The 140,342-nt window shown below is 43.1% G+C and overlaps 10 protein-coding genes and 2 non-coding genes across 24 annotated transcripts in view; 5 read left to right on the top strand and 7 right to left on the bottom strand.

Annotated features, from left to right (window-relative positions):
- Nucleotides 1–22,557: 22,557 nt before the first annotated feature.
- On the bottom strand, nt 22,558–25,415 carry atp23 (ATP23 metallopeptidase and ATP synthase assembly factor homolog). Its single transcript, XM_086201078.1, has 6 exons — nt 24,979–25,415; nt 24,733–24,778; nt 24,440–24,521; nt 24,222–24,359; nt 23,858–23,941; nt 22,558–23,778 (listed from the first exon to the last, which is right to left on the bottom strand). The coding sequence occupies exons 1-6, from the start codon at nt 25,121–25,123 to the stop codon at nt 23,575–23,577; spliced, it is 699 nt and encodes a 232-aa protein (XP_086057204.1). The 5' UTR covers nt 25,124–25,415; the 3' UTR covers nt 22,558–23,574.
- A 318-nt stretch (nt 25,416–25,733) lies between these two features.
- rpap3 (RNA polymerase II associated protein 3) lies at nt 25,734–32,207 on the top strand. Its single transcript, XM_086201077.1, has 17 exons — nt 25,734–25,890; nt 26,108–26,268; nt 26,347–26,505; nt 26,599–26,709; nt 26,779–26,906; nt 26,983–27,104; nt 27,172–27,242; nt 27,521–27,649; nt 28,053–28,180; nt 28,350–28,471; nt 28,649–28,719; nt 30,429–30,521; nt 30,612–30,811; nt 30,984–31,158; nt 31,516–31,613; nt 31,700–31,800; nt 31,890–32,207. The coding sequence occupies exons 2-17, from the start codon at nt 26,116–26,118 to the stop codon at nt 31,973–31,975; spliced, it is 1,947 nt and encodes a 648-aa protein (XP_086057203.1). The 5' UTR covers nt 25,734–25,890; nt 26,108–26,115; the 3' UTR covers nt 31,976–32,207.
- A 2,425-nt stretch (nt 32,208–34,632) lies between these two features.
- On the bottom strand, nt 34,633–36,696 carry LOC147262321 (uncharacterized). The gene is made up of 4 exons (XM_086202506.1): nt 36,681–36,696; nt 35,587–35,832; nt 35,245–35,502; nt 34,633–34,976 (listed from the first exon to the last, which is right to left on the bottom strand). Exons 1-4 carry the CDS (start codon nt 36,694–36,696, stop codon nt 34,633–34,635), a joined length of 864 nt encoding a protein of 287 aa, XP_086058632.1.
- A 3,556-nt stretch (nt 36,697–40,252) lies between these two features.
- Nucleotides 40,253–48,477, bottom strand: mapk12b (mitogen-activated protein kinase 12b). Its single transcript, XM_086201076.1, has 12 exons — nt 48,170–48,477; nt 46,503–46,632; nt 46,297–46,355; nt 46,105–46,216; nt 45,988–46,017; nt 45,019–45,066; nt 44,822–44,936; nt 44,654–44,725; nt 44,171–44,250; nt 43,711–43,789; nt 43,464–43,637; nt 40,253–40,518 (listed from the first exon to the last, which is right to left on the bottom strand). The coding sequence occupies exons 1-12, from the start codon at nt 48,286–48,288 to the stop codon at nt 40,454–40,456; spliced, it is 1,083 nt and encodes a 360-aa protein (XP_086057202.1). The 5' UTR covers nt 48,289–48,477; the 3' UTR covers nt 40,253–40,453.
- Nucleotides 48,478–49,242: 765 nt separating this feature from the next.
- On the bottom strand, nt 49,243–67,212 carry mapk11 (mitogen-activated protein kinase 11). Of its 2 annotated transcripts, XM_086201073.1 has the most exons (12): nt 66,961–67,207; nt 58,602–58,731; nt 58,458–58,516; nt 58,129–58,240; nt 55,371–55,400; nt 54,611–54,658; nt 54,421–54,535; nt 54,264–54,335; nt 53,889–53,968; nt 53,721–53,799; nt 53,422–53,595; nt 49,245–51,883 (listed from the first exon to the last, which is right to left on the bottom strand). In XM_086201073.1, the coding sequence occupies exons 1-12, from the start codon at nt 67,071–67,073 to the stop codon at nt 51,810–51,812; spliced, it is 1,086 nt and encodes a 361-aa protein (XP_086057199.1). In that variant the 5' UTR covers nt 67,074–67,207; the 3' UTR covers nt 49,245–51,809. The 2 variants fall into 2 exon arrangements, with proteins under 2 accessions (XP_086057198.1, XP_086057199.1); XM_086201072.1 differs by having other exon boundaries at nt 49,243–51,883; nt 54,421–54,658; nt 66,961–67,212.
- Nucleotides 67,213–69,979: 2,767 nt separating this feature from the next.
- trnaq-cug (transfer RNA glutamine (anticodon CUG)) lies at nt 69,980–70,051 on the top strand. The gene has a single exon. It is a non-coding gene; the product is annotated as a tRNA-Gln (tRNA).
- A 4,987-nt stretch (nt 70,052–75,038) lies between these two features.
- On the top strand, nt 75,039–75,110 carry trnaq-cug (transfer RNA glutamine (anticodon CUG)). The gene has a single exon. It is a non-coding gene; the product is annotated as a tRNA-Gln (tRNA).
- A 2,750-nt stretch (nt 75,111–77,860) lies between these two features.
- plxnc1 (plexin C1) lies at nt 77,861–105,217 on the top strand. 2 transcript variants are annotated; one of them, XM_086201056.1, is made up of 31 exons: nt 77,861–79,196; nt 79,867–79,998; nt 82,472–82,606; nt 82,684–82,784; nt 82,861–82,966; nt 83,331–83,493; nt 83,665–83,767; nt 83,941–84,016; nt 85,326–85,367; nt 85,468–85,601; nt 87,283–87,462; nt 88,638–88,746; nt 89,305–89,484; nt 89,570–89,734; nt 89,878–89,977; nt 90,223–90,324; nt 91,211–91,314; nt 91,393–91,434; nt 91,529–91,653; nt 93,065–93,263; nt 94,180–94,326; nt 98,224–98,392; nt 98,855–98,955; nt 99,552–99,627; nt 99,891–99,925; nt 100,008–100,103; nt 102,595–102,758; nt 102,843–102,990; nt 103,320–103,454; nt 103,563–103,637; nt 104,751–105,217. In XM_086201056.1, exons 1-31 carry the CDS (start codon nt 78,195–78,197, stop codon nt 104,853–104,855), a joined length of 4,551 nt encoding a protein of 1,516 aa, XP_086057182.1. In that variant the 5' UTR covers nt 77,861–78,194; the 3' UTR covers nt 104,856–105,217. The 2 variants fall into 2 exon arrangements, with proteins under 2 accessions (XP_086057182.1, XP_086057183.1); XM_086201057.1 differs by lacking the exons at nt 98,224–98,392; nt 98,855–98,955.
- cep83 (centrosomal protein 83) lies at nt 103,547–111,217 on the bottom strand. Of its 6 annotated transcripts, XM_086201060.1 has the most exons (16): nt 111,068–111,200; nt 109,885–110,091; nt 109,658–109,808; nt 109,455–109,547; nt 108,957–109,088; nt 108,600–108,851; nt 108,379–108,510; nt 107,501–107,615; nt 107,269–107,413; nt 106,962–107,111; nt 106,615–106,690; nt 106,365–106,522; nt 106,149–106,278; nt 105,962–106,065; nt 105,621–105,810; nt 103,547–105,499 (listed from the first exon to the last, which is right to left on the bottom strand). In XM_086201060.1, exons 1-16 carry the CDS (start codon nt 111,166–111,168, stop codon nt 105,362–105,364), a joined length of 2,274 nt encoding a protein of 757 aa, XP_086057186.1. In that variant the 5' UTR covers nt 111,169–111,200; the 3' UTR covers nt 103,547–105,361. The 6 variants fall into 6 exon arrangements, with proteins under 6 accessions (XP_086057186.1, XP_086057185.1, XP_086057184.1 ...); XM_086201059.1 differs by having other exon boundaries at nt 106,365–106,519; nt 107,269–107,615; nt 111,068–111,215; XM_086201058.1 differs by having other exon boundaries at nt 107,269–107,615; nt 111,068–111,214.
- A 1,313-nt stretch (nt 111,218–112,530) lies between these two features.
- On the bottom strand, nt 112,531–118,593 carry hcfc2 (host cell factor C2). 3 transcript variants are annotated; one of them, XM_086201064.1, is made up of 17 exons: nt 118,213–118,593; nt 117,432–117,580; nt 117,171–117,331; nt 116,881–117,083; nt 116,710–116,794; nt 116,520–116,623; nt 115,601–115,831; nt 115,319–115,519; nt 115,173–115,234; nt 114,974–115,094; nt 113,986–114,042; nt 113,848–113,897; nt 113,632–113,766; nt 113,283–113,480; nt 112,872–113,169; nt 112,731–112,800; nt 112,531–112,647 (listed from the first exon to the last, which is right to left on the bottom strand). In XM_086201064.1, the coding sequence occupies exons 1-17, from the start codon at nt 118,376–118,378 to the stop codon at nt 112,638–112,640; spliced, it is 2,301 nt and encodes a 766-aa protein (XP_086057190.1). In that variant the 5' UTR covers nt 118,379–118,593; the 3' UTR covers nt 112,531–112,637. The 3 variants fall into 3 exon arrangements, with proteins under 3 accessions (XP_086057190.1, XP_086057193.1, XP_086057192.1); XM_086201067.1 differs by having other exon boundaries at nt 114,974–115,076; XM_086201066.1 differs by having other exon boundaries at nt 114,974–115,079; nt 118,213–118,592.
- Nucleotides 118,594–119,813: 1,220 nt separating this feature from the next.
- elk3 (ETS transcription factor ELK3) lies at nt 119,814–130,707 on the top strand. The gene is made up of 5 exons (XM_086201075.1): nt 119,814–119,957; nt 123,821–124,049; nt 124,145–124,837; nt 126,533–126,655; nt 128,210–130,707. Exons 2-5 carry the CDS (start codon nt 123,843–123,845, stop codon nt 128,303–128,305), a joined length of 1,119 nt encoding a protein of 372 aa, XP_086057201.1. The 5' UTR covers nt 119,814–119,957; nt 123,821–123,842; the 3' UTR covers nt 128,306–130,707.
- Nucleotides 130,708–137,863: 7,156 nt separating this feature from the next.
- cdk17 (cyclin dependent kinase 17) overlaps nt 137,864–140,342 on the bottom strand; it is a 40,190-nt gene continuing 37,711 nt past the window's right edge. For all 4 annotated transcript variants that reach the window (XM_086201069.1, XM_086201068.1, XM_086201071.1 and 1 more), the window contains one exon: nt 137,864–138,949. In XM_086201069.1, coding sequence (XP_086057195.1) covers nt 138,909–138,949 — 41 coding nt within the window. In that variant the 3' untranslated portion in view covers nt 137,864–138,908. The remainder of the gene's footprint in view (nt 138,950–140,342) is intronic.

The raw sequence follows: 140,342 nt of genomic DNA, 5'->3' as shown, positions 1-140,342 counted from the left end.
TCAAACACAGGAACACGGAAGCACATTCGAGTTCCTCAGTGTTTACAAGAAGTTGCTAGCTAGGTGGCTACTAGCTTGCTAGCTTGAAGGTTCCTGATGCTTCATGTAACGAGGGACTTTGAAAATGGCAGCACGCAGCGAGCAGAAGGGAAATCCTGTGTGAAACAGTGATGGGAAGTAACCAAGTAATTTGAAATGAGTACAGTGACGGGGTATGAGAACTTTATTTGAGTATTTATGTTTCACGAGACTTTGTACTTTTACTCCACTGCTTTTAAAAGGAAACAATGTACCTCATGTACTTAAGGAACCGCATACTTCCACCGCTGCATGTACCTGCAATGTCATCCTGGTAAACTGGAGAGTATGAATGCCACTGATGACAGTAGCAGCACGCCGGCAATCAACAGAAAATGGCTCGATTTTAAAATGTTTCACGAGCACCAGATGTGTAAAGACACATTTTAAAACCAGTCTAAATAAAGCGTGACCTCCCTCAATCATCGGTCGATGCCTGACCTTTGACCCCTTGAAGAGTCAACACTTCAGCGCTGGATTGAGTGTGTGCTTGACCCCAGACTATAGGACGCACACATACACAAAAAAACAGCCCACTGTTTGAAACAGTTTTAACCAGGAAATGTTTTTACAGGCCAGTTACAACACAAGAGGCGATATTTGACCATTTTACTGCTAAAAATGTGTAAAAATAAACACTTTTCAACACTGAAATCGTTTTAATCACACTCTCCTAGGGTTATTTGAGCATTAACACACAATGTCTGTTTTTATGAAAAGGCTGGACATGCTTTTGTCGGTGATGTCACCATTAGTTAACAGAACATGTCTTAAACCATCAAGGCTTTGATTTTTTTCCATCATTTCTTTTTAACTTGTCGCCCATAACTTACTCCCCACCAAAAGGCAGCTTTAAAAACAGACATGAGAGATGCTGTCCGTGGGAATGACGGGGAAAATCTCGCGCTGACAACGAGCAAACAAACACTAAAGGTTTTTAATTTCAAGCCGAGCCAGCTGTCGACAGCTCAAACAAATGAAAGCAGAGGAAGGAATGAGGATGAAGAGGAGGTGGGGGAGGGAGGGAGGGAGGGAGGGGTTGCAGAGAAGAGAAAGACTAGCGGTGCTAATCAAGCCCCTTTCTTTAAAAAGAAGAAATATCTCCCCTCCTTTGTTGGAGTTGAGTGCTCTTTGTAAAGACTTAATCTGATAACAGGGTGTGAGTGTTTTCATAAGTTACCCTCGCTGCTGTTTACTGAGACCAAGAGCCGCCAAATGGTGTTTGTGAAACCTGCTGTGCCACATTGAGTCTCACCGAAGGGAGCGACACTTCCGAACTACGTCTCAATTGGATTTCCAATAGTTTCTTTGAGAAGGAACATCGGCCTGCCGCAATTTATATGTCGACTGGAATGTCATCGCAATTAACTCATACTTTCTTGGCGCTTGCCAGCCATTAATGAGTACAATATGGCCGGTCGCTCCACATGCAATGAATCTTGTCTTGGCTTGATGACTTTTTCCTTGTGCGGATCCAAAATTAGGCCAGAAAAGAAAATGGCATTTTTATGTGTTCACCAGGCTCTAGGGTGCAAATTTTTACATCTCTAACATGAGTGATCTTCGGACTTCTGCAACCTGGAGTCTTACAAAAGAAACAGACGAAGCTGCCACACACCGCGAAGCCTGCGAGCGTGTTCTGGCAGGCTCTGTTGTGCAAACAGCGCTGCTTTTTACAGCAAGCGAGCTGTCGAATATTTATTGTTCAGTTTAACTTTCAGTGAGAAATTACGACATCATTCGCGGTGGCTGCTCGGTTCTCAGAGAGGGGGGTTACCCACCTCGCCCTCAGACAAGTCCTGCTTGAGCCTGATCTGTCTGTCTGGAGATGATTCTATTGAAATGGACATAAAACTAAACTGTTATTTTTATTTAGAAGCTGCGGGAAGCTGGTGGGGTTTGAGCCTCTGACACAGCATTCGGACTGTCACTGGACACTAAGACAACATTTACACCTGGTTTTAAAATGCACTCTGGATCCAGATAATAAACCATCCAATGCGACCTTTGCTGTTACACCTGTTTTTTTTTTTAATGCCTTCTCGTTATCCACATTGAGATCGTATCTCTGTCCTCCAGAGCAGAAACAAATCAGCTTGAAGCTGGGTGTCAGCGTGACTTGGATGTTTGATTTTCCATCAGCCTTGCAGCCAGGTCTGCGGCCAACCCTCCATTTATTTTGACATGTCTGTAAATTGACCTATTTCTGTAGGAACTGTCCAGTTGTTTTTGGGACGGCGCTCTCGAGACGCGAGTCTTCCATTTCTAATTTCTGATGAAGTCATCGACGAGGATGCCAGAATGCTGTGTGAATTGTGTTTTAACCTACCTGGACGTGGTCATACAGAGGTAATCCCATTCTGATCGCCGCACATTTACATCTTGCTTTAACATGGTTTTTCCTTTCTTTATAATATCTCCAGACATCAACCTCGTATTAGCACCACTATACAAGGTGTCTTAAAGTGACACTTCACCCAGAAGTAATCATTTGTTCAATGATTGCACTCCATTTGATGTTTTTACACCTTTCACGGCTTATTGGTGAATCCACGATTCAGAAAACGCAGTTGCTGGGACCTAACGGAGACCAAAGATTAACAACAGCAAAACTACAATAAATCATCCATTTACTAACCCTTAAATGCAGTATAATCTGAGTTTTATGAATCCAGTCTACTTCATCAACATTTTGATTCAGCTAAAGACCTGACTAAAATCATTCAGTTTGTACATATATCACAGTATCAAGTCGTAGCCTATGGCGTTCTAAACTGGTGTTTTCGCTAAATGCCTCAGTGGTTCACACCAAGCTCATATGTTTTCATTTTTTTCTTCAGTTAATTCCACGCTCATGGATTTCGAAGCATCGTGTCTGGGAGTGGTAATCTACAAATGAATGCAGAAAAGAAGCACAAAGCTCGTTGCGTTCGCGTTGATGATCATGACTCTGCTACGTAGTTGATGCTTGTTAGCTTTGAACTACACCTGCCTTTCCTTCACTTCAGAAATCATTGAAGTAGAATCCAGTCATGAAGATGGTGACCACGAACAAAATGGTAATCAGTGGCAACCCTAATTTTTCAGACTGGCCATCCTTGCTGGGGTATGAACCCTTCAAAGAGCGACTCCCTGATGAATCACACTTATTCCAGATATCCATCCATTTTCTACCATTAATCCTGTCAAGGGTCATGGGGGAGTCAATCCCAGCTTGCATGTCTTCAGACTGTGGGAGGAAGCCGGAATACCCGGAGAGAACCCACGCAGGCACAAGGAGAACATGCAGACTCCATGAAGAAGGATCCCGTGCCTGAGCCGGGACTCGAAACTGGAACCTTCTTGCTGTGAGGTGACAGTGCTGACCACTGCACCACCGTGCCGCCTTCCAGATTTCTAATCAACTAAATATTTATATTTGCCAAAGGACAAATGGAGTGCCAGACCCAGCAGAAGGGTTGTGTTGCTGTAACAATTGGAAATGTTGCTTCTGTTGGCAGCCGGAATCACCCCGTACTTACATGACCCTAGACCTAAATAATGATAACCTTTGGGAACAGGCTTTCAACAAAGACAACACAATCCATTCTTTCCCCTTTCTGTTTCATTCTTCTTTTTTGATGGCTCGATGCAAATTGTCACACAAATTTAAATCGATGTCGTCTCCGAGACTATGGATGTGGACAGAAAAAAACAACACTCCGTGGACACCGATGTCAATTTAACATTTACTCAAAGAAAAATTTGCCATCTTGTGTGTGATCATTCCCTTTGTCACTTCCTCTGTGTTTGCGCAGCAGAATGTAGTTTGGGGACAGGAAAGATTACAGTATATGACTTTAGATGTCTTGTCGTGTGAACTTAGCTTAAAGAATGGTGCAGTACATTTACACAGTATGAGAGAAAGTTGCGCCATTGTCTTAATTTGACATTTTGATTTTTAAAATATATGTACACAAGGTAATCTGAAAGGAATGACACCTCGATAATGCAGTTGGGGATCGTTTTACGAAGGTGTGTTTATGCATCAAATGAATTTTAGTCAGCAGAGGGGTCCACTACGAAGCAAGTTCAACAAAGCCAGGCTTTCTTTCAATAAGCTGGCTCGACAAACCCTAAACTCAATCGGAGGTAGTTGGTATCACGCTGTGATCTTTCTTTGTCAATTCAGGCTTTCTGCTTCAGGCTCTGTGCGCGTCCCCGTCTGACGCGTCATTTGACTCTTAGCAAATGGATGGATCACGTGCCGCCTACTTTAGTCAGAAGAACAAGTGACTGTAATGGAGGGTTATGAACAATATCAAACAATTATGACAGCAAAGAACAACACAGTTGCTGCAGGTAAGGCGAGAGAGGAATGCTGGCAGAAAATTGCCGATTGTGTAAATTCGTAAGTTAATAAATCTATTTTACGCACCACTCAGAGCGCTCTGTGTGCCTCCCACATCCAAAGCTCTGACACTCCCAAGGGAATCCTGTGACGGAATTGCATTTGTACATTCACACGTATTCATCATACTGATCATTAACATAATGAACTATAAATGTATGTTAGCTGCGATTTCATAGAGGCCTCTTTTATAGCCATTGTGGGCAAACGGCCAGGAACTACACACACATTCAGTAGTTCAGTGAGATCAAGTACAACTTTGCGAGTAGTGCAGCATGCAGTTTTCTCGTTCAGATTTCCTGCATCACCCAACTGAATGCTTGTAGGTTCCCGTGGCAAAACCCCCCACAATGATATACACACAGTTTGTGCTACTGTGAGTGCGTGGCTCCTTTTTGTGGAGTTCCTCACATGTGACCGCTCCAGCAGTTTGCATAAATAACATGTTCCCTCAGCTGGGAATCTGTAGCGTTCGTAGGGAATGACGTCAGGGAAAGATAGCGGATCACTCCGGTCACTGAATACTTTCTCACTCTGATGAGAACTTTGCTCAATAACTGGGCCGAGGTTCTTAAAAAAGTCGTTGTCATCGTCGTTGTTGTCGTCCTCCGCTTTATCCGGTGGGTCTGGGTCACGGGGGCAGTAGCCTCAGCAAAGAAGCCCTGACTGTCCTCTCCCCAGCCACTTCCACCAGCTCTTCAAGGGGAATCCCGAGGCGTTCCCAGGCCAGCCGAGAGATATAAACCCTCCAGCGTGTCCTGGGTCGGACTCAGGGCCTCCTCCCGGTTGGGCATGCCTGGAACACCTCCCGAGGGAGGCGTCTTCAGAAAGTGTGATGCCATTTTCAAAAGAGGTTGTTACTGAAAGGGCAGGGCTTTTTTTTAGCCGATTTAAGCAGAAATTCGGAACATAACCTGCTCTGGACCAGGTTAAGTTTGCCGCATCAGTTACCATGGTGATCTAGCCAGGTTAAAAGAGAGCCACCTTTGTGACATTGAAAACATACCCCGCTAACCCACTAATCTCGCTGCATAGTACACCCCTCTGCTCTACGAGGACACTGCCAGCCATCTTGTTTGGTATGTGATGCAAAAGGTGAACTGAAAGAAAGACTGCCACCTAATGTTCAGGAGGTGTTCATGTTGAGAAAATGAACTCTTTCCCACTTCTTCTATACTGGAACAACAACAGTAGTCAAATTTAACAGAACAAAAACTGACAGGTAGCAGGCCTGCTAGTGTACACGTAAACCCACCCACAGATGTGACTCTGGGTGTACCTTCAGGTTTTTGCGGCATCTCTGATAACACATCACCAACGAGCCAGGTAAGTATGTCAAGTTTTCACCAAGATAAATGGTTCATTAATAACTCATATTTATGATAAAAAAAACACATTTAAACGTGCTATTCAAAGTATACAACTGCAGTTGTGACTACACTTTTCAGTCTGGTATTGGTTTGATAAAAATAGCATAAATAATAAAACCTTCTCACGTTCAAAAACTCAAAACAGAATATCAAGAGTGACTGAATGTCAGTCTGAAAGAGAAAAAAAAAAACCTGCAGAGAAATACAAAAATAATCCGTCACAAACTAAATGTGTCATGTGCATGTGGGCCCACCCAGAAGAGTAACTGCAGCCATTCGTCTTTTTTCATAAGCTATTTTATCATCCGCTCTGTTGTGCTGAAATGTACACACGTCCTCCCACACTGACTCAGCGAGCTCCAGATGGAAAACGGAGCCATGTTTCCGCGAGGACGGGCATCACGCACTCTCTTCATAACAAAGATTTTTAAATGTTTTCCAGACTGCATGGCAGCGGCCGCTGTGTGGCGGCTCCATCAGTGTCTTGGATAATGTCTTGGCACTTTGGGCTCAGTTTCTGAAACATAAATAATTGTTGCCTGGCAGAAGAGCACTCGCTAGTCCTCCTCCTTCCTTGGAACAAGGGACTTTCACATGCTCTTGTTTGTTAAGGTTTTGAAGCCTTTTAAGCACTGTGATATTCCTATGATACTCCTGTCCAGACTTACTGTGTCTCCAAGGTAATATAACTGATTTATGGCGCTATAAACATCAATCTGAGGAAAACGCATTAATAAAAGAGGACATCTGATATGCGTGCATGTGAGAGAGACGCTGCAAATGAAATGAACGATGATTTTAAGGGCGCTGAAGGAGGGTCAAGGGTGAATATGGTATAAAAAGAAAGTCAAGGTGGGAAAGAGAAGAAAGAAGAAGGAGGAGAGAAGGCCTGCAGAGCCTGTCTCTCTCAGCCTGAATTACTATCATTATTGTAATGACTCTGTAATGTTTTCTTTCCTGGTCCAGTAATTGTTACCAAGCCCGCTGTTCAGAGGTGCAGGTGGACAAATTGCAGCGGAGTATTCCATGATAGCGAAAGAGATGTAATCATTTCCACCGTCCAGGATTCGAGCAAGCCTCTCTACACTGAACCTTTGGCATTTGCGAACATTTTCCTCACCAAATAACAGCTGTACGCTGCTTCTGAGCACCTTTTTTCACCACCCTAATGTGTAAAATCGAACAACCGTTTTGAACAAATCTTGTAAGAGAAGAAATGAAGGAGGGATGAAAAATTCCCATCGCTAGCTGTGTGTGCGTTTACTTGCTGCTGTGACTTTTCATCTTTTCTCACTTCACCCTGGGTCTGAGAAAATAAGGCCATTTAGCACCCCATGTGCTGTCTAACGATTGTTAATGGTCAAAACAATCATCTTCCATGACAGGGCTAGCAAGTGTGAGGTTAGCTTCATGTTTGTCATACTTCTTATTTGTAGGAGGCTTGTAAATACTCCAAATCCAATGAAAGGTGGCTGTCTGTGGAAGTAGCAGGGGAACACAAAGTAAAATTCAATGTTTCAGTAGGTACATGACTTAAAAACCGCTCAATAGTAAAACTGAATATAGTGTTTTTAGCACTCTTTGTATTTTCTGAACGTTAGTCCCAGAAAGTCTTTCAAATATGGAAGGAATTCTGACTTTTTGGGACATGAGGTCACTTTCTCCAGCTGTCTGTGAGCCACAGTCGTGTTGTATCTGCATGTATTGACCCTCTTAAACTTCCACGCTCCATATAACCCATATGAACCCCCGCCCACCGCCACCTGCAGCAAACTGTCCATGACTCTTAAAACCAGCCAGATGCTGCTTTACGTCAACGATTCCCATTAGCGCGGTGATTTGAGAGGAGTTTTATTGGCAGATAAGAGGTATGATTGCATCTCTTTATCTAATCATGTCAGTGAACTAATGGAAACAAAGAGCTAGTTTTTGTTTAGTGGAAATATCAGATCTTTTATTAAACTCTGTCACATATTTTCCCTTAACAAAACCTCTCAGCCTGGTCAAGGTTTCCTACATTTCCCACAGTGCCTTTTAACTACCCCCCAGAGAACATGTCAGCACTTGTTTTTCTCAGCAGTTTTAGCAATAGGAGGAGAAATCGGAGGGGAAAAAAACCTTTTAGTTCAACAAGTCTGCCTGCTCAGAACTCCATCTGTTGTGCAGTTGCTCTTAGTCCTCTGGTGCGGACACCAAATGTAACATTAAGTTCTTCTATTCTTGTATTAAATGCTTTTCCACTGCATGCGGCTATTTAATTTGCCTCGATTTGCATTTGACTGTTGACCCGGTACTTTTCTCACACCGATTAACAGGAGAATCGTGTTTCATCACTGAATCAATATTACAAACACAAATTAAAGCTATTATATCTGGTAATTATTTTTTTTTAAGTTTGCAAGACTGCTAAATTAAATGTCTCACTGCTGTGACAAACAGTGGCATGTCTGCCCCTGATGTATGAATTCTGCAGTTGTGGTTTAAAGATGGCGGATAGAAAACTGGATACATGAAAAGCCTTGAAACACATAGTGGCCAAATTGTGTGATTATAAATATGGCATCTGTCACACCATGTGATGCACTGCCACCTAATTGTGAAAAAGTACGCTGTAAAAAGGTGTTTACGTTTTTGGGGCCTACAATTCTGAGCGAAATGACTCTTTCACTTGCATAACTTGGTCTGAAATTGTTTAGAGAGTCTGGAAGAGCCACAAGAAAACATTAGTTATTTTTTTTATTTATTTATTATTCATTTTAACATTTTATTTAAAGAAGGTAGCTGTTTTGGCTCATGCGCCACTCAGGAACTTTCATAGTAACTTTTATACATTCATGGTAAAAATGTCCAAAACAAAAGCAACATAACATTCATGTATTCTGGTTTTCAAAAAAGGTCCTCATGTGGTGGTTATGATTTTAAATTTTTCCACACGTTCAATACTGGAACATGAATAAAATCAACGTCATTGATTTTTGTTTTTGGCACATTGGTTTCTCAACAGTTGCCTATTTTAGGGTCACAGCAAGTCAACATTCATTTTCGAGCCACCTGACAACTTTGCATTATTTTTGCAAGTTTAAAGAAATACTTCGCCTAAAAAGTATATTTGACCTGAAACTCACAGACATTTTTTTCAATCTTATCTTCTTATCACAAGGAGTTGCACTTGAATTTCATTGTGCAGCAGCGCAACGACAATAACGGCATTGAAATTAATTGAATTTTGCCTCCTGCATCTGTGTGGCTCCAGAATGCAGAAAGAGTCAGCCACGTGGCTTTGACTGGAAGCTGATGGTGACGACAAAAAAAAAAAGGTCAGTCCTTTGTTATGAAGTCAGATCTTCAGTTCATCCATAAAAACTCTGATTGCACCTAAAATCAAACGAAATACGACACTTGTTTGTCGCTACTGTGAACGAGCACAGACGAGTGGCAGCGGGTTGGTTCAGTGAATGCGTACAAGTACTAAACTGGAGGGTTGTGCTTGTTTTAATTTCAAAGTGTTTGTGGATACAACTGGATAAATAAGATGTGGATTATACAGGACAATGCGCTTGAAACTTTGGGCAGTTTAGCTGTTGCTAACCATAAGTTGCTGTTAGCCTCAAGCTAAGTATACGTGGCTGGCCAAACAGACTTCTCAGGTGAAGTATCTCTTTAACCAGACAAAAGACCGGCACCAAGGGCATGAAGATATTTTCATTTTTGATAGCAGAATGCATTGTCGTGAAAAGATTTTACACATACAGCCTTATCCAAGGTCTCCAATCACAAACTGTTGGGTTCTTCAAAGAACATGCTAAATGCCGTTCTCAGACATGTGTCACACAAACAGCATTTCACTCCCAGATGGTCCTTCGCCAAGTCCTTTAAAGTCCTCGCAAGCAACATACATCAAAAAGAGAAATCCACATCTTTGAAAGTGTTGTTATTACCAGCGTGACAGCAGCACATGTGTGGCGCACACTGCATCAATCATAAAGTAACACCTGATTTTAATCAGCTGGCTTCAGCTACAGGGATGGCTTTGACACCCACAACATAGCTAAAAGTGTTTGAAGGAGGAAAAGCGGGGTTTTAAAATCAGTAATTCTGAGCTTTATGGGAAATCTTTTTTTTTCTGAAGTAACGTGAAAATTGTGCTTTGAATTTTTGAGGGATATTTCCCCGCCACGCACGCTTGTTTGTGGCATGTCATTAAATAATTGCAAGTTAAAGTCTTCACGTCTCTCCTAGGAACATTCACTTACATAAAAACTTATATCATGCGCATCTTCAGAGGGTGTCTTTGGGTTTTAACTCGATTCAGCAATGCTCTCCGATGCCAATTCCTGTCAATGCATTCAACACAGCAACGCTACAGGACCACCGTCAGAAGACACGTGAAATGATCAGAGCCTCTGAACGCCACATTGTAGGGTGGCACGTGTTAAAATTACATGGTGGAACTACAGACACGCCAGTTTTAATCAGTTCTGATTCTTTTCTATCGTGGACAGATAAAATTCCCCAGTTAAGCAACATTACTCAAGGAGTGTTTTTGTGCCTAAACATAATCAGACCTCAACTGCAGTCGAATTATAAAATGTTTATTTTGAAAAGTGAGTCTTTCAATAAGTGAATAAGAATCAAGTTTTCAGAAACTACAAACCAACATGAATCTCTGTGTTGCTGAATCATGGATTTGGTTTCTCTACCAGAAAAGGATCCTGCTAGACTTTCTGTGGGTGTTGTTTCCATGGCGCTGACATCGTTTTAATCATAGGGGATTAAGAGGTCCTAATCACAACACATTTTTCTATGAGATTGTACTGAGACCTTCATGAGCAATCGTTTGTTTCCATCCCCCGTATCAACGTGCGTCACTTTTAGCTCTGCTTTGGTCTCCACCATCTCCTCCAGAATAGTTAGTCACTTTAGCTGCTAAATGATCCGCGAGCTTTGTTAACCTGGTCCGTCTGCAATGTGGTGTACCGGTGATGCTCTGTCGTGATGGGGTGAAGGGTCATGTGATCATTTTCGTAGTTTTTTACTTTAAAGATCAGTACAAAAATGATCACAGCAGTTTTAATTAATGTAAATGAATGGTTTGAATTAGGCTAATATAAAGCATGTGTTTTTTTTTTTTTAATTTACAAATCAGACTATGTTCTCTCTTCATTTCAGAATTATGTTTTCTTTTCTTTTAGCAGTTGTAGATACTGGGGGCTAATTGAAATGCAGCTCCACCTTTATAAAAAGACCACCAGCACTGGTCCAAGGTTGAACTCTTAACTAATTGACCACAGCTCCTGCTTTCTTCCTTGCAAGCAGATTTTAAAACCGAATTCAATGAATCACTTCCTGTATTAGAGAGAGTAGCCCAGGAAAGGAACCCTAAAACCCAGAAATAAAATACCACACGTGTGAATTTTGAGGCTTTCAATGTGTCTTTAAAACATATTTTTAAAAAAGTGGCTGAACACGACTGCAGAGGCCGTTGTGGGACAGCACCTTGTAGACGTCCCAGTAAGCAAATGTTCAGAACAGAAAAATGGGTTTAATTTAACAATCTGTCATTTTAATGTAATTCTCATCCTTTAAGTCAGTTTGAAAAGTTTTTCTTGTCATTACCATGGATCTGATTTTGGTATTTTTGCAGGGAATCATTCACATACGTTACCAACTCTGGCTTGGTGTCCTTGACCCTCACCCACATCAGTGTAAAACTTACCCATCCTCACCGAGCAGTATGTTTCTGATCAGTGACTCATGCAGTACGTCGAACCATGAGAAACCGCAGCTCTGTGCCATTGTCGTAGCCTGCCAGAGGGCCCACAGTGCTGTCGGATCGTGCCTTACACGCCGTTTCCATGCTCTCTCAGTGAGTAAAGTTGCAAACAGCTGCATTTTCCATCAGAAGTGGTTTCTGAAAATGCTTCTTTTTTTTCCTCCTGTCCTCCTCAGGGGAGAGTGGGGAGTAACAGGATCAGGGGATTGGAAGGAAGTCGGGCTGCAGATGTAAGTAAGATGTACTGAGAACGGTTTGTGCACTTTAAGCCTTGTGGACAGAGATTAACTGCGGGAGGAGACACCTTGATGAAGGTCATCGTGGCCTGTGGAGCAAAGCCAATCAGTGTGTTCCTGACCAGTGAAGAGTGACATGAGTCACTTAAATTATTTACATGCAGAATTATGTATGTACAGAGTTGTTCATAGTTGTAATATTCCTGTTGGTTCTTGTGTTACAGCTACAAGTTAATAACCTGAGCTGAGACCAGCGAGGGGATACGCAGAAGGCAGCACCAGAGCGCTCTCTAGTGGTTCCATGTGCACTCCCACTGCTACAGCAAGGCATTTTAGCACTGACAGTTGAAAACTCTGTGGTACTAAGGTTTGACTGTTATACAGTTTAATTTTTTTTTTTTAGCAGGTAGCAACATGTTGAGTGACACATATTAAAAATCAATATCATTTGATCATCATAAATGGTAAAAATGGTAAATGGACTCAATTTTATAAAGGGCACTCATCAGGAGCAATTATGGGTCCAGTATCTTGCCCAAGGACACTTCGACATGGTCACCGGGGTCGAGGATCGAACCAGCGACCCTTCGGTTGCTAGACGGCCTCTTTACCACTGAGCCATGCTGCCCCATCATAAACAAAACAAAACACACATTTTCGACTTCACTGGTGACGATGTCAAAGTTATTGTTTGTTTTTTTTGCTAAATTGCAATTAATCGGTTAACCAGGATTCAGTTTAATGGCTTTTGTGGATATATATATACAGTATATATATATCTTCCTCTCACCCTTGTGGGGTGGGTCTGTGGAGCTTGAGTCCTCCGCCAGAGGCCTGAGCGCTTAATTGAGGATACAAAGCAGTATCCTTCCTGTTTCATTCAGTTCCTAGAACTGCACTCTTCTGGACTGAGGTTTCAGGTGTTGTTCCTAGAGCCTGCTGGAGCTGCTTTGGGTGTCACCGCCCCGAATGCTCCTACAACCACGGTGAGCATGTCAGCCTTGACCTTCCACCTCTGTTCTAGCTGTTCTTTTAACCCCTGGTACTTAAACTTTCTCAACCTTCTTGTGTTCCTTCTTCCTGATGTTGGCGTTTGCTTCATATATGTATATATATGTATATGTGTGTGTGTGTATATATATATGTGTATATATATGTGTATATATATATATATATATATATATATATATATATATATATATATATATATATATATATATATACTGTATATATGAGTGTGTGTGTGAGTGTGTGACATGACTAGTAATTCATAGATTGTTAAAACAAAGTCACATTCTCTCTCAGGTTTGTTGCAAACAGAAAAGTGTTAGCAGTGGCTGAAGTTAAATTCGGTTCTGTACGGTGGAGGTCTTTACCTGAGGAACTGGCATGTGTGCGTGTGCCCATCTGAAGTGGTGTGATTTATCATGCTTACCAACTGCTTTTATCACGCTGTCTTTGATTTGATTCCTTCCTTTATTTTAGATGCTCATTGGAACATCAAGGTGTTCCTCTTTGCGCTAGCGTAAAACAGCTTCGCTCTGTGTGTTTTCCTTACATTTAATTGCCTCATGGTCAGAACCAGTAGCTGATCAATAGCAGAATGTGCAGTATATAGAACTGGGTTGTTGACTGATCAGGCCTGAACAGGTGGTGGCGAGTTAAATGTGATTTGCAGAGGCATCCATAACCTTCCGAATAATGATACCCATGCTGAGGGGGTTAACATGGGGACGTGTTATCTTGACCTGCACATGTCAGCCCACTGCTCCGTAAAGCATGGGTTAAATGCAGAGGACAACTTCTCCTGTACATGTTACGAGAAAGGTCTTCTTCCAGCATTAATAAGATGAAAATGTCTCCCAAACATCTGTTCAAACAGATCTTCTGAGTCATCTTGGTCTAAACTGGACAGTTTAAACCATGGAGCGCTGCAGCGATGATATTTTTTTATAGCTGAAGTTGGACGTTAGCATCGCAAAAGCCCATGGGATTTTAACATTTGGTTTTGGATTATTACAGAAAATAACTCACTTGTTTTGGTTTAGTAAGATTTTCTTCAGAAATGAACACCACTATTATTATTTTTCGTCCGTAAACGCAATCATTCGAGGTCCAAAGCTAACGTTACGTTATGACAGACCTGCCTTGGATGCATGACTTCACCGTTACCACAACTAGCTTCACGCTTCTTCAGCTTCTGCTTTTTATGTCCACAACAACCTCTATAGACTTCTTTAAACCACTTGTTAGCAACTGCAATGTCTAAGAAACATTAATGCTTTGAAATTCATGACGACAGTGTTTATCTATTTTATGTTGTAGAAAAAAAAAATTTAAATACTTAAGCTGGAGCCACAGACCTCATTTCAGGCTTCTAAACAAAAAACCCATTCAGAAACCCCAGTGACTTGATATTCAACAATGCTGTCTTATTACAGGCTTTGATGTCACACTTTTTGTAGGTGCAACTGTTGCAAACTCTTTCTGTGTTTGACTCAAGGACATCCAAGCTATTTCACCAATCAAGCCTTTGACCTTCCAGCTACAGCAGAGTAGGCTGTTCTCTAACCACCAGCCGACTGTCGTCCCATTTCTTATCAGCAAAAAGGCGTCAATCCTCGTTTCAAAGCGGACACAAGGTAATCCCTCCGGTGGTGAATGTTCAGCTTGACCTGGTCCTCCACTACTGGAGCTCAACCACAGAGCCGTGACAAAGCCATCAGATTGGTGGACAGTTATCTGGGCTTGCAACGCAGGAAACGAGACGGGAGGTCAAACTAAATTGGTTCACTAGAGAGAGGAGTCCATCCTTCAGGCAAGCCCTTGCTCCTCCCCCTCAATGAATTGGAAGTCCCAGAGGCAGCCTGCTCGTCTCGGTGAGGGCTCAACACATCTCACAAATGGGGCAAAGCGGAAATCGAGGTGATCCTGGGATGTCCTTGGGAGTTTGAAATGGCAAAGAATTCAAAGGAAAGAGAGATTTTACTCTTAGCTGTCGTCACAGGGCCGCAGTCCAGTTTCCAGACTCTGACTGTTTGGACTTTCAAGTAAGACTTTAAGAATGAAACAAAGATGTACTTTTCAATTTCAATTTGCTTCAGCCATTGTGTGGACTCAACGGCTCCCTGAAGCTTGCTCTGCAACGGCCTTCTTAAAACATGGCTTAAAGTTTTGGATCCAAACTTTGCCAATCTATGCGCACATCTTTTGTCTTCATTTTGCACAAGTGTTTTGTATAAAGAATGGTTACAACACATGTCACTTGAAATGCAATGCTATTAGTTTAGAACCCACTAGTTCACTGGTGAAGCAACATCCCCAAAATCTGCATTTCCACTTCTGGTATACAGAGCGTTAGCTCATTTGTTAGCACGTTTGGATTATCGAAAGTTGCATCTGTGTTTCAAAATAAAACCTCCAACCCGCCCAGTACAAATGAGGTGACAGATGTTAGCAACTTGCTCGTAGTTTAAAGTGAAGCAGTGTAGTAATTTATCTTCCTTTTCAGGAAATGACCAAAATGATGTTATCAGGTAGCATAATTCCAAATTATCGTTTGCTACCATGAGCATCAATTTGAAAGGATGTCAGAGTTTTTGTCTTGTAAGCAAATTATTTTATGCTCATTAAAGAAGATATCTGCCATGTTAGCTTAGATTTCATTCCCGCTTCTCCCACAAACAGGGATAGTGTTCTAATTATAATTTAGATACATAGAAACAGCTCTGCTAACCATGTGACTTCTGTTACGCACTGTGTAATGCCCTCCATCCCCGAGGCAATGGTTCTAATCAATATGGCTTAGAACCCGGGCTCGGATCGGAAAACACAATCAAGGTTCCAAAAATCTCGAACAGCACCGGTTAAACAATCCACACATATGGCTCTTTACCCTTTTAACTCCAGGAGAAAGGCTCCAACTTGTACTGTCCGCATGGGCTGAAGGTGCTAATTAACCGTGACGGCTTTAATTGAAGAATTAATTGGTCACAGGTTTACCCAAAGCTTTCTGTAAGTGTTAATGATTGCGCAGAACAACTTAATGTTGTTTTGGCACCAGGAAAACTTTACCCAGCTCTTGAAATGTCATTCAGTGTTTCAAAATGATACTTTTTGATGATTCAGAAGATTTAGGTACAAAAAAAAACCGCCACTCAAGTCGGATTATTGTGAATGGTGGTGACCTGCTGCCACGTCTGGTATTTGTTGCTATCAAAAAAACCAACCCCCTGATGCACCAACCCTATTGCATGGCATGCAACATCATTGACTGGAATGCTGTATTTGTGTCCAAGAACAAAGAAAATCCTTATTGATTTACATTGATATTGTTTCCGTGGTGCATTTAAATCCCAACATCGCCCTTCTTTGTTGAATACCATTGTGCTGACTTCTCCTCTTTCTACTTTTTCCTCTAAATTTCGTCCTTGCTACTTGACTCAATCTTCAGCGCTCACTTCAGTCTTCAGAGTTCTCCGAATCATTTTACACAAATACGTGACTGACAGTACTTGTCAAGGTTAGTGGAGTTGGCTGTGGGGGTTTATTAATGAGCCTGTGGCTTTAGGGAGAGCTAATAAAAAAAGAAAAACAGCCCCGCTCTTACCCCAGGACATTGTCCAACGCTTGTTATGTTAATCGCTTAGGCCTAATTAATATCATGCATACTATTAGTAAAATGAAGACTCAAATGCCAGCATGCGTTAATTACTGTTCTCGAAGTCATAGACACTTCTGCAGTTAATGTTAACATTCTGCCGGTGCTAATTTACTTGAACCTGTCTCATCTTTGCCAATAAATGGCATGTTGATTAAGTTTTTCGAAATAACAGAGAGGGATTTCGAGGAAACATTTATGTTGCAAATCCTGTGACCCTTCCCCGAGGAGAATTGTAAGTGGAATTGATAATTAAGTATTTGCTGTATTTCCACGTGATCATAAATCCTTTCTGTACATCTATAAGAATTTCTGCTATTTCCTTTCTGACTGCAGTAACAGACTTACAGCGAACGGTAATGTTCTAAAACCATGTGGGTAATTCTCCGTGAACCTGGTGGAGAGGTGAAGCATTAACCAAGGAGGGACATGTTACATTCAGGGCAGATCTGTTAACGCAGCAGAAAAAAAAGATGGCTTTTTACAATTTTTTTTTTCACATCGGTTTTGGCTGAGTTTTCCTCGGTGGAGACGTATGCTGTCCAAATGCCCTCTAGTTTCTAGAATTCTGTCCAAAAAACACTTTTGGTTTTGGGATTTCTTTCTTTAAAGAAATGTTTCAAACAAACAAGATTTTATCAGTAACCCGTACAGGTTTTTGCTTTCTTTTCTGTGGTTTGCATATAATGGAAGCGTGGGCTATTGACCTTGGAGGAAGTCAAGTGCCCTTCAACCAGTTTACTGTTTCTTGGAATGAAATCCCACATTAAAACTAATAAATCAAGTTTTTCGTAACCACAGAATATTGTAAAACATGAAGCTGCACATTGGCGACGGGTGGAGATGCTCTGCTGTCCGCCATTGTAACGGGATTATTATCAATGCACATCTACTACTACTACTGCTACTTCTGCTAGTACTACTTCTACTTCTTTCCTGCCTCGGCTTACCTGTCAAACAAAATGAGGAGGTCTTATTTAATATGGTACAAGGCCACTTCCTCAGGTAGTCTCGCTATTGCACCATTCTATGCCTCTTTTATTTCTTTCGACCGGTGTGACATTTCTCACTAGTTCACTTTTCAGATCGCTTCCCAGTCAGGAAAGCAGTGTGTGAGAGACTTTTCCTTGCTTACACACAAAGGGCTTTTTGTTGAAAAAAAAATTATATCTTTAGAAAATCAGGAATTGTTCTCTCAAACTAGCAAGAAGGTTCCGGGTTCGAGTCCCGGCTCGGGCTCGAGGTCTCTCTGTGTGGAGTCTGCATGTTCTCCCTGTTCCTGTGTGGGTTCTCTCTGGTTCTCCAGCTTCCTCCCACAGTACAAAAACATCAAGAGGGGACAAGGCTGATTGATACTCTAAATTGACTGTAGGTGTGACTGTGAGTGTGAATGGTTGTCTGTCTCTATGTGTTGGCCCTGCCATGGACTGGTGACCTGTCCAGGGTGAACCCCACCTCTCACCTGAAGGCTGCTGGGATAGGCTCCACCCCCCTGTGACCCTTAACAGGGTTAGAGGTAGAACACGGATGGATGGATGGATGTTGTACCTCCACCACATCTGTTGCTATTCACACTTCTGATGTTTACAATTTGCTGTGAGATAAATGTTCAATGTACTTAACAAAAACCACAATTTGCTACGCTCAGCTAAATCTGAACATAAAATGACACGAGGAAATGAAACTTTTCTGAGAACCTTGATGAGCTCCGTGAAAGATGAGGTAAATTGTACGGAGCCCCGGAGAGAGAGAGAGAGAGAGAGAGAGAAAAAAAACTATCCAGTCCCACAATTTGATTAATTTGTGGCCGTGAGATATGACTTGTCCCCCCACTTTGATTTGTGGCCACTAATTAAACAAAGAACTGGTCAAATTGCAGGAGCGAGTTATATCTTGCACCCAAAATTCATCAAATTATGGGGACGAGTCACATCTCAGGGCCATAAATTAATCCAATTGCGGAAACAGGTTATATCTCTCTCCCAAAACATAATCAAATTGTGGGAACGATTTATATTTGCTCCCACAAATGAAACAAAGTATGTAAACAATTTATATCTCGTGACCACAAAAGAATGTTTTCTCTCTTTGCGGCCAGTTTGAGACTCCATAAAACTGACACATTGGTTAGAGATTTCTGTCTCCTCCGTGAGCAAACAGAGGAGAATTACATTTCATCCGTGAGAATTAGAATAATTGCCATCGTACACCCAAGATGCTGTAGGGGAACTGTTTCTTTGGTTGCAGATGTATCCTGATGACATTAATAGCTTTAGATTAAGTGAGAAAATCTGGACTTCCCGGTGATTCAGGTTAACCGACCATTAATCCAGATTCAGGTAGTTTCAGAGTGATGTGCCTTTGAGTGTTCAAATTTCATACAAATAAGTAATGTTTAAAAGATGGTCTTTGCCAATTTTAAACACCTCCTTAATTAAACCTCAACTCGTACTGGTAATTAATTGATTTGCATGCCACCCCCACCCCCCCACAGCGGCCTCAAACGGAGCTTCCCTGCTGGGGAAGTTAATTGTCAGGTTAGATGGTTGATTTGGGCATGCAAATCAATCTGCCTCCAGAGAATTTGTGCCGTGAATTTTAATGATCTCAACTTTTTCTTCCAGCATCAGCGTCGCCTGCTAACGGTCTAATGAATTATATCATTTATACAACCTATATTAATAATAATAGCAGAGCTGCTCACTGCTGGCACTGGAGAATACTCATATAAGGGCTTAGAAACAGAATTGGGAAGTTTTCATCACGTTGTAAGGAGCATCCGATTTCTAAACTCACGTAATGAACTTCTTCCACTTTTAATGATATCACTAGAGGTGAGACAAAATAGCATTACTGCAGTTTATGATGATACTTCCTCTTGCCTATCAGTACTCAAGTACCAAAATGAAAACAGCTCGTGGTTTTCCCTGTTGTGTGTGTGTGTGTGTGTGTGTGTGTGTGTGTGTGTGTGTGTGTGTGTTATAACAAGGCGCTACGCTCAGACTAGGCAGGGCTCTTTGTTGTTTCATCTCATTTGTCAAATCCGGTGAAACTGACACTACAATGCAGGAAGTGAATACTTGCTTCAGGGAAGTATTTTCCTTGTATAGTTACACAGATATTAGTACGCAAATATAGAAAACTGCCTTGCAATATATCAGTCATGTATTGTGATAGTATTGTATCATTTATTTACTTTTAAATTTTTGATTAATTAATTTGATGAATAAATAAATACATTTGAAGCGAAGCCTGGTACCGTTCATGTTACTGCTCAACCAAAAATCAAGCCACTCGTTAGCTTAGTTTAGCTCAACACAAAGACTCAGATTGATGTCCCAACCCCAAAGTAAAACCACAGCCTGTTGTATTTGTCGTACATTTGTATAATTTGATTACATGATAAAGTAGGTCAAATGTATTTTATGTATTTATTTAATACCTTTATAAACTAATAAACAGGTGCTGGTATTTTATCAAATAGACTACAGTCAGGCTAGTCATTCACCTGTTTTACACCTAAGCTAAGCTAAGCTAAGCTAAACTAAACTGAGCTGCTTGAGACTCTCTTTTAATACACTACATAGAACAGTGGCGTTAATCTTTGCATTTATGTTGAGGCAATAAAAAAAACACATTTTATAGCACTACAGATGCTATTTTATTACTACCGCCGCTATTATGAGGCTAAATGTCAATTAGCACTAATGGCCTCGTATTGTGTCACGACAGTTAACACTGCTCTGTCTCCGCATTCATGTTGTCATATCGTCCCTTTCCTGATATGTATCCTCACAGGTGTGTGCTCAGATACGATGGCAGGTGATAAAACAAGATTCACGGTGGCCATCTTTAGATATGCACTCTTGTCCTCAATCAGCTCAGTATGATTGTTCTCCTCAGGCTAGAGAACAGCCGACAGGACTCAATATATTTTCTTTGTTCAAGTGCTTCCCCAGAGGCTTCTGGAGACGGGCGGTAAAATTACCATCTTGTCCGAAGAACTCTATGCCGTCCAGCTTTTCCCCGGGTCTCTTTTTTTCATTCACTTGTCACAAAGTCATACAAGACCTTGACGCAAATAAGAAAATTTAACATTTTTCTGAAAAGATGCTTTGTGCAGAATCATTTTACTTTTTATATTAAAAAAAAGCCAGTGTTACCGATAACTCTGTTCTTTTCATATTCACAGCTAAATAATTCAGCAGTCACATTATCAACCCCCCCCCCCCCCCCCCCGCCCCATGAAGAGCAGACTCCTTAAAACTTCACAAAGGCAAGTGGGTGTCCTCGCTCTTCATTGCCTGCCCGTGCAACAGCTAAATCTGGCATTTTTCTAATTAATGAGATGAGTTCATTAGTGCTCTTGGGGTTAATGTGTTGTCCTACAGCAGATTAGTGAAAGAATTTCTGTGTTGCTGGAGCATCCTAATTAGATCACAGCAGGTCCTGGCTGCTTAAATAGATGGAATAATGAAAGTCGTCACTCTTCCCTGCAGCAGCTTGATGACTATGTCCTATCTCTGCTCATAAAAGTCCTCACATCTACCTGGAACAAGACTCCAGGAAATTAATTCAATTATCAATAAAACAGTGAGAGCGCAGGCTTTTCTAGATGGAATTTCTCATGCCATGATGAGGATGAGGGGCGGCGTGGCTCGGAGGTAGGAGGCAGAGTGGCCCCCTAGCAACCGAAGGGTTGCTGGTTTGATCCTCACTTCCCCTGGTGACAAAGTATCCTTGAGCAACATACTGAACCCCCAATTGCTCCTGATGGCCCTGCGACAGACTGACGTCCCGTCCAGGGTGAATCTTCCTCTTGTCCTATGACAGCTGGGATAGGCCTCCAGCACCCCCCCAGCCACTTATCCCTTAATAGCTAGGTGGCATAGAAAATGGATTGATGATGACGAAGATTAGTGGTCCAATATTGCCATCTATAGGCCTGAGAAGATACTGCAACTGTGTCTCTTGTCACTCCACAGAGCAAATCTGTGAGGAAATATTATCCAGTAGTATCATTCACTTGTATGAGGATGCATACAGTTGGTTGGTTGATGATGTCATTTCACCTTTCAGATTTTATTTTAGCATGATAACATACAGTATTTTGGGAAATTCGAATTTATTTCTAAGCACATTTACTAAGTGTAAGTGGGCTCTTGACCTTGGAGGTGTGTGCTGTTGTTTTCAAGGCTATGTTACATGAACGTATCACATTAAACGCACCGCCAGACCAATTTTAGATAGTGACCTGGCAATCTGGCCCAAATATTTATATTTCATGTTGTTGCCTTGACATACAAATGGAAAAAGTAAGACAGGGAATTGTTCCCATCTAATCTTAACACCCTGATAACTCATTCACATTACACTCCATCTTGGCCTGCAGCAACATTCTTTTTTTCTTTTTTTTTCTAAAAGCAAGAACATATCCTGCTGCATACGAACACTTCCATCTTTATACTTGCTGCTATCAGCTTTGTTAATTAACAGTGACTCAGATGAAGCATGTGAAAGGTTTCCAAGAGTCTCTGCTACTCAGTTTTCTTCAGCTCAGCAGTGTTTTAGCATCTTTCAGGCTGTTGTTTTGCTTTTACCGCCTGCACTATGCCTAGTATAGAGACTGTGAACTTGAGAGGAAAATGTTTAACGAATTAATAAGTCAAGTATGAAGTCCATTTTTGGGACTTTTAACCAGTACACTCGCCCCCTGCTGGTCATTAGAGGAATGTAGCTTCCTGATTGGCTTCACGTTTCAGGCCTGGAAGCTAAAACGTCATTATGCTAACATTAAGTGTTTTAGCATTAAACTATAAATTGGCTAAAATTACAGGCTTAGCTGAGGAGCAATGTATAGAATGTCCATTTGCCTGAACTACATTTATGACCCATGAGTGCTCATGCTTCATGTGCTAACAGCCTAGCATCCTCACGACATTCCTGAACGTAGCACAAACATGGTGCAAGCCAAGTAATGAATTCAGTTTAGCTTTTAGCATTACAATTGTATCAGATGCGTTTAATCGTCAGCATTTGATATTTTCACAATTCCACTAGTAATTCTATTGTTTTGTATGATTTCTCCATTTAGTTGTGCATGTGTATGACACAGCATAAAGCCAAATATCTTTCCCCCTTTTGTTTTTGCTTTGCATTAATTCCACTGCCTTGAAGCCCTTTTCATCATTTTCCCCTTTCAGCTTCCAAAATTAAGCTAATCGTCTTTGCTCGTCCCATCCCGCCCACTCACTTTATTGTTCCAAAGACACACTCATCTTGTGTTTAGCAAGCAGAGAATATGGAGATAAGAAGCGCACAACACGAACAGCAGACACACCAAGTGGCTGTGATTATGATGCAGGGGGTGTTGTCTTTGAGATAGTGAGGAGTAGAGGAGGAGGAAGGGGGGGGGGATTATGAGGCTAATTCCCTAATAACTTTTTCCCCTCATTAATCTCCGCGGAAGGATACGATATTCTTTAAATGCTAATGTCCAATAAAGATGTCAGCAATGACATTTTACAGTGACGGCACAGATGTGAACAAAGTTTTCACACTTCACGGATATGCAGATGTTAATTTAACGGTACCAGACATCATAAACTTAAACATTTTGTGCCAAAGTCAAGCACGACAACTCCTCAGCTGCAAAAGTGGAACTTATAGCACTTAGTGAAGTAGAGGAAAATCTGTTTTTCATTAAACTTTAATTGAAATTCTTTAATTTACGTACGATTGCTTCTATTTACAGGAAAAACATTCAGAGAAATGTATACGCTGGTCATTAAATGACCCACAGCAAACGCTGAAGGATGATCTCATATTCAAAAGCACCCTTTGATCTAGTAAAAAGTGCTTCTTCTACTTCCTGAGCCTTCAACACAGAATTAGTGTTCATAAGAAAAAAAATGAAGCAGGCTCCTTCCTCCGCTTTAAATTTGCTTCCTCTTCCAAGGACGAAACGTTTTCCGACAACCCCTTCTGAAGGAACAAGAGTCTTTACGGCAGACCACAGGCCTGGTCAGCTAGAGCACCTTTGAGAGTTAAATAAGTTTGTGAAGATGCTAAAGGTTGGCATAATACCGATCCCTGTTCTTGTATTCTCTGTAGGCGAACTTGGCGTCCTTGTTGCTGTGCGGGATTCGTCCGAACGGTGCGTGGTCGTTGAAACACGTGTCAAAGACCTCGCTGACAATTTTCTCTGCCTCTTCTCTGCTGATTTTCCTAACAGCCAGGATGGAGCGAAGGGCACGGCCTCGGACGCACTCCTGTCCAGGCAGAAAAGAGGAGTCGAGTGTCACAGATGGTAACCATGGTGACAAGTCACGTTTAGCCTAACAGAGGTACCTGATGATGCTGCTTCAGGCCAAAGTTGAACCTGGCGACTTCGGTGCTGAAGGAGCAATCTCCGCTGAGGTTAGCTGCCCGAATCTGAGACAATGACACAATTTTTTTTTCTCAAATCAAAAGTAGGTAAATATGTACAGAGAATATTCAGTATTGCCTTTGTAACTAGAACCTGGTTTGCCACGTAGCTGAGTCATCAATTTATGCAATTTGTGAAGCGATTGAATGTCAAGAGTTTCTTACTGGATGTTGCTTTGGCAGCATGACCTGTTCAATATTATGACATCAAGGAAGCGTTCCTTTTATTTCTCAGCAGCCCCTGGACATTACCTGACATAATCCAAGTGACCATGCAGGTGCTCACCTCTGAACAAGCCAGATGCCTGAAGTTGTTAAACCAGTCCACGTGGGCCCGACAGTGGTCAAAGGCGTGGATGAGCTCGTGCGTGACCACTCGGTTCATATGGGACTGCTGGTGGATGTTGTTCTGACACAAAACTATCTGCAAACAAATGCAGAGCTCATCACTGCTGATCAATCTGCATTATTACCGTCGCTGAAGCACACTTTTGTCATTCTTACTTGAGATGACGCTGCATCAAAGCCACCGCTGACTGTCCCCTCACAATCCTCACAGGAGAAATGTCGATCTTTGAATACTTTACTGTGTCAACGGTGAAGAGTTTGTTTAGTTTTGAAGTGTTTAAAAAATTTCCGGCTAATGTCAAGTCATTGCAGGATGACGATTCAGTTTCATCATTAGAGATATTAAACCGTGTTGGTGTATTATCTCTCTCTCTCTCTCTCTCACGCACGCACGCACGCACGCACGCACGCGCACACACACAGACACACACATAATGTCAGATACATACCACCCTGAGCTCTTCATGGCACTGAGGAGGAGCTTGGCATAAGGACCTGAGAGAAGCAAAAGTAAAGCTGAAAGTAGCATGCTAATCATACACTGCTAACTAGCTAGCTACAATTACTCCTGCTGCTTGAGACAAATGCGTTCGAACATTAACACAGAAGTACATGTATCGGGAACCTCCTTCGTGGGGGCGGTATACTACCAACAAAATACAATAAAAGCATCATTTGTTAGACTGAGAACTCACTTGTGTCCACCGCTAACTGCAACATGACCTGACAGTTCCGGTTAAGAGCGAACAATGTCTCTGGGATTGTCCCCTTCTTAAACTTCCCCGTGTTCCACTCCGGAAATAGGTCGTATCCATTATCTTCTTTTTTAGTCTGGTCCATTGTGTGAAATGTTTTCTATAATTAAGAAATGTTAGCATAGGTTCCCCCCGGTTGTTACTGCTGCTAGCTAACAAGAGAGGTCATCACTGTTTAGTAGATCACGTGGTACAGCTATAGGTCAAAGGTAATGGATTTTTTTTATCATTTAAAGACGTTCCATACATGCGTAAACAACGAGACAAATAATTCACTTGATCCCTAAGTTAAATATTGTTTTGAAGTAGTGCAACTTAAATATCTATAACTTAGAAGGTGCAGTCATGTCGTCAACTCCGAAACCAAACTAATTTAACCAAATAAACTACCCCGGTAGTCTAATTTTGCTTCTTCTTCTTTTTTTTTTTTTTTTTTTTTTTTTGAAGCCGAAAAGTCAACTCTCACTCTTCTTTTTCCTATTTCCGTTTCGGTTACAGTCTGACTATTTCCATTCAGCATGTAAGCCGAGCATCGTAAATTAAAAAAAAAAAGTTAGATATGTTGTCCCAAAACAAAATTTAAATAATCTGGTAATGTCAACTGTCATGTAAACCATCTCTTTTTTTTTTACAGACCTAAATGTGCCCAAGTAAATGTATCCGCCACTACTTTGTAGTTTATGATCTTAGCAGCGTACTGCGCATGCTCAGTAACGCAAAGGCTACTGGTACTTCGCTGTCATGGCTCCAAACACAAACAGAAACCTATGAGAAACGACACACTTTAGTGTAACTTAGCCAAACAAACGATAGCTTCATTTTATCTGCGGTTTTCAGAGAAAGGAGTGACAGGTACTTTTTATTTTATTTTTTTTTTTTTACTGTTAATAGATAGATAGTTCCTTTTCAGTGAATTATCTTTGAATATTTGTAGTTACAGTTAGCTAGCAGCATTAGCTAGCACAAGCATGACAGCGAGATTCTCGTGTTTCCCCTGGACTGTAAAACGACTTCAGGACACCAACGGCATGTGTTTAGCATTTCTCAGATAATAATGTCTGTGTCGCAGGAGAGAGCATGTCCGGGGGAGGTAAAGCCTTTGAGGTGCAACTTCAGATGCGGCAGAACGCGGAGGATCTGCACAGCTTCATAAAGGAGCTGGACAGCTGGGAGACAGACATAAAACAGAAGGATGAGCAACTGAGGACAGGAGGACTCGAGGAAGTCCAGGTTAGTCTCCCCTCCCGCTGTATACTTGTTCATCCACTTCAGAAGTAGCCAACCTTCAATTTGCTTTCTGTTTTGTAGAAAAAGCTCCCGCCTGTGCGCAACAAGGACTACAAATCTAAACGAGAGAAGAAGAAAAAGAAGCTGCCTGCAGGAAACGAGGCGTCAAAGGCAGAGGAGCTCCAGGCAGCATCGAGGATAAAATCCCATGACTATCGATCATGGGAAAAGTTTGATGTGGTAGCTCAGCTATGAGTTTGACAACATGTTTGCTTTTCTGCTGCATTCACCATGTCACGATTAAAGTTTTGTTGTTGTTGTTTCGGCTGACAGGACAAGGCACTAGCAGAAATGGACAAGGAGGAAAGTCCTGCAGAGTCACATGAGTCTGACTCAGAGGAAGCTGCAGTTGATCAGGAGAAAGCGGTTGCTGAAAAGGAAAAGGTAAATGTTTGTATGAGAAGTATCGTTAAGAGAAGCGTTAAAGAAAATTAAAGCTGAATTAACTGTCAGGGTAACAAGTTCTTCAAAGACGGGAAGTACGATGAGGCCGTGGAATGTTACACCAGAGGAATGGGTGCAGATCCGTATAACCCCGTCCTTCCCACAAATCGTGCCACGTCCTTCTTCAGACTCAAGAAGTAAGAATCATATTTTTTGAAGCAGCGTTAAGGGAGATGTGCTAGCAGACTGCTAACGTCTGCACACCCTGTAAAGGTATGCTGTGGCTGAGTCTGATTGCAACTTAGCCATCGCTCTGGACAGCAACTACTTCAAAGCGTATGCACGGAGAGGAGCAGCACGATTTGCCCTGAAGAAATATGAGTCTGCGCTAGAAGGTAACCAGCATTAACTACATGAGTCTGTGTGATTAACTCAAGTGCACTAACAGTTGTGCTCGGACAGATTATGAGACGGTTCTCAAGCTGGACCCTGGGAACCTGGAAGCACAGAATGAAGTGAAGAAGGTCAGAGAGGTGAGAGCTGGAAAATTCAGATCGATGTTTGCTAGAGGCCAAGATCATCAAATGTATGCTTTTTTATCGAAAGAACAAAGATACTTAGGTAAATATTATTGAGGATTAAAACATAATAATCACATTGTTTACACCCTGGAATAAAACTAATAATTTAAAAAGCAACTGCTTTAGGAGAATTTTGACATATTTCTTTGTAAAATATTAGATTGATTACTCGACTAGTGGTTGCAGCTTTACTACAGTCGATTTGTGGTTTCTTCTCTTGCTGGTTTCAGATCCTCAGAGATCAGGTGCCAGACAGTAAAGCAACGCAGCCTCCGGAGAGTCTGGCAGTCGATCCTGAGCAGCAGAGACTAGTGGAAGAGCAGCAGAGACGACAGGAGGCAGTGGTACAAAAGGACAGAGTGAGAACTGGTTTTGTTCACGTTCGTCCTCCCAGTTCTACCAAAGCCACAGAGAGATATAAAACATGTTGTCAATGAATCAAAGCGTGCGAACAACTCATACCTTGTGGCCACTAATTATTCAAAACATGACAATAAGTTACATCTCACAGACAGTGATTCATCAAATAGGAAGAACAAGTTGTATCTTGAAACTACAAATACCGGTACTTCAAATTGTAGGAACAAATTGTATCTCATGGCCAAAAATATGTCTCTCTCTCTCTCTCTCTCTCTCTCTCTCTCTCTCTCTCTCTCTCTCTCTCTCTGTGGCGCTGTAATCATTTAGTGAATTCCTGTCACCTGAAGCTGTATTTGAACCCATACGTATGAAGTTCTTCTCAGTGGTGAATGTGTCTCTCAGGGGAATGCTTATTTCAAAGAGGGGAAGTATGAAGCGGCCGTGGAGTGTTACACCAGAGGATTGGAGGCCGATGGGATGCACGCCCTCCTGCCTGCCAACAGAGCCATGGCCTTCCTCAAGCTGGACAAGTAAGAATAAGTGCTTCGTTTTTCTTTTGTTGTTGTTTTTTTTAAGGGTTAAATTAAAAAATCCCTACCTCTGTTCCACTGGTTCTTTAGCCGACAGACTCTTTGAGGTGTTTGTCCCTCATGTTCAGTTTAGATAACAGGAGCAAACCTACTTTTATGTGTTGGTCAGGTACAAGGAGGCAGAAGAAGACTGCAGCAGAGCTATTGCTTTGGACAGCACGTACTCAAAGGCTTTCGCCCGCCGAGCCACAGCCAGAGTGGCTTTAGGGAAGCTGGAGGAGGCCAAGCAAGGTGCTGCACAGTCCAACACTGACCTCTAAAGCCCAACAGATGCAACTGCATTATTCCTGTTCAACTGTCACAGATCCAGCTGTCCCGGATATCTTCTACCTCTGTTCTGCTTCTTAATCTACTGGATACATCGCAGAAGAAATGTTAACAGTGATTTATTGTCGGGATATTTGTCAGATTTCCAGATGGTGTTGAAACTGGAACCAGGGAACAAGCAGGCTCTGAACGAACTCCAGAAACTCCAGATGGTACGTTCAGAACTCCAGTTATTAGTTCAGTATACAGTGGCATGCAGGACTATTCATACCCCTTGAACTTATCCACATTTCGTCACATTATGGCCACACACATAATTATATTTTATTGAAATTTTAATTTGAAAGAGCAACACAAATTGGCGCACAATTGTGAGGTACAAAGAAAATTATACAGGATTTTTAATTGGTTTTACACATAAAAAAAAAACAACCTGAAAAGTGCAGCATGCACAAGTATTCAGCCCCCTTTTCTCTGAGTGCAACCAACTGCCTTGAGAAGTTGCCTGATGATTGCTGAGTGATCGAATGTTGACCTAAAGACTAAATAGAGTCCACCTGTGTGTTATCTAATCTCGGTACAAACACAGCTCTTCTGTGACAGTCTCAGAGTTTTGTTAAGAGAATATTGGGGAGAAAACAGCATCATGAAGTCCAAGGAACACACCAGACGGGTCAGGGACGAAGTTGTAGAGAAGTTTGAATCAGGGTTAGGCTATAAAAAGATTTCCCAGGCTTTGGACATCCCACGGAGCACCGTTCAATCCATCATCCGGAAATGGAAAGAGTACGGCACAACCGCAAACCTACCAAGACGCGGCCGTCCACCTAAACTTACAGTCCGAACAAGGAGAGCACCGATCAGAGATGCAGCCAAGAGGCCCCTGGTGACTCTGGATGAACTGCAGAAATCCACAACTCAGGTGGGGGAATCTGTCCACAGGACAGCTATTGGTCATGCACTGCACAAACCTGGCTTTTATGGAAGATGACGAGAAGAAAGCCATTGTTAAAAGAAAACCATAAGAAGTCCCGTTTGCAGTTTGCCAGAAGCCGTGTGTGGGGGAACGTGGAAGAAGCTGCTCCGCTCAGATGAGACCAAAATTGAACTTTTTGGCCTAAATGCAAAACGCTGTGTGTGGTGGAAAACTAATGTTGCGCAGCACTCTGAACGCACCTGGGGGGGCTTGTCTTCAGCAGGGACAGGGAAGAAGGTCAGAGTGAATGGGAAGGTGGATGGAGCTAAATGCAGTTTCATCTTCACAGGAAGAAAACCTGTTGGAGTCTGCAAAAGACTTGAGACTGGGGTGGAGGTTCACCTTCCAGCGGGACAACGGCCCTGAACATAAAGCCTGGGCTACAATGGAATGGTTTAAAACGGAACATATTTTAATGTGTTAGAACGGCCCAGTCAAAGTCCAGACCAAAATCCAATCGAGAATCTTTGGCAAGATCTGAAAACTATCTGAAAACAATCTGAAAACAAATGCTCTCAGTCTAATCTGAGTTTGAGCTGTTGTGCATAGAATGGGCAAAGATTTCAGTCTCTAGGTGTGCAAAGCTGGTAGAGACAAACCCCAAAAGACTTGCAGCTGTAATCGCAGCAAAAGGCGGTCCCACAAAGTATTGACTCAGGGGGGCTGAATACTTTTGCACACCGCACTTTTCAGCTTTTTATTTGCAAAACCATTTTAAAATGATGTACAATGTGCCACTTTGTGTTGGTCTTTCACATAGAATTCCAATAAAATATATTTATGTATGTTGACATAACGTGACAAGATGTGGGAAAGTTCAAGGGGTATGAATACTTTTGCAAGCCACTGTATGGTTTCGACTTGGATGTAGTTCCACTTCCAGGTCTTGCGGTCTTTGTCCAGGCCCAGAGGTGACAGAATGTTGAACCTTTTGTGTTGCCCCAGGACGCTGGTTCCAGTGGCCTCCCGCAGACACCCGAGGGCTCTCAGAGAAGGACGGTCCAGCCCGTAGACAAACCCGAACATCAGCGCTCAACTGTGAGGAAAACCGAAGTGGAGAAGGAGGGATAATGTAAAGTAACTATTAATAATTTGTAAAAGTCATTGTTGACGTGTGTCGTTTCTCAGAAACCGCTGCGAAGGGTTGACATTGAGGAGGTTGGTGGTCAGGTGACAGTGCCTGAAGTGCAGGCAGGTGGGTCCAAGTCTCTTGTCCAGGAAGTGGAGAGGGAGGTGGAGGGTGAGTCCTCGCCATTGTCGACATCGCCCAGCGCAAAGATGATCAAGATTGAGGAGATAACCGACGCGTCCCCACACTCCTCTGACCAGTCAGTTTTGTATTGATGATCTTACTGATGAAGACGCTCTTAAGAAAGTCAATGCTGCCTTGTTGTGTTGGAGGCTGCCTTTTAATATTCTAACATTTTAGTCTGTATGTGCCAGAAATAATACAAAGCAAAAGATTTTAAAAAAAAAAAATGTTCTGCTTCTGCCGCCCAGAGTTGTGAATGCTACCAAACAAACACCACCAGCAGCAGCACAGGAGGAACCCCTTCCTCCAGCTGAGCTGTCAGCAGTTTCACCCCTGCCTCCTCCACCCATCACCAGCTTCCAGTTAGAGGCCGACCTGCGCAAGATCGGGAAGCAGCCTGAAGTCATCTACAGATATCTGAGGGTGGGCGGATACAGTCGGCTAATGACGCTGCAGTTATATCTTGCTGCCGCCGTGTTGGTTATCTTGAATCCAGGGCTCACGGCAGCTACAATCAGTATTTTTATAGTTCATATCAGTGTTGTATTTATATAGTGACCTGGCCAAATGATTATGAGCCACTTCTACAGCTCATGATTTTACATTTCTTGTTGCCGCCTAATCGCCAAAATCAGTTTTTGCAGTTCTCACGGGACAACTTTCTTTTGCACCTCTTAATGATGACTAACTGGATGAATAAGTCACCCTACGTATACCGACAATGTCAAGATGACATTCAAACCTGTTTTGTTTTTTTTCCCTTTTTGTATTCTCAAACAGCAAATCAAGCCTGGGTTGTACGCAAAAATTTTCCAGAGCTCCCTCGAACCTGACATTCTCAATCAGATCCTCAACACACTGCACGATTTCTACACCCGGTGAGTTAAACTAAATGTTCATAGAAAAAGCACATGTAGATTCGAAATGAAGTCTGGAACTGCACGTTGACGCGGGCGTCGTGCAGGAATGAAGAGCCATCCGTCACGCTGGAGATCCTCAGGAGCCTCGCCAGCGTCAGGCGCTTCGACATGGCCGTGATGTTCATGTCTTCCTCAGAGAGGAAAGGTGAGTTGTCTTTGAGTACAGATGAGTCATGCTTGCATGTAGGCAACGCTTAACTGTCAATCCTGGCTGTGCTGCTCTTCTTTCCTCAGTGCTGAAGGAGGTGTTTGACTTCCTGCACCAAGCCGGCGTGGACACGTCCTCCGTGGCGGCCTTACAGAAGAAGTACGGCGTGTGACTCTGGGGTTCAGTCAGAAAGTCGGACTTTCAGTGTCATTACCAAACAGTGCAGTCCAGAATACAATTGTGTATCAGTCTCTGTGAGTACTCTACTCAATTTGAATGTTCCTCTTATTCTTACACCTGCCAAAAAAAAGGATCTGACGTTGCATCGTGGAGGCCTCAGAGTGATTGATCTCCCATCTGTTCCGTCAAACTGCTCAGTCAATAAAAGTGTGTTTTGTAATTTGTGTGTGGCTTTTAGTTTTGTTTTTTTTTAGTCAGTACTTGGACAAATAGGCGTTTTCACCATTGGTGTCTTGTAGAGAGCGACTTCACACTCGAAAAGCTCAGGAGATCTTTGTCTAATCGTGAGATAAATCTTGTTATTTCAACTAAAAACCTCCACCAGTTCTTTTTATCTGGTTATAAGACACTAAACAGTGGTAACAGGACTCCACGTGGTCAAAGCTTTTCCAAACTTACAAGTTGGATTCGAGTCCCAACATGACGTCTGAGGTAAATTTAAGTCACAGTACCACCTAGTGGTTGCATGTTTTGAGCCTGAAAATTGCTCCCTTCGTGCACTGCATCATGTATGGTTTGTGTGTTCTCTAGTGCCACCTAGTGGACATGTAGTGATCTTTACAATGCATAGTGGATGGATTAGTCTGCTCCTTTCTAACCCAAAAAAAGAACACCACAAACAAAGCTGGAAAATTGCGCAATGAGTTGGCCTGATGAATCAAAGCTTTCGCCCGCCATCAAGACTGGTGGGTCCAAGCTGGCAGGAAGCTGGTGGAGGAACAGAATCCTGAAAAGACGAGGAAGGTGGCCTAGCCGAGGAAGAAGCAGGTGCTCAGGTAGGCCAAGTAAGTCAGGAATTCAGGTAAATTTCAGGTTTTGTTTGTTCCTGAGGTGTCTGGATACATTTGGTCGCCCTCTAGTGTTGTTTTCACGTATTGTCCCTGTTTGAATTGGTGGCAAAGTTGAAATGCACGTGTGCAGCATCCAGAGTGGATTCTTCTCCTTCGTCCGCCAGGGCGTGCAGCGCATGAGAGGAAGACAGCTGCTCAGCCACATTTCTCTCAGACTCAAATGGCTTGAAAGTGTGAGTTATCATTTTTCTTTTCTGTTGAGTTTTCCGTGTATGGCACCTGATTCTCCGTCGCTCAGGTGCCATACACAACTACAAACATACCAGTGCAACATTTGGGCTCTGAGCATACATCAAGCCAGATACAAGGCCTCACCTACTCCAGTTGTGGAACAGGTGATAATGGTTTTGGCTGAGTGCCACCTCTTTTAACAGAGACTGGTTTATCTTGAGGATAGAAATGTTCCCATGACACACAATTCTAATTCCTTGGGAGTTCACCAGTGAGTGGGCTTGTTTTTCTCTGTTTCTGCAGTCGGGTGAATTAATTTTGTCTTGCTCATCACATCCATCAATCCATGCAGTGATGCTCTAATATTCAACTGTGGAGGCAAGAAGAAAAATACATTTTTGGCTCCGGGAGATTTTTTTGAAAAGTACATGTGGATGCTTTGCAGTTTAGCATGTTCTGTTTATTTTTTTCTCTCCTGTCATTCTCCACCCCTCCATTATCTCTCTCTTTGTCTCTGTCCCTCTCTTTCTTCATCTGTCTCAGTCTCTTTCCTTTATCCGTCTTTGTCTCTGCCCCAGTCTCCTGCTCTCTGGCCGCTCCTGGCTCTGCTCAATGTTTCTACCTGTGACAAGGAAGGTTTTTGTTGTTGTTGTTGTTGTTGTTGTTGTTGTTGCCGCTGTCACGAGATGCCCTTGCTCACGGAGAATTCGTGGCCATAAATGAATGAACCTGAGGTGCTGGACCTGCTCTACATGCAAAGTGTCAGGAGATAACTTTTATTGCGATAATTAAAATTGGCTTGCCTTGACAGCTGTATGAGGAGCTACAGTCATTTCAATTACAAATATGAGATCATGCAAATGCGGTAAAACTCACTGGAACATTTTCAAGTCGCTAGAATTACCAAGCTAATGTTACGTCACCAACAAAACACGACACTGACATCGTTGAATCATTGCAGAAAATTAGCTCTGTGGCACACAGAAGCTGATGCGACGTACTCCTTTTGCTTGGCAAGATAGCACACATGATGTCGCTAGCGATAGAACGAGAGCATTATGCTATGAATGGACTACGCCATGCACTTAGCTTCACGCTTGTCCCAGTTCTTGCAGAAAACGAGCTCTGTGGCTTATAAAAGTTCATCATTTTATGAGAGAACATTCACACGTTAACAACCCTTGTGTGATTTTTGAAGCATAAACGCTATCACCAGAATTACAAAGTTAATGCTACGCTATGAACAAACCACAGCAGCCTCACGTGTTCATCATCGCCACAACTAGCTTCTGTTCCGTGAGTGTGACGTCCGTGTCAAACTCTGTAGCTCAAGCCACATATTCACAATTTATGTTCCTAAGCCGTATACACACATCAGTATTTGCCATAGAAGTAAATGTTTATACACCTCAAGCTACTGTCCACCACAGACTTTACTTTAACCTTTTAAAACACAACCCATTACAAAAAAAATCTCCGTTTGAGATGAGGGAACTGATTTATTTTGGATGTAGGCCCCATCTCTTTGCCGTTCTATTTGCAGCAGCCCCTCGTGGTTGTGGCGGCATCACAACGAGTAGGCAGCAGAAATTATGAGCATCAGTGTCATAGCCTTGGCCGCTACAGGGCGGATAGCCAGGCTGTGCTCCGGCCTGGAACTGCCTTTGGGTCGTACAGTTTTAAGGGCAACAGCCACCTCCTTTGAGACAGTGTTTTGTGCCTCACACTTGAGAGTGACAGATTGAAGTGGGTGTTCCATGGTCACGTCGACCACGTTACCCCTCACGGCCTGACGGTCCACAGTCAACACATAGCGGCAGGAGGGAAGACACGCGGCGGTGCACACGAATCGGAATGTCTCTGGAATTCCAATGAGAAGTGAACTGTTTATCTGGATTTCTGATGGTCCGGCTGAAAGACAGAAAGAACCCACTTAGGAAAAAAACTCATTATGAATTGGGCTGCATTACAAAAAGCAAACATTATAGATCACTCCAGATGGTACAATTTCCATAACTGATACAGGCCTGACTCACATCTCATTCACTTCCAAGCTGTCCTGGGTTTCAACAAAATTAAAACAATAAATGTGATGCACTACCAAAAGATACGATTAATGGGTTGGTTGGTTGGCTTCAGCGTTTAAAGTTTGGTACCATCCACCAGAAGTGAAACTTACATATAACACCAATGTTTCGTGCTGCGCTGACAAACAGTCCAGACACACTATTGATGGCTTTGCAGAAGAGAGTTCGGGGACTGTCCACCTCCTGAGGAGTGATAGATACAACATTCCCTGGACCCTTAATCCACGGGCCCTTATCTATCATCCAGGCATAGGTACAAGATGGCCGACAGAAGGCGTGGCAACTGTAGGTGTGGCTCGCTTTTGGAGTCATCAATTCAGGACCTGTGATGGAAATGTTGTTCGGTCCAACTGTTGGAAGAATGACGGCAAAACAAATCTATAAGATAGAACGACTCAAAATACAGAGTCTTCACGCCATCACGCCACACCCACCTAACACCTGCAGCTGCTTTGTTGTTGTCGCAGTCTGCTTCATTTCATCATCTGTGGCTGTGCAGGTCACGGTTAAAGATTCCACCCATGTTTTAACGGTGAAGGCTAAAGCGTTGCCCTGACCCTTGGCTGCCTGGCCATCCAGAGACAAGGAGAAGGTACAGTTGCCACAGTCGGCCTCACACTCCACACTTGCCGGCACGCCCACAGTCACGTAGTTTGGACCAGGAATCACTACTTTCAGATCTGCCCAAAACAACCTGAATTACTATCACAATTTCAAGATATGATCGTCGCCTCATGACAGAGATCAGGAGACACACTACATTGATGGAATTAGAATCTATAGTTTGTGGATTTTTGATATATCGCAGACAGAAAATTCAAAATGGGATTTCTTATCTCTTAAAAGGAAAAAAAAGCAGTCACCTTCAACATCATGATCCTGTTTGCGGTCCTCTGTGTCGGTGGATGATGCTGCTGCATGAAGATCCACTTTGTGGGGAGAGAATGTTACCAAACTTCCAATATTAAACTTTAACTGTCATTCCAAGCCTTGGTATTGGTTGTGTGACCCCTGAAAGTTGTGTGGGCCTTGATTTTGGTCAAAATTTGTCCAAAGGAAAGGAAACAAAAATGACTTTGGCTCACGGCAAAAGCTGAAAGAGGTCAGTCTAACACAGTTGTTCCATTAACTACAGTTGTTGCTGGACCCTTTTGACCTCTTCAAATAAACCAAATAATGTCCAAATCAATAAGCACAACTTTGAATTAAAATGACGAGGACGACAGTGATGATAATTGATTTGATTTGATTTGATTTTTATTTTAGTTTGTGGGAAATTTGAACAAATGAAAAAGACTATCGATGAAGGAGTAGAATTTAAGCTAACGTTACATCCTCAGGAATGAAAGTATCTGCTTATCTGGATCAGGTACATGTTGAGGGAAACACACCCTCAACCACACACACACACACACACACACACACACACACACACACACACACACACACACACACACACACACACACACACACACACACACACTACGGTGACCAAACATCCTGCTATCCCAGGTCGTCCTGTTTTCACATCCTGTCCTGGCCATCCTGACACATTTTTATCGTTATATGACAACATCATTTTGTGATATAACACCTTCTATCCATACATCTTTGAGTCAACTTTGAGTTTCATTGGAATATTCCATTCGCGGGCCAAGTGTCCAGGTTTTCGGTATTTAAAATATGGTCACCCCCCCCCCCCCTCTCTTTCTCTCTCACACACACACAGACACACACACAATTAGGAGATTTGCTCATGCTGTCAGAAACTAGAGGACTAGAAATCTGCTAAATGTTTAGGACTCTGACTTGCAAGCATTCACTTGGTTATTCAGGCATTTTATTTGAGTTAAAACAAAAGTAAAAATGAGCAGAGTATGAACTATTTCGACCAATTTCAATTTTGGGTTCATAAATCAGCACGTTCTGTGTCTGCGTGTTCTCTCCGGGTGCTCCACTTCCTTTCACATACAAAAAACATGCTAGGTCGGTTGATTGCGAGCTCTTAATCGTCTACAGCCGTGATTAGTAGGGATGAGCGAGTGCAGTATTCATAAACTGACCGTAGGCGTGGCTGTGAGTGTGAATGTTTGTCTGTCTCTATGTGTTGGCCCTGAGATGGACTGGTGACCCGTCCAGGGTGAACCCCGCCTCTCGCCCGAAGGCTGCTGGGATAGGCTCCACCCCCCAGCCTAAACAGGATAAGCGGTAGAAAATGGATGGATGGATGGAGATGTTGTGATCCCACTCCTCAAACATACAGTAGAGTTAAAAAAACAGATATCTGTGGTATCGCTTTAGTAAAATCTTGTTCTAAATGTCCCACTTTGCCACAAAAATATTTCAAAAATATCCATTTTATCTGCATATTATCTATTTGTGTATAAATATGTAGAACACAGAATATTATAAGGGTAGTTTTATCAACAAAAATGACATACATTGAAAGAAAACAGTTGGCCATTGTTGGTGGCTTCTACTTCCTTCTCCACTCGACCACTGTAGGTGTCACCTTTGAAAGCACCACTCGCTTGCAAGGTTTAGAGCATTTTTGTCAACCGGTCAAATTATCACACGAATCAACAACAGTGTCAGATTATTACTTGACAGTAGCTGGGCTCCAATAGTCTCATTTAGAACAGGAAGCGCGTTTAGATTCATTGAATTTCCAAGTAAAAACACGATACATGAGCATTTATTCTGTCGATAAAAACACAAAGACTGTGTGTGTGCAGCCCCATAAAACCATCAATTACCACTGCTAGATGGAATCAAATATCAACAAAAAAAAAAAGAAATACCTGCCAGAAAGAGCAGCAGCAGCAAAACTTTGCAGGGATTCAAGCGTCCTCTTACTTCCTTAGACTTGAGGGTAATATCCATCATGGAGGTACGGCGCCTACGGCCACCAGGAAACAAACAGGAGGTTCTGCATGGTAGGGCAAACATAAGCAGGCTAACAGCTCTTATCAAACATGTTTGCCTTCTTCGTCATTCTATTGTCAAAGCCGTGATGCCAGGTGAAGTTGTTTCACAGCGGGAGCTTCAAATTCCGTCTCAGTACATTGATGTAGGAAAGATTCCAGCTTGGTGGAAGGGCTGGAGACAACAACAGAAGAGAAACTGCTATTCAATCAACAGGATGGTTTCAAAGGACAAAACAAGGAGTATTTTTACACCATCATGACGTGTGGGTGACCAATGATGGCTTTGGTGTCACAAAAGGAACCACAGCACAGGGGACAGCATGAGAACTCAGATTCATCAAGATCTGTTTTACATTAAAATGTTCATAGAAAATAAATATTTAGGAAAAAATTAAAGGAAGCGCCATGTTTGATTTGTCCTGTCTAGTGATAGTGATGACGGTGGAGCAGTGGTCAGCACTGTCGCCTCACAGCAAGAAGGTTCTGGGTTCGAGCCCTGGCTGGAACACGGGATCTTTCTGTGTGGAGTCTGCATGTTCTCCCTGTTCCTGTGTGGGTTCTCTCTGGTACTCCAGCTTCCTCCCACAGTCCAAAGACATCAAGAGGGGACGAGGCTGATTGATACTCTAAATTGACTGTAGGTGTGAGTGTGAATGGTTGTCTGTCTCTATGTGTTGGCCCTGAGATGGACTGGTGACCTGTCCAGAGTGAACCCCGCCTCTCGCCTGAAGGCTGCTGGGATAGGCTCCACCCCCCCGCGACCCTTAACAGGATAAGTGGAAGAAAATGGATGGATGGATTTGGAGTCTTGGGGGTCACATGACCTTGGAGTTATGGCGAATTGTGTGATTTAATGTGAAAAATGTTCACGTGTCAAATAACCTCAGAGCTACTCAACAAAATTTAAAAAGAACTCAAATTTGCTGTTTCCTATAAAAAATAATCATAAAAACATAAACATCGGTAATTCTCTAAGTATGGAAATCAAATGATGTCCGAACACTCAAACTTAATGCCGAAGTGAAGCGTTTACTTGATTACAATCGACTGCATGATATGTTTAAACAAGAGCAGGTGAAACCCAGCATACGGCTTGTGAGCCAAAATGTGGACAAATCGTTGTTGAAGCTGGTTGCCGGCTCATTTCCTATTAACTTCCCATCTCTCTGCCCACAGGAGTCAACGGACCTTATTGTGAGCATGGCACAAGCTAACACTCGGCCAAGTGCAAGTGTCACTGCTAGTTTTTGTCTCTATGCACCGCAGTTTAAAGCTGAACAGCCCTGTATGCACGGTGCACACATAGCACCAGCCGTCTCCTCCTTACACTTGAAATACTTCCCCTTCTTTTACCAATATTCCAAACTTCGGAGCCACTTATGTGTGAAAAATATGTGACAGAGCAACTCTTTTCCTCCAACATGCTGTATTGCCCCTAGAGGACGTATGTGGAAACTCCACTCAGGTGCATTCCTACTTGGCCACTCAGTCACTCAGTGACCACAGTGGTTGTAGGGACTGTTCCCAAAATACAACATATTTGGAGGATGTTTGGGTTGGAGGAGGAGGAGGAGGAAGTTGCGTTCAAGAAAAGATGAGAAGAGCAGATGTACCTCTCTGTCCTGATACTCTCGTGGAGGTTTGGAGCCTCATGAATCGATCAGCGTCTAAAAATGGACTTCATCGTGGTTTCACTGCCTCTTGATCGGACCTTTATGAGCTGACTTCAACAAAGCAGTATAGTTAGCCAACCTACCCACAGTCTTGAACTCTATCTTTGTGGTTTATGAGCACCTAAAAGACAATAATGTGCAGGTGTTCCTGCGTTTGAGAGGCAAGATGAACAACCATCAAGGTGAGCACTGCATTTACACACACGCAGCTGTGTATTCAGGGAATTAGACCTCTCACAGAGACATTATGTGTTAATGTCAGCTCTAGTTCATGTTTTCATGTTTCGTTCTGTTACGGAGGATGTTGTTGGTCAATCACTCTGTCATATCTTTCAGAAAAACCTCAGGCTTAAGGTTAGGATAGATTTTTCTAGACCTTTTCAGGCAGAAAAAGAAAAATTAATAGTTGGAATTGCAAGTGTGTGTGTGTGTAAGCATTCACCTTTGTACTGCTCTGGAGGAAACCTCGCCCTCAGTTAAACAAATACGTCTTCTATCATCAGTAAATGATCAAAAAGTAAACAGAGGAAAAATGGAGACATAACAGTCAGACGTAAATTCAGGTTTTCTAAGAAATGTGCCACTCAAATCAATAAAACAGATCACATTTATTGTACATGAAACACTTTAACACGCTAAAAATCCTACACATAAAAACACTAGAAAATATAAAATAATGTGAGCAGAGGTGTGTGATCCTGCTAAAGCGACGTCTCTCTGGAGTCCTTTGGCGGCCTGAAGGTCAGTATTTCGGTAACCGTATGACCTGCACAAGATCAAAGGGTGGCAGATTAGGTTGAGATTACGGTTAAATTGGTTTAGTTATTGTGGTTAATTCCGAGCTCCAAACAAACTAAAATCAGGGTTCATTACAGTCATGAAAAACCATCAAAGTCGTGGAGTATGAGTGGAGTATTTTCTGAGCCTGAAGATGTTTTAGAAAATTTGCTTCACAAATACGCAACCATACTGAGGGGCGGCATTGCTTAGAGGTAGAGTGGCTGTCTAGAAACCCAAGGGTTGCTGGTTCAATCCTCACTTCCCCCCAATTGTGTCAAAGTATCCTTGAGCAAGATACTGAACCCCTAATTGCCCCTAAATGATGGCCCTGCGACGGACTGGTGACCTGTCCAGGGTGAACCCCGCCTCTCTCTCAAAGTCAGCTGGGATAGGCTCCACCCCCCCATGACCCCTAATGGATAAGCGGTATAGAAAAAGGATGTATGTATGTATGTATGTGTATGTATATATATACATAGAGAAAGAGAGAGAGAGAGAGAGAGAGAGAGAGAGAGAGAGAGAGAGAGAGACCATGGGGGGAGACAACTTGACTTGACTACTTAACTAGACATCTTGTCAATTGCGGAGGTGGTTGAGGTCTGCCATCTTGTCTGCAAATTGGTCCTTGTTAGTTAGCTTAGCACAATGAATAGAATCTGATGGTAAGTGTTAGCATACTAAAGTTAAAAGTCATCAACTGCCCTTTTCACCAAAACATTCTTTGACCGCATTCATACAGCAAGCGTTTTGCATCACATTTGATATGAAGTCATACATAGAGTGAGATCTACTTTCCTGACTGGGCGCAGTGATTTGATGCAGCACCTCATTGTAACCTTAGCTGACAAAACATAAAGTTTGTTGAGAACTAGAAGAGCGGCTGCTGCTACGAATCATGGCCGACTCTTTAAAAGAGGATAAGGAGGATTGCTTTTGGTCAAACCGAGACCCTGTCTGTCCTGTTTGATGACTTTTGATGGAGGTATGCTAACATTTCCCATCCAATACCATTAATTGCGCTAAGCTAACTAACAGTCAGCTGGTGTCTGTGAGTCTCAGCTTCCAAAGAAAGCACCCTTGTCTGATCACTTCCCTCCTCCTGCCTGCTGACCCGATACCGGTGAGCGTGTTACGTCATTTCCTGCCTGTAATACTGTCGCTGTGTTGTTCGACTCCCTCAATCCTCTCTCAGGTGCACTGCTAACTTAATCGCTTTAAGCACCACTGTATACGACGTTTTGGTGTAATACATAGGTTTCTGTCACTTAACTCTTTAGCAGGACTTTGCTCTGAAATTCCTCGTTCTATTTGTTATATTTGCCACAGGTCCGCTAGCTCACCTTAGCATACTCGCTATGGCCGCTCTCTCTCTTTCCGCCTCTCCCCCCACCTCTCCCTCCCTCTCCTGCTCCATGTGCCAGATGTTTAGTTACTCCTCTGCCTCCTTTAGTGCTAATGGTACGTGTAATAAGTGTAGTTTGTTTGTAGTCCTGGAGGCGAGGCTTAGTGAGTTAGAGACTCGGCTCCGCACCATGGAAGCTAGCGCTAGTCCTTTACCTTCAGGAGCTGCTCAGTCCATCTTAGAGGGTGCGGAGCCACCTAGCCTAGCCACCGCTAGCAGCTCCCGAGCAGCCGGGAACTAGCCAGTCCCGCTGGGTGACATCACGAGGGAAACCTAGACGCAGTAAGCCCGTGTTTGCCCACCCTGTCAGGATGTCCTAAATACTCTCTAAAGAGTCTCTAGCTGGTCCAGAACGCTGCAGCGAGGGTTTTGACGGGAGTTAAGAAGAGAGAATACATCTCTCCCACTTTAGCTTCTCTCCACTAGCTTCCTGTAGGATCTAGAATCGACTTCAAAGTCCTTCTGCTGACTTATAAGGCTCTCAATGATAAAGCTCCATCCTATTTGAAAGAGCTCATTAGTCCCTACTGTCCGACCAGAGCACTCCGCTCCCAGAATGCAGGTCTTTTAGTGATTCCCAGTATCAATAAAAACAGACTGGGAGGTAGAGCCTTTAGTTACCGGGCTCCTCTACTTTGGAATCAGCTCTCTCCATGGGTCAGAGAGGCAGACACTCTGACTACATTTAAGTCCAGGCTTAAGACCTTCCTCTATGACAGAGCCTTCAGTTAGGACTGGTTCAGGTAGCTCTGAACCATTGATAGCTATGCTGCTACAGGCTTAGACTGCTGGGGGACACATCAGGTTACATGGAGCCCTTCCCTCCTCTCCTCTCCTCTCCTCCTCTCCTCCCTGCACATTTTTGGAACTGTCACTACCACTACTTGTTGCACTTTGTAGTTTGGCCTTGGTGTCTCGCAGTCTCTCTGTTTCCACAGATCCACCAGAGCCCCAACCGCCGCCTGCATCGCCCCCCCCCCCCCCCTTATTCCCTACTGTCACACCGGCCTGCGCTCCCCTTCCATGAACCAGTCTGCCATCCAGTCCCCCATCAAGCTGGCTTGCTCTCCCTGCCTCCCCTTCCAGAAGCTTCCTTCTTCAGCTGTTATTAACATTTCCGTGTTTCTCACATTTTGTATTGTAAACTGTTTTCTTGTCTGTAACAACATCTACTGCACGTCTGTCCGTCCTGGGTGAGGGATCCCTCCTCTGTTGCTCACCCTGAGGTTTCTCAGATTTTTCCCTATTAAAAGGTTTTCTATGGAGTTTTTCCTCAGTCGATGTGAGGGTCTGAGGACAGAGGATGTTGTTATGATGCCATGTAAAGCCCTTTGAGACAAACTGTTGGTGAAAACGGGCTCTACAAATAAAATTGCCTTGCCTTGCCTTGCCTTGCCTAATGTGTGGGAGTGAAGGTAATCTATATTCTTGAATGGTGCTGGGAAGGATGGACGTTAAGTGAATTTATCAAAAGGTTATTTTAACAGAGTAAAGCTTTAAATGTGAGCTAGCCTTGCCCTGTCTCTTACGTTTCCACTGGTCCAGCGTCAGGTCTGTGTTGTCTATGGTCTGATCGTACGGCTGGGCCTCTGTCTCCTCCTCCGTGTCTCTGAACTCACTGAAGAACGGCAGGTCGAGTGCCTCGGAGGCGCTCGCCCTCTGCTCGGGGTCCAGAAGCAGCATCTTTTCCAGGACACACACTGCTGTGATAACATTTCAACATCAGCATGGCAGTTAGGTACAGCCACAGATGTTTAAACACTGATGCTCTCTTACCATTTGAGCTGGCTTTGGTGAAAATTGAGTGTAAATCTTTTTTTGGCACTTTTGGTAAACTTCTGATGTAGTTTTTGGCCTGCCGGGAGATAATAAAATGGAGGTGAGTGCATGCAGGGACTTTCCTCAACCAGTATGTATATCTGTTTGTAATATGTGTCTATTTCTTAAAAATATCATAATATACATGACCTGTATACTTGCCCTTTACTTTGCTGTTTCCACTCTTACTTCTGCATGACGTGACTTGCCTTTACTCATATTACACATTGTGTAAAAAACTAAACCTGCACCCCCTTGTGATTTTTGTTATCTTTACTTGGTTTACTTCATGTCCTCAGTTTTAACGCTGACAAAAACAAAATGGAGGATGACGGAGTGTCATTCAAAGCACAGGGAAACTCCCCGTTGGAGTCCAGTCTCACCACCATGAGGGTGAAAAGCTCATCGTAACACTTACATCTTGGCTCTGCAGCTTCACGACAAAGTCAGCAGCTGGAGTTCCAGTAATCTTCATAATTTCTCTGAGCTGGTCCAGATCTGGCAGCAGCTAGGGGTCAAGGGTCACGCGACATAGGTTTCTACTTATTGTCTGATCAACATGCATGGACTGCAAAAAAAAAAACTGGGATCAAATTGTGCAATTAAAAGTTCTTTTTACTCTTTTATAGTCATCGTATGTTCTGACTGGGTGTGTTCATGCGTCCACACCTGCGACAGACACAAGTCGGAGGTACTACTGTTGGGCCGTCAAATTTCTGTGTGTGGCGATGATGTTATTTTCATGTTTTCATTTATGTTGTTGTGTATAATTGCCAATATGGAGCAAAACTGTTAATTTTGTCAAATCCTACATGCCAAAGCTCAACCTGGCCATCGCCTCCCTTTGTCTGTCGACAGGATGACGTCAAAAACACCATGTGCTGGAGGAAGGTCAGGATACGGTCGTTTCCCTTGAAGAGTGGCTTTCCCAGCAGCATCTCTGCCATTATGCAACCCGCTGACCAGATATCCACTGAAAAAGAGACCCAACATCACTCAGTGTCTCTGGGCTTTCCGAGGACCAGAGAATCATTTTTAAATCTCCACTACAAAAGATGAAACTCTCTACCAGTCTGAGTGTAGTGCATCCAGCTGAGAATAACCTCAGGCGCTCTGTACCAGCGGGTCACCACGTAGCCGGTCATCTCAGCATCAGCCTGCCTCGCGAGGCCAAAGTCCAGAATCTGAAGTGGGCAACAAGCAGAACTGAAACATGTGATCTTGTCCAAGTTGACCTGAGGACGTTTTTATGTAAAGCCAAAGTACCTTTAACTCACAGTCTGGATTTATGGCTAAATTTCCTGGTTTCAGGTCCTGCAGGAGACAGATGAACTCATGAGGCAAATTGAAGAAAAGAATTTTGACATTATTATATTTTAAATCATACGAATCGGGATTTTTCTGTTTCCTGAGATGAGCATACATGTGAGAAGGGGCTCTGAATCCCTGAGAGTTAGGCTGGATTCAGACCAAATCCAATGCAAATCATAGGTTTTCCAATTCAACTGAGTGGAGTGCCTTTTAGCTCTGGAGGTTAAAGCTGCAGTGACCCAGCAAAGCCTATTAAAGTAGAACCAGAATCCACTATCACAAGGAAAGCAGCCTTTAACACGGCAGCGGCCAATTACGTAAGCTGAGGATCAGACTGGCATAGGAGCAAGCGCTGTTTACCATGTAGCATTGTAGCGTTCTGCTCTTTCCTGAGCTACAGAGAATCTTATATTACAACACAGGATTCTGATTCTGACAAGCAAAAGTTTACAATATGGTGTCCCACAAATGGACCCTGTGGAGACACGTCCACATGGCTGAGCAAGCGCCGCAACACCAACCTGACCAAGTGCTTCTGTGCTTAAACATCATTAGACATTACAAAGTGTTGTGACATCAGATAATTAAGATAATTATGATAAAGATCTTTAGTTTGTGTCACAGAAACCACTTGTGCAACCACTGCTGCAGCCTGATTCGGCCTGTAAACTACCTAAGATTATTATCAAAACCTAGAAAACATTTCAATTATAACATTCCACAGACAGCATATCATTCTATCTCTGTCTCTCTCGCCACCCCCCCCCCCCACCACCACCACACACACAACATAGACACACACATACACACACAGAAGAAAGGTTGTGGTGTGGGAATTAGAATGAATGGGATTTAGGAAAAAGCGCAAAAGCCCCACCCCACCCTCCCCAAAGCACACAGTCTAAAAGGTCAAAGTTCACACACCCTGTGGATGATCCCTGCAGAGTGGATGTACTACGGAGAAAGGAGAAACAGCAACAGTTGGTCAGAACAGGTTTCAAGTTGAGAACTTTCTCCAGCAAGGGGTGAGAAACAGGAAACCTTGAGTCCTTTCAGCATCTGGTAGACGAGGAACTGCACTCGGTCCTCCGTTAACCTCTCCAACTTCATCAGCTTGCCCAGGTCGGTTCCCATGAACGGCATCACCAGGTAGCTGCAGACGAGAGGAGAGGCGTGACATCACCCCAGTGGCATTTACTCGAAACCAGCACCAGGGAACATGTAGGAGCTTACAAGTCACGGAGGCGGTCCAGTGAGATTTCAGCGGTGAAAACATCCAGGAGTCCTATCACCTGTTTTGGAGCATTTAAATCAGCATTTGGCACAAGTGTTTTATTTTTTGTTTAACAGGCTTTGAATGATTTCTTTTTATTTCAGTGAGCATGAACACAATGAAGATTTACGATGCGGCTATAAATAAAATGGCCTTTTGTCAGTACATTTTCATGCTTCATGTGTTTGAGGAGTCGTAGTTCTCTGTAGGCCCTTTTGGCGAAGAGTTTGGATTGGAAGGGCCGGTGAAGTTTTTTGATGGCCACCTGCGTCCCGGCGCGCCGGTCCCACGCTGAACTGAAACACACGAAAGTTTAATTTAATGAAAGCTTTGATTTCACGCCCAGAACTTGAATATTTCATAGACTTGAAGATGCTCGTTTCGAGGCAGCCACGATCGACTGCTTCACAGTCAGACGAATCCACGAGTGATACTTTGGGGTGCATAAGGAAGAAAACATGACACCAATAGATGCATGGACAAATGAATCAGTTTTGTCAGTTGGAAAAAGCTATTACTGCATTTTAACATGTATTTCTGACTTTGCTGACGTTCGTTTGTATTTACTTGTGTATTTCCGCATTTATTTATATAAACAAGTCTGCATCTCTTCATCTATTTTTGTTGTAGAAAATCACAAGCAGACATTGTAAATTTGGAAAAAGCAACATTTTTATATGGAAAAACTTGCATATTGTGTATATGTGGCTGTTATTCCATCACTGATGATGAGTATCCGCTGATACAGATAGTGCGCCAATATAATTGTGCATCCATATTCATTGATTTAATATTTATTTCTATTCAATTCTATTTATTTTTGTGACTGTAATTTAATAAAGTGGGCGGTCCTAACGTCAGTCTAGAGCAGAACTGGTCAGAGGTCAGGTAGAGATACACAAATACTTTTCCATTAACAAAATGAATTTATTTAATGTAAAATGTTGGTATTTAATGATATATTAGGATGCTATTAGTTGTTCTCCATAAACTAAAACAGAGTCATCGCTGCCAGAAATAAACTGTTAAAAAAAAAAAAGAGGCTCATTTGTGCTTGAAGAGACAGCGGTGGTGGGTTGTAACTCGGGTCTTTTTGACTTCTCTCAACAATGAAACTGGGGGTGGTTTTCTTTGTTGAACCTCATCCACTAAACACAAAGCCAAGTGAGGCCCTGCAGAGCCAGCTGTGGAGCCTGGACTCAGCAAAAAAGCTCCGGAGCTGACTGTGGCGCTCTGAGCTGGAGGGTTACGGTGCAGGAAGAGTAAAATAAGATTAAACCGTTTCCAAAATTCACACAGAGAAAGATTTATCTTTATGATTGTTGTTATTAATAATATTAAGTTCTAATAATCAATCAATTTACACTGATTTTTTTTACACTGTCAACAATTCAATCATTGATTGATTTAATTGACGGAAAAAAATATGAATCCTTTGTATGATTCAGACTTCAATATTTATCAGGATTTGTTGCCTTTTTATGTCACAGAAAAGTAATTCAGGTTTCGATTGATGGGTTTACAAAAGAAGCTCTAGGCTGTGATGGAAACTTTTTACATTTTTTTTCAATTTGATCAAGTAAAGGATTTATCGATAAATCGTTTTATATCACTGGCAATTATTTCGATTTTTTTTTTTTTTTGGTCCCATTTTCTGTGGTTTCGTGCAGGTGTTCAGGTTTTTGTTTGAGTCTTAAGCAAACGGGTGCAGCTTCTGGCCATGTAAGGACAGGACGAAGGTGATTGTTGTGATGAAAGCAGATGACACGTGAACATTTTTTAAAAAAGAGTATATTGTTACCCTCTTTTCTCTCTCTCCCTACACACACTCACCACACGGTCCCATATGCTCCCGTTCCGACCTGCTTCAGGTCACGGTAACGCTCCGGAACTTCCCACACGGTTCTGTTTACCTCCTGCCGGTAGAATCCCGTCCTGGATCGCACAGCCATACCGACTTGACGAGGCGGAGGTCCGCTCCGCTCCCGCCGCTCATGTGAAGAAAATCCCAGTTACTCCTGGAGTCGGACAACCGGGGAGGAGCAGTCAGTCCCGCAGTGAGGAGTTTGGTTCCAACGCTGAATTCCACCAGTGTGGAACCAGCAGCCCTTGTATGAGCCTTGAAGCCAGTTACACCCCCAGCGCACACACACACACACACACACACACACACACACACACACACATACACACAGATTGCAGCTTTCGGTCGCCCCTGGCAGTGTATGGGTGTGTCTACAATGTGGGGGAATAAACCACAAAACATCTGCGCACCCCGGGGGTCATTCCCCTGCTCCTCTCCTGTACGATCCTGCAAAGCAAAAGTATAAACTGACCTTTTCTCCTTATTAAATGCTTTTATTCCATCAGTAAGTGAATGATACATAAGTAAATATGTTTCTTTGTCTATTCCTTCATATGAATGAGTCCCATAATACACGTTTACAATGTTAGAAACTCTACTGAATGAATTAATACTATCCTATATCACAGGGTGAGAAGTAAGGAGGGGAGGAAGGAAGAGATAAAGACGCCATAGAGCACAAAGCTATATATTTAGTGGAGATACAGAGGGGGAGAAGATATTTTGAGGCCACAAGATGTAACTTGTTCCCTCAGTTTTATTACTTTGACTTCTTCCTGTGCTTTGATTAATAAGCGGGAAGAATTTATTTAAATTTTCATATGTCCCAGTGTAATATCCACATCCTAGGATATGCGAAATTTGCTGAGGGCCACATGTGTAAACGACCAATCTGAATGAAGCATTATGGTGGAAAAAAAAAATTAGAAATACCATCGCAAAATACAACCTCAGTAGTACACACCTAGTTTAATTACATGTAAATCAAAACTGAAGTATTTTCTGATTACCGTACTCAAAGTTGGAACTATTCTGTATATCCCCGAACCATATAGAATTGGACTGAAAAACATGTTCACGGGTCATATATAGAATAAATGTTATATATATATGTGTATAAATGAGAGTGAGAGCAAGTACAGGAGACAAAAACAGTCTGACAAACATAAATCACTGCATTTATTCTGGGAAGCCAAGACAAGTCATGATACCAGAGGATGATCAATGATGAAATGATGTGAAACACTTGAGAATCCAGAGCTGACATTCAGTTTAGAGAGGTGAACTTCATGGGAACGGTCCGAACACACAACACACACACACACACACACACACACACACACACACACACACACACACACACACACACACACACACACACAACTGTGTATTCAGAAGACACTTGTACATACAATGCTTGTTTTTTGTTTTTCTTTTTTTGGTTATGTTTTTTCTCACATTTGCTTTGCAGTTGCTACCTAAAATCCACCACGTGTACGACATCCACATAAGCACATACAGTAACGTTTCAACATTCAGTAACTGACGGAGCTGGAACACGCTTTGACTGACGGACAGCTTTGATTCACGGGGATTGTAAATCAGGTACAAAAGTGTACATGAAGCTTTCCAGAGTGATTCAACATCGAGGAGTGGATAAATCTTCTCTTTGGTTGTTTTGAACAGAGCCAAAGCACCATCGCTACCCTTGCATGTCCATATAGAAACACACCAACCCATAAATGAAAATAGTTTTAGCTAGGGCCGAGAGCTTTCTACAGCTACCGAGGTTCAACTAACATACAACTTACTGAAGGTAACAAACTAAATTTTAAATTTTAAATCGATAGACAATCTTCTCTGTGTGTGCATTAAGGAGCTGAGACCCACAAATGACTGCTAGTTAGCTTCGCGCAATGAATGGTAGAGGGTGGAAAGAGTTAGCAACCCTCTGTCAAGCAAGACACATAGTCGGAACTACTTTCCTGACAGGGCGCAGAACTTCAGGAATAAAAATAAAAAAAAAACCACACTGATGGTAAAGAGAGAGACTGCTGCTATTGATCATGACAGGGAGAGGAGGAGGGGATTCGTCCTCAACAAACCAAGACCCTCAACCTGATCTATGATTGATGGAGGTATGCTAATACTTCCCATCCACTACCATTCATTGTGCTAAGCTAACTAGCAGGTTTCTGTGGGTATCTATCTTCATGACTGGCTCTGGGGTAGACGGCTAATAAGCACATTTAGCACATTTCCCCAAAAGTTGGCATGTTCCTTTAATCAACCGCACTGCCAATAATATTTCAGCACCTGGTGGTAGCACCGAATCTGTTCATATTATTCGTCTGTCTTTATAATATTTTGACTGTTTCGCTGCCATATTTACCTGTAAAACCTGTTGGTCTTTGGCTCGGCACATTGTGGTTCAACACAACCAAACTATCACTACCTTTAGCCAAAAAAAAAAACAAAAAAAATCACAACTGAAACTCCAGTCATGAGAAAAATAAATGTCACTGAAGTCATCAGCTGTATTGTTTATATTCAGTATCTACTGAGCTCATGCTGCCTGTTGTAGATTATGCAAAGGTTACATACTGTAATGGTGCTCCTTAATAAATATGATAGTGTGTATAATACCGTTGCATCGCTGAAATAGTACAAATCACATTAAAGGGCACTCCTAAAGATTTTAAGCAAAAGTCTCTGTGGCTGTCACAAGTAATCAAACACTTTCTGGGAATCGTCAGTCTAGATTGTAACCATACCATATATCTATCACTCCCTCTCTGGAAACTGTTTCTAACAGTTTACCAGACTTCATTATTTCACAGCTATGGCAGTCTGATGGAACACTGCCAACGCCAGCATGTGATCAGAAGCCAGCCAGCAGTACACACTGTTTATGTGAAGCGAGGTCACACTGTAAACACAGGCACTCTCTTTCAGGTTTGGTGTATATTCATCACAATGCTAATTAACAACAAAGTCTCCTGTTCTGTGAGCTGGATGATATGATTTCTCTTTGTTTTTTTAAATATTCTTTAACAAGGTGGAAACTATAACGATGATGTCCTGATAGTGCCGGTCCCTCACCCTCAGGCTGATGCAACAAGCAGGCTTTATGGTTATAATACAGTACCAGTTATATGTTGCAATAATAAAATACATAAAAAGTCATGCAGTAGTATGCAGGCTAAATGCTAAGCTGTTGTGTGATATGACATGACATTGCTGCAAGCCTTTCAACATGAATTCCATACATGAAAGTCTAAACGGTGGCTGCTCGTCGTCGCTATATGGAATTAAACGCTGTTCCGTCTTTACTTTGGAAATCCTAGTGTGCGCTTTTTGTTTTTCTCTCTCAGTCTGTAAACAGTTCCATTGTGTAAAGTTGCTCCCTTGTATGAGTCATGGCGTCGGTCCCTGTTGTAGCCGCATCGTTCCTCTTTATGAGCAGAAACATAAGAGGAAGCAACTTTGCAGCGTGAGGAGTTCCTTCTATCTTGTTCGTTCTAAAACGTTCCCTGCAATGTCCCGGTGAGACCACCCCACTCTGCACATGCCACTCACAGAGTACGTGGTCCATCTATAGATGAAGGCTTACTGCTCCACTTGAAGGCTGTCAGACTTGCTGGCGGGTGATTTGAAGCTGTTAACCTCTTCGAATACCAACTCTAAGCGTGACATAGAAAAGAGGGAGGAGAGAAGTTATGTGGGGTGCAAGCTAGGATTTCAGGCATGTTAAGGTATCTCTCTCTCTCGCTCTCTCTCTCTCTCTCCATATATAAGACACATCATAAACTCCCTGATACACTGAAACATGATCATATTTATACTGCTATGATGGCATCTCGAAACCCCTAAACTCTGGTAGTTTAATCTGTATTTCTACAACACATGCAAGCTTAAAGGGAGATTTCACAACCTTGACCCAGTTTTCCTGTTTTGGAGGCAGAAAGAGAGAATGGAAACTGACATTTGTTGGATAGTCTCCAATATTGAGGGAGATGCTAATGGGAACAACCACAAAACAGCTATAACTAGCACATAGAAAAGCTGTCTGAATCAAACTCTGTCCATTAAAAGTGCTGTTTTTGCTACTGACAAGCTTAACCTTCATCATTTCAATCATTGAAATAATCCTTTGTGGCTGTTTCACTTTGTGAGTGGGCTGACTTTAACACGGTCACAATCACTATATATGCTAATTGCAGCTGTGTTGGGGATGCCAGACTTTGCATCTTTCATAATATCGGTGAGATTAAACTTTTTTTTTTTTCTTGATCACTTAATTTGATTAAAAATAGAGGAAAATTGGACCCTGGTTTAAAAAAAAAATAGAATCTCCCTTTCAGTTCCTTTTAAATGGCATTGCTCGCTAAAAATTCCAACTAATTTGGTATAGATTAAACAAGCAAACATCAGGGTTTCTGCATAAATGGGGCTGTAAAGCAGCCTTTAAGGAAATACACTTATTGTCTATTCTTCCCAGAGACAGGTGAGAAAATAGATATCCTTCTTCTTCCCCGTGCTGCCTTAGGGAGCTGAGAGACAGAAGCCTGATGACTGCTAGTTAGCTTAGTGCAATTAATGGCGATGAATGGGAAGTGTTAGCATACATCAGTCAAAAGTCATCTCATCGATCATTTCAAATTTTTGGTTTGTCCAGAAGTAATCCTCCTCGTTCTCTCTCACGAAGTCGCTCAAGACTAGTGGCAGTTTGATAAATTTACAATGGCTTTTGATGTGCTGCCTCGAATCGCTGTGCATAGTCAGGAAAGTAGTTCCAAAAATATATCTGATTTTAAAATTCAAATGTCTCATAGTTTTAAAGTTTTAATTAATTGCAAATGTCATGTACAAGCCTTGTTTTATTAATGCAGGGAAGGACTTTTTTGGAGAAAAGTGTCGTTGATGACTTTTGATGGAAGCATGCAAGTCTGTCCATCTAATACCAATCGCTATGCTAAGATAACTTGGAGGACAGCTGGTCTCCGTGGGTCTCAGCTCCCTAGTTTGTGCAACTTTTGTCTTTACAAATAAAAACTGCCCCTAAAACATTCTTTATACAGGAAAGGCAGAGAATTAATTCATTAGAAGTAGATGATCTTTGTATTCTTATGCCTGCAATCCAAATTATATTTTCATTGTTTTCCATCATTGTCTACCCTGCTGGCTGTTTAAATCTGTTATTCTTCTATTATAGCTTCACCTTTCCATTCTTCTAGAGTACGGTCTTTACTCTCAAGTGTTTGGTCATAAGGCGGCGCCTCTGGCTCATCATCCGGGTCGTGGTACTGTGAGAAGTAGGGGTGGGACAGAGCCTCACTGGCTGAGATCCTCCCATCACAGTCCAGAACCAGCATTCTCTTCAACAGGTCAACGGCTAACAGAGAGGATTAGATAAACATTTGATAACTTTCTGCTAAAGGCAACAATAATGTATAACTAGCTTGGCAGCTTTTGAATTGAATTATAGAAGGCGATAATCAAGTCTGCAGGTTCACTAACCGAGTGGATTTGCACCTCTAAAGATCTTTTCCAAGTCCTGCTGGGGCATAAATGGGAGAGATTGGATATACTTCTGCGCCTGCAAATACATACCAATATTCAATCAAAACCTCATATTTCTTTAATCCCACCCAGTTAATCCCACCGATCCCTCTGACCCTTCCTCACATGTTCAGAGCAGATTTTCTTGAGTAGCTCGGGTGTCGGTGTTCCAACCATCTCCATGATTCTCTTCAGCTGGTCGATATCTTAGCACAAGAATGGTTAGGGGGCATCAAGATTCTTCCAAAGTTATACACTTGAATCTTCAACACACAAAGTGCAGTTAATCAAATTTGTTTTAGTGCTACTCTTAGGCACCGAATACAATAACCGAGATAATTCAGGCTTTTGTGATTGCCTCTATTCATCCCAGACTTCTCTTGTTGTTGCGCCTCTCTGTCAGAGATTGTTATGCAAATCTACAAGAAGTCTACATCTATGAGGCACTCATCAGAGATGTGGAAAAGAAGCTGCCAGTGAGCTGGTGCTGATAAAGGATACAGTCAGTGCCGGGAAACAGGACTTTCCCCTTTAGCAGCTCTCCCATAATGCATCCCACGGACCAAATATCCACTGGAACACAAAAACCATGTTGATCAGTGAATAGAATTGCCTCCAAAACTCTTTGACAATAAAAGAAGGTCACCAGCTCTCTCACCATTCTGATTGTAATGCATCCAGTTCAGCATGATCTCCGGTGCTCGATACCAGCGAGTTGCCACATACCCTGTCATCTCATCGTCCGTTTGTCTGGCCAATCCAAAGTCGAGGATCTGTTGGAGAAGTGGATGAGTCCTCAGAGTGATGGAGTTTAGAGGTGGCGTTAAGGATTTGATGGTGAAACTCACCCTCAGTTCACAGTCCTCGTTCACTGCCACATTACTTGGTTTGAGGTCCTGGGACGTAGAGTTGACCGGAGGATGGGTAAGAGTAAAATGCAGCAAAAAATGCAGCACATTCATTTGTAGTCCATTTAACTTGATGATCCAATAAGAACTCCAGCGATGAATTGATTTAATTAAAGCAGATGCAACATTTACGTATTGAATAAAAAAAGATTAGACTGAACTTTTGATTTAAGGCCAAATATAAAATATTTCACTCATTCCTTCCAGGAAAACAGAAGGTATCAATTAAAAAAACAATTTGAAACTCTAACAAAGTCACACACATAAGACTAATTCCAATCAACCAGTGCACTTTTGTGTCTGAATTTTAACAGCACGGTTGATAATTCTACCTCATAAAATGTTCGCAATTTAGATTTGAAAGCCAAGTGATGATTGTATTTCAGTATAACTATCTGAATACTGCCTATAAATGTTAGATTTATCAAAGTATATACATAATAATGTTAAATGTAAAATAATTTAAGTTTTTTTTTTCAAATCCTTGAACTATGTAAGTGAAAATAAAGAAGGGGAAACTGCTGTGTTATATATTGCAGGCAAACATATACATTTTTATGTATCTTATCTATTAAAACAGCGACAGATTATAGCTGTAGACTAATTTTAATCTGTAGTCCCTCAACCACATAACATGCTGTTGTGTTTTCACCAAGTTGATGGTCAAACAAGGCTTGAAGGGTGAAGAGGAGGCACTCACTCTGTGAATCAGTCCTGCTGAATGGATGTACTGTTCGCCAGGGATGGGGGGAGGAGAGAGGAGACATAAAAAAGGAGACAAGGGTCAACAGTGCAGTTCACCATATTAGCCCCTGCTTCAAGGGACACTGCTTTTGTCTGTCCCATGGTAACCGGGCCGAATGAACAGCTGGATCAGCTGGCTGCTTGACACAAATCACAGAGAATGTCTCATTCAGTCAAAAATATTGAGTATCTGAGACACATTAATGGTGATTGCCTTATTCTGGACTGCTGACATTAACACCAAGGTGTTCTTGTACTATAGGGAGTATTACTGCAGTTGGAATTGGAGTAAATATACATCTCCACACAGCCTGGCGGAGCCTTGAAGTGGCCAGGGAAGGGACAATTGAAGTTCCTTTAAGAAGCTGTTCCCTAGATTAATGGATGGATGGATTGATAGATGGATGGATGGATGGATGGATGGATGGATGGATGATCTCCACCTTGAGTTACCAACTTATCATAGTGGAGGAGTTTGTGTGTCCCAGTGATCCCAGGAGCTTAGTTGTTTGGGGGCTTTTATGCTCCTGGTAGGGTCATCCAAGACAAACAGGTCCTAGGGAAGGGACCAGACAAAGAGTAGCTCAAAAGATCCCAATGACAATCAACAAAGTTGGACCGAGTTTCCCTTGCCCAGATCCAGGCCACCAGGACCCCCCTCTGGAGCCAGGCCGTTGGTGGACAACAGTGATGAGGGACACCGTCAAGCTGAAGAAGGAGACCTTTGAGGCCTTGTTGGCCCATGGAACTGGGGAAGCAGCTGACAGGTACTGGCAGGCCAAGCAGTGTTTGGCTTTGGTGGTTGCTGAGGCAAAATTCAGACATGGGAAGAATTTGGTGAGGCAGTGGAGAACAACTTTTTAAGAAGGGGGGCCGGAGGTTGTATTCCAACTACTGTGGGATCACAGTCCTCAGCCTTCCTGGTAAGGTCTATTGAGGGATTCTGGAGAGGAGGGTGCATCGGATAGTCACACCTCGGATCTGGGAGGGGCAGTGTGGTATTCGTCCTGGTCGTGGAACTGTGGACCATGGGAGTTTGCCCATCCAGTCTACATGTATTTTGTGGACTTTGAGAAGGTATTTGACCGTATCCCTTGGGGAATCCTATGGGGTTGCTCCGGGAGTATGGGATATTGGACCACCTGATTCGGGTGATTTATTCCCTGTATGAGTGGTACCAGAGCTTGGTCCGTATTGCAGTAAGTCGGATTCGTTTCCATTGAGGGTTGGACTGAGACGGAGCTGCCCCTTGTCACTGATTCTGTTCATAATTTTTATGGACAGAATCTCTCGGCGCAGCCAGGGTGTTGAGGGGATTCGGTTTGTTGGTTGCAGGATTGGGTCTCTGCTTTTTGCAGATGATTTGGTCCTATTGGCTTCATCAGCCTGTGACCTTCAGCTCTTGTTGGATTGGTTCGCAGCCAACTGTGAAGTGGCCAGGATTAGAATCAGCACCTCGCCTGGAAACGGGTGTAGTGCCATCTTTGTGTTGGGGATGGGACCCTGCCCCAGGCGGAAGAGTTCAAGTTCCTTGGGATCTTGTTCACAAGTGAGATCGACAGGCAGATTGGTGCTCCATCTACGGTGATGTGGACTGCATCAGTCCATTGTGGTGAAGAGGGAGCTGAGCTGAAAGGCAAAGCTCTCAATTGACCAGTTGATCTACATTCCTACCCTCACCTATGGTCATGAGCTTTGGGTATGACCGAAAGGACAAGATCTTGGGTACAAGTGGCCACAATGAGTTTCATTCAGAGGGTGGCTTGGCTCTCCCTTAGAAAAAGGGTGAGAAGCTCTGCCATCCTTGGAGTAGAGCCACTGCTCTGCCACATTGAGAGGAGTCAGATGAGGTGGCTTGGGCATGTGGTCAAGATACCTCCCAGACGCCTCCCTGAGGAGGTGTTCAGGGCACATCCAAAAGGTAGGAGGCCTCAGGAAAGACCCAGGACACAATGGAGAGACTGTGTCTCTCAGCTGGCCAGGCAACGCCTTGGGATCCCCTAGGAGGAGCTGGACAAAGTAGCCGGGGAGAAGGAAGTCTGGGTTTCTCTGCTTAGGCTGCTACCCCTGCAACCTGACCCGTATAAGTGAAAGAAGATGGATGGATGGATGGATGGATGGATGGATGGATGGATGGATGGATTTCGGATTATTGTAGAAAAAATAAATTATATGACATATTAATGTTTTGTTCAGCAAGATCATGTTCACAAATGAGCAAAAAATGTATGTTTTTTGTAGCATCATTGTATTTGCAAGAACTAAGCAAGCGTCTGTGATGGAACTAAATCACAGACGCTGATGCTGCGAACCAGCCTTGTCAACAACTAGTTCCCCTTCTTCTTCACAGTTTGGTTTGGTGGCGTCGAATGTCCATGACAGCATCTGTCACGTTGTTTAACCACTTGTTATCAGCAACTGATTAAAACATGCTTAAAATCGTCAAGATTCATGAGGCCCGTTTTCATGCTGTAGAAAAATGTGAGCATATCTTAGCCTGTGTTAACCACAGAACTTTCAGATAACCCACTGACTTGGAGAAGTGGATGTTCAACAATGCAAACTGATTTAAGGGTTTTAGGATTCCTACACCTCTCTACGGCTACACCTGAATCCATCTTGCATGAATACATAATGTAACAGGGCTCTATGTATCCTATCTAAATATTACGTATGTCACATTCACATCCAGCAGATTCATCTCAACAAATCACCTTGAGGCCCCGCAGAAGCTGGTAAATTAAGAACTGCACGTGCTCGTCTGACAACCTTTGAAACTTCACGATGTTATTGAGGTCTGCACCCATCAGGTTGGTCACCAGATAGCTGAAAAAGAGGATAACATATGTCGGCCTTTGTCTGAATGAAGGGGCTGGGGGAAATGGAGGCCAACCTGGTAATGCTGCCATGGCAACCATTTGACTCCACAAGCCTGCAATCCCCAAGGTACCAACTCCAACATCCCCTCTAACCACAGAAACATCGAATTTGCAGTGTGCAGATGTATATTTCATAAGAAAATGTCACAAGATAGAAGATTTACAGTTCATTGAAGTCTTCTAATACTGCAGCAGGTGTGAATACGTCCAGCAGCCCTATTACCTGTAGAGACAGAGACGAGCAGAGCTGATTAATAACAGAGCCGCAACACAGTAAATGTCTGGTTATTTTGATGAGTCCCACTAACATTCTCATGTTTCATGTGCTTGAGCAGCCTGAGTTCCCGGTATGAGCGGCGACTGTGGATCAGAGACTGAAAAGGCCGAGACAGCTTCTTCACTGCAACCTTCTGCCGCAAGACAACATCATATGCAGAACTGTAAAAAGACAAAAGACATGATGACATGATAACATATCACTGTCCAGTGCTTCCTAATTCACAGCAATGAAGAAACATCACATTTTAAAGCAATAGTTCAACATTTCAGGAAATAAAAATAATGTCATACTTTGCTTCACAACTTAACTTTAGTGACAAGATTGATATGCTCTCAAGTTCAAATATGAACTTGAACAAGAGCAGTATTCTTGCTTTGGATGAAGTTTTGCGAAACAACTGGCATGAAAATACCACCAACCTTAAAACATACTGAATATCATGTTGTTTTTATATTTGTTTACATCTGCATGAGAAAATATGTAAAAGGTAACAAAAAACAGAGGGAAAGACTTTTCGCCTGGAGTCAGATTTTGTTACATCCAGACAGTGCGGTGCTAGCTGTTTTCCCTTCATTATTGCTAAGCTAAGCTAAGTCCAGCACAAATGTAGGCTTTTTTTTTTAATCTTGTTTTCGCTACCATTTCTAGTCTTTAAGCTAAAGCTAACCATTACTATAGTTTCTGGTTTCTTAGTCTGCTGCAAAGACTCGTGAGTCTCATCAAACTCTCAACTTGAGAGCAAAGTAACTTCCCAATTTGATTTAGGAAGTCTTGTATCAGCTGGTGATCCGTAGAATGTTTGTATTTGAGAGTTGAGACAGAAACACAGAAATAGAAAGAGAGAAAGCCTGATGGAGGATGTGGTGGAACACGGAGAGGGAAGATGCATACAGAAGAGTAATTAGGCCACCCACGATAGAAAAAAAAATCTTTGAGAAAAAAAAGTCGAAATGTCTGGAAAAAAGTCGAAATACAGTGCTGAAAAAAGAAGTCGGCCTTTTGGGACTGTAACAATCAGTGCATGTGACTGCTTCTACTCTCCAAAATGGCGTGCAGGCAGTTAGAGGAACTGGTGAGACTATACTTTGGACTCGGCTTTAGTAACAAAGAAATACTTTCTCTTTTAGCTCACAAACACACTGTAGTTATCAGTACTAGGACTTTGAAGAGACTGTGCTGAAAACTGCATATGCTCCGAAGGATAAACCACACAAGCTTGGAAGCACTTCCTCGACACTGCATGTCGACTTTATTCTCAACATTGTGTTTTTACTTCATTCTCAACATTTTGACTTTTTTTCTTGACATTTCGACGCTTTTCTTGAAATCAGCTATAAAAAATATACCTCCTCCCATTTTTTTTCTCATGGGTGGCCTCGTGGGTACTCTTCTGTAGATGTATGACATTGTCGAATTGCAGCAGTTTATTTCATCCGACTCTTTTGGAAATGTAAATTTTATTCCCCCATTTTAAATTGCTACCTTTGTGCTTTCAGTGTCTTTTCAGGCCAGGAAGCTTTTCAGCACTTGCAGTTGGCCTAGTAACTGATAATAATATAATACAGCCATCTGGGAGTACAGGAGACAAACAGGAAGGAAGCATGGGTGGGAGTTGAGAAATTCTAAGTATTGCAGGAATAAAGGAGAAGTGAAACTCGGACATGAAAAAAAGGACAGTTAAAGTCAGCGAAATCAATATGTCATTGTAGAATTGATGCAGATTAATATGCTGTGTGTATTTGATCACTTCAAAGGAAAAAAAAAAACCCTCACTTGCACTTAATGCTCTTGAAAAGATGGGCAGATATTTCACAAGTTTCTCAATAAAGGTGAAACCACAAGTTGCTTCATCACCTTTTGCTTCAGTTTGTGACTCTACAGAAAACACTTCCTAGAACAAACTCTGCTGTGAAATAGCGGGAGTATTCAGCTTTTCACATGAAGTTGGAGAATGACAGTGACACTTTTTGTCAAGAGAATAAAACATTGACCCAGAGCGCCAAGTCAAGGCCAAACTACCCCTGCTGCTACATCACATTCTGATCATTTTATTGCGCAGCGGCAGGGAAACCTGACTCTTCAACAACATCATAGCAGTAGAATTCTGCAGTAGGGTGTTAAAGCATCATATCAGAGCATTCGACACCTGATCCTAATTTAACAAACCTGGATACGCATGAATATACTGACTGGAGTCACCTTAAACGCTAAGTTTGGGATCTAGATCTAGATTCCAGACATCTGAATCCTGTTTTTACTGTGCAAACAAGATTTCTCATGTGGCATGTAAGTGTTATATCCTGGAAAATAATTTTACCAGAAAAAGTTTTTTTTTTCCAAAAAAAGATAATCTTACGTATATTGTGCATTGACTGCCTTTTAGAAAGCTAAAAACCAAAAAGAACAATATTAACTTGAACATGCAGAGATGTATGCAATCTACCTGTGAAGTGTTCAAGAAACAAATTTACACTTCTTGTCGGCAGGGAAGGCATAGAAATAGCAGCCAATATCGACAGAAACAGATGCAAAATTAGTCGCTGGAAATATTTAATTAACTGAGAATTTACCAGCTGATTTAAGGAAAGACGTACACAAATTAAACACACCTGAGAAGAAGAACCTTTTCTACAGTCACATGACCTATCAGATGCTCTACGGCACAGGAGCACTAGAAGAAAAAGCCGTGTGATGTTGCATGTAAACAAGTATGCAAAACGCCTCTAAAATCAGTCTCATTCCATTTCTGCTCAGAAATTGGATTCATGCCATTCTTGACTCTGTGAAATGTGTCTGAGCCGTCATTGAACTGGACACACGTAAGCTTCCATTTGAGTGGAGTCGAGGGGCTCATGTATACATTATGCCCCAGGCCCCTGTTGGGGATTATTCTTTTCATTTTTTTTCCACTTCCCTGAAGTGGCGCCAAGACAAATAGTCACCTTGAGGTGCGAGCCAAATGATGCATATCTTCAGTTTGCTATGGCGCCCACAGTAAATAATGCTACATCGTTATAATGCTTACATGCTTGAGTAAACTGCACTCTTGCATGGATGACTATGCAGCTTTCTGGCCAGAAAACACCTGCTGCCAGTCCGGATGCCCCTGTTGGGCTACATCCAGGACAGCAGCCGGACCCTCGACATGAAGCAGGCCTCACACATACCTCCCCCCCTGCCATGCTGCCATCTTCCATACATGGCTCTGACTGCACTGCTTTCAGCCCAGCACAGCCAACACATCGATTTCTCCCCTTTTGTCTCAGTATTTTTTCTCGCTCTTAATGCACCTCCGGTTTCAAAGAGGAAGAAGGGGGAGGGGGTAACAGATATCAATCTTAAGATGATTCATCATGGAAAACTGTCTTCCTGTTCTGATGTGAACTGTTCAAGTAGTTCATCCTGTTTGAATTAGGGGCAGGACAAAACAATTAGATATATTTGGGGTACAGGGAGGTTATTGACTCCCGATTGCCACCAATGGGGGTCGTTGTTAACGTTGCATTGAATTTCCTGCATTCAAATGAACATTTCTCTGGTATTTTCTGAATAATTTGGCTTTCTCTGTAGGCAAGATCAGAATTTAGGAATGTCCCAGTTCCACGATAAGAGCACTGACGTGTTAACAACACACAAAACAATATAGCCGGCCTCAGAAAAACAACTCTACTTTTCTTATCAGAGTAAAAAAAAAGGCAAATGTTTGACTGCACAGTCGAGTGCGTCAGTGAAATAAGGTGCCATTGCAGTTGTGTGTCGGTGTGGATGTTTCACTATGTTGGCCGTTTGTGAAACATACGTTGTTAACTTTAACCCTACAATTTCAGAAACCTCGGCAAGAGATGTAACGCCCCTGTTCGTGGATCTTCTTGCTCCCTCTCCCATGTTCCCCCTTGTTTGGAAGCGAAAAGGATGCTACAATGCTATGTGATGTATCACACTTATTCCATGGCCGTCTGTTCTTCAGGCGGTGTGATTGACCACGGCAGTGTGACGTCAGGCTGGGGTGGTACAATCATGCACCACCCCAGCCTGCATTCTTAGGCAGAATGTCTTACTTAAATCATAATCTGTTGCGCTCTTATTTGTCTGTGGTCCACATCGCTACTGCGGTTCGATGGCATTTGTCACCTAATATCGGCCATTTTTACCACTTGTATTTATGACTTATCTGGTCGTTTTTCTTGGAAGGACAGTTTCGTCTTAGCATAGCAGCTCTAAGCGCTGCTTTGTAAACATTTTTAAATATATCTTTTGTTTTATTCATGCAAAAAAAAAAAAGAGTAAAAATCCTAATTTGCAGTTTGCTTATAACGCTATGCCTTAGCTGGGTACAATGTCACCTTTAAAAGTGCAGTATCAACCTTCGATCTTCAGTGAACACCACCCCCCCAACACACACACACACACACACACACACACACACAAATACACACCATCATGTATTGCATCTGTATCTACCTTGCAGTGCAGTCACGTTTCCCGACAGCCCTCTATCTAAACAGGGGCTCAACTCATGCAACAGTATCAGGATCTCAATCAAATCAGGTTATCGTATCTCTAATTACCAAACTGACAGATGTAACATTTGTGTCAGGAGGAAATAAAACAGCCATGTTTTATTCATAGTCATCCAAATGAGAGGCGTCGTGCCAAAGTTTTGCCTTACTGAGCAGATGTTACATATGCTGACATGAGATGAAAGCAGCTTGATCAGCTCAGTGCATATTTAGCTCAATTTCGTCTCAAAAGAATGAAGCAGAAAAGAGAATATTCAATGGGATTACTGCAGGCAGACAAAGAGACTGGGTTAGACAAAGAAGACGTTTTCCAAACTTCCTGTGTCAAGACTTATCCAAATCGGAGAGGAGCTGAATATTAAATCATGATATGAGGTTTGCATTTATGAGGATTCACTGGCAGGTGCCTCTGCTTTGCTATTTATCCAGAGTCATTCCTTATAAGCTAACATGCTCCCTTGCACCCCTTGATTCCTCCTCCCTAGAAGATTGTAAGAGCTTGTTGGGTCCTTAACCTCAGGCCTGCAATCTCAAGAGGCTTTACTGAGAAAACAAGCTAAGATAAATGATGAGAGCTGCTTAGCTGTGCATCTCAAAACGCTAGACTGTTAGACAACTCCCCCCACACACACACACACACCCCCATCACGACACAGTCATTTTACTCTGAAACCCCATCCCCCAGTCGTGCGATAATCAAGTCTTTCCATGAGAAAGTCACTAACAATAGCTACAGATCAGGATTAACAATGCGAGAAAGAGCTGGGTGGTTTGTAGAGGAATGTCTTTTGTGCATTTGGATAATGCAAGACATCATTTTTCCGTCTAAGTTACATCCATATATTGCATACCTTGACATGTATGCTGACACAAAGAGGAAAACTCCCTGCTAAAGCCTAATTCTATAAGTACCACCTTCGTTTTTTTGTTTTTTTTTTAAATAATCCCAAGCAAACAAGGCAACTCCCTGCCATGGATTTAGAATTCCAGTTCCAGATATGGAACTGAAATGGCTAAAATAGATGTAGAAAGATAAAAGTTTTAGGTGAAAGTAATGGGTCAGTGTAGACGGATAAAGCATTCGGCATCTGATAGTCCAAGCAACTCCAGGGACATCGATATCCTTGTTCCTCCTGTGTGTGCATTAGGTAGCCAAGTGGCTGATTGCTAGTTAGCTTAGCACAATGAATGATAATGGATGGGAAAGTGTTAGCATACCTCCATCAAACAGCATCATTCTTTGCCTAAATTTACATAACTATGACTGAACATAACATTTATTATGAAATGTACATTTATAATGAGGAGACACTGGAATTTTAGAATTGTTGGAACTACTTTCTTGACCGGGCTTTCCACACACCACCTCTTTGCAACTTTGGCCAACAAAAAAAAAATCTTTTGATGACTAGAAGCGTGATCTATTTGATGACTTTTGACGTATTCCAACTCTTCCCATCTACTGCCATTCACCTTCTTGTCTGGTTCTATGGAGGATGGAGGATAAGCGAATTTCCCTAAAAAGTTTCTCTGTAACCGATGGCAAAGAAATACATAACTGTAACAGCATGAGTTTAAACAGATTTTTAAAAAGAATCAGCTGAGACAGAAGCATTCAGAGCATGAGAGGGTACATGAGTTCAAGTGATTGGAGAAGGCAAAGGTCTGTTAGGCAAGCGATGTAAAAGCTCATACACAGATCATGCGCATCACACTCTTTATCCCACGTTTTATTTCTCATCAAGGGAAATAAATAGAGTCCATTCACAGCTGACTGGCCTTAAATAAACTCCAGTAATAGTGGAGCTCCAAAAATTAACCAAACATCTAAAAGACTTCAATATTGACCGGTAATGCTGCATTACTAAGGGTAATGCTGTTCCTGTTGATAATGTACCTCTGAATGGATGCTTTAAAAGCATTACAGCAAGCATGTGTTAAGAGCAGAGGTATCTAAAATGGGAATCAAACCTTAGCCTCGCTGCTTTCATGCTCCCAGATTTGGAGTGCATAATAATACAGAATGAAACAGGCGACTGCAAACTCAACACCAGCTCTCCACAGTTTTGCTCTTCTACAAATCAGTGAAGTTCTAAAGGACCGTGACAACTTTTTGGGAAATAATACCTTTATTTTCTGGCTTCCTCAGAGCCAGACAAGAATACAGACAACCGTCTTTTCTCTGTGTGTGCTTTCGGGAGCTGAGACCCACAGAGACCTGCTGACCACTCGTTAGCTTAGCACAAGGGATTGTAGTGGATGGGCAGGATAGCATACCTAGAATACAGGTTAGCATAACTCACACCTCATTGGTTGGTTTGAAACAGATACGTTTCACAATCTTGTTTCTTCAGAGAAAAAAGGGTTATCTATATTCTTGTCTGGCTCTGAGGAAGCCAGAAAATAAAGGTATTGGTTTGTCAAACAGTAATCCTCTTAAAGTTGGCCGTGATGAGAGGCAGCAATCATAATTCTAGTTGTCTACAAGCTTTGTGTTGGCCGAAGTTGCCAAAGGACTTTTGAGGTGCTGCGTCAAATCCCTGCACTTGCTCAGGAAAGTAGTTCCAACTATGTGCCTGTTAAAGCCATAATGTCTCATAATTCTTCCCACCTACGACCATTCATGCTAATGTGTCGAGTGTCTTCATTGATATATGATATGATATATATACAATTTTATGACAGAAGAAGACGATAGTAGCCCAACATGACTGTAACAAAACACGAGGAATAAAATGCAGCGCCCGGATGGAAACGGTCAGTTGAGAACACGTCTTTGTCTGCAAGTCCAAACAGTAACACCACCTGTACAGAGGGCCAATGTCGACTCACAGGGCATAATTTGGAACATTTAACCAAAATTTAGCTTCAATTAGCTTCTTGTGGTCTGTAAGGTCCAATGGGGGACAGTTAGGGGTGTGACCAGTGGTCGCAGACGGGAATTTGCATCCATAATGATTCAAGGAACTTGGTCTTAACAATGTTTGTGATGTTTCTGAGACAGCTGCCAAATTCAATCAATTCCAAGACTTATTGATCCTGGCAACTATATCTGCTACTTCCTACTGCCGCTATGGAGCTGCAAACGTGCACCGTTGTGACGACCAGGTTTAACATCTTATTCATGTCTTGGAAATATGACCCCCCCCCCCAACTGGGATCAATCACATGAACACACAAAGGCTCCTCCACATTTCTTCATGCCCGTCAGCCTGCTATGATAGCTTAATTACTATCAGAGGTGGTATCGCCATGAGACATCGCCATAGCAACGGGATCCCACTGGCAAATCCAAAATTAAGGCATGTAAGGTTTACTACATGTGCATGCAAGCAGAGGGACTTGGGTGTGTGTATGTGTGTTGTAATGTGTGTGACGGAGGGTTATTTGGGAAATTCCTGTGCTGACACTGTCTCAATCTTAAATTCCCTCCCACCAATACAGAAGCAGAGGACAGACAGCTGTGGGATGAAAACAAGTCCTGCAGACCTGCAACTGTGTCTTTTAATGGGTGGCAACACATATACTGTGAAATACATATTTATTTATACATTACAACGTAGCCTACAAATACTACTACATCATTTCCCACTGACAATATGGGCTCAGTACGCTAGAAAAGCTAGAGGATGCTAATAAAGCCTGTACTGACAATGACAGTAAAAACCAAACGACAGTCATTATAAACTGCTTCATTCTGATGACACAGCCCAGATGAACCATCGTTCCTCTGATGGATGATGACCAAAATATATTATGACTGTGCAGCCTCGCCCCCCCAACACACACATACCCACACACACATACACACACACACACACACACACACACACACACACACACACACACACACGCAAACAGACTCACCACACTGAACCATAGGCTCCGGAGCCCACCGGCGTAAGGTTCTGATAACGTTCCGGAACCTCCCACACAGTCTTGTTCAGTTCCTGTCGGTAGAATCCCGGTCTGGCCGACATTTCTCCACGCCGACACAAGAGTAGAGAGGACTGGGCTGACAAGGAAATAAGGAGGAGGAGAATATAAGACAGAAATGCTAGATGGGACCGGGGGGATCGCCGTCTGCTGCCTGAGCTGAGCTGCTGCTGCTGCACCGGCTGGAGACTCTCTCTCTCTCTCTCTCTCTCTCTCTCTCTCTCTCTCTCTCTCTCTCTCTCACACACACACACACACACACACACGATGTTTCTCTGGCTGTCTCTCTTTCTCTTCTACGTTTCTCTCTCTGTTGTAATATTTTTCGTTGATTAATAGGTACAATATATTATATTATACGATCAGACAGTTGAAACCCATTATATTTGTGTGCGTATATATATATAGAGATATATCTCTATAGATAGATATATCTATCGATAGCTAGATATATAGATATATCTATATATCTATCGTTATATATATATATATCTATCGTTATATTTATATATATATATGTGTGTATATATATATATATATATATATATATATATATATATATATATATATATATGCCATCTTTCAAGGCTTTCTGGCTAACTGCCAGAAAGAGTAACAACAAAGGACCCATGTAGTTCTGTGTATCTATCTATCTATCTATCATCTATCTATCATCTATCTATCTATCTATCTATCTATCTATCTATCTATCTATCTATCTATCTATCTATCTATCTATCATCTATCTATCTATCTATCATCTACATATCTATCTATCTATCATCTATCATCTATCATCTACATATCTATCTATCTATCATCCATCTATCATCTATCTATCTATCTATCTATCTATCTACCTATCATCTATCTATCTCTATCTATCTATCAATCATCTATCTATCTATCTATCATCTATCTATCTATCTATCTATCATCTATCTATCTATCTATCTATCTATCTATCTATCTATCTATCTATCTATCTATCTATCTATCATCTATCTATCTATCTATCTATCTATCTATCTATCTATCTATCTATCTATCTATCTATCTATCTATCTGTCGTCAAGACCAGAAAGCTCCTCACCATACATGGAGGGTTTCATCCTAAGTCCAGCATCTTGAGGCTGTACACTAAATGGAAAGAGGGAGGATGGGGACTCGCGAGCATCAGTAACACTGTCCAGGATGGAACATTAAAAATCCAACAGTACATCAAGAAGATGGCCCCTCAGGACGAGCTGCTCAGTGAATGCCTCAGACAACTGAAACCCAAGGAGAGGAGGTGAGGAGGGAGAGGAACAGACAAGGACGGACAAGCCCCGACAGAGAATGTACAACTGCCAGATTGAGGAAATGGCAGATATCAAGAAGACCCTCATAGATAGCTGGAACATGCTGGACTGAAAGACAGAGCAGAGGCACTCATCATGGCATCATGGCAGCAAAAGAGCAGGCCCTAAGTACAAGAGCCATTGAGGCCAAGGTCTACCACACCAAATCAGACCCAAGGCACAGGCTGTGTAAGGATGCCGCTGAGAAAGTCCAACAAATAGGAGCAGGATGTAAAATTCTAGCTGCAAAAGTGTAAAGAAACATCTGTACCCAGAACTAAAAACCCAATGGGAAGTTCTACCAAAAGTGGTCGAGAACAACGGGGCTGAGGTGCAGCTGGACTTCAGCCAGCAGGAGAACAAACAGCTGCAGGCAAAACAACTAGACATAGAAGTAGTGGACACCCCAGACTCTGAATCCAGTGATCTGCATTCCTGTGGGACCTTCCTGTTTGGAATGTGTCAGATGCAAAATACAGCATAAGAGATATCATTTAGTTCTAATGTTATGGTACAATACCTGTCAATTTGAAAAATAAATTGTATTTCTTTCTGCCTTATACACAGACTGTATATTTAATGTGACCAATAAAACTAAGGAGCCACTAGCTCCTATGGAAACAGTGCTCCTTTGCCTGCATTTTGCAGCCTGCAAATGTAGTAGTAGGTCAGGATGGTTGAGTGGTGGAAGGTGCTGTGTTCAGGTTACAGTCTCTAACGAGCTTCAGAAGGGGAGTTGTGTTTGTCTATAGCAAGCTAACCGAGGCACCACAAACAAGAGACGTTATAAACTTCTGAAAGAGTGCCATAATTTGTCTCAATCATTCCCTTCCTGGGTAGGTTCCTTGGTGCAATGACTAGCACTCTGGACTTTGAATCTGTGAGATCTTGGTGGAACCTACAGCAGGTCTCTAACAGGCTTTAGAAGGGGAGTTGTGTTTGTCTGTAGCAAGCTAACCAAAGCACCCTAAACAAGTGTTGTTATGAACCTCTGAGTTCCTTCATCTCAAACAGAAAACTCACAATATGTCGTTTGAGTAAAGTACTAGTAACACAATTATATGGCATGTTTGTTGAAGTGGAATAAATCTGGAATTCGGTGGCACGGTGGTGCAGTGGTTAGCATTGTCGCCTCACAGCAAGAAGGTTCTGGATTTGAGTCCCGGCATGGGGTCTTTCTGTGTGGAGTTTGCATGTTCTCCCTGTGCCTGCGTGGGTTCACTCTCCGGGTACTCAGGCTTCTTCCCACAGTCTAAAGACATGACATCCACTTGACAGGCTACTTGAATACTCTAAATTGACCGTAGGTGTGAATGATTGTTTGTCTGTATGTGTTGGCCCTGCGATGGACTGGCGACTTGTCCAGGGTGAACCCAGCCTCTCGCCCATAGCTGCTGGGATAGGCTCCACCCCCCCGCGACCTTTAATAATAGGAATAAGTGGTAGAAAATGGATGTATGGATGGAAATCTGGAGTTCCATGATTTCCTTGTGGTTCATGTTTCTTTTGACAATGTAGTCTGGAACAACAGCAAGATGAACTTCCCAATAGCAACAGTTTGTATTGCAGGCAATGTCAAGTTGTATTTTAGGAAGTACATCTTTGTGTTTGGTTCCATGGTGTAATGGTGAGCACTCTGGACTCTGAATCCAGCGATCCGAGTTCAAATCTCGGTGGGACCTTTCTGTTGGGAATGTGTCACATGTAACATACTGTAAAATGGATGTAGTGTTATGTTATGTTACTTGTCCTTTAGAAAAATGAAATTCATGTCTTACTGCCATGTACAAAGGCTGTGTATTCAATGTTAACAATAAATGCAACAACTCAGGAGCCAGTAGTGCCTTTGGGAACAATTCTACTTTACCAATGAATTAATTCAGTTCATATTGCAGTCTGCTTTTTTCAGTTTCTGTCAGGATGGCCGAGCGGTCTAAGGTGCTGCGTTCAGGTTGCAGTCTCTGCTGGAGGTGTGGGTTTGAATCCCACCTCTGACAAAGGATATTTGATCCACATTCCTAAGCATCCACATGCTATGTTCAAACAAAGTCTGAACTGCTCTCCACTGATGTGAATGAGTGGGTCATCTGCCAAGGTGGGTTGAACTGGCAGCAGAAGAGGCAAATGAGTTTCCCTGTGACCGTTACAATATCGGCCTGCTTTCCTCAAACACAACGCAGCCCACGGAAATCTAAATTCAGATGTTGGACCAAACTCTACTGATGAAGTGTACTTGGTTCAAAAACACATTTGTGTTGTTCTTTCAATTTACATTTTGTCCGTTAACTTCATAACAAGAGTAGCCATCTCATCACATGAATACATTTTGGATTCTGTATTGGAGGCAAAATATCCTTACCCATGCCCCCGTAGGGATGATGAACTTGAATATGTTGAAATAGCCTGATAAATTAATCCATTATCACAACAATCAGATAATTACCCATTATCACAAGATAGCATCATTAAAAAGTTAAATACAAAAAATATGTCTTTTCTTGGCCTGTACTGTATAAAATGTGCACATAAAATGGTGATTCTCAACTCAGGATCAAGTTTTGAATTCTGCCCCTCGTGAGAACACAGCCTGCTGAGTCTCAGTACACAAGATCACAGAAGACTGTCTGGGTTGTGACTGTTATCTTGATATGATAAATTGAATTTAGTCTTTGTGAAAGAACATATAGAGAAAGAAAGAATACATCTAGGAACATGAGAGCAAGTTGGGACCAGACAAAACAGAGAACAAGTGAAAGACGATTCAGCAGCAGCAGAGACTGCTGAAGCACCATCATGGCTTCCTTTGCGAGGTATTTGGTCCAATCCCAGCTTCAGAGGTACTACAGCGCAAGTGATGAAGTGATGGACATGATATGGGAGCCATCAAGCACCGACTACACTCCCAATAACCTCTTTGCCCAGCACAGCAGCAACTACGGTGCCAGGGAGGACTTGGTCTGGAGGCCAACTCCTGCCCCAAGCACCAGTGTTTCACTCCAAAACAATTATTTTGCCAGGCGTGGCATGAACCACGGTGCCAGGCAGAAAAAGATCCGGGGGCAAACCCCTGAACCTGAATTCTGCTACCACAGGAGAGTGTGCCACTTATTGTCCAGGACGGATCCTGATGCTCTGTGCAGGAAGCACAGAGCAAAACTTTACAAGAGGGCTCGTGCTGTTCCCTACGTGAAGGATTGTGGTGCTGATGTGAGGAAGGATCAAAGCGTCCTCTGTGAGATACATCGGCACACCATCAACCGTGGTGCCAGGGAGAACAGGATCTGGAGGCCAACCCCTGCCCCAAGCACCAGAGTTGCTCTTGAAGACAACTATTTTACCAAGCTTGGTAGGACGTTTGTGGGTACTATGGTGCAAGTAATGAAGTGATGGACATGATATGGGAGCCATCCCCTGCCCCAAGGACCAATTACACTCTCAACAATCCATTTGGGCAGCATTGCAGCAACTACGGTGCCAGGGAGGACTTGGTCTGGAGGCCAATTCCTGCTCAGAGGAACGAGGTTTCACTGCAAAATAATTACTTTGCCAGGCGTGCCTAGAACTGTGGTGCCAGGCAGAATTAGATCCAGTGGACAACCCCTGAACCTGAATTCTGCTACCACAGGAGAGTTTACGACACATTGTCCAGGACAGATCCAAAACATTACAAGAAAGCTTATGCTGTTCCTTACGTGAAAAGTTGTGGCACTGATGTGAGGAAGGATCACAGCGTCCTCTGTGGGATACATAGCCACACCATTGGGCAGAAGGATGATAGGGTCCTCTACTTGAAGTAATGAGGCACCAGAAGAAAGCCTTGTGTCACCAATGCCAGGGAAGATGGAGTCCTGAAGAGGATATTGTGGCATCCCAAGGAAAATATTTAGTGGAGTCTAATACAGCAAACATCATGCCGCCCTTTATCAGAAGAACCACAGCACCCAAAGAAGAAAATCATGGCAGTGACGACAGGGAGGATCAGGGTCTCCTCCTCACCACCACCCTTAAAACCTTAAAATAAACTTTTAAATGCTTTAGAGTGTAGAATGGGTTTTTTTAAACCATTTTTTCTTTTAATATTCATTTGTGAAATTGTCTGATTTTTAAAAAATAAAAACTCTGCTGGATTTAAATTGACTGTGATTCTCTTTTTGCATGCAAGTTGAAAGTTATGCCAGTAAAAACCTCAAGTATTTATTCTGTTACCCACTGTTCATTGAATGCTAATTTTGCTATGAACATTCAATGCAATGTTTTTGACAAACCTTTGGCTAAACTGTATTCTTGCGGTGGGAACAATTGTTTCCCATTCCCGGAGAGCAGCTATTGGCTGTCTGAATGGTAGCCAGACTTTGCTCGATGACATCATCAGTTAATTTGCATAACAATGAATTTACATATAATGGACTTTATGTGACAGATAAAGGATTATTATCACTGGAGACAGACAAGTGTGTGAAAAATATCTTAAATATGTTTAGACTTACAAATGAACTTTCATTTTTTAGCTTTAAAAAATTGTGTAGAATGTTTTTTTTAAACAATTTTTATATTTCCTTTAATTTTCATTTGTGCAATAGCCTGAATTATTCGAAATAAACACTATCTGATGGATTTAAATTTACTGTGATTCTCTTTTTGCATGCAAATTCAAAGTTATGCCAATAAAAAGCACAAGTATTTTAAGATCAAAGGAAGGACCCACAAAGTCAGGACACTGAGATCAAAGTGAGCGCTCTGATGTCACAGGTTTGGGATATTTCACATCCCTTGCCCCTTCAAATAAGAGCATAGCGTCACAGTCTAAACATTCCAAACCATATATTTTTGTGAAAATTAAAACCAGATGACTACTATGGTCCTTTTTACACGATAAGTAAAGCACAGATGCCCTGGTGTAACTGTTAGAACTCTGGACTTTGAATCCAGTGATCCGAGTCCAAGCCTTCAGAAGATGTACTGTGTTTCTCTGTAGATAACGATGTGATGCTCTCAGCATGGTGCAAGGCACCACAAACAAGTGATGTTATGAACCTCTGAGTTCCTTCATGTCAAACAGAAAACTCATAATATGTCATCTGTATGTTGGAGATCTCCAACTGGATCCTTCTTTCCTCCGTCATCCTTGGCTCTCATTTATCATCGCAGTGAAGTGTAGACCCATGCCCCCGTGTGTATTTAGCACACAGGAATTGCATAGTTTTACAGTGGATATTATTCCATACATGGTTCAGGAACAGGATTCTTCCTGGTTAACCTTTTATCCATTGACTCCAACTGTGTGTTTGGGTTTTGGAGAATTTTTCATGTCTAAGACATCAGTCTGGCGGGTTTTTCAGTGAGAGAAATTCTGGTAACATAATTATGTGGCAGGAAGAATGGTAGTGCAGTCGTTAGCACTGTTGCCTCACAGAAAGAAGGTTCTGGGTTTGAGTCCTGGCTCAGGCACGGGATCTTTTGTTAGTGGAGTCTGCATGTTCTCCTTGTTCCTGCATGGGTTCTCTCTGGGTACTCGGGCTACCTCCTGCGGTCCAAAGACATGCAAATGGGGACTAGGTTAATTGGATACAGTGGTTCCTCACTATAATGCGGTCCACCTTTCAGAGCCTTTCTGTTTTTGTGGATATTTTTAGTGCAATTTTGCATGCCTTTTTTGTTTTGTTTTGTTTTGTTCTGTGTCCTGATTGGCTTTAGACCATTGTCAATCAATGTCCTCCCTGCCCTGTGTCCTGTGCAGTACAGAATGCATTCTGTTTGCCAAATTTACATAAATCCTCGATTGCTAGCAGTGTGACTCTGAAGTGCTGGACTGTATTTTTCTAAGTTTTCTCCCCAACAAACCCCACAATGTCGACGAAACTTTCTGCTCGTCAAAGGCATCTGCGGTAGCACCCAAAAGGCAGAGGAAGTTGCTAACTATCGCACAAAAAGTTGGACTTCTGGACATGCCAAAGGAAGGTAGAAGTTATGTGGCAGCTGGTTTTTAATGATACTGATGTGGAGTTCTCTATTTTCTACGAAGGTTTGAACGTTGAGAGTGTTAAAACAAGAGAAAAAAGTGTGAAAACGTTCATGCCTGTCTGAGAAAAGTGTATAAAGTGTGTAGTGAGGGGTTTTACAGCTTTAAAACATCTATAATAATTGTAAAAAATAACGCTGACTACCTCGCGGATTTCGCCTATTGCGGGTTATTATTAGAATGTTACTACCGCAATTAACAAGGAACCACTTTAAATTGACCGTAGGTATGACTGTTAGTGTGACTGGGTGGCTGTCTATATGAGTTGGCCCTGCCATGGACTGGGTACCTGGTTAGGGTGAAACCGGCCTGGCGCCTGTAAGCCGCAGGCCCCCCCGCCCCCCCCCCCCCCCCCCCCCCCGTGACCCTTAACAGGACAAGCAGAAGAAAATGGATGGATAATTATGTGGCATGTTTGTTGAAGTGGTATTTACCTGATAAATGAAGGATGGTGCGCCCGGTCTGTGCTCACAGGTCATAGGATGTAGTTTGATAGTCGTGAATAAAACTGGAGTTCCATGATTTCCTTGTGGTTCATGTTTCTTTTGGCAATGCAGTCTGGAACAACAGCAAGATGAACTCCCCAATAGCAACAGTTTGTATTGCAGGCAATGTCAAGTTGTATTTTGAGGAAGTACATCTTTGTGTTTGGTTCCATGGTGTAATGGTGAGCACTCTGGACTCTGAATCCAGCGATCCGAGTTCAAATCTCGGTGGGACCTTTCTGTTGGGAATGTGTCACATGTAACATACTGAAAAAGAGACATTATGTAGTTCTAATGTTATGATACGTAACTTGTCCTTTAGAAAAATGAAATTCATGTCTTACTGCCATGTACAAAGACTGTGTATTCAATGTTAACCATAAATACAACAACTCAGGAGCCAGTAGTGCCTTTGGGAACAATTCTACTTTACCAATGAATTAATTCAGTTCATATTGCAGTCTAGAGTTTCAAGTTTCTGTCAGGATGGCCTATAAAAATATGATTATTCAACATCTGTGTTGCACTGGTGAAGCCCTCTCTTTTGCCACAATTCGTCCTCTCCCGTTGAGGCAACAGAGGGTTTTTCGCAGACGCATGGAGGAACTATAGCTTTTTGGCATAAATAATTGTACTTTGCCAATTAATTTGCTATTTTTTGTGGTCATTCTCTTGTAGACTCTGTCAGGTCAGCAGTTTCAGGTGTTGTATTCGGGTTACAGCCTCTTCTGGAGCTGTGGGCTCAAATCCCACTTCTGACAAAACAAAATTTTTCCAGCAAATATTCCTAACAAATTGGAAAACTGCTCTGCACCATGGATGCTGGAAGTGTGGGGTGCTGGGGGGCTCCAGAGATGAGATGTCAAACTTACAATGCAAAAAAAAAATGCATTTTTGGGGGGGGGGGGGGGGGGGGGGGTTTCCAGCATCCCTGCTCTGCACTCATGTGAATGAGTGTATTATCTGCCAATGTGGGGAGAACTGGCCACATCAAAGGTCTATTTGGGGGGGGGGGCTTTAAATGAGGCTTTGGAGTTCGGAGCGAGGAGTTTGCCTTTTTATTGTTTGGTAGAAACTGTCAAATCAGTTAGCCTTATAGCCCATTACTTTTTTTTTTTATAACATTGCCTAATCAATCCATTGTGTGTGAAATGAAATAGGTCTTAATTAAAGACATTCTGACAAATATTTGCTTTTCATGTGTGATTTAATGTAGCACATTCATGCACCCGAGTTGAGAATTATGCACTATTTATGTTCAAAAAATTCTGTAGGTCTAATGCAGGTTGGTTGTGGTGAGTCATCATCGTCGGAGCGTTTCTCAGCCCCCCCAACTCTCAGTGACTTCCAGCATCCCTGCTCTGCACTCATGTGAATGAGTGTATTATCTGCCAATGTGGGGAGAACTGGCCACATCAAAGGTCTATTTGTTCATCTGTGGCCATGACATTAATGGCCTGGTTTCCTCAAAGATCAGTCAGTCCGTATTTTGTTCTCTGAAACTGGGGCCTGCTTCAAGTGATAATAGAGCCAGTGCTGTATTTCTCTGTTGCTAATTTGCATCTCTGCAGAGAGAGGGTCCATGTGCCGGGTAGCAAATCCACAAGTGCAGGAGATGATGTGTTGTTGTCCCACTGTTCCCGAGTTGGAAGAAGTACCCTCAGATGAAGCTTTCTTTTACAAATAAAACAACAACCCTTAATTATTGGAATTTTATCTATAACAATCAGATTGAAACTATCTTTACTCTTTATTCTTGGTTCTAGTCTTTCAGAATGATCTTTTCTTTTTATAGCTCATCATAGATTTTCCTCTTTAGTCATAAAAGGTCATTGATTGATTAAAAAATTGCATATTATTATTATTATTATTATTATTACCATAGTTTTTGTTGTTTATGTTCATCATCATCATCATGGTCCACAACTTCCACGAATAAAAAAACACAAACCCTTCTATTCAATAGTACCTACCCGATAATTTGATACAGTTTAACTTCCATAATAAAAAAGGCTCAATTATCTTATGTTAGTTCTGTGATGCTTGTGAAGTCCACCAGATGGAGCTTTTGCAGCAGTTTTCAGTTTTAACAATTGCTTTTATATTTCTAGTGGCGTATTGCTGCTACGGTGGCCTGGAAGTGCAACACAACATTATAAAGTATGAAACACTTTAAGAAAACAGTTTTACGTATTGTAAAAAAATTAAATCAACAAAACACATTTACAAACACTGGACACAAATTTACAAGTGGCGAAACACTTTTACAAGTCCCAAAACAAATTTACAAATAAAATTTGAACTGGAAAAGGAATGTACCAGCTCCTGGGCTGAATGGGGTGATTAGCAGAAGCGGCTAGTTCAAGGTTTTGTTACCGCTGGAGGAAGGACAGCGCTCGAGGGATGTTTTGCCTGTTTTGTAGCCAACATATGAGCCAGTTGGCTCGGTTTTGTTGTTCGTTTGGTCGCTGATGTGAACACCGTGTAAGGATGACATCATGTCCACAATCACGGTGTACATGTGTCCCTCATTAAAATACTTTATGCTCTGCTGTAGAATATCTGGTCCCTCCACCTGGTCCCTGCCTTATAAAACAACAAAACTGGGTCAACTGGCTCATATGTTGGCCACAAAATGGGCAAAATATCCCTCGAGCGCTGTCCTTCCTCCATTAGCAACAAAACCTTGAACTAGCCGCTTCCGCTAATCACCCCATTCAGCCCAGGAGCTGGTACATTCCTTTTCCGGTTGAAATTTTATTTGTAAATTTGTTTTGGGACTTGTAAAAGTGTTTCGCCACTTGTAAATTTGTTTTCAGTGTTTAATTTTTTTGATACGTAAAACTGTTTTCTCAAATGTAAATTTGTCTCAAGCTTTGTTTCACATTTTGTAATGTTGTTTTGCACTTCCAGGCCACCGTATATTTCTAATGCATAGTTGTCTTCTTCTTACTCGCTTCCTGTTTTACCACTAAAGTTCAGTTTGCAGAAGTGAGGTGAACTTACAGGAGCAGCATCACTGCGGGCTCCCGTCCAGCTGGATTGTATTTTGGACACATATTTTGGGTTGGACCAAAACTGTGCGGACTGTGTTAAAATGAAAACTAAAAAGGATCATAACTTTACTTCTCAGAACTAATTTAAACGCCAAGCGGTTTCGCCGGGCGCGCATCCTTTCACTCTCATCGCTTCTTCTCTCTACCGCCGAGTCCTGCGCCTTTACGCGCGACTCCAGCCTCACCGTGGCTGAGCGCAGATCAAGCAGCATCCACGCAGCCCGTTAAAGAATGAGCTCTCGCTTGTTGTCACCACAGCAAGAAGATGCTCCTGCTACCGAGTCTAGTTTTGATCTTCTGGGGAGGAACGGGTTTGTGCCTGGGGCGCGATGAAGGTTTCGAATTTGATGGAGACGTGCGTCACTTCACCGTGGCCAAGGACAATGTTTACGTCTCAACGGACAAGAAGCTGTACCAGCTGAGCCGCAACCTGACTCTGGTCCAGACTGTGAGCCAGAGAGGAACTCTGGCATTAGAGAACGGAAATGGATTATTTTACCGGGTTCCCGAGACAGAGAAATGGAACGTAACCTTCAGTGTCAACGTATTATTGCCGTTTGTGGAGAATGGTACCCTGATCAGCTGCGGCGTGACCGACAACAAGTGCGGCTACTGTGAGCTGCTGGACTTGGCCAACGTCTCCAACGTGCTGTACAGAGAGCACGTCCTTGTTGGTCCGTTTGAGCGCGGCACCGCGTCCCTGGCGTTTTTGGTGAACCCGGGACAGACAACAACCGACACTTTAATTCTGACAGCGATACAGCAGGACAAAGACAAGTTATCGGAGAACCCCTGCTCCTCCGGGGTAGGACTGCTGTATCTTCATGCCACAAACAACATCCAGAAAGAAGGTGTCTTCTCCTTCACTGCAGAGGGTTCGAACGCTAAGTTCAACAGTAAAGGCAGCGTGGAGTTCGTGGACGGGTTCCAGATCGGTTTCGTCATCTATTTGTTGTCCAACGTGCGTTCAGGTCCCCAAGACAACAACAGAGTTCGTCTCATTTGGCTTGAGAGTAAAACGAGTAAGGTCGATACCATGAAGTCACTGCGGGGAGCGACTCTCGAGATACCCGGGAGGAATTTCAGCCGCCTGCTGGCCGCCTCCAGGGTCCCGGACGGACCGCCGCATCTCTGGAGCGGCGTATTCAGCACGGACGAAACACAAAAAAACACCGAGCTGATCCTGTTTGACGTCAGTGCGGATCTCTCCGGACACAGCGACAAGGATCCGGACTTCTACAGCTCCCGCAGCGAAGAACTAACTGTGGTGGGTGTCTGCGTGTCAGTCGAATATCAGGCCAAGAGGCCATGGATCAGCTCAGTCTGCACTAATTGATACTCATAGATTTTACAATATCATTAATTTAATTCTTGTAATAGCTTGAATAATTATTCCCAAGAGTTCTAAAGTGTGAGCTTGTATACACATGATTTCTCGGTAACAAAATCAAACTTCAAAATGTAAATTTTGAACAACGTGAATTTCACCCTGATTTTACATGAGTAATCATTTCATTTTTGATGGTCAAAAATGCTTAAAAAATGGTTTCCCAGAAGCTAAAGGGATGTTTTTAAATTGCTTCTTTTGTACTTTAACTAACCCAAAGACCAAAAAAAAAAGCAGAAAATCGAAAGAAAACAACAAAAGAAATGGAATATTTATTTTTTTTAGTTTGAGGAAAAAAAACAATGATTCATATGTGATCATAATCTAATCAAGTCCAAAGTGTTCAAATTGCTTCTTTTGTCTTTTTTTTCTGCTGATCCTATCAGCTGATACCTGGAGTCAAGCAAATATTTCACTTTGCTGCTTGGACAAAAAAAAAAAAAAAGAAGGACAAACCATTCAAAATAGCTTAATTTTCTGTACAGCTCTGCTTTAACTGTATGGCTGAGTGCTGCTGTTTCCAACCTGAAATGTTTCACGCCAAATTCAGAAGGAGACGCCGAAGAAGCTTGAGCCAAAGAAGGTGCTTTTCAAGCAGAACTACATGACCTCCGTGCTGGCTGTGAGACACAAGACCTGGGTGGTTTTTTTCATTGGGTCAGGAGATGGGCAGCTCATAAAGGTGAGTGTAAACCTATATAAAAAAAAAAAAAAGAATTACAAAAAAAAAAAAAGCCCATCAGATATCCGCTATGTCTCTGAGATTGACTCGCTTTCTGTTCTCCTTAATCCCCCCTGTCACTTCTACATCGCATCATCTCTCCTTCCACCCTGGCACTAACATCATTCAGGAACCAGATATCAGTCTGGGGTCACAGTCACACCTGAACACGCTTTCAGAATGACTTGAATCTCCAAAGTGTTGGAATTGTTGCTTTTCTGTAAAAGTGGAACATGCTGCAGTAATCATTTGCATTTGAAATTAACACACACACATAAAAAAAAAAAATATATATATATATATATATATATAAATTAAAAAAAACATTGATCACATTCTATTTTTGAGAATGTAAAGGCCAAATAATCTTATGTTGCTTTTGAGGGATAATTCACCCAAAAATGAAGGATTCAGCCACGATCTACTCACCCCCATGGTGATGGTAGTGCGTGAGAAGCTTTTCAGTCCACCAAACCCAGCTGTAGTTTCACATGAAGGTATTTCAGTAATCTTGGAAACAACTGAAGTGAATGGTGAGCAATTTTCAAATGTTTATACTAAAATAACAGTGTAAAACCGCCAAATGGCCCCGCACTGCTCATCCAAAGTAATCCAAGTGTCCCGAAGCCTCATCATGAAGAGGTGGTTTGAAAAATGTCACAGATGCCATGAATTTTCATTTTTGGGTGAACTATCCCTGTAACAGAGAGGCTGACCAGGTGTCTCTAAACACTGCAGGACTGCAACATTACGACAATGCGAACTTACGCCAAAACACAACAGCCTCCTGGTTTCTAGCGCCCGCTGTTGAAACCGTCCACAACAAAGACCTGGAAAAGGAAGCACCAGACAAGAACAGTTCTGTCCTTCGAGGGACTTATGTGAAGAGTTGTCCCTCAAAAGAACTTTTGTTAACTCAAAAGTAAATTACTGGCCTTTAAGAAGTCAGAAGTGCACATTTAGACTAACAGGAAGCCCCACACCCCCAGCAACTAGCACTTGTGCCGTTTTTGAATGTATACTGTGCTACTACATCATATTTCATCAACTTAGAGTTACTATTCAAAAAGCTAATCTGAAGTGAAACCCTAGCTACTGTAATGCACAAGTGTTTGCCAGTTCCCAGTCGATGCAGTTCACCAGCGGCCATATTGTTAAATAGCAATTGCGCTTCTGTTCATCTGACCATCCATGGCTGAGTTGACCCTACGTAAAAAGAGGTGGTCGAGTGCATAATTATCAGCATGTTGATGTTTTGAGACAGTGGCCCTGTGATGGACTGGTGACCCGTCCAGGGTGAACCTCTCACCCAAAGGCTGCTGGGATAGGCTCCACCCCCCGCCACCCTTAACAGGATAAGAGGTAGAAAATGGATGGGAGTGGTTGAGGCAGTGTGATAGAGTAGGGGAGGGTATGGAGCTATTTTCCTATCTTTATGCGAGAGTGTGGTATAGCAGTCTGAGAGAATGGTTAAATAATTAAGGCCTGAGCCTGAAGGTACTTCAGGCGAAGACCCTATTATGTTTTTTCATATTCATATTGTGCACTATACTCCTCAAAAACCCGCCCTCGCACTCAAATAGCCTTTGCTTGAACCCAAAGAGGGCTTAAGACTATCCGCCCATTCTGGACACTCCAAGAAGCCAAGCTAACATGGGAGGAGGCAGGAATCATTTCATTGGTCACTGGCTTCTCAAACAAGCAGAAACAGTAGGGTTTTGAGGGAAAATATAGCAAACTCTGAACATGAAATCAAGAAATCATGCTCTCAAACTGCCGTACGACTCTCTTGAATTAAGGGAGGAAAGAAGAATGTCAAGACGTGGGCATCATCAAACAGGACAGTTGGTCAACAGTAGAGCAGCACTTTGTACATGACATGATGTGCAGAGTTGTCAGCTGTGGGCTCTTAGTGGTATTAAAGGGCGACTTGCATGCAAGAACCTAAACAGCGCGTCATTAGCTTGACCTCAAAGGGCTGCCACAAACTCAGACGTACCAGGAAATGAAGCTCTAGCCCAGCACATGGATGGCGATAATGTTCTCATGTTTTCGCTTTCGCAGCAGTTGTCCGGGAACTCACTGAGTTCATATGTTTTAAAAACAGCCTTATCATGAAAATATTTGCAGCAGACTGGACTCTTAGTTGTGCTGCTTATTGCTGGAAGCAGCTACAGTGTTGTTAAAGGGATAAATCCACTGATGTTTTAGCTAAATTAAACGAAAGGATATTATTTCCGGCATTATTAAGAAGCCAAGACAACCTTCCAAGAGCAAGCAAGTCGTGCAAGCATACAAATGTTGCTCTTCCAATTTTAATGTCACAGGATGGATGAAAAACCTGTTTTATAATTCTTTTCTGCAGTTCCTATTTTGCCTGTTTGCTAACCTCTGTGTTGCGTAAACAAAACTGAAGCCGCTTTCCTGTCATCAGGTGGCTGTCGACAACAACTATCACACAGCCTGTCCCATCGTGCTGTACAGGGCTGATGACGACCGCAAAGTGTTCCCTAACATGTATCTGGATGAAGTGGATCATAGACATGTGTTTCTGGTGTTAAAAAACCAGGTATGTGTCCGGTGAGTTTCTAAACATCTGTCAGTATCTACATCATAATGTGGCTGAGTGTTTGTGTTGTGTTGCAGGTGAAGCGTGTAGCTGTGTCGAAGTGCAGCACATACAAAAGCCTGCAGGACTGCTGGTCTTCATGGGATCCCCAGTGTGTCTGGTGTGACACCACAAAAAGGTACGAAAGCATCACACCAACGGTACCTGACAGCTCCAGTTAGAAACTTGACGGCGATAGAACTTTCTCCTTGTAGGTGCGCATTTGCCGATGAATGCCAGGACTCCAATTGGCTGTCTATTCCTGAGGATTACCAAAGGAAGATGGTTTCTTACACAGTTGACGAACAAAGCAGTGGCCAGGTACGCATCATTTACAAGCTTTTGAGTGATTGTCATTGATTTAATCATTTACTCATCAATCACTCACCGTTTGATGTCATGAATTAATCGTTTTTTTTTTCCCCAGCACGACCTCTTAAAAAAAATCCATAACTCAGAAAACACTAGCCACGTATTTTTGTTTGAACCTTATGTAGACTGACAACTAGAAAGTTTGATGGCAGTGTTTTCTGAATTCTGGATTCATCCAGACATCATGCAGGTTAAAAAAAAAAAAAATCTTCATGAATTCAAGGTTTCTAACAGTGGGGGTACAAAAAAAACCAAATGATCATTTTTGGGTGAAGTATTGCTTTAACCACACTCATATCCTGACTTTTCTCAGATCACTCTTGACATGAGCCTGCACTTCACTATGGGTCAGAAGGCCTCCAACTTAACCTGCCAGATTACTGGACGCTCTGATGAGCTTTGTAGCTGGGAAATTCCATCCCTGCAGTTCCCAAAATGCACCTGCAACCTTTTAAATAGCAGGCTTCCCAAGGAAGGTGAGTAATTCTTAATAAATATAACCATTATAAACAAATATGATAGCAGTCTTTCTGCTAGCAAGAAAAGAAAACGCGGATAAAGAAATGGTCTACTGAAAACTTTCACCATGCCACAATTAAAATAAGATTTGAAACATGTCATTCTTTTTTTTAATTCTAAAATAACAGGTCTGACTGTGTCAGTGAAAATTATGCTTGGGAAGATAGAGTTGTTGGAACAAGTCAAGCTGATGCCATGCCCTGACATCATAGGACCAACTACTTCCATTCTGTGAGTCGGTTAACATTTCTGAGAAATCCAATGAAATACCTTGTAGCAAAACTAGAATTATTTTTTTCAGTATTTAAAACACTTAGTAAAAGCACCCAGTGTTATATAGCCGACAAAACCACTCATATATAAAAATTTGTCAACATAAGGGGTGTATTTTTTTTCCTCTCCAGATGTCAGCAGTGCATCAAGGTTGGATGTGCCTGGACCAAAAACGGCTGTTCCTGGGCTTCTGCAGGAGTAACAAATGTAACAATGCACTCATCCATATTTTAATCAAATATTTGTTTTTCTGACACTTCTTCACCTGCTGAATGTCACTAGAAATGATTGTTTAAAGACAGCTATTCAGGTTGCCTTCCCATACTGGAAACAGTGGAAAAAAAAATCCAATATCTAATAATCAGTTTAAAAAATCAGTTGAAATTCTATCATCCTACTAAATTGATTATAATCCATTCACAGTTTAGTTATCCTGCTGACAGACAAGCCAAAGCAGGTGATCACATTGGCAAAGGTAACAAACATCACCAAAGCCAAGGTAAAAGAAGAGGGTTTCTTCCCTGGCCCGTGCTACACCCCTGATGTAAATGTGACGACATAAATATTGCTGATAATTTTATGGACAACAAATAAGCAGTATTTTTAAAATACTTTTGTCATTGCTGAATGGAGCCCTAAGAAATTAAAATATATTTATAGATCCTTGGTTAGCCTAGCTTTGACGTCGTGAAAACGCAATGACCGATTTAACTGTGTCAATGATGATTGAGCCAAATTGTCTTTTTTTATCTTTCTAAACATCAGTATTTTAGCTTGAACTGTGTATAAATTAACTAAAATCAACATCAGAATATTAAGAAGTAGCAACAATTTGGACCATCCATTGTCAATTGTCGTCCGCTTATTCCTATTAAGGGTCGTGGGTGGGCTACAGTCGAGAGGCGGGGTTCACCCTGGACTGGTCGCCAGTCCATCGCAGGGCCAACACATATAGACAGACAACCATTCACACTCACAGTCACACCTACGGTCAATTTCGAGTATCAATCAGCCTAGTCCCCTCTTGATGTCTTTGGAGAGAACCCACACAGGAACAGGGAGAACATGCAGACTCACACAGAAAGATCCCAGAACCTTCTTGCTGTGAGGCGACAGTGCTAACCACTGCACCACCGTGCTGCCCAACAATGTGGACATTATGTCAAATAAATCATAATACGCTAGCAAACAGAGTCACTTCACCATCTTGTTGACAATATTGATAGTCAAGATGGGTGACGTGCAGCCTGTAATTGCTTTGTTAAGAGTGTAGACACAAACACAGTCCAATTTAGTTATGAAATACCCTTTGACAAAGTAAGGCCGGTGTTTTTGCTAAGCTAACCTTAGCTGGACCCCATCTAAATTCTACTGAACATGTGCTCGCTTGCTGAGTTTCAACTCTCATGTCATTATAGGACAACCAATGAGTACAATGTCCAAAAATGTCCCTCGCCGTAGTTTTGAAGTTCTGCAGTGAACCTGCTGAATTTGTTTCCCATCCTTCCTCTTGCAGGGTAGTGTTTGTGAAAGGATGAAGTCAGAGATGAACATTGCTGTGAGTCGGACTCTCCTCTCACACTGATTCTTCAACATCTGTTTGAGGTTGGCTGCATGTCAAGAAGATAGCGCTTTTTACATCTGTGTTTTACTGCCAGAAGCCAGAGATCTTCTCCATCGAGCCCAGTATCGTGTCTTTCTATGGCAAAAACAACGCAGTGTTATCAGGTTCTAACCTCAGTGACGTGACCAGAGTGAGGATCCAGACAGACATGTACTGTATACCACAAGAGTGAGTACACTTCTGGACTGTAACATCACTGCCGTTTCACTTTACTGGAATAGTGTTGGTTTTTTTTTTCAGCCAGTGTGTCAATCTGCAGTTAAAGTAGTAGTGCGCAAGTTTCAGTGAAATTTAATGGTCAAATTGAAGACCGTAGCCCATCACCTCACCTCTCCCTTAAAACGATACTCGATCCAAACAGTGTATTTTGACTTTTAAGTACTCATACAAATAGGTGTCTTGAGTATATTTAGCTTGAAGCTAATGGTGTCCTAATGCTACCAACTACAAACAACAGCAAAGCTATCCAAAATCATTTGTGCATCGTCCAGTATTCTACATTTTTATTTGGCAGACACTTGTGCCCAAAGTGACATACATCAGAAGCAAGAATGTAGACTGGAGGGAAAAACCTTAACTTACCTTACGCAAGTATGACAAAGGGCTTCAAGTTTGATTGGCTGCAGGTGCTGCCATCTAGTGGCAGAAGTGCCAGTTTTTTCTTCCTTAATAGAATTTAACCACAACCAATAATTCATTCATTCATCCATCCATCCATCCCAGTATAAAGGGATTCTGCGGATCCTATGGAGTTTGGTAGTTCATTCCAACATTTGAGAGTATAATCCAATTCTTTATCCAGCTCAGGAATCCACACATACTTTGATTTGATCTCCAAACAAATTAACTATTCCACTTCCGGTTCATTCACGATTCTGCTCAACCAGAAGTGTAATCATTTTTTGTTTCTCAAAAACTCCAATCAAATTTTCTGTGGATTACTGTCAATAAGGCCGGACTTGAAACGGGTGATGGGCTTGAGGGTTTGTAAACCAGTGTTTTTAGGTGGCTATGGGGCGGCGTTAGCTTGAAGCTAAATATGCATGGAATCACAAAGAAGTGATGCAGCGGCGGGAAAACATCCTTGTGGGCCCTAGACACCTATTTGTGAATACTTAAAAGGTAAAATACACTTTTTCCACAAAGTATCACTTAAGGAGAATCTCTGGTGACCTGCATGACAATTTGCACATGATCTATTTTTTTTGCTTTCTAAAACATTAGTTGTTGTTTTTTTTGTTTTTATTCAAGGTTACTTCTCTTTTTGCAGATAACACTGTTCTTTCTGTTTTATGTCCTCATCAACCATGGCTGACATTGCCATACTCAGAGGTTTAGACTTAGAGTTTACTGTGATTTAACTGAAATAAACTGATCGAAATAACAACAAAGTCACTACATCATGAGGTGGATTTGTTCAAGCCAGGCAAATAATTTTAAGACTTACTTTCTGATTAGTTTGACCTCTCTTGGTTTAACCCGGCCCTCGTCATTCTAAACAAATGAAAATTCTAATATTCTTTTAGTTTCAGTTGATTATGCACCAATCAAAATAACTATGTTTTGTTTAGTGCATGATCAACTACAACTATAAGAGTTTAGTACTCAGGTTCTACGAAAAGAGCCCTCTCAATCCTACACACTGTTCCTTTAATCTGACTATTCATAACCAGACCCTTGGTTTCTCTGAGCTGTTGGTCTCAAAACTAAAACTTTGTGTGCTTCTGCTTTAAGGATGATGCAAATGTTACTATAAATGATTTCAGGCTCCTTTTCTCAATAGCTGTTCTTCTTCTTGGAAGACAGAAATCAGATTTCCTGTTTCTCTCTCTCTTTCTGCTCTTCTTAGATCACCTGTATGGAACAACACTGGCATGACCCTGATGTTCCATATCCCCCCTGCCTATAATAAAGGCAAGGTCAATGTATGTGTTCTCCTCCCAGACGGTAGTTGCCACAGCAACAGTGAAATCACCTACATGTCTGCACCATCCTGCACCACTGTGACACCAAGCAGCAGCTGGATTAGGTATGAGTGGACCTGTTGTTTCAGGGTATCCATCTTCTTGTTTGATTCTGCGGAGGACAGTGTATTTCCCAAAAAGGTGTAGTGTCCCTTCAACAGGAGATCATACGCCAACAATATAATAGATATTAGCGAGAGACGATGTCAGAAAGAAGAAAGTCACTTTCAGCAGGTTGGGCAGACACGTTTTGCTGTTATGAAGGTGATCTGAACAAGCTAGCTCATCACAGTGAACTCTCCAGATTAACAGGGGTTAACATTTTAAAATAAAAACAGAAATGCTAAGTGCCTTGGCTTGAGCTGGTGGGTGGAACCATCAAACCTACTTTGTTCATGAAATCTGCGTCAAAAAAATTCCACAAGTGATCACAGCATGGGAGGTGCTAGCAAGGAGGCTAAAATCCATAGAACTGGTACACTCCGAATGCTTTCACACGCTCTCTTTCAATGCTAGTTATGCCATCAATAGATAATGTCTTTATCAACTTCCTCTAGTAGAAATGAGTTTCAAATGATCATAACTCACTGATCCGATGTTTTGATTTGACAGAGGCTGTAATCAGAAATCTCATTGCTAAAATCACAGGCTATTTTCTTGATGTCATGGTGCTCTGAGACCAGACTTATTTAAGGAAACCATAGAAGTAATAGTGCACTTTTCACAAGTTAGAAGGTCATCTGATAGCAAAAGACAGTCACTTCCCAAAAGCGATGTCACCACATGCCATTTTTGGAAGCCACATCTGAAAGTGGCACTTGAGCCGAGCAGTAGCGCAGTTAGGAGTGAGGTGTCAGCATTAACAAAAAATCTCAATATTTACGATTGTTCCTAAGGATTTTGATAACCTTTGACCCTGACCACGTGAGCTTTCTTCTAGCACTTCTCACGACTTTCAAACTTATTCCTGTTTTGTTATAGTTCTTTTGAGGTTTTTCAAAAAGCAAATTTAACTGTAAGATGTTTGCAAAACCATGAATTCAGCATGGTCCTATAGATTTAATGTACATTTAAGCTTAAAGGCGCATTCGAAGAGAGTAGACATCTATTCTTGAGTGAAGTAAACAAATAAATAAATCAGATGACATTTTCAAAAGTTGTATCACATGAAGCAGTCATTGTGGTCTAATATACATGTATGTATGTATGTAGTAATAATTCTTCTCTATATGTTTTGAAGTGGAAAGAGAAAGCTCACAGTTGTGGGATCCCTCCTACAGAATGTGGAAGGGATCGTGCACAGTCACTCACTGCAGAAAATCCGGGTTCCTGCAGACCACAACTCTGAAGTAGGTCGACACACATGACACATACTTCTGCTTTGAGTTGACACTGTTGCATTTTCCCTCTAGTCAGAGCTCTTTTTTTTTTACATTGTATTTATTTCAGTAAACGCTGTTCAACATTTATTAGCTCAAATTCCAAAATTATTTTCACTGTTTCAGCTCCCATCGTGCGAATTACAAAAAGAAACAGCGGCAAAGACGCACCGTAGCCAACTAGTGTTTCGGCAGTGTAATTGCAGTGCAACGCAGCCACACCAGTGCAGTATAAATGTAAATGTTAGCCTACATTAGCGTAGGCTACACATAGACCCAACACACAAGTACCAATCAAACTCATTTGTTGTGTGTTACAGTGTCACATTACGAGATATTTGATTTGATGTTTGAGAAATGACTCCACATCATGTTCTGTTATGATGTCATACATCATATGTGTTTTTAGTTTGTCTGGCGACCAATTTTTCATTAACAAAATATCTCTGGACTCCGTGTGTGTGTGTGTGTGTGTGTGTGTGTGTGTGTGTGTGTGTGTGTGTGTGTGTGTGTGTGTTTTAATTGCAGACTCTAACATACTACTCAGTTGCAGCTGGAAACACTCAGGGGGTTTTCAACAGCACTGTGTTTCTGAAAGTAGCCAATCAATCGCTGGCCTGCCATGAAGCAGTCACCTACTACCCAGACCCTGTGTTCACAACTTTCACATCCACCAAGACGGGTGATGGGGTTCGCATCACCATACAGGTCATTCGCGCTTCTCAGCAGACATGCACGCACGATGGGCGTGAATCCATAAAAGGTCATCATTTGCCTTGTGTTGTCGTTCCAGAAAAAAGCAGACGAATTCAACATGAGCACGGCGGAGCTGCTGGTGTGGGGTGTGCACCACGGAGAAAATCAAAGCTGCATCATGGAGGACAAAGATACCAGTAACAGTACTGACTTTTTCAACTGTGAAATTAGAACAACTGTCACCAGGTTCCGGCACATAAAGGTAAGGTGTTAGCAAGCCACGTGATGTAATGCAGACATGAACTGAAGATTTTCTTACAGTAAAGTCCTCAGAGTGGCAATGGCATCCATTTTTAAACCACTTCTCCTTTTTAAATGCCCTGTGGTTCATGTTTTTTGTTACAGATTATGTACGGAGACACGACAATCACGCTGCAGCATTCATCTTCACATCTCTTCCTTCTGACGCTGCTTGTCCTTTTGCTGATTCCTTTCATCATCATTGGTTAGAACACACCAGTTCACCATCAGCCTTCACAAACACACCGCAACTGTGTTTCAGTCACATTTGAAGTATCCATCACAAAGCAGATCATTTTGGTCTCCGGTCTCTGACCTCATCGCTCCCTTCTTGTGTCTGCATTAAGAACTTAAGTAGTGATCAGAAAATATCCGCACATGTTGACTTCCTGAACGAGCTCACTGGCTTCACTCTTTTTTGGATAAATTAAGCTTGTGTTCTTCTTTCAGTGGTGGTGATTTTTTACCGAAGCCAACAAAAAAAGCTCACAGTTAAGATGAATAAACTCATGGAAAACCTGGAGCTTGATATCCGGAATGACATCAGACAAGGTGCGTTTTGTGTGTGTGTGTGTGTGTGTCACATGTCTCTATGATGATCTAGAAACATATTAAAGTGTCATTTCATCCAAACAAAATGGCAGCATCTTTTCATTTGAATTTGTTATTTCATAACAAATACTATACATAACCCTAGTATGATTAACTGTGTGTATGTAACCTATGTGTAACTGTGTTTTATGGCTAACACTTCCCACCCACTACCATTCATTTTGCAAAGCTAACTAGCATTGCGCTGGTGTCCGTGGGTCTCTGCTCCCTCATTCAAATTTGATCAGTCCCTTCTTGAGTATTTATCGTGGCTTATTCACAGAATACCTAATTTTATTTAAGGGATAGTTACTATTTTTTGAAGAGCAGGAACACTGCTAATCTTCATTGTCATTGGTAAGTGGCAGAGAGGATTCAACTCCAAAAAAAATAGGAACTACCCCTTTTAAGCACAAAGTCTTATCAGACACTGGCACCACTTGTATGTCATGTACTGTGTCACAAACCTGTCATAACAGGTTGTCCATCCTCATTTTGTGGTCCCAGCCTTGGCGGGCACCGTGTGTCACAATCTGCCCTGAAAACTGGGAAGAATTCGTCCAGGAAGTCAAAGAAGTCTTATCTCATGTTCAGCCCTAAACTCCGTGCTTAACAACTTGCATATCAACAGTTAACTGCACCTCACTTCACATCACATTCAGTTCCTTTTTTAAGTCTCAAACCGTTCCGTTTTTCACATGTTGCTTAATCAGTGGTGCTATGTTAAAAAAAGTTTTTTTTTCTATAAACACATACAGAAGCAACACTTAATCATTTGTTTGTTTGTTTTTAACAGCCCTGCTCACCCTGAGACTAATTTTTACTGACACTTTACTGTCCCCGACAGGTTTTGTTGATTTGCAGACAGAGAAAGCTGAACTAATGGAAAATGTTGGCACCATTCCTTTCCTGGACTACAAGCATTTTGCCTCCAGAATCTTTTTTCCTGAGGTAAAGTGAAGCTAGTCAGTGATCCGCTCCAACCCTCCTCTGTCACCACTGCTTCATTCATGTCTTCTTCTTGTCCAGACGGAAGCTTTGATGACGTTGTGCATCACCGATATCTGTCCGGTAATGCCGACATCAACTGCTGTTATTTGTATCAGTGCTTTTGGCTGTGTGGCTGTGTGTCATTGATGTGTTGTTGTATCTGACCTTGGATCAGGATACCAAGAAGGTAGAACTTGATGAATGCTGCCAAAGCTTGTCCAGACTGATCAAGAACCAGCTCTTCCTGACATCCATGGTGCACGCACTGGAAGAGCAGAAGAGTTTCACTATCAAAGACAAGTCAGTATGCATTCTTACACTGATCGATCTGCCCCTATGTTCCATACATTACGGTAAATTCATTGTCAATCAATAGGTGCCGAATCTGGGCACGCTGTGTGGTTACCATGGCAACACATCTAACCTGTGCAGCTGTGGAGCCATGCGGGAGCTGCAGCTAATATTAGCGCCATAGCTTAGAATTAGCACTCCACCGAGGCTGAGTTTGTATATCTGTCCGTCAGTAGAACTTGACAAAAACACAAGAGGCCATTCTTCACCAAACTGGGTGGAGGGGTACAGAATGGGCCAAGGAAGAGTCCATCACATTGTGGGGCAGATTAGTCACGGCGCCACCTGGCAGCAACAGGAAATCACATTATTTTTACACTTGCATGTCCTCCTCCTGGTGGGTTTGAAACAACTTAAGCACTTGGTGAGGGGTTTCTGTGGAGACTTTATGTAGTTGTGTTTCCATGGCGAACAAGAACAGGACAACTGCAGATCTTTTCCAAAGCCTTTGATAGGAGTCTCAGCCTGGCGCTGATATGAAGTCATAGCGCCACCAAGGGGTAACAGGAAGTAAACCTGAGGTAACTAAGATCAAAATGACACGGTTGCTATCGTGTTGTACAGCAACACTACAAATACCAAGTGTGTGTTCTGTAGTGCCACCTAGTGGATACTGGAAGAGACATTTGCACCACAGTGCAACATTAGTCCTTCATGCAAAATCCAAAGATGATCCAGTCCCACCATCCTCTCGCTCTGTGTAGACAAAGATTGCAGTGTGCTTGGGGGTGAGGGTGCATGCATCATTACGTGCAGCTTCAATTGGGGCCTGAGAACCACAGCGCCAGGGGAGGAAGGTTCCCTTTCTGTGGAGGTTGTGCTCCCTGACTGCTTGTTTTTTCCACTGAAATTAAACCTTTGCTGGCACAGAGACAGAAAGGTACAAAAAATGAATGTGGCTGTACCGATACCAGTTAAATAAGAATGGTATGACACAGTGTTCAACCTTGGTATAACACAAGTCTGTTGTTACTGACTCTCCTACTCACTAGTTTCCATTTGAGTTTTCCACTCTATTCTTGCATTATTATTTTTCCTTGCCTGATGTTGCTTCCTCCACTTTTGCTTCTCATATCTGTTTTTCAAACTGATTTTTTTTCCTAGGTGGTTCACTGAGACCAATGTTCTCTGTTACAGGAACATTCAGGTTACATTCCCGCAGATACACCTATTCATACCTGTGACAGTTCCATCTTTTTGATCCTTTATCTCTTTGTCACTCGTCTACTCCGGTCAGCACTACTAACACTTGTGCTCTCGCTTAAGTATTTTTCCTCTTTACTTTCTTTTCTTCCATCTTCATCTATTCAGTTTTCCTGATGTTCAAACATTTTGTTTTTTACCGACCCGTGTCTTCCAGGTGCACAGTGGCGTCTCTGCTGACCGTGGCGCTCCACAGCAACTTGTCCTATCTGACCGAGGTGATGGAAGCGCTACTGAAGGCTCTGATGCAGCGGAGCAGTAACCTGCAACCCAAACTGCTGCTGCGACGCACTGAGTCCACGGTGGAGAAGCTGCTGACCAACTGGATGTCCATCTGCCTCTACGGCTTCCTGCGGGTCTGTCGACCACGTCTACTTTAATCTTTGCTGTTCTATTTTTTTAGGAAACCAACTTACAAGCATTACAAGCACAAGCATTCGTGGTCTCCAGAAGATCTTCTGATCTTTCTACCTTGAAGTCGACATGTTTAGTTTGGCGGGCGAAATATCTCTAAAACTACTTGATGATTTGTGATGATATTTAATTCACAAAATGTTTCATTTGGCAGCATTATCATATCATTTTTTGTGTTTCTTTTAAAGATTTAATTCCACATCGATAGGCAACTAAAACAACACAAAAACCCCGGTAAAATCCCGATCTTAATATCTAAGCATGCCCACATTATCCTGTGGCTCGAAGTGTTGGTGCTGCGTTATGATAGGGTTGCTAGAAAAACTGTAGCATCACACTAGTTTGTTGAAATACTGGAAAAGATCATGTGTCCACACAATCCAGTGTGTGAAAGTACAAACAGGGTTTTTTTTGTGTGTGTGTGAGGGGTTTACAATATTTGAACATCAGGTGCCATGTTGAAACTAAGTGCCTTTACCGCTGCTTTCAAACGTTACCACAACTATGGATGTTAGCATTGGAGCCTCTGTCTTGTTAACCATCTGCCATGAATATCATACACTCATTAGCTTATTTATTAGGTACATCTTAATTTAAAAAAAAAAAAAAAACAACCTGTAGTATAATACTACAACCCTGAAAAAAATCCTTTTCAATAATTACACCATGTGGCATTATAACAGTAGCTGTTTTTATCTGTTGCTTGTGTGTGAACCACTTGTAATGAAACAGCGTGAAACCAAATACATGTGCCACTTCTCACTTTAGTTAACACCCCTGGCAGTTTCTGTGCACATCCGCTACCTCCTAAGTACCCTTGTTTCACCTTCTGATTTCCTGTTTGTGATTTATTTTCAGGAAAGTGTCGGTCAGCATCTGTTCTTGATGGTTAGCGCCCTCACACAGCAGATCAGTAAGGGCCCAGTGGACTGTGTGACTGAGAAATCCCTGTACACTCTCAGCGAGGACTGGCTGCTGTGGCAGGCTCAGGACTTCAGTGCCCTGGTACACACACACACATACACACACACACACACACACACAAACAAGCAGAGGACATTTGAGTGTGTGTCTCTGTATTGCATAAGTATCCTTTTCCCTTTTAGATGTAGAAGTAATCTCTAGCATTTCCACATTTCTTAGTTCTGCTTTTTTTTAGGTCTGTTGGTTTGTTAAAAAAAAAAAATTAAACGTGTTAACTTCTACAGCAGCCATAGCTAACACGCACTGATACTGATAATAAAAACATATGTTTGCCGTTGGTGCTGAACTACTTCCTTTTGAATACAAGTTTGACAATTAAAAAAAAAAAAAAAAAGCCCCTAATACAATCTGATAAGTTAAATCAGTTAAGAAAAAAAATATTTTTCTGCTGAGTGGTTTGTTCTCATCAGAGGAGTTAAGAACATTTCTGTGGCTTCTATTTACTTGAACTGATCTTATTCTGCTAGCAGGAAATATTTGATCAAAATGAAAGCGAATGGTCTACCTATGTGGATGTGTTCAGCACAGAGACAGGAAACTAACATCGAGCAGAACTGCTCCCTCCCCACCTTCCTCAGTGTGAGCCGTTCATGCATTTCTGTCGCCATCAGATCAAACTGGCTTGCTCTTGTGTTCGTTGTGCACCTGCAAAATTCATGACATTCCTATCAGGAGTACTTCCTGTGTAGCGAACAGGGCTGCACGGCCACGACGAAGAGGGATACGCAAACACAGGGAGAGCTGTTTAAATGATTTTATTAGCTAAAGAGTACCAAAAGCATAAAGACAAAAGGAAAATGTAATTGAAGATGGTGTGTGTAGTCAGTGAGATCAGCAGTTTCAGTGACTGCACGCATGAAACTGTTGGTGTGTCCCAAATCGCGTACTTCCATACTGTATAATTAAAATTTTCTTGAAAAAACTTGAGTATACTAAGCACACTATGTGCTCGATCGCACAGCGCGCGAGTTTCGAGAGTGCAGTGCTGTCCCAAATCGCATACGGCACTCACCAGATGTGACCATCTAGCACTGCATCAGCATCAGCTAATTACCACCGCCTTTTGCCTGCGCTTGTTTGTCGATTTTTGAAGCAGTAAAACAGCAAAATGAACGGTCATCGCGCATTGTTACGCCGCACTTGGCGCAGACAACGCGATGTCCTCCTTCTGTTGGCTGAAGATCATACGGTTTGTATCGTTTATGTGTGTGATCTATTTAGCAAAACATTTGGGTGACAAGTCCTTTTATTTTTTCAATCCTGTGTCCACACAGAATTTCAAACTTGCCCCCGTTATTTAATGTAAAGACTCCATAACAGTCAGTGTCGACCAACTCTCACCACAGCTGTCCGCCGCCATTTTTATCGATGAAACGAGTGCGGGAAGTGTCCACACTTGCATACTCAAAATCTTGACCGATTTGAGTACGTCATCAGGGTACTTCCGCATCCTCAATTTTTGCATACTATCCGTACTTTTTCCATTTTGAGATGAGTATACTCAAAATGATAAGTATGGAAGTACGCGATTTGGGACACACCGTGTGTGTGTGTGTCAGTGTTGTAAGGTGCAAAACTAATACCAACACAAACCAAGAGCCACAGGCTGAATCAGGAGGAGAACAAGGGGCAGACAAGTGAGCAGCCAGGGCTTCTAAAACCTCATCGAGCACAAGTGATGCCACATTCCTGATGACCCCAGGCCCCGCCCACTGCTACATGCAAGGGAGAAGACACCTGTTTAGCAGAGTTGGCAAAAAGTACACACCTTTATTACTCAAGTAAAAGTTCTGATACTGATTCTACCTATTTACTCGAGCAAAAGTAAAGAAATACATGCTCCTAAATGGACTCAAAAGCACAGAGTAAATAGTATTGAGCCTTTTCTTTTACTTTTTTATTTTCTTTACATCAATGCTAGCAGTCACTTCATGATATGACAGATGCTGTGTCACTGTCTTCTCCATGCTAGACACCATTTCTCATACTTCTTAGTTCTTTTACAAGTGAATATGGCAGGTGTCTTGGTGCACTAGTGTCATTGAGAGAGGGATTTGTGTTGTAGGGAGTAAAAGTAAAAAGTTGTGAGGCAAAGAAATAGTGCTAGAGTAGCCTACCTAAACAATGTACTGAAGTACAGAAACGATGTACTTCAAAACGTCCCATCTCTGCTGTTCAGCGCTAATTTTCAGGTCTTAGCGTTTTAATAAGATATGTTAGCATTGATCAACTGGCGCCTAAAAAATTTAAATGTTCTGCACGTATTTTGTTACTAGCTTGCTAGCTAGCATGCTACTTGCTCAGAGGTGGTTGTTTCAAACAAGAAAGAAAGTGACGAAGTACTGTAGTCAAATACTGTATGTGGACTAAATGCCACTTTATGGAACTTGTGTTACTTTTACTTGTGGTCAAATGACGCTCTTGATAACTTTAGCTCCACCACATTTAGAGGGAAATACCACACTTTAAACTTAACTGCATTTATTTGACAGCTTTAGTTACTACTTTAAGATGAAAATCGTGGACATTGTATGACATAATGCAACTTGCTTTTAAAACACAAGATTCTTTGGATTTCTTTCATGAGAGTAAAGAACGAACAAGACTGTGTGAAATTGAAATGTTCAAGTGTTACAGTAGTACACATAGCTAGTTCAGCACGACATATTTCAGCTGTGACTGGTCTCTGGCTGAATTCAGGAACAGATGAAGCATGCCAACAAACCCAAAAACCGAAAGCAAAAGTTTCCTTTAAACATACTTGAATGGTTTGGGGATGTCGGCTTTTCTTGGAGTAAATACAGCTCCCTCTGGAAAGTGGAGGTGGAGAGAGCTAATAGCAGGAGTTAGCCAGTTATTTAAGGACCAGTATAACAATGTGACAAACAGATGAAATAAAGGCGGTAGTCACCGAGCATGGGTTTCATATGACTATGACGCTGTTTCATCTGGTGTCACGTTATTTTAAAGGCCCTTACAAACACATGTTGTCTCTCAGGCTTATTAAGGATGAATTTCTACTTTAATATTTGTGCCAGAGTAAGAGGAGTTATTTCATTCACACAGATTTCTCTGGGAGGTGGGTTTGGATATTTCGTCACAAGTAATTTCATTTAAAATGACACATTTTACCATTTGAAGGACTTTAATATTATTAGGATCTAAAAATTTGTAAAATGTGGTGGTAGACGTAACCCTTATTAACGCTTTTGTTGGGAGTATTTGTTATCAGCAGGATTATTCAAAAACTATGAAGCCAATTTTCACCAAACTTGGTGTAAGGTTGTTGTTTTTCCCCCCCAAATTGGGCTTGACTGAGGTCACATGGGAGAGGTATGCGCGCTCCATGAATCCCCTTGAATTTTATATGGATTGTTCATCATCCAAAGCACAGCAAAGGCGAGTCCTGGACCTACATGTGCTCCACGAAGACACCTGTACATAAATACTGTGGTTCTCATTTGAAATCATAAAATGTTAATTTGCACAGTCAAACAAATTAACGACCAGCGCAAACAACTAAAATCCTCTAACACAAATACAGATGGGTTCAACTATCCCCAGTAAGACGTTGTCTCTTAATTATCTCTTAATTTTTCTGTTGCTCTCCTCTCACCCGCCCAGCAGTCATCATCTAATCAAGCAAACCACCATCTCAGTGTACCGCTCATTACCATCCATTAGTCTGTGTACGCATTAGCCACAGAGCTGTGGATAGTCAATTAATGATACTTCAACTCTTGAGAGACAGCTGTAAAACCCTTTCATGAAGCTTACATCAATGCATCTGCTGAACGCATTTGTCCTTTAAGTGGTGGCTGTGTGCAAGTTGTTTGAGAGACAAATGTCTGCTTTTCTGCTGACTGATAAATATTCAAAAGGTCACGATTCAAATATTTTGGTGATATCGTTCTGCAGAAGCTGAAGGTTCTGTTTGCAGTGGGCAGCGACGGCGAGGTCAGCGACGCTCTTGAGGTCAACGCCCTCAACTGTGACACTGTAGAACAGGTCAAAGAGAAAATCCTGTCAACTTTCAAGGCCAAGTTTGGTTTCCCTTATCATACCCCCCTCAGGGACATCTGTATTGGTGAGAATCAGATGTGTGTCCTGTCTGCAGTGGTTGCAACTCCAATACTGGGCATGTCAAACTCAAAATACTTAGTCAGCAAACACATACAGACCCAGAAGTTAGTTTTATCTGGATTGATCACCACTCATGAAGACAATGTGCCACCATCTACATATTTTGTTCCAATGTGCCATTCAGAAGATCGCTAACAAGCTAGCAATGGCCTGTCTTATCTTGTAATACCCCTTTCTTTCCTTGAGCATCAATGAGTCACTTTGACATATGTCACGGTGTTATAGTGAAGAGTGTTCCTGATATTAAGAGTATTGATAAATAATGTAATTTGAAATATTAATTAGTAACATCAGCTAAAGTTTAGTTACCCTGCTGTAAAGTTGACTCCTAGCTTCTACACTAAAGTTACTTTATATGCATGAATACTTCCTTTATAACCATCACCTCCCATCATGTTCCAACTAGAACATGAGAGGGATGGATCCTTTGTTCCTCTGGAGGAAGTAGATGCGAGCTCAGAAGTTATTGGCGAGGTGACAATGCTGAACACACTTGCGCACTATGAGGTGAGAGAGAAATCTTAACACCATGAAAATTGATTTATAAAAGAGTTCCTTCTCTTTTCGTGCAATATAACAGTAGGGCAGAGATCCTCAGACTGGCACAGGCCCTCAGTGGTACCTCAACGGTACCTTAGTGGCATCTAGTGGCAAATAAAGGTTTGAAGTTGCCAAAACCAAAAAAAACTTGCTCTGAATTGTCAATTGTCTACCATTGAAACTCAGCTGTCACTACATGCCACCGGGGTTCTAGAGCCAATTAAGATGTCCTTGCCTCTTGTCTAGGTGTTGCAGAGTTTATTGCGTCACCTTCCAACACAGGGACACTGGTTTGGTTTACCACGTTGCCACCAGCTCGGTTGGGTGTCCACACAGATACAATTGGCAGTTTATCGGGTGGAAAGCTGGATGAGGGTGTGCGTCATAGTCAGTGCACTACCACCTCCTCTGAAAGGCCTGGGCTCTTGTTTTAGGGGAAATATGCTACTTAACTGTGGTGAAACTCCTCACGATCAGGTGAAAGCATACAGCTGACACCTCCACATGTGACGTGTGTGTGTGTGTGTGTGTGTGTGTGTGTGTGTGTGTGCGTGCACGTGCAGGTGCCCGATGGAGCTTCAATCAAAGTGCTTTCAAGGGGAACTCATCCTCCTCATAGTCCCCAGGGGAGTGTGAAGGGTGAGGGTTTTTTTTTTTCCAGAGATAATGGCATATTTTAGCCCTCAATTTAATCTTACAAGAAGGAAGAAAAGCCTGATGGTTATCTGTAATTCTTAGCAACTGCCATCTACTGTGTATTTCCTGCAACATCAAATTCTGTCGAGTAGGGTTAGTATTAAAAGAAAAAGCAAACACCAGATGCCAGTGCAGTACCACCACTACATTCACATGTTCTGCTCATGATCAAAATTAATTTAAGGTTTGTTTTTTTTTAATTCTAGATGATCAAGACTTCTCTGGAAAATACTTTCACTTGGTAAGAGGCTCTTTGTGTTGTGAACTGTCTCAACTCTACTGCCACGTTGGATTAATAGGTTGGGTGGTGTTGTCATGTCCAGATTGATCCTGTTGTAGATGAGGACCAAAGAATGAACCCAGAGAGGAAGAAGTTAAAACTAAAGGAGGTGCACCTCACCAAGCTGCTCTCTACAAAGGCAAGAAACCCTTCTTCTTCTGCTTTCAAGTCACTCGTTCACTACTATTGTTCATTTGTATAACCTTGAAAAAGTCTCGTCTTTAAAGACAAACCACGAGACTGGGATGACACACCAGACATTATTAGCCCCCCAAAACTGTTCGTAGTAGGGAACTTAGGAAGTTTTTCGGGAGGCACGGTGGTGCAGTGGTTAGCACTGTTGCCTCACAGCAAGAAGGATCCGGGTTCAAGTCCCAGCTTGAGCACAGGATCTTTCTGTGTGGAGTCTGCATGTTCTCCCTGTGCCTGCATGGGTTCTCTCCAGGTACTCCAGCTTCCTCCCACAGTCCAATGACATCAAGAGGGGACGAGGTTAATCCAGACTCTAAATTGACTGTAGGTGTGGCTGCGAGTGTGAATGGTTGTCTGTCTATATGTGTTGGTCCTGTGATGGACTGGTAATCCCTCCAGGGTGAACCCCGCCTTACGCTCAAAGGCTGCTGGGATAGGCTCAAGCCCCCCCACGACCCTTAACAGGATCGTCGTCGTCCTCCGCTTTATCCGGTGGGTCCGGGTCGCGGGGGCAGCAGTCTCAGCAAGGAAGCCCAGACTGCCCTCTCCCCAGCCACTTCAACCAGCTCTTCCGGGAGGATCCCAAGGCGTTCCCAGGTCAGCCGAGAGATATAATCCCTCCAGCGTGTGCTGGGTCGGCCTCGGGGCCTCCTCCCGGTTGCACATGCCTGGAAAACCTCCTAAGGGAGGCGTCCAGGAGGCATCCTCACCAGATGCCCGAACCACCTCAACTGGCTCCTCTCGACATGGAGGAGCAGCAGCTCTACTCTGAGTCCCTCCCGAATGACTGAGCTTCTCAACCTATCTCTAAGGGAGAGCCCAGCCACCCTGCGGAGGAAACGCATTTCGGCTGCTTGTATTCGTGGTCTTGTTCTTTCGGTCATTACCCAAAGCTCATGACCATAGGTGAGGGTTGAACGTAGATTGATCGGTAAATCGAGAGCCTCGCCTTTTGGCTAAGCTCCCTCTTCACCACAACGGACTGGTTTAGCACCCGCATCACTGCGGATGCTGCCCCAATCCGCCTGTCAATCTCCCGCTCCATCTTACCCTCACTCGTGAACAAGACCCCGAGATACTTAAACTCCTCCACCTGAGGTAAGACCTCCCCCCCGACCCGGAGTGGTCAAACCACCCTTTTCCGGCTGAGGACCATGGCCTCAGACTTGGAGGTGCTCTCATCCCAGCTGTTTCACATTCGGCTGCAGACTGTCCCAGCAAGAGCTGGAGGTCATGGCCCGATGGCGCTAAGAGGACTACGTCATCCGCAAACAGCAGAGACGACACCCTCCCCCCACCAAACTCAACCCCCTCCACCACCTGTCTGCGCCTAGAAATTCTGTCCATAAAAGTTATGAATAGAACCGGTGACAAAGGGCAGCCTTGGCGGAGTCCAACCCTCACTGGGAACAAGTCCGACTTACTACCGGCCACGCGGACCAGACTCTCACTCCTCCGGTAGAAAGACCGAATGGCCCTTTGTAAAGAGCCATCCACCCCATACTCCCGGAGTACCCCCCACAGGATGCTCCTGGGAACACAGTCGTAAGCCTTCTCCAGGTCCACAAAGCACATGTGGACTGGTTGGGCAAACCCCCATGACCCCTCCAGCACCCTCGCGAGGGTGTAGAGCTGATCCACGGTTCCACGGCCGGGAAGAAAACCACACTGCTCCTCCTCAATCTGAGGTTCGACTATTGCCCTGACCCTCCTCTCCAGTACCCTGGCATAGACCTTACCAGGGAGGCTGAGGAGTGTGATCCCTCAATAGTTGGAACACACCCTCTGGTCCCCTTTCTTAAAAACGGGGACCACCACTCCGGTCTGCCACTCCAAAGGCACTGCCCCCGGTGTCCACGCAGTGTTGCAGAGACGTGTCAGCCAGGACAGCCCTACAACATCCAGAGCCTTGAGTAACCCAGGGCGGATCTCATCCACCTCTGCCACCGCGGAGTTGCTTAACTGCCTCGGCGACTTCTGCCCCGGAGATTGGACAACCCCCCCCCCCCCCCCCCACCAAGCACTCCCCAAACTCTGTCTCCTCCATGGAGTACATGTTGGTGGGATTGAGGAGTTCCTCAAAGTATTCCTTCCACCACCCAATTATCTCCTCAGTTACTCTTGCCCACACTGTAAAAAGTGTCCCCCCCTGAGGCGACGGACGGTTTGCCAGAAACTCTTCGGAGCCGACCGATAGTCGTTCTCCATGGCCTCACCAAACTCTTCCCATGCCCGAGTTTTTGCCTTGGCGACTGCCACAGCTGCACACCGTTTGGCCTGCCGTTACCGGTCGGCTGCCTCTGGAGACCCACAGGCCAGCCATGCCCTGTAAGCCTCCTTTTTCCTTAACAGGATAAGTGGAAGAAAATGGATGGATGGAGGAAGGTTGTCCTCACTAGAGTAGAACATGACGGTTCTTGCGTGTGTGTCTCTGGAAGGTGGCTGTGCACTCATTTGTGGAGAACCTGTTCAGGTCCATCTGGGGGATGCCTCAGTCCAGAGCCCCACGCGCTGTCAAGCACTTTTTTGACTTCTTGGACTCTCAGGCAGACAGCATGAAGATTGTAGATCCAGATGTGCTGCACATCTGGAAGACCAACAGGTACGGCTAGGTCATCCAAAGATCTGACATGCGTTAAGATACTAACGGCGGCTGGCGTGTAAACTTGCCACTCTCTGCTTACAGTTTGCCACTGCGCTTCTGGGTCAACATCATGAAGAACCCCCAGTTTGTGTTTGACATGGAGAAGACTCCACATTTGGATGGCTGCTTGTCCGTCATCGCTCAGGCTTTCATGGACTCGTTCTCCCTCAGTGACATCCAGCTGGGGAAGGTAAGATAGAAGAAGTCCAGTTGGCTATAGATACCCTTCTCTCCTCTGTGCTGCATTAGGTAGCTAGAACCCACAAAGTCCAGCTAGTTAGCTTAGCACAATGAGTGTGTGTGTGTGTGTGTGTGGGGGGGGGGGGGTGTTACATTCAACATATTCATTTGCTGGAAATTAGTTTACTGAAAATCTTGAGTTTGTGTCATCTACAAGCCTGGTGTCTGACATCACAGCTCGATTGTCGTGTGTAAAGTGAAAACGCACATTCATAGATTTTTCATCTTGAACTGATGGATTGTAGAAATAAAACGGTTTTGACTGTGACTGTGTTGCAGCATGCGCCAACCAACAAGCTGCTGTACGCCAAAGACATTCCTCAGTTCAAGCAGGAAGTGAAGGTGTACTACAAGCAGATTCGAGACCAGCCGCCAAACACAGACTTCAAGGACTTCCTTCTGGAGGAGTCCAAGGTGCCACGCTATTCAGTTTCTATAAGTCAAACTAAAGGTACTGGAGAGAGCTGCACTGACGTGTGTGTGTGTGTGTGTGTGTGTGTGTGTGTACTTCATTCATTACAGAAGCATGAGGATGAATTCAACGAAGCCGCAGCCCTAAAAGAACTCTTCAAGTTTATACAGAGATATTTCACAGAGGTCAGTTATTCCTGTATAGGTTTGGATGCCCTGACTACTCATTCCTAGTGGTGGATGATGCCCCCTTCAGTGTTTTTAGTCCCTTCATTCCAGGAAGTCTCAGCTGGTTGTACTGAGACCTCAACAAAACCCCAAACAAATGTAGCAAATTATGATTGAAGTTTATGATACTCACTCCTGTGCACAATTCCTTATGTTGTTTCATCAGTGTTTTGGTTGATTTTGCAAAGATTTGAACATGAGAATGAGCAAATTTCCCTTCAAAGTGCCAAATTAAACGACCAAGACCAAAAGAAACACCACAAAAAAAAAATTAAAGTCTTGACATTTTTCTGTTTTTTTTTTGTTTTTGTTATCCACAGCTTGAAAATGCTTTAAAAATCATTGAATTTGCCAGTACTCTCAATAAGTGTTCCTCTTTATTTTCCTCCTGACTCTCATGAGAAGTTCTCCCTCAGGATACAGACAGACACCTCTATGGGTCAGGTCGATGATGAGCTGTGCAGCTTTCATATCCACATAGCAGTTAACTCGAGATTGTGTTTCTCACACTGATTATGATCTGACACAGTATAAACCTGGAAATGTTAAGATGTCGCGTGACCGCAGGCAAACAGAGACAGAGAGGAAGTCTAATTTAAGCTAATTTGATCAATACATGTGATCACATAGATGGAAATTGATAATATAAAAGCTAATGCTACTTGAAAATGGTTACATATTACCTCAGAATTTAGTTTATACTTTTCACATCTACTTTGGGACGTTTCATTTGCTGCCTCTGTGTTTGTGTTAAACATCTCATGACCTATGAAAATGACAGTCACAGGATTTAGCACAAAGAGGAAATCAGATGTTAAGGTCGGGCGGTTGTTTCCTGTGCAGTTGTTTGTTAGACCCGATGTTCCTCAGAACTGTTTAAACGTAAGGATGTCTCTGTGTGGGTCTGTCTCCTCTAGAATCACTGTTTTAGAAATCTGGAGCAGCTTGCACTCACACAGAACAGCAGCATGTAGTTGTTTCTGTAGGAGATTTTTACATGGATTTTAGGGGCTAGTTTGAACCTCTAAATAAGATAAAATACATGTTTGAGCTTTTACTCTTTTTCTGCAGATTCTAAAGAAACTGGAGGAGAATGGCGCCCCTGCTGAGCTGGTAATGCAGCTACATCATGTCAAAAAGTTGTTCGATGAACGGAAGGGCTGCACCTGGAGCTGAGTTGTTCTCCATGTTAAAACATGCCCCCAAAATATTATGGGTTCTTCCTTGGCACACGCTACATACCTGATGAAAATCAGCTTGTGAACGTTTGTGTAACAAACAGCACCACAGGTCACTTTACCAGCCAGTGTGCATTGTCCTGTGCTCCAGACCAGGAGGTGACAAATTCCCCAAACCCACACAGGCATTAATTAAAAAGTTTATCTGTAAATCATTCTTGTTTCAGCATGATTCAAATGTACAGATGAGGAACAGACATCATTGGTCTGGATCAACGTGTAGTTTTTTTTCCTTTCGCGGCTTCAGATGCAGAATGAATGTAAACATTGATCATCTCAATAAAAAACTGTCAATATTTGTTAAAAAAAGGTGCATTTTCATTTCAGATTACCGGGTAACATGACGGGTAGATGCATAAATCCACCAGTTGATACAGCTTCCACTTGACAGGAAGCATCACTTCACTCTTATACCAGTCCAGTGTGAAGTCCTGTCTGTGGGGGTCAAGGGTCAGGCTGGGGGCTTGCTTCCCGGTCCCGCTGCACTAGAGATCCCAGTTCCTCCAGCTGCTGCTGCTGAGCGCTTTCCAGGTCTTCCAGCCTCCGACGCAGCACAGACAGCTCCCTTTGCTGCTGCTCCTCCTACACACACACACACACACACTCTTCAGTTTAGCTTGTCCCAAATGCTAAACTTTGCTACATATGTTCTTTTATGTGTGTGCTGAGGATTTTTGCCACCAACTGCCTGATTCATGCTTACTGGTATGTTGGCTAAGGGCCCCTCAGACCCCAGGAGGACGAACGGTGCAGGTGAGGAGGTAAGAAGGGCGGAGCCGACACTGAAGGGAGCCTGGCTGCCCAGCAGGAGGCGGCGGAACTCGTTGTGTCGCCGCTGCAGCTCCCTCAATCTCCTGCTCAGTTGGGCTTGTTCCTCTGAGTGGAGCGGACGTCTGGATGTGGGTCAACAGGAAAACTCATGAACATCCTCAATGTGTTTTGAGACAGCTCGCTATCAAGTACAACTGAAGGGTTAAGAACTTCATGAACACATCTAATTGGACGGGGTTATTCAATCTTGAAATTAAGAGACGCTCACTCTACTTTTTGGCTGCGGCGTTTTCAAGCTCCAGCTCCTCCATCTTGGCCTCCAGTAGCTGAATTTTGTCCTGCAGTCTCTTCTCCTTGTTTTCTGTCTGTGTTTTCCTCTGCACAAACACACACATTACCATGAGAGGATGCACACCGTCCTAAAGGAAGTGATAACGTTTATTTCCACACATCAGACTACCTTCTTCTGGGCCGCCGCTGCCCTCGCCAGTTTCTCTTTGTACTGTGAGTACTTCAGCTGCAGCTCGCCGTTCTGCTCCTGCAGTTTATGTTTCTCCTCCAACCACTCCACTCGCCGGTCCTCCACCAGCCTGCAGAAGGAGAAGAGAGTAAAACGTGTTGTTTATGCCACATCGACTGTCTTGAATGGGAGCTGAGCGGAGGGTGGCAGCAGCACCTCTCTGCCTCGTGCTGGCTCTTCTCAGCCTGGGCCCGCACTGTCCTCAGCTCCTCCCTCGCTCTGTCCAGCATCTCTCTCAGGCGCTGCATTCCCTCCTCCAAATTAGCTTCAGAGTGCGTCAGCGTCCCGAGCTGGACACCGAGGTCCTGGTTCTGCTATTGGGTTGAACAGACAGCCGTCACATTTATATGATGCTAACACACATCCTCAATGTTCTTCTGCCACAATGTTGAGGGTGTTGACTTACCTGCCTGAGGTCAGCGACCTCTGCTCTCTGTCTTTCCAGCTCCTCCAGCTGGGAGCTTTGCTGCTGCAGTTTTGTTCTACCAGACATCGAACACTTCCATTAGTGAGGGCACCAGCTATCTCTAAATAGATTTCATACATTGACTTTTATGATTTTCCTCCATTTGTCTTGCACAACTTAAGATCACACAGCAGATACAAATCCACACAATGTTTAAGTTAATAACAGTGACCTTTTAGAAGTTTAGTTAAACCTTGCTTCAGTTTAATTGTAGTACTAGCAGATAATGTTAGCAATTAGCTTAAACCTGAAAAAGGAAGTTAACATTGGCCAGTAACCCAACTAACCTGAGGCTCTGTAGCTCTCTGCGCACCGACTCCTCCCCTTGTTGGGCACTTCTGACACGCTCCTCCCACTCCTCTTTCTGGGTGTGTTCGGCAGCGTCTTGCAGCACCCTCTGCTGTTCCAGTGATGCAAGACGGTTCTCCAACTCCAACCTGGACACATGAAAACATTGAAAAACTCCATGTTGCTGCTATTAGGAGGAAGTTGGAGGGTCCACAACTGTGAACTTGATGTACTGATGAAAACTTTCCTGCACTGCAGATTCACTGTAAACTCAGTGTCATGAACTGAATTGATGGAATCTCTCACTTTTCCTCGTGCAGCGCTGCTATTTTGCGGAACTCCTCCTCACGGGCAGACTGCACCTTCCTGACCACCTCCCTCTCTTTCTCCACAACAATTTCCTTGTGTCGCTCCACTGCTGTCTTGAACACCTCCACGTCTGCCTGCAGACCTAAAACACACAAGTTACCATGATGTGCGCTCACTTTAAAAGTCGCGATGGCATAGAGGAAAAAAAAAATGTGTGTGAGATCCATACTGTCAATCTGCCCCTGCAGGGTGTCTCTCTCACTCTCCAGCTCCCCTTTAGAGCGGACACACTCCAGTTTGACGCTGGCCACCTCCAGCTTGTGGGAATGCTTCAGGCTTTCAATCTGAGGACAACAGTAGGAGGAAAACACATCTGCTGGTGACAGACAGCTGGACAGTAGTTGTGTATGAGTCACTGTTGACCTGCAAAAACCAAAGTCGTGCCAGGTTAGTTCGTACAAGATTCTAAGGAGGACATAATTTGCTTCTCATGAGAACAATAATATGAGAGCTTTTTTAAAATAAATCACATTGACCTAAGATTACAAATACATGTCAGTGAGGTAGATGTTAAGTAATTTTGTCTCATGTTATGCAGAATGATTTTTGACAAGTATACTTGCTGAGACTCTTGTTTTTGTGGTGTATGTACTACAGAAGTGCAGTTATTAAATGCCTTTGTTTGTTTTTAGCTTAGTTTTAGTTTCTATGCTACATGAGTAGTTTATCTGACATTAAGCTCCTGCCGACACTGTCAGAGACTCAGCTTTTCTGCACATCTCATGTAAATTTGTTAATTTTTACATCTGGGATATATTCCTCATATCTGGAAAATATAATTGTAGACACTGAAGTTAAATTTGCCTGTTTCTATTCAACTGCCAAAAAGCTCACTGAAGCCACGTTAACAGCCACAAACGGAAACTTCTTTGCTACTGCGAAGGCAACCGCGGCCTCTGCTACTACAAGTGGTAATTACAGGAAGCCGGTGCATAACTGCTGTACTTGTGCTTTAATCCAAGTCAGAGTAGCATCATAATGAGCTAGAAGCTGCAGTTACAGTTGCCTTGTGTCGCTTTAAGTCTAAGAGGGGAGAGAGCAGCTTACCTGGCAGCTGAGGGAGTTGACCTCCCTCTCAGCCTTGTGCAGCCGCCCAGTGAGCTGGCTGACCTGCTCGTGGCTGAGATGAAGTTCGCTCTCCATCCGCTCAAGCTGGAGACGCAAAGACTGGCGCTCCACCTGCCGGGACAACAACCAATTACCTTCTCATGTTCCGTCACTCAGTATCAGCACCGTCAACAATCTCAGTGTGACCGCAGATACCTCACCTCCAACGTCTTCACTGCGGCCTGAGACTCCGTCAGCTGCCTGATTTGAATGCGCTGGACGTTCTCGGCCTGCTGGCCTGAGTTCTCTTTCTGGGCTCGCAGCTCGGCCACCTCTGCCTCCAGACCCTTCAGCCGCAGGTGGAGCTGGGCTTTCTCCCTCAGCAGAGTCTCCACTCGTTTCCCGTCACGCAGCGGATCTGAACCCTGGTAGTGGGCCACCAGGTCCTCCCGCTCCTTCTCCAGATGAGCGATCTGATAACGAGGGGGATCAAGACTTCACCACTGAGGTAAAGATAGGTCTCTTTAGTTATTTTAATAATTTAGTCTATCACGAAATGATGATGGACATATTGGCACCTCCGCCTCGTAGCGTATACGACGCTCCTCAAGCACACGAGCATGTTCTTCCCTCTGGTGCTCAAACTGGGACTTCAGGAAGGTGCAATCATACCGTAGCTTGTTGTATTCAGACCTGTACTTCTCCGTTTCCTAACAAGAACCACGAAGACACACAAATCAGTGAGAGGAGAGAGGGAGCACTGAGGCAGACCAAATGGAAATCAGCTGCTGATCTTTGAGTGGTCATCAAAAGCCACTTAAAGATCTGCTAGTCTGCTACAGACGTGCAAAAAAAAAGAATGATGCCAACATTCCCTGAAGATAGATCTTCTCTCTCTCACTCACTCACTCACTCACTCACACACACACCTATATAAACACATTCAAATTGAAATGTATTTGGAATTTAACTTCTTTCCATGCACCATTAACTACACCACTACTGCAAGCCACCAAAAAAATAAAAACAAATTCAAGTTTCCTCTTGAACAGGCCGTATGAAACGGTTCAACTGACCTCCTCCAGTTTATTGAAGCGCTCTCTGACAGGACCCTCCATCTCCTGCTGCACCTGAGCTCTGAGCAGCTCCAACCGCTGAGGGGTCATCACCTGGGGAACACACAAACCCACACATTTAATTCAAATTCAGGTGAAATCAAACCCTGCTTTGGCTGATCAAGAGTGCATTTCAGAATATATTGGACGAGAAAGTTTCCTACCTGCATCCGGAGCTCCTCTACCTCCCGGGTTTTGTCAAGCAGTTCTCCTCGCAGCTCAGCCAACAGCAGCTGCGTTTTCTCCTGCTGTGCCTGTCTGTCGCTCAGCAGGCGCTTCAGCTCACCCTGCGCTCGCGTGAACTCATCCTGCAAGCTGAAGACATAAAATACAATTTAAAAGCACTTTGTACCTCCTAACTCTTAAAGACAGATATTAGATTTCAGCGTACCTGGAATGTTCAGCTTTCAGGGTCTGATAGTTTGTCCTATGATTTTCACTCTTCATTCTCTCATCAATAAGCATCTTCTGCAGCTCCATCTCAGCACCCTCTAACCCAGCAGACAATCCCAGCATGGCAGCGGCCGTCTCCATCCCGGATGCCAGGTTTGAGACAAGGGGAACAGATTGTCTGAGAGTGGAGGAGGTCATGTCACCTCTGCAGGAGGAGATAAAGTAATGCTGGATAAAAGAGGATTTGCTGTATCCAGGCGAGATTTCCAGCACACCCTTTGTCGTTCAGTGGCAATGTGACAGAAACTGCCCTGCTCTCAATCAAGTTGGCATGGTGCTGCTTTTTGTTGTCAGCTAGTCTCCATGGTGGCTACGAGCCGAGTCCCCCAGCTACTTGATCATATGACAACCTCTTAGCAGTCAAGACAAGGCTCCGAATCAACCTCAAGTGATCACTTAGCTGCCCTCCCTGGCTATGTTCTGGATAGCACTGTCTGGAGGAATAGTGTGATTACAATTACCAAATCACTTTTAAGCACTTAATAGCAAGCATCCTCTCTATCTGTGGGGACAGTAGCAAGATCAGCGTCACTCACGTATATCATTGAATCAAAATGTGTCACTTGACTGTGTTGCGTTGAGTTTGTTGACATCAGCTTAAGTTATAGGAGCAGAAGAAAGCCTGAAGTTAAAAAGTACCTTTGAGATTAAAATGTTACGTTAATTTTGCTCTGTATTCATCAGCTCTACCTACGTCTTAAATTATCGAAAGTAAACTGAGTTGTTTTCAAATATCGCGCTCTGTGTCCGGCGGCTAATAATACGGTCTGCTAACTACTCCGATTATCGGACACCCTGGAATACTATACACCTAATACAGACATTTTATATTTAAAGTCAGGTAAATATTCTCTCATGAGGCAGTTGTCACCGGGAGTCTTACGCCTATATGTACAAAGGGGCAACCTCAATTAAAAGTAGCTAAACCACTACAAATATATTAGCGATAACTAGCCAAGCGAACAACTAGCTATCGACACTCTGTTAGCACATCTAACTTTAGCTTGCTAGGGTGGCTAACGCTAAGTACAATGCAACGAAGGTTTTGAGTTTCTGGCGACGAGTTACAAACCTATGGAGTTTAGGTTACGAATACTATAGTGGGTTGCAAATGCACCTACTTTTCGTTGAACTTGGTCCGCTTTCTTTTCTTATTTCGATCTGCTTCGCTAGCCAGCGGCCCAGCGCTAGCTAATCTATAAACTACAAACTGTGGGATCATGGGAGTATCAAAGACACACCTACGGCCAAACCGCAGCACATTCGTTTTTAATTCATGTCCATTACCACAGTTTGTAACTACCGAACTGGTATTGAATTGTTTTATTGATCAGTTAAATTAAAGCTCAGAAATTTCAAGTATCTGATTTAAAGTTCAAACGCTCTACATTCTATTGTTGAAAACCACATATTTAACTTTGTTAATCATAGTCTGCAACTAAACACTTTCCACACAGCATAAAGCACATCAATGAACGTGAGTAAACATGAGGTTCCTACATGTTCTCTTTAGTGCAATAAAACTTTATTTCATAAATCATTTCTCCATTTAATCATATTATTTTTCTGCCCTTTAAATGTATTAAGAGCTCAGAAGTAAACAACAAATCTGCAGCTTTTCCTATTGGCCAAAAACTGAGTTAATGTAACCAGACTATATGTATATATTGTACATAAAAAATAAGTAATGACAGTAAAAGCGTCTCATTTTAGCAATAAATGGAGAGGAAATAAATCGCGATGACACACCTGTGGGACACAGTTCATCCCCAAACTTTAAAGCAAACTTTTTATGACCATAAATTCTGATTACACATCCATATCAAAATGTATCACAGCATATTTAACTACGATAAATGCCAAGACGAAACAACATAAGGAAATTTTAAAAAAAAAAGAATTTTCTCAGTCGATCTTAACTGGACCTCATGTACGCTTATATGCGTGTTAAGCAAATTTCCATAAATTTCATAACCTTCCCACGATTTCCCATAATCATATGATCCCTGTGTAGTGCTTACGTAACCTTTACACAATGTCAGACTGAAAGTTTTGTAGTTGTGCAAGTTAGTTACAATTACGAGTTTCTTTTTAAATTGTCATCGAGCAGTGTGACAATGAACCTAAACTGAGATAAATGTTTTGCTAATGCTAACATGAATGTGAGAACGATGATAAATGGAAGAACATAACGCAGAGGTGTTAAGGACACGGAGAAAACTAATAAACAATGGTTAAGTTCATTAACAAACACCTCAAGCCCACTGGAATCAAAGGAAGTCGGCATAACACAACAATTAAGTGATAATTCTTGTCCTCAGTGTGCCAGTAGAATTATAAAAATGGACCTAAAAAAAAGGGGGGGGGGGGGGTTCGGTTCTGCTGTCCTCTAACCCTGAAAAGCATCATTCCATCTGTGTCATACAAAACTGCAGCATGTAAAGCCTCTGTGGGTGGTCAAGTCACGCTGTAAGGCACCGCCAACCGTCTCACGGCTCTGATCCTTCGTACACTTCAGTTTGTGTTACACATTTAGTCTAACTAAAATAACAGTGTGGTCACAAATCCTGTGATTTTTTATATATATATATATATGTACAAGGGAATATTTAAATATATAAAAAAATAAGTTAGGAAATCTATATGGGAATATACAACATTTGATGGCGCACGCTGCTGACATCCAGGTTTTCAGCTCGAGCTGCAACAAAGACAAGAGAACAAAGACATTTCGGTAAAAGTGAACAGAGAAGAGACATCAGAAATTAGGAGAATGCGTTTTACCTGTCGGCCGCATCCTTCTCTGCATTGGCGCTGCTGTCTGCCTTGGATGCTGCTCGCATTTTACTGGGATCTAAAGATATGGAAATAGGGGGTGCATCAAGTTGCAAAATGAGTTCAAGCCATTTGATCACATGCCCTCACCCTGGATCCAGCGGATCTGCGTTGCTGGGCCGTAGCCCTGCTCGTTCTTGGCAGCGATGCGGAAGACGACAGCTGGCCGGTTGGAGACAGAGCGGTCGATGTGGGCATTCTCCATATGGCTGGAGCTGACTGAGCAGGACATCTTGGTGCCACGGTAGATACGGATGAATGACATTTGACCCGGACGCTCAGAGCTGGTGGAACGGCTCTTTTTCACAGCCATGTACATGGAATATTCCAGGATGCGGCCTGATGGAGAAGGGGGAGCTTCCCATGTGATGTGGACCAAATCATTACCCTATATGATAAAGGAATAAGAAATTAGAGGTATTTCTATGACATAAAGCAGCTATTTCTGAATTCATCAACAGATTTTCAGTCTAAACCCCAAATATTATCGCATTTTATCACCTTGGTGATTTTGACAGCAGAGGGGGCTCCAGGGAAGCCAGGCTGGCAGGTCTTGAACTCGCTGACAGAGCTGAAATCCCCTTGGCCAAAGACATTGATACCTGCAACTCTGAAGCGGTACGTCTGACCTGGAGCCAGCTCCTGCTTCTCTCGGTCCTGGTAGTCCTGAGGGCCAGGCAGCTTCCTCTGGACAGAGGGCTGATGGGAGAGGAGAGGGAGGAGTTGGGTGTGTGTTATAATGTTGCCACATGTTAGAAGAGGAAGATGAGCTGATCCACTATTTTAGAACTAGTCCCAGATGAATAAAACAGTGGAAGGCCATCGACTGAGTGCACCACTGAGTTTTTACCTCTTTAATACTCGGCATCCGGCTGCTGAGGGCTGTGGTTGCCTGCTCACTGTCAGGTGGTAAGAAGTAGTGGGCGACCTCAGAGTAGAGGCTTTTGAACACACCAACATCAAACCACAGTGTGTCATCTGGATTCTGCCGGAGATGAAGATGACAGTTTAGAGTCACTTCAGACTACACCACCCAAAGCAGTTTCTATTCAGGACCGTAGCAGACCTTGTGCGAATGGAAGTAGGAAGTCTTGTCTGCTGTAACCGTCTGGTTTTCTGTCAGAGGAAAAAAAAAAAAACCAACACTGCTGAACCTGTTACGGTTGGTTAAATGCTGTCTTCAGAGTTTGGACATCATCTTTACCTGGGTGGTGCTGAGTGGAGCCACTGACCTCCGCTGCTGATGTGTCCTGTCCGGAAACTTACCCGGATAGAGAGCAAAAAGTCAGTGAGTGAAAGTCGAGTTGCAGGGAGAAGACTGAGAATCTGATCCAACTGGTCTCATTGGAAATATACACTATGACAAATTCATCGTGCATAAGAATGGTTACAGTGATGCTGTTTCACCCTCTCTCAATATTTGTACTCCGTTTACAGAATTCCATATTGAGGTCCATATTCTGGTTTAGGTCATATTCCGATTAAGCTGCTCATATGTCCTACAGTTGTGGGAATACTTACGCGTTATAGATACATATCGGAATAGAGAATAGTTGCAAATGCGGTACGCAAATGTGAAGTAATGACATCAACGTTATTTCACAGATGTATTCGAATTGTTCAGCTCGGCCTCGCTAAACATATCGCTAGACACAAATGAATATTCTGTTAAAGGGCATTTTCTGATGAACATATTCACACGATGCGTAATGCAGACATATGCAAGGTCTTGTATATATTTGAGTTTTTAGTAACTGGAATACGATCCCAATAATACCGGAATATGGTGTGCATGTAAACGGAGTGATTGAAAATGAAGGTGGGTCCTTAGGGTTTAGAGCCGAGACGAATTGTTTCAAGGGTTAAATCAAAACTGGAGATTTAATCAAAGCAGTTCAAAAGTAAACTAGCTTCATGTTCGTGCTTCAACCGCAGTGTGACTTTGGCCTCTAACCACCAAAGTCTTTTCAGCTCATCCTCCAGTCTCAGCGGAGGGTTGAGCAGGATTTGGAGCAATTCTTGCGGGGACAAGAGCATTTACAAATGGGTTTGATGTACATACTGACATTTATACCCCAAAACAATTCTACAGTGTGCCTCTCAGAACCATTATTGAGCAGAAGCTGTTTTTAGTGTAATTGCAAGCTTGTCTTCTGTGTTGGGGGACAAAGCAACTTGACTGATGGACTCACGGCAGAGTTTTGGGTCTGCGTCTGCCTCCGTCTCTCTCCCGCCGATGCTCCTTCCAACAACTTGGCTCTCTGCTGAGCCATTGGATGACTTCACAGGATTTTCCTGCTGTGATGAAACATGCTGAAATTTCTTTGAAATTTTAGACCATGTGGCTTATTTACTCTAAATGTTTAGTTAGAGCGGTGAGGATTTGTCTACCTGCGCTGCTGTGTCTTCTTCTGTTCGGGTGCCTTCCCTTTGAGGTTGCAGAGACTGAACACCTGACAGAAGATAGTTATTTTGTTTTTATTTCATGTCTCCATGCTATGTCTCTGAAGACGCAGTACACACGTTTTCGCTCGCACCTGCAGCATCGTTCTCTCTCTCCTCCCGGGCACCTGTCCCGGTTGGATTGACCTGTTTGGCTGGTGCTTCGCTGGCTGCAGGATACACAGGCTGAATCTGAAGGATGTAGCTGTCTGCTGCTGCCAGAGGGCGCCACGCCACATGGAGCATGCTAATGGTGGATTTAATAAGCATCACTGCCTCTGGGGTGGCTGGTTTTTCTGAGAACACAGACAACAGGAAATGGTACTGAAACACTGCCCTGAGCTGCTCCATCACTACTTTCAACAACTATTCCTCACCTGTCTCCAAGTACCAGAGGTCCTTGCAGCAGACCTGGTAGTTCCAGCTCTTACGATATCCATCACGGCCACTCCAGATGTAAAGTCTGGATCCGACAGCGGTGGCGCAGTGGCCAGCCCGGGCTCTGGGCCTACAAGCGTACTGATCATCAGTCTGGGGTCCCGGGCTCTGCAGCTGGGACGCAACATCATCCTGCTGCTCTGGACCCAGGTTCTGCCAGCTCATGGTGTCTGAGACGAGAAAACAAGGCAGTCTTGAGCTGAGTTTCCATCAGTCTATTAGTATCATATGATCAAAAGTTGACGGGGACAAAAAAAAAAACCCTTATTTTCACTCAGTTTTTTTTTTTTTTTGCCTTTTCCAACAAAGAGAAAATGTTCAAAACTGCTTTTTCAATTGAGGTCTGACGTAGCAAATCTTGAACTGTTTGACCGGCTGTTTCCACCGCAGTCATCTTAACGGCTATCTGCACACGGTGCCTTCTTCTCCAGACAGCATGAAATATGGCCAAAACTAGCCAGCACTAATGAGTGCAACGACTGAGGCTTTGCCACTCCACTCTGTTACAGCCACAACTGTGCGTAACCATCGGCGACATCTCCTACTTATTTGTTCCGAACCAGTTGATGGGCGAACACCTAATGCACATCGCCTTTCAGCAACACAAACACAATTCACCTCAAATCTGCTTGACAATTAAATGAAAATGATTTGTTTCCCCTTCAAGCAGACTCGCTGTGTTACAGGTCAAACTTCGTCCAAGCTAATACAGCTTTCAAATTGAGGGTTAGAAAAGAAATCTGTCCACGAAAAGTACACGACATTATGGAATCAAAACCTTTCACACGCCTACTTTATAAGCTTCACTTTCATTTGGTTCATTTTCACACCCGAGAGTTGGATGTTAAAAGTTCTTACCGAAGTTGAGAACATTTAACGAGTTGGTGCAGATCCATTCGGCTCCTGCAGCTTTAGCTTTGTCCGACTCGGGAATGGGAATCCAGCCGCCAAACACATACATCCTGCAGACAGAGGGACATTCTGCAGTCTGTTGGGGCAATTCAGGTCACAAACAAAGCTTCAACACTTTCACCGAAGGATCGCTTACTTGTTACCGATGACATTGGCAGAGTGAAGGCTTCTAGGTAATGGCGTGGAGCCCCTCGTCTCAGGCATCGACCAAATCATTGTCTCTGAGGAAGGGAAAGGATCATAAGTATATTTAAATATTCTAAAGTCATTATATTTCAACTGTTAAAAAAAAAATCAAATATCCTACCCAAGTCAAGCTGCCAGAGGTCGTCTAACCGGCATCCATGCATCCCGCCAAAGATGTAGAGCTTTGGCGAGCCGCGGCCAGTGTAGGCGACGGCCGTGTGGGACTCCCGTGGTGAAGGACCACCACCTTTTGACTCTGGGATGCTCCACCCTCTTGCCCCCGATACTGACTGGAGCTCCAACTCATAGAAGTCATCCAAGTACCTGAAATGACAAAGAGTCCAACTCATTTAGGAAGTGGTAGCCAGGATAAATCCACTTTATAACCAGTCTAAAAACAGTCCAAATCACCTTGGGACATTGCTATTAAGGTCCTCACTAACATTGGCCAGCCCTCCGAACAGGTAGCACCGATTACCCAAGAGTGTGAAGCTGTGTCCAATGCGAGGACAAGGGAGCGAGCCATTCCTGGGTGCTCTGGGCTTCAACTTCTTCCACAGCCAGCGACTAGCCTGAGAACCAGTGGATTCAAGTTTTTAAAATTGTTCTTTAAATTTTACTACTTCCATCAGGCTTGGAAGAATCAACACCCAAGAATCAGAAAAGCATCACCTGCAGCTCAAAGAGGCTGTTGGTGTATTTGCCGTACTCCACCATGCCTCCGAAGAGAAGTATTCGAGTTCCCTCACAGACAAAGCCATGAGCAGCACAGCCAGGTGGGATGTCACCCCTCACAGCAGGCAAAAACCACTGCTTTGAGACTGTAAGAAATAAAAATACAGGCAGGTGTCACTCAAAACATGAACGCAGCAGTTAAGATTAAAAAAACAACAATTCACAATCTCAGGCCAAGTCAGGTGTTGTCAGAGTATATAATGTTTGTCATTTCTAGATTAAAAATGTATTACCTGTTAATATATGCAATGCATTAGCAAAGCAACACCAACATTTTGAGTATTATTCTCAAATCGAGCGATTTATAATAATGACCCGAAAGTGAAGACGTGTGCACCTTTAATAAACCGTTTTATTTTGACGAACTTTTTAATGACCCAATTTAGCAGTTTCATCAGCTAGCTAGCAGCTGACGTGTTTGAAGCTAACAAGGCCAGCCAGACAAATAACGTTCCAACGAATGCATGTATATTTGACCCTTGAACTATCGACACAGCTAGCTTCAGCTAGCCAGTTGAACTAATTGTTGAACTTTGAGATTAAATTTCCGATAACAAACCAATAGCTACAACCGGAATGATGGTGTTTAAATAGTCGATGACCACCAATTAAACGATAGCGAATGGCTTGTTAGCTGTGGTGGTCTATCTCGCTAGGGTTCATGCTAAAAACATTAGCCGTTAACCTCCTAGCTTGCGTCAAGCTAGTGTTAGCTTACCAGTGTTGTAAACATGGAGGTCCTCTGCTATCCCTTCGTTTCCTCCTCCGAACACAATAATCAGCTCTCGGATCGCCAACGCACGGTGTCCGTGTCTTGACCGCGGGATAACACCAGTCACCGAATGCACTTTTTTCCATTGCGTTTCCTCGGTATCGGTGGTCATTTTCCCGTTGGGGAACCTGAAATTTGGCGCTGTTGACGATTCAAAGACGTGGGCGGGGCGAACGAGACAGAAGGAAATACATTCAGAGAGTCTGAATGTAAAGAAGACGTCTCACTTTGTCACGTTTTTCATGAAAAAATGTTTAAGGTATTTGGGGGAAACGCGGACCGTGGGAAAATAAAGATATGATTTTTTCATACCCACTAATGGCTTTTCAAATTAAAAAAAGAATAATAATTTTAAATATGAATTTCGAATGTGTTTTTTTTTCAAGTAGGGTTGTCAAAAATTCTCGGAATTTAAAGTCCATCCTGTCTTTGCTGCATTTTGAATACTTCAATTTACACATAAATAAAAATCTCTTCACCAATTGTACTGTCACAAGTCAGGAATACATGGCGACCGTGAAAAGCATTTGAAAGGAATTTGAGGGCCTGATTTTCATGCCGAAAGGAGCATCTTAACATTGAGAAATAACCCCAATGATGCAAATAAAAGGTGCTATTGAGATTCAGAATGATAAATACTTACTGAGAAATACATAGCCCCTGGGGTACATATTTTGAAAAATATTCCATTTATCAGATTTGGACATCAGATGTTGACATATTGTAGGCCAATGGACAAAAAACTAAACTTCCTGATGCCAGCTTCTTGTAGAGATACATGTCATGATATGTCACTGTTCACAAACGTATCCAATCCAATTTGTTTACATAGTTAATCATAGAAGCACAGGTCGACGTCTGCTCTTTGGTTCACATGTACAGCCTCTGGTTTCACTGTCACCACCTGGTCTGGATACTGTCCACTTATTAACTCTGAAATGTCAAAATCAACTGGTTTTGGTGGTGCAATTGTGCATTTGATTATAAATAAACTTGCTGGCCACTTCATTATTGTTTTGCCATGAATCCTACTTTCATGGATCTTTTTTTTTTGTTTCTGTAAGATAATAACTAGTTTCTGTTTATTATTAAGGTGATGTGTTCGGTAATTGAGAGATTTCTCTAATATGTTGCCCCTCACATGTGCAGATGATGTTGTTTACAAGATGTTGGAAATACCTGTAGTTCTTCCTGACCACCGTGACTGTGTCATCAAAACTAAATGTTAAATCAGAATTAATTTCGGAGATTACAGCAGTGAACTCATCAAAGTGGTCGTTGCAGCGCAATCGAGGGGAAACCCAAATACTTTGTGTGTGCGCGCGCGCGTGCATGTGTGTGTTAGAAAGAGAGAGAGGTGCAAAGAAAGAAGCAAGGAGGAGGTGTGTTTATGAGAAATTCATATGTGTTGATGGGAAGTGTGTGTGTGTGTGTGTGTGTGTGTGTGTGTGTGTGTGTGTGTGTGTGTGTGCGCGCGCGCGCGCCAGAGGAAGTGTGCGCCGGTTGTCCGTCTGCGCGTCCCGACTTCCTGCTCTGTGGCAGCAGACAAAAAAGCTGCGGATCCGCTTTCAGGCAGCAGCAGCGGCGGCAGCAGCAGCATGGAGCCCCAACACAACACACAAACGCCACTTTGAGACACACACCGCACGTACAGGCAGACAGACAGAGGAGCAGCAGCAGTCCACGGAAGGGTAGGCGCGAGTTTCCTTCTAACTGTAACTTTTTGGAGTTTTGTTTGGGCATCCCCACGCAACTGGGCGAAAAGGAGTTGTTCTATGTGATGCTGTATTGATTGTTGATCAGGTTCATAGATTCAATGTCCACTTTAAAAATTACTTGATGCCGCGCGTAATTTGTTATACCTGTGCGTAAAAGGTAATGGTAGTGCGCAAAGTGTACTCGAGCCATGACACACACACCGTCTGGCACAGACACACGCGTAAAGTTCTCTCAGTTTGGCTTGGCTTCATTAGGAAATTAAATGAATAGAAAAAAGAGGCTAGTGTGCCGGCTGCTGTGGACAAAATCAGTCGCGGCTCCTTTAAAAAAAACGAGTAGACGTTCTGGTTTGTCTGGACCTCGCAGACTAATTGCCATGCGCTTCCGGATTGAAGCTGGCAGCAGACAACATCTTGAAAATGAGTCACTGGTGCAAAACAAAGAACCGTTTGAGTTCCAACAGAGCCCCCTCCCTCCATATACACATACGCACACACATGCTTCCAAAAATAAGAAATATCTAGCCCAGAGAAAATGAGTCTTGTGTGGCTTTTGGTTTGTGGATGGAGGATGTTGAGAGTGTGTCTCTGACACTTTCACCACTGCTGAAGGAGAGTGTGAATTATGGGTCACATACCACTGTAGAGTTAACAGGCTGTCAAACTTTAAACATAAGATACTGGAGTAATGAAGGGGAGTGCTCTTATTCTGAAAATCCATAAATCAACATTTCCTATAGCTTTGTTTCTCTCAAGTGGAATAATCCAACATGAAAGAGTCTGACATAGAATCATAGATGCATTCTACATATGTTCGATCAGTGTGTGTGTGTGTGTGTGTGTGTGTGTGTGTGTGTGTGTTCCCAGTGGTTCAGAGTGACAGGAAGTTCTACCTTCCGTCTTTCTCCAGGAAGACGCCCCTGATGCTGAATGACAGGAAGTCCTCATTTAGACTGACAGACAGTGCCCAAGTTCCTCCATTACACACACACACACACACACACACACACACACACACACAGGAAAAAGGAAGAGAGGCTGTGTGTGTACACTGCTGGATGGTTTCCTTTGAAGCAGACATCATAAACACTGATTTATTTCACCATGAATTAAAGGCTAGTTACAGTGACATTATTGAATCACATGTTGTTACTATGGACGCAGGCACACTAAACACTTCTTGTGATTATGTTGTCCAGTGTTTCACTAGGATGGAGGCACATGAGGTTGCTATGGGGATTTCTGATGCAACTGTAAAGCCTCTACTGTCACATCGTCATGGTTGCAAATTGAATCTGGTCATAATCATCATTTGTCGTTGTTGTTGTTGTTGTTTTTTTTTAGGTTTGGCAGTAGATGGTTTGATATTTCTTGGCAATAAGGCAGTGAGAATTTATTCATTTGAGAAAAGCAGGAAGGAGACAGACATGCAGACAGGACAGACAGTTGCTGGCTTCCAGGTAAACATGTCAGTTAAACCGGTGCTTGTCTTGGCACAAGGTCACTGACCACATCCTGCTTTATCACCCCTGGAAGCCACCTCTGTTTGGCTCTCAATTACACACACACACACACACACACACACACACACACACAGTAGAGATAGTGTGCTGGAGCATTCTGCAAATGTGAAGAAACACTGAGGACTAATTCAGATTCTGAATTCTTCTCTTTATAGAAGCACAAATTTGCACTTTTTCCAGTTATTAAAAGATCTTCTTTTAAGTCGATGTGAGCTGTCTATGTTCAAAATCACTAATTTGATCCGTAATGTACTTTAAAGGTTGGATAACAAAACAAAATCGATCGACAAAAGCAATGGAGTCCACTGTCTTATTAAAGTTTTTTTTTTTTTTTTTACAAGTTTGTTGTTAGTTTGTAAATAAATCCTGCTTTTTCAAGTTTTAAAAGAACCCACGCAGGCAGAGAGAGAACATGCAAAGTCCACACAGAAAAGCCCCAGGCTTGAACACGGAACCTTCTTGCTGTGAAGCGACAGTGCTAACCACTGCACCACCGTGCCGCCCACAACTAATGATAATTACAACAACAATAATAACTATTATTATTATTATTAGTTAACATCCATCAATCCATTTTCTATACCGCTTATCTTTTAAGGGTCGCAGGGGGCTGGAGCCTATTCCAGCTGACCTTATTTGCATTGGATTTCAAAACAAGCAATACAATTTTTAAAAATCCATTTTGAACATCACAGGCAACCAGTACAGCAAGAAAAGAAGTAGCATGGTCATACTTTCTGGTTCTTTCTAAGAACCGTATTACTACAGTGTGTGTTGGAGGTAGATAATGGAGCCCACCAAAAATGTAAGCAATAAAAAAAGCTTGTGCATCACTGAATTAAAAGAAATGATCTCATCTTAGAAAAACTCCTGAATTGACCTAGCACTGCTGGGGTGATTTTGCTCAAAAATTTTGCAAATTTAAGTTAAAGTAAAGAGATAATTTCGGATACAGAAAAAAACCACAGTAAAGTAAAGGCTGGATAATCTTTATGTGCATCACCTCAGTTTTGTCCTTGTTAAGCAATAAAATTTCCAGGAAGTCAGCATGATGACTGTAGATTCAGTGTTTGGGTTAATAGTTAACACTGATAGACTCTGATGAACAGATTGGGATATTGTCCAATTTTTATTTATTTATTTATTTTTTTAAAAAAGGGCATGTTTGAGGTGCAGATCACTTGTGGTAATGGGAGAACAATAAAGGGTCAAGAATAGATCCTTGGGGAACACCACAGGTGATATTTACATGACTGGATCAAATGATTCCCTGTTGATACAGAGAATGTAGTGTCCTAGACCTATTCAGTTTTCTAATGAGCCGATTAAAATGCCACTGTCCACTGTGTTTGAATTCTTCCTAAAATAGACTTTTAAATGTGTCATTTCTGTACTACAGTGAATGAGAAGGCAAGAATACTTTTTGAACAGCGGTTAGTCTTTAGGGCCATGAGTCCAGAATAAGACATTTCATGCAGTAGCCATGTGTAGCCTTCAGTGTTGTTTACATGTTTGTGATGTTGTTGTTGTCTGCTTTTGGGTTCATGGTTTGGAACAGGAAATTCCCAGTTCCAGAGGAGATGGGGGTGGTGGTGGTGAGGGGCAAGCACGGTTAGGGCTGTAATGCTTGTGGTTTTTGCATCAGAAGAAGATTCACATTTGTGTTGATGTTAACAATTCCTCCTCCTCTCTGCCAACCTTCCCTCCTTCCTTCCTCTTCTCTTTGTTTGTATTGCTGGAGTCATTTCCAGCAATCCTCAGGTTTAATTCCTTTTAAGGGCATCAAACAATGAGTTTCTTCAGTTATTTCACAATCTTTTTGACCTTTACGAATGCGTCAGTGTTCATGTGTTTAACTGTTGATATTCACAACCTTTAACAATGAAATGTCTCAGGTTTTTTTTTTAAATCATAGACCAAGTGATTATGTAGGGGCGGCATGACTCGGAGGTAGAGTGGCCATCTAGCAACACAAAGAGTCGCTGGTTCGATCCTCACTTCCCCTGGTGACTATGTCCAAGTATCCTTGAGCAAGATACTGAACCCCTAATTGCTCCTGATTGCTCTGCAATGGACTGGCGACCTGTCCAGGGTGAAACCCGCCTCTCACCCAGTGTCAGCTGGGATAGGCTCCACCCCCCACGACCCTTAACAGATAAGCAGTATAGAAAATGGATGGATGGATGGAAATTATTACGTATAATGTGAAAGGGCTTCTCGCATTGATGAACTTTGTGAACCCCCGTCCTTGATGAAGATTCCTGTCAGTAGATGTTGAAACGTTTAAGGTTGGATTCTATCTGATTGCTGCAGGCCAACTCTCTGGTGTCATCCCATGGAGAGCTCCATCACTCTCTGGCAGTTCCTGCTGCAGCTGCTCCTGGACCAAAGTTTTAAACATCTCATCTGCTGGACATCCAATGATGGCGAGTTCAAGCTGCTCAAGTCGGAAGAAGTTGCCAAGCTGTGGGGGCTTCGCAAGAACAAGACCAATATGAACTATGACAAGCTGAGCAGAGCATTGCGATACTACTATGACAAAGTAAGTTGAAGTGGTTTGGTTTCAAGCCTGAAAAAAATGCACACAAAAATGCTGATAATGTGGTTTATGGTGATAAAATCTTGTTTCGCCTGCAGAATATCATCAAGAAGGTGATTGGCCAGAAGTTTGTCTACAAGTTTGTGCTGTTCCCTGATATTCTGAAGATGGACCCTGCAGTGGTAGAGTCAGGACGCACTAGTGAGGAAAGCGGAGGTGTGATGTCAGAAGCTGAAACTGAAGACGAGGATACTGTCAGGGGGATCCAGTACTTCTACTCTGGCTTGCAATCCTCCTCAGACCGATTAATCAAGACAGAACCCAGATCTGATCGCCAGGACGACAGCTCTACCGTCATCCGATTCAAAACCAACCATGGCCACTCCACTCTACCCTCCACCCCACCCCCATCCTTGACTGAGGCACCCCATTCTTCCAGGCCATCTCCTCAACAAGCCTACTCTTCCTCTTGCTCCTCCTCCCCACCACACAGCCCCGCCCACATATCGTGGAGGGGGCGGAGCCCTGGCACAGAGACTGATGAGTTAGATCAGAGTGCGCAACCTCTAAACCTGTCATCTGGTCAAAGGGAGCGAGAGAGGTCACAGACCGTGACCACACAAGAGAGGAGGGTGTTAGCAAGTAGCAGAAGTTCAAAAACCAGGAAACCTAAAGGCCTGGAAATCTCTGCTCCCTCCCTCCTCCTGACAGGAAATGACCTCGTCTCCATCGCCCTCAAAAGCCCAGCACTGCCTTCAGGGTCCCTGACTCCTGCTTTTGTCACGGCACAGGTACGACCTCATAAACAACAGAGGGATTTGGGTTGAGGACAGAGGAGGTGAGTCTGGAGTGGAGTAGGAGAAAAAGACTGTTAAGATGGAAGAAAGTTAAACTAGCAGACAGGGAGGGGATGGAAAGAGGTAAGCGGAAAGAGGGGAGGAAGCGAAAGAGGGAGGAGGTTTGTAAGTGAAGCCATATGTTCCTGAAGCTCCTGATTTACTGGCAGAAACACACTGGACACCCTGACTACATTACGGCAGACACTCTTATCCAGACTGAGCAACCAAAACACTCCTGTGTATCCAACCTTTGTGTGAGGTTTGTGTGAAGAATATGGGTTGTACAGTACAATGTTAAGAATCCCCCCTTAGAGTCCAACTGAAACCAGTTCATCGTGGTTCACGGCCATTTTGGATTCAAGCTGTAATCACACACATACAAAAAAACAAAACAAAACAAAAACCAGCACCACAAGATGGTCAAGAGGAACACGATTAGTAGAGCAGAACATCCTGGTCCACTGAAAGGTTGTTGAGGAAGAGATAGCAAGGGGGTCAAACAAAGGAAGTTAGTGGTTCAACACCGGAGTGGCGTGCAATATGGAGGAAGCCTCTCACAGGTGGAGCTTAAGATGACTTCCTGTCAGGACACACAGTTGCATTTCTTTTCCTTTCTCTGAGAGTGGGCAGCAGATGACAGGAAATGAAGAGCAGAGAAGACGAGCAAGAAAGGTCCCCGGTGGAGGATTTCCTTTTTAAAGGGTTGCTGGGGAAAGCTCATCAATATTCGTGAAAAAAGTACCACCTGACTGGCAGGTGAATACCTTATTCAAAATATGGTTGTGGGAATTCCTCCTAACCTTGCGGAACTTTTTTTTTTTTTTTAAACAGGATTTCATTGTGCTGAAATTTCTAATTACTGAAAGTTGCAAACCCTATCAAACCTATCAAGGCGTTCAAGCCATAACAAAGATTTTGGTAAAGTAAAAAAATAATGATAATAAAATAAAGGTTTCGCTTTAAAATTAGTCTCATCTTGTAAAGGATTACTAGTCAGTTGTAAGTACAATATGAATCACATTGTAAATACTTCATAAACCTTTAATTAACAGCTGTGAATTATTTATGACCTAATTTGTCATCCATCAATGCGGCATCACTATTTGGCAAGATGAAGGTGTGCTATACTACTGCATTTTTAAGTGGCAAAATAGCAAGATTTGTTGACGAATTTAACTCAGACTGATAAAAACGCTGTAGTATAGCAGTGCAGTAGTCTTGGCACCCAGACCACCAGGACATGTCATGAAAAACAATTTTTAAATCCCACACATTTTACATATTTCATTGAAATTCAAAAAAAGTAGTTGCTGATGGTGGAGCAGAGTTTTCCATTCTCATGTCAGTCATTTCACATCGGTGGAAAGCGGCAGAATGATGAGAGAGAGGAACGTCGTGAAATCTGAATAACCAGAGCTTCCCGACCAAATCAGAGTCAGTGTGTCTGCTAGACAGGAGTTCACGATAGGGCAGACTTGGCTTTGAGCTCCTGAATGAAACAGCACACCGCCTGGGTGAGACTAAATCTCATGACAGTTTCACCGCAGACTATGAATGGCTGGTCTTATTGCCAAAATAAACGCTAAGTTCTTCATCTTGATGTATTTATCCTCTGACATTACAGTTTCTGGTTCTGTCTGTCTGTAGACTCCATCTGGTCTGCTGCTCGCTCCCAGTCCTCTGCTCTCTAATATCCACTTTTGGTCCAGCCTGAGTCCAGGGGGACCCCCAAGCCCCGCCCAACTGCAGAGCCACACCCCTCTCTTCCAGGTAACAGCCACAAAGATTCCAATGCCTGAAACAAAGTAGGTCACTGAAAATGTGCAGACTCATCCAAAGATAGAAATTATATTGCGTGGTCACAGTTACAAATATCTCAAGGGTCTGTAGAAAGATAAATCTGCCCTTAAATATCTCTATTTACAACACATCCCTCCCTCTGAATGACAGGGTCTTTATACTCATTTTACACCACATTCTCTGTGGTGGTTTCATTTCCTTCTGGGGGGCAAAAGGGTTGTTCATCATGAGCTAAACAGCTTGTTTTGTGTGTGTGTTTGTCTGTGTGATTCACTGTGAGCTATGGTTTCAAAATAAGCCACAGATGTTTCCGTTCTGGACAAGAAGAGGGGGTAACTTTCTGTTGGTGAGGGAGGCATGGTTGGTCAGAAACCTTACCCATTATGATGCTGGCTGGCACACACACACACACATACACACGCAGCTGTTTAGCTCATAATGAATGATCCTTTTGCCCCCCAGAAAAAAAATGAAGCCATCCCAGAGTGTGTTTTACAACAAGCAAATACATTTCACACAGTATCTTCCCATCATGCTCTAGCAGTAACAGTGGGTCATAGTGACAGGAGGGGATGTCACACACCCCCTCTGGGTTTTTACGTTGTGCTATATTTGCTGTGTAGTGGGAATGCAACATCAGTGTTGTTTTTGTTGAGTTGCAGTCTGTATGTGTTACTTTGGTGGCAAATTAAACTTCCTTTTTGGGAATAATGTAATGTAATCTAATCTATTCTCATGAAATGACATCTTCTTTGACCTAATGTCAATAAATGTCAATCCATAAAATTAATCTAACCAATCTGTCATTTAATCTAATTTTAAGCCATAGAATGTCATGTCATCTAAGTTAACATTTCATTTAGTGGGATGTCATCCGATCCAGTTTAGTCAAATTTAATGTTGCACATGTTTTGTAATCTAATCTCACTGAATATAATGTCGTGTAATATAATCTGTAATCGAATCCAAGGTAATCCTATTTGTTTATGTAATTTAATGCAATGTAATGTCATCAAGTCTGATCTAATTTCATTTATTGTAATCTAATGTCATTTTATGTAATCTAATGTAATACCATAGAATCTATGTCATTTATATCATTGTGAAGCCAGCATATACATCACATTCTCTGTAAAGGGCCATTGTGTAGGATTTGTATATTTGTGATTTTTGGTGCCTCCTAGTGGTGATGTCAAACGCTGACATCAATTTTCACCTTTGTTTCCCCTTTCTCCCACAAATACTAAAAAGAAAAATCTGTCATAACATAACCATAATGATGCTATAATCTGTACAGCCAAAAGCACATAATAGTTGACATAAAAAATATAAATGTTAAAATATTATCACATTTCAAATAGCTCAGTTTAGTTGTTTTTCTAAAACTCTGCTTTCATTTCAATTTAATGCAGAATAAATTGAATAAATCAATGATTCTTTTAAATGGCACATTAACACTAAGTGAGCACCTATCATGTGAAACAGTGTGTTTATCCATGTTCTTTGTGTGACATCTCCCTGCAGTTCCCCACCTTGCTGAATGGATCCATCCCAGTGCCTTTCCCCAGTATGGATGCTCCCTCTCCTCTGCTGCTGTCTGCCAGCTCCCACAAGTCCTGATAACAAACTGGGCTGAGGCAGACTGAGCTGTGCCGGATCCGCACCAGACCTGGACTGAGCTGATCAGCTACACAGGGAAGGACACGGACCTGAAGGACTCGTGGGAGCCGGCTTTTTCTCTATAAATTGGTCATCTAAAGAAACAGCAGCTTTTCTCTGGAGCACCCAGAGAGGAGAATGTGGAAATTTCATTGTGTTTACTACCGTGTAATCATTTCCTGTGCTCAGAGTATTCAGAGGTCTCTGCAACAAACATTTCAATCATCAAGGCACATTAAAAGTTATAAGCTAAAAAAGTGTTCTTGGAAAAAAAAAGGAGGAGTTGATGAAATTTGTTTGGAATGATTTAAGATAATTAACAAGGAAATCGTGCATACATGGTGTGTTTTAAGATAGTGAGGTTGAAACACTTTTCTCGCTGCTCAGTTTCTATGGCAATCAAACTTTTTTTGAAAGTTGAAAAAGGTGCAAAGACACACAGGAATTGGATTCTAAAGAAAGAATACAGATGTTTGTTGCACAGCTGTATTGGCTAACATACTCTGGGGATTACACTGGCTTTTAAAAAAAGTTTATGTAATTTCTGTGCAAAAAAAATACGCATCTCTTACAGATATAAAGTTAAATTAATAAGCAATAAAATACACCCCTGCTCTTCTCAGTACACTCATGTCACAGTCATTCTACCTATGCTCTGATTAGTAGCTTACAGTGGGTAATGTTAGCAAACTTTGTGCTTCGATGACAAGAACGGGAGAGTCACAGTACGTGTTCCTTTTTTCTGTTATTTCGCTTGTATATTTTTTGTTTTTTTGGCGAGGTCCGAATATCCGTTATGACTGAAGTTCTCGCAAAATTATTACATCACTTTGTGAGTCTAGATTGTATGTAATGTGAACAGTGATGGTGCCCTGGCAAAATAATGTCGAGGAATACTGCGTTTTATGTGGGAAACTTCTGTTAAGAGGTGCTAGTACAAATGACAAATGTGTCCTAAGTACAAAATATGCCAAAAATAGCTTGCTGGAAGTCATTTATTCAACTTTTTGGTATTGTTGGAATCCACACTAGAAGTTAATGTCATGGTTTCTCTCGGTTAAAAGCCAATGGGATTTTAACATTAGATTTTAGATTATTGCAAAAAATACACTTAAGAGTTTGTGAGACTTACCCATGTTTTGTTCTACAAGATAATCTTCACAAATAAAGACCATTTTTATAATCGTAGAAGTTTAAATACAATTGTTCCAAGTGCAAAATTAGCATTATGCTAAACCATACTCCACACACTACGCAACAGTACCAACAGTGTGATGGTGTGACTGCAGCAAACTCTGTAGTCATGTTTAGCAATCTAGCAACCAATGTTTTAAGATCAAATGTTTTTACTGGTGTATTTTGGGTCACAGAACAATTTTACAAAACACAATATGTAAAGTTAGAATAAACCACAGACCTAATTTCAGGCATTTAACCAAAACCCCATGGACTTTGAGACAAGGACATTCAACTATGCTAACTGCTGTCTGGGTTTAAATACACTTTCCTGCACACCTTCTTCCATGATCCAAATCTTCATCAAAATTTTTGTACTCAGCTAGAAGGCTGCCACAAGCTAGCAAGCTTGCAATTTTATTAGCAAAAAAAGTAGAAAGCATCATTGATTCACCTGTTACATCAGGTGTCAGCATTTGCCAGTTTGGCCATGGTTCAGCTACAGTTACTTATTCTAACTTCAAACTAAGATAATCTTCCTGATTGTGTCTTGTCAACTTTGTGTTAGTGAGAAGGGGAGGGTCTAATATAAGATGTTGCAAATAGTCGCATTGTGGGAGATGCAGGATCCAATGCTTTTAGATCTTGAGCCATTATAATATGCTGACCAATATAAATTTTCTCTTACGTGCCAAATTAACCATTTTTAAAAATGGGAACATAACTGGATGACTGACGCTACTGGTCTCACCAGACAGTAAAGCAACCCTTGACACTTAGGAAGTAAACAAGTATTTTATAGGCCGTATACTTATTCCCTGCACTACTTCCTTGTGTATATTTGTGTCGGTGTACCAAGCCGTTTGTAGGGATCTAATCCAACCCAACCCATGACACCTAGCAGAGCTCCTGCTAGCCGGAGCACCCAAACACTCTGGAAGTTCGCTGTGAAGTTTGTATAGTTTCATGCTTGATTTGTTTCAATGCACTTAAGCCTTACACCTGCTGTGCCTTCTACGATGTAAGGTTTGATACACATTCCAGGTTGCACAAAAGCTTTTTTTTTTTTTTTTAATAAATGTAAAAAAGCTCATGGTTATTTTTTATATAAATTAATGAAAATATATTCTCATTGATTTGTGTGTTTAGTTGAGAAGTATTACTGTTTTTTGAAATAAAAAGAACTGAACTGCTTTTTCCGTGTTTGAGCTGCTGTGCTTGAATATACACACTTGGATGTTCAATTTCATCCCTGCTGACCGCCAGAGGGCAGTGCTTAAAGCACTGAATGTTCCCTTCGCGCATGCGCAATCAGAGAATGAATACCAACAACGTTGACCGGATGACCCGGGAGAGGCAATATCTTCCGGTGTCATCAGAGGTTCTGTTCCTTTTTTTCTTCTCGCATGCAGTCTGTATGCATCTGGTAGCATCGGCTAACCACTCTTCTAAACTTATAAGACCCTGATTTCTTCGGTCTACATTTCTCCTTGGTACCGTCGCTGAATGCCCTGTGACTGTGTTGGTCAGAGCGGTGAAGCTTGCCCTCCAAGGGCTGCGACGGCTGTCTGTCTTTGGTTTGTTTTCCAGCATCTCACGGTAACTAGTGCCCTGCTTACTTTGTGTCAGCAGTTGTTGGTGTAGGCAGCGTCCGCACTCCCTCCCCCTGACGGCTGTTAATTTTGTTTAGCTCTGATTAGCTTGCTTGAGTTAGCGGCGGTGTTCACTAAGTATTTTTACTTACGGCTGTGTAAATTGCGGTCACTGGTGGTGAAGGTAGCATTGCGCTCCCCGCTCCCAGTATTGCGGTGGCTAGTTTTGTGTTAAAGTTGCTTGATTCCTCATTAAGAAAAGAGGAGAACAATTCCTGGCGGCTGTTCTTTGTTAAGGTCTCTGGTTTGCTCGGGACCTCTGCTGGTGAAGGCAGCATTCGTGCCTCCTCTCCCAGCCGATGGTGCCCTTCTGCTGCCGTGGTTGTGCTCACATTTGGCTGACAGGAGTATTATTCGCCCCTGTGTATACCAATTACCGTCCGTCATGGGCCAACCTGAGTGCTGTCGGTGCTAACCTTCCGCTGAGCACTCCGACCTCTCCTGAGTAGGCGGTGCTGCGCCCCCTTCCCTCAATTGAAGTGTTTTATGGCTGAATATCATTTGCCACTATGGATTGTAGTCATTGCTGTGTTGGCTGTGGGGCTCCTCTGCAGGCCGGTGATGGCCATGACCTCTGCCCAATGTGTCTCGGTCAGTATCCTCTGATTGAGGCGATGTCTGACAGTCAATGCATGAATTGCAGCTACATGCCACATGCGCTGAGGGCTGCTAGGTTGGCCCAGGTTGTAGGTGGGCCCTCAAGTCAGCTACCTCTGGTTCGCTCTACGCGTTCAAAACGCAGGGTTGAATCTGCTGCTGCTGCACCCTCCAGGCAGAGGGTGAAATCAGAATGTAGGCTTTCTTCGGAGGTAAGTCGACTGTCTGTGGAGTTGGCTGAGATGAGGTCCCTTCTGCAAGCTGGTCGCTCTGACGCCCCTCTGGAGGCCCCAAGGGAATCCACCCCACCAATGCCTGTGATGGATCCAGAAGATGACATTATCTCTCTGGCAGTGTTGGCCTCTCACTTCCAGGATGAAGATGGAGACAGGGCCTCTCAAGCCTCAGACCCTGGCTCCCTGTCCTCGGCTCAGAGCTCTTTGAGTGAGGCAGGTGATGGCTCCATGCAGGCCATTCTGTGTACGGCTTTGGAGCGCCTGCAGCTGGACATTCCACAGCAGGCTGAAGCAGTATCTGAGAGCCACTTCTTCAGGCGCAGGCAGGCCCCCACCGCTTTTGCTGTCCCCCCCTCACAGGAATATCTGAGGGAGTTACATGCTTGTTGGAGGGATACTGGGGCTCTTTCACATCTCTCAGCTGACAGTCGAGCCCTGGCGGCCATGCACGGTGCTGCAGGAGCTGGCCTGGATCGCATGCCTGCTCTTGAGCCAGCTGTCGCATCCCTCATCGTGTCTCCCGAAGAGGCGCTGCAGGTGGCTGTCAGGTGCCCTCGACCTCAATGTAGGATCACGGACTACCTTCTCACAAGGGCTTACAATGCTGGAGCATGTGTTGGCTGCATTGGCAACTCCTTGGCCCACCTTATGTTTGTGCTCTCCACTTCCCTGCAGGAAGGGGGGGCTGAGGCCTCCATCATTGGCTTCAGTGATGCGTCTCTGCAGGCTTTCGCTCTCATGTCCAGAGAACTCGGGCGGATGATGTCCTTTGGTCCAGACTCGCCGCCAAGTATGACTTGAACAGTCTTCCCTGACGGAGGCGTGTAGGAGGACCCTCCGCAGCGTTCCTGTGGAGCCAGGGGAGATATTCAGCTCTGCCGCACTGAAGGCGCTGGAGCGAGCTGTTCGAGCCCGGGAGACCAGTCAGCAGTTTTCAGGTCTCAGTAGGAGCATGCCTCCCCCTGGCAGTTCTGGGGCCCCCTTTGCTGCCATGCGGGCCCGTCCATCAGTGCAGTCTCGTGCTACTGGCGTCCATGCAGAGGCAGATGAGGGATTTTCAGGGTGCTGCTCACATGCCCACCAGGCCATTTTGGGATCCAGACCCTCGAGCCCCAGACCCTAACCACTGCCGAATCCCGGATCCCGAACCCCGCCCGCCGCACCTCCAGGGCCCCTCGGGGTCAGGGTAGGGACTGAGGCTCCGGGGCTGGCCGTCGGATACTTCTCCCACCAGCAGCTCAATCATTGGGCTCCTCACGCTTCGGACCCTTGGGTGCTTTCCACCTTGTCCCAGCGGTACAGGCTTCAGTTCCGACACTGGCCCCCCCGTCTCCAGCCGGGTCAAAATGACCATCATCAGAGACCTGGCAAAAGCCTCAGCACTAGACCAGGAGTTAGCCACCCTCCTGGCCAGGGGCACGATCAAGCCCGTGGACCCTCTGTTGCACCCCAGGGGTTTTTGTTCAAGGTACTTCCTCATCACAAAGAAAACTGGTGGATTTCGCCCCATTTTAGACCAGCGGGGACTCAACCAATATATGAAGGTCTTACCATTTCAAATGGTAACCACAACGCAAACTAAACACAACCTGCAACCGTTGCCCATGGGGAATGGCTAACATCCATGAAGGACGCCTACTTCCATGTTCAGGGTGCTTCCATTCGGGCTCTCCCTCTCGCTGAGAGTGTTCACCAGGTGTGCTGCGGCAGCCCTCGCGCCTTTGGAGGCTCAGGAAATGAAAATATTGCCATACCTGGACAACTGGCTGATCTGTGTGCCATCTCGTGCTCAGGTGGCCCAGGACACAGCCCACCTGCTCTCTCATGTCGCCCAGTTAGGTCTCAAGGTAAACATAGAGAAAATCTGCCAGGAGCCCTCTCAGACCATAACCTTCATTGGCACTGGACACAAGAGCTATGAGGGCCTGCCCCTCCCCTCATCGTGTGGACAATATCCTACAGCTTCTCACCCTTTTCTGCAGGGGCAGGTTACTGCCCTACATCACCTTTCTACGTCTCTTGGGAAAGCTCACGTCGGTCTCTGCTGTTGTTCCCTTGGGCTTGCTGTCGCTGCGCCCTTTGCAGAGGTGGCTAAACGGCTTCCACCTCAATGCCAAGCGGCACAGACACCTGAAGCTCAGGGTGTCACGGCACTGTCTTCTCTCCCTGGCTCAGTGGCGGGACAGGGCTTATCTGTCCAGGGGTGTCCCTATGGGCTCCATTCCGTCCTGGAGAGAGGTTGTCACCACAGATGCCTGCCCCATGGGTTGGTGTGCAGTGTGGCAGAGCAGGACAGCGCAGAGAGGGTGGTCTGTGCGAGACCGCCCAGAACACATCAACGTGCTGGAGCTGCGAGCAGTGCATTTGGCCCTCTGGCACTTCCTGCCACACCTAAAAGGGAAGCACGTACTTGTGCGGTCAGACAACACCTTGGCCGTCTATCATATCAACCATCAGGGAGGCACCAAGTCTGCACGGCTGCTGCAGGTGTCCCAGGGCCTCCTGACATGGGCGGCCCCCCATCTGAGCAGCCTGCGGGCAATGTACATACCAGGTGAGAAGAATCAGCTGGCACACCTCCTATCAGAAACCACCACCGGAGGAGTGGCGTCTCCACCCAGAGGTGGTGCACACAATCTGGGACCTCTTCGGCAGGGCAGGAGTCGATCTTTTTGCCTCGGAAGACTCTACCCACTGTCCCCTCTGGTTCTCTCTCACAGAGTCGACCAGCCCTCTGGGTCTGGATGTGCTGGCGCACCCTTGGCCAGAGGGTCTGCTGTATGCTTTTCCGCCACTCCCTCTGATTATCAGTACTTCACAGGGTACTTCAGGAGGGTCACAGGATACTGCTGGTGGCTCCTTTCTGGCCAGCAACGACGTGGTTTCCTCTGCTCCACAAGCCCTATTGCGGCACGCCATGGCACCTCCCTGTCAGGAAAGACCTTCTATCTTAACTGGGAGGGCAAATCTGGCATCCCAATCCTCAACGCCTGCAGCTGTGGGTCTGGCCGCTGGAGGGCTCAAGCCACTGCTAGGTGGGTGTACTGATCCTGTCAGGCAGACTATCCTGAATGCCAGAGCACCATCCACCCGGTTGCAGAATGGAAACAGGTGGAAGCTGTTCTCTGCGTGGTGCGCAAGCTGCGGTAAGGATCCAGTGCATTGCTCTGTGCAAATTATTCACGAGTTTCTACAGTCCCTCTTGGAGGGGGGCCGCTCTGCCTCCACGTTAAAGGTATATGTGGTGGCAATATCTTGTCGACACAGAAGGGTTGAGAATGGCACAGTAGGAAGTCATAGCCTGGTGTCACTCTTCCTGAGGGGGGCTCGTAGGCTAATCTACCCCCGAGAGTCCCATGTGCTCCAGCATGGGACCTGCCTGTTGTGCTGGATGCCTTGTGCCAACCCCCCTTTGAACCCTTAGAGCAGGCAGGGCTCAAATGGCTGTCATATAAGACTGCTTTTCTGCTAGCAGTTGTCTCGGCAAAGCGTGTTAGTGAACTACATGCATTGTCAGTTAGTCCCTCGTGCCTGAGATGGAATTCGGATGGCTCATGGTCACGAATGCGTTTTTTTCTCCCAAAGGTGCTGTCCGGCCCACAGCTCAACCTTCCTGTGACACTCCCACGGTTTGACCCTCCACCAGGAGGAGGGGGGGGACAGGCTGGAATTGTTGTGCCCCGTGCGGGCCCTATCACTATATGTTGCAGCCACTGCAAGCATCTGGCGTTCAGACCAGCTCTTTGTGTGCCACAGCGGCCCTAACTCTGGTTGCACTCTCTCAAAGCAGCGGCTCTCCCACTGGATAGTGGACATCATACGACACGCGTATGAGGTGAATGACCACCCCCCACCATCTGACGTGAGGTGCCATTCCACCAGGAGTGTTTCAACCTCATGGGCTGCCCCGAGAGGAGTGCCCCTGGAGGCTACACAGTATGTGCTGCCGCTTCATGGGTATCGCCTACCACCTTTACAAGGTTCTACAGGGTGAATGTAGCCACTCCCCATCTCCTGAGTACGATTCTCCTACTGGAGTCCTCTGAGTCCACCAGATGAAGTGTGTACTGGAGATTCCTCATGACTCTGCTGGCATTGGTCATTCAGTGCTTTAAGCACCGCCCTCTGGCGGTGAGCAGGGATGAAATAGAACGAGAGTTACGAATGTAACTGCGGTTCTATGAATCCCAAATGACCGTCAGAGCGTTCTGTCACTCAGAATCCTCACATTGTTGCGAGAAGACTCTGTAGGAACAGAACCCCTGATGACACCGGAAGATATTGCATCTGGGGGTCACAGATGACGTTGTTGGTATGCATACTCGGATTGTGCATGCACGAAAGGAACATTCAGTGCTTTAAGCACCGCCCTTTGGCAGTCATTCGGGATTCATAGAAACGTAGTTACATTCGTAACTCTCGTTTTATTCCCTACACTTTTTTTACTACTACAAACACACGACAAATGACTGCAACACAAACAGTTTATGAAACAGATTAAATTTACTTTCGATGGTTATGAGAAATAAATAGTTCCAGTAAAAAGAATCACGCCAACTGTTCACCGGCAGCTCAGTGTTTCCGAGAGGTTGTTCACTACACAGCAGGCCTTCCATGCATCAGGCGCACACACACACACACACACACACACACACACACACACACACACACACACACACACACACACACACACACACACACACTCTTTCAGACATCTTCACATGAATTCAGGTCATTCATACATTTTGAAAAAGTACAGTTTGACATTGATAAATAAAGCAGTTGTAGAAATCTCCTTTCGTGCATGTCGCCGTTGTGTAAAAATACTGACATTATCAGAGTTTGCAGTTAATGGTGACGCAAATCCTTCAGGTGCATGACTTTCCTTTCGTTTGGTGTGGCCATAAGTGAAATACAAGGGGAAGAAAAAGGAGCTACATGGCTAAATCATGGGTCAGTATCGGACAGGATATCCACCATTAATATAATGACTTTTGTCCTGTGAATTTGATGAACAAAGGGTGAAGTGTAAACCCTTTCATCGAACAGATTTAAAAAAAAAAAATCCAGAAATCACCCTGTCAAGGGTTGTTTTTGGGGGCTACGACTAAGAATGAGAAATACAGGATATTTAAAGGATTATTACACCATTAACTGTAAACAGTAATTAGGAGAGGTCACTTTTTTTTTTTGCATGTTTTACTCAATCAAAACCAAGAACTTCAGAGCAAAACAGCTCAAGTTGCAGGAATATCACGCTCAGATCTCATTACACTCTTTTCTGCTACTCTGAGTGTATGAATTGGATCTCTCATAATAATTATCGACACCAAATCCTTCACACTTCATATATTTGAGATAAATAAAACATTTTGCTTGAAATTTCAACCAGAAGTAAGAAAAATACAAAGGAAATCAAGTCAGGAATGCAAAGTACATCTGTATTTTTTTAAGAGTTCCAGTGATTTGAGGCGATCTTGTGTTTGCTTCAGTAAACATGCAGTAAAAAGTGAGACTTCTCAACAGGCTTCATGTGTGGCGGCACTGTCAGTTGCTAACATCACAGCGGGCACTTTCTATCTAAAATTTCAATTTGAAATCTTTTCTTTTTCTTCTTCTTGTGTGTACAAACGCTGGAGATCAGTGGTCCCAGTAGAAATGTTGATTTTAGAACACCAATGATGGGCTGAGATGCCCCGCCCCCTGCCCCGCCATCCCTCCTTTCTGAAAAACATGCCACACTGACACTGCTGTTTCACAAAGAGAGGTCAAAGGTCACAGACACAGAGAAAAACATCTTAATACTGTTGGGTAAACTCAGCCGTGTTGAGGCCCGGGTCCCTGATTCCAAACCCCCCCCCCCCCCCCACCATCACCGGAAAAATAAACAATAAAAAACAACAACAAAACCATACTGAAGTGCAAGTTAAAGACAAAGTTACTGCAGTGAGATTTCCAAACGCAGGCAGAGCGAGAAGTTGTAGCTTGCATTTAAAAAGCAGTTAAGTTGGCTGATGACCCACAGGAAGCTTGCTGGCTGACTTCCTGTTCAGCTCCAGTAACCCTCCGCCTTCATCTGTGCTTCCTGCTCTTTCGCCCCTCAACCGTTTGGTCTCGATGCTGCACCGGAATGTCCAGAGGGAACAAAAGAACAGCTTGGTGCTTTTGCGTTCTCCTACTTTGATTGGATTCTGTGCTTCTTTAACCCCCCCAGGAAAAAATATTACACGACGGATGATCTGCTTACAGTCCTGATTTTAAAGCCTCTGTGAAATGCACCCCCCCCCACCCCCACCGCGCGCCTTCAAGAGCAGTGGGGGCCATGACGAGAAATGAGACCGTACTTCACCAAACTAAGACTGTCAAGCTTCTTCACTTGGAAATCTTGTAGAGTTCAGTCACGGAAGCTCGAGGGAAAATAAAACCTAAATTTTAAAAAAAAAACAGATTTGAAGAAACTGAAGCGTTTGGTCTCCGAGCACGACGACAAGAACAACAACTTGGATCACAGCGTCAACATTAACATCAGTGAATTGAACTCAAACGAAGCTGGAGAAAAACAATATCAACCTTACTGACTGTGCATGGCGTTCACATCACATGTGTACACGCACGCACGCACGCACGCACGCACACACGCGGTGTGTTAAATACAGACAGTAGTACTTTAGCAGCAAAAAATGTCAACCCCTCCCTCTCTTGCTAATAAATAAACACAGTCTCTGTGAAAAGAGTCAACCCAGAGTCACTTGCTCAGAGGGGTGTGTGTGCATGTTAATGAGTGTGTGTGTGCAGGTAAGGGGGGGGGTCACTCTGAGGGCAGGAGGGCTCATGCGAGAGAGGTTGGTCGGGGATGGAGAGTGAGGATGAAGGTAAACAGTCGACCATCCTCTTCGTCAAACACTAGAAGAGCATGCTCTGCCGCCGGTTGATCTTGCCGTTACCTGGAAGTAGACAAAATCAGGCATCCATTATGAGGGGTGTTACAAAACTTCGCATCACAAAATTTTGCGAAATAAAAATAAATGACAAAAAAAAAACACAAAACAAAAACTTACACTGCCGATTTTTGACCCTCTACCCTACTGTATACACATATTACAAGAAGAAGAAGAAGAAGAAGAAGAACACTGTAGCAACGCCATAGTAGAAGAAGAAGAAGAAGAAGAAGAAGAAGAAGAAGAAGCGGCGAAACAATTATTTCTAAATGGAGGAAGACGAGGTTGAATAAGCAGCGGACGCTCCTTCATCAAACAAATCGGTTGTGTGGACTTATTTTGGCTTCCCGTGTAAAAGACAAGGCAACGGTGGGACGATGGTGGATAAAACCAAAACCGTGTGCAAACCATGTCGGTACACAACACCGTACACTGTGGTGAGCGGCATGACAGAAGGATAAGCACCTGTTGAAGGCTAAATATTCCAGCTCACTGAGGTCAGACATTCTAGACCTAAATCAGACTGCAGCACTGAGGATTATTTAATATTTGTTTTCCTTTGCATTCAAGAATGTAGTTGTGCTCATTGTTTACAACAAAGCACTTTTTTAAATTGAAGTTTTACGCTTGTATTTGCACTGTAGTCTAAATAAGGGAAAAAATACAAATATTTTCTTTCTTCAAAGCAAGGAGCAATTTATTTTGAATTGACTCAGCAAAAACTTGTATGTCTGCATATTGAAGGAGAAAATAAAGAATATTTGATTTTTGCATTTCTGATTTTTGAGTTTCTTTAATCCTCGTCTCGTATCGTGAGTATTTTGTATCGTGAGCCCTGTTTGTGTTCTATTGTTTCCTGAGTTGACTACGTCGTTGCACCGCTATCCATTACCCATAATGCCTTGGCCTCATATTTATGGTATTATGTGTTGTTTAACTTTTTTTTTTTAATGTGAAACCATTTTACTTCCGTCCGAACCTCAAACATTTAGTGACGTTTTCACATTTTTGTGTGCAGATTAACCTCTTCAATATTTAACAAAATGATGTACATAATACATACAACAAATTTGAATAATGTGGGCTGTCTAAGCTTTCCAGTACTACTGACACAATACTTGACAGTGAAAACTTGGCAACGCGGGGCAATAAATGCCCATCAACACAATTACATATATATTTTCAACTCAAGAGAATTTACTTTCGGTTTTACTCCTAAGCCCTAAACAACGCGACCATAAAATCATGAGCATTAAAAAAACAAAAGCCATCTATTCTTTTTAAAAGTAATAAAATATGGCTCACTGAAAGAAACCATGCCTTTCAAACTTCAAACCCACCAGCTGGCTTTGTGGTTCAGATGTTTATCAGGTGCTGAGGGACCAGGGTGTGTTTGCGT

This window comes from Aulostomus chinensis, chromosome 4 (genome assembly GCF_037954235.1).
Source record: "Aulostomus chinensis isolate RoL2024-O1b breed Wild chromosome 4, RoL_Achi_v1.0, whole genome shotgun sequence".
Lineage (NCBI taxonomy): Eukaryota > Metazoa > Chordata > Actinopteri > Syngnathiformes > Aulostomidae > Aulostomus > Aulostomus chinensis.
This window is presented reverse-complemented; position numbering and strand designations above follow the sequence as displayed.

Coding starts and splice junctions, on each gene's coding strand:
- atp23 (XM_086201078.1), bottom strand. CDS start 25,123: ATGGACCAGACTAAAAAAGAAGATAATGGATACGACCTATTTCCGGAG. Junction 24,360..24,439: donor TTGATGCAGCGTCATCTCAA/GTAAGAATGACA, acceptor ATTTGTTTGCAG/ATAGTTTTGTGTCAGAACAA. Junction 23,779..23,857: donor GCCTGAAGCAGCATCATCAG/GTACCTCTGTTA, acceptor CTGCCTGGACAG/GAGTGCGTCCGAGGCCGTGC.
- elk3 (XM_086201075.1), top strand. CDS start 123,843: ATGGAGAGCTCCATCACTCTCTGGCAGTTCCTGCTGCAGCTGCTCCTG. Junction 124,050..124,144: donor TGCGATACTACTATGACAAA/GTAAGTTGAAGT, acceptor TTTCGCCTGCAG/AATATCATCAAGAAGGTGAT. Junction 126,656..128,209: donor GCCACACCCCTCTCTTCCAG/GTAACAGCCACA, acceptor ATCTCCCTGCAG/TTCCCCACCTTGCTGAATGG.
- hcfc2 (XM_086201064.1), bottom strand. CDS start 118,378: ATGACCACCGATACCGAGGAAACGCAATGGAAAAAAGTGCATTCGGTG. Junction 115,832..116,519: donor GTTAAATGTTCTCAACTTCG/GTAAGAACTTTT, acceptor TTCTCGTCTCAG/ACACCATGAGCTGGCAGAAC. Junction 112,801..112,871: donor GCAGATCCGCTGGATCCAGG/GTGAGGGCATGT, acceptor CCATATCTTTAG/ATCCCAGTAAAATGCGAGCA.
- rpap3 (XM_086201077.1), top strand. CDS start 26,116: ATGTCCGGGGGAGGTAAAGCCTTTGAGGTGCAACTTCAGATGCGGCAG. Junction 27,243..27,520: donor AAGTGAAGAAGGTCAGAGAG/GTGAGAGCTGGA, acceptor TGCTGGTTTCAG/ATCCTCAGAGATCAGGTGCC. Junction 30,522..30,611: donor CCGAACATCAGCGCTCAACT/GTGAGGAAAACC, acceptor GTCGTTTCTCAG/AAACCGCTGCGAAGGGTTGA.
- LOC147262321 (XM_086202506.1), bottom strand. Junction 35,503..35,586: donor AAAGCAGCTGCAGGTGTTAG/GTGGGTGTGGCG, acceptor TTCTTCCAACAG/TTGGACCGAACAACATTTCC. Junction 34,977..35,244: donor ACGAAACATTGGTGTTATAT/GTAAGTTTCACT, acceptor TCTGTCTTTCAG/CCGGACCATCAGAAATCCAG.
- mapk12b (XM_086201076.1), bottom strand. CDS start 48,288: ATGGCTGTGCGATCCAGGACGGGATTCTACCGGCAGGAGGTAAACAGA. Junction 46,356..46,502: donor AACACATGAAGCATGAAAAT/GTACTGACAAAA, acceptor GCTCCAAAACAG/GTGATAGGACTCCTGGATGT. Junction 40,519..43,463: donor GACGCTGGACCAGTGGAAAC/GTAAGAGACAGG, acceptor GATCTTGTGCAG/GTCATACGGTTACCGAAATA.
- mapk11 (XM_086201072.1), bottom strand. CDS start 67,073: ATGTCGGCCAGACCGGGATTCTACCGACAGGAACTGAACAAGACTGTG. Junction 54,659..55,370: donor CAGCAGGACTGATTCACAGA/GTGAGTGCCTCC, acceptor TCTACGTCCCAG/GACCTCAAACCAAGTAATGT. Junction 53,596..53,720: donor TAGAGGTGCAAATCCACTCG/GTTAGTGAACCT, acceptor CCTCTCTGTTAG/CCGTTGACCTGTTGAAGAGA.
- plxnc1 (XM_086201056.1), top strand. CDS start 78,195: ATGCTCCTGCTACCGAGTCTAGTTTTGATCTTCTGGGGAGGAACGGGT. Junction 94,327..98,223: donor CTCAGGACTTCAGTGCCCTG/GTACACACACAC, acceptor ATCGTTCTGCAG/AAGCTGAAGGTTCTGTTTGC. Junction 98,956..99,551: donor ACACACTTGCGCACTATGAG/GTGAGAGAGAAA, acceptor GTGCACGTGCAG/GTGCCCGATGGAGCTTCAAT.
- cep83 (XM_086201058.1), bottom strand. CDS start 111,168: ATGATCCCACAGTTTGTAGTTTATAGATTAGCTAGCGCTGGGCCGCTG. Junction 109,089..109,454: donor GCTTCAATAAACTGGAGGAG/GTCAGTTGAACC, acceptor GGTTCTTGTTAG/GAAACGGAGAAGTACAGGTC. Junction 105,500..105,620: donor GGCCCTTAGCCAACATACCA/GTAAGCATGAAT, acceptor GTGTGTGTGTAG/GAGGAGCAGCAGCAAAGGGA.